Below are 127,313 nucleotides of genomic sequence, written 5' to 3' on the forward strand. Positions count from 1 at the left end.
CCCAGTTCTACCTCTAAATTCTACCTTTCTAGTCCCACTGACCCATGCTTATTCTTTCCTGCTGGGCAGATACGTGACCTTTGAATTGTGTCCTTCATATGATTAAATTCTATGGAAAGGCTGTTGCAGTCCAAAAACACTGACAAAAAAAAAAAGACAATAGAAATTTCCAGTGCCTTTACACCAAAAGCCAAGGTCTTGCACTAGTTAAACTCTGATGCAACGCTTGGATTTAATTGCAGTAGGCCAAATTCTGCCCTCAGATACACCAGTCAACTTGGGTAAGACTTGGCTGGAGGGGACACTTTCAAAGCTTAATACCATGTTATTTTTGCAATACCATGCCAAATAGGGCAGAATATATTTTTAGAAACTTTCTCATTTATAATAATAAAATGCTCTTCAAGATGATTCATATTAGAAGAAACAATTATTTTGGCTTACAGGACATATTTGTAACTATGTGTAGACACTTATTTGGATGCAGTTCAGCAGCATGTAAATTCCGAATGTGGATGTATGCCAGTTGCAGGGAAGAATAAAACCATCCCAGTGAAGTGAGCTGTTACTCAGTAGCTGTTGCTGTTTCCTTTGCCTGCTACCTCTGAGCTCCCTATAACTTCACAGAGATGAAGAACTGGAAGGAGCCTCTAGAGGTCATCTGGTCCACACTTCTGCAGAAGGACAGTTTCAAATGGACTAGAACAGCCATTCACGAGTGATGGTTTCATACAGCTGTGGTTTAAGCCCAGGTGAATCCAGGACAAATACCCCCTGAAAACATCATAAAAAAGGGGAAATTCCACACCTTCCCATACTCTTCAGTATTTTTGCAGGTGGACAAGCCGTTCCCAATGGCTGATTTGAACAGCTTTTGATGAAAACCAAGCAGATTCCTTCTGTTTCTTTCCACTGTAGTCAGGAGGAACAGCTGAGCATGTGCTATCCCTCCATGGAAAGTTGTCAGTTTACTTCCTTTCGATCTCCTTGTTTAAAAGAGACATGGTAGAGAACATCCAGCTTTCCCACTTCCTTTGTGTACACATTAAACCCTCTCTATACTTGCTGCTGTCCTTGGGGTCCTTCCCCAGTTACGTCCGTCTCTTTCAGTTATGGTGCCAAAAGTACCAGCTCACATCTGGCCAGCAGTGAGTACAATAATCATCTCCTACACACTGCATAGAACATTTCTCAGTTTGCAACAGCCTCCCGTTGTTGACTCACAATCAATCCATCATCCACCGTGACCCTCCTGTGCATTTGCCTGTACTAATTGTTGCCTTCACATTTTAGTCCGGCTTGCTGAGTTCCTTTGAGTTCTGATTTAGTCCTTGAAGAGGGTTTATGGCACCTTTCACATTATAGTACTCCAGTCCATTACCCAAAACATTCACTTTTGAGGAAAACTGGGTAGATCATGCTTCAATACTTCCCTGTTTTTAAGAGTGAATGGTCACTGTGTAAAGTAGTAGTTCTCTCATCTATGCACCCTATGACAATTTCACTATAGTGTTATCATTTATTTAATACAGCATCCAGGCCTTTCTGAGGACACAGTTATTCTGTGCTTTTCTTCTAACCAGCTAAAAATCTTTCTTTCTTTGTCTGGATGCATGATTTCCAAGGCACAGTTATAAAAGCTCTATATACTTACTGTGCATGCTCCTAAGAAATAACATTGCTAAATCAAAGCTATTACTGCTCATGCTATGTGAACTTGAATACAGGCAGTCTATTTATTAACATGGATGAAAAACTGTTGCAGTTATTAAGCTGTAAATCACTGGTATAATATGGTATTCCAATCATTCTCTGGGAGCGTAGGGGAACGTGAACTCTGTTTTGTAACTTATTTGTAATGCAACTTGTGAGCTTTCTGTCAAAGGCAGAAAGAGATCCTTAAAGACAACAATTCCCATTTATTCCATTTTATCCCTTTTTCACCAACCTGAAAGCAGAGAGCACTCATTATGCTCTGGGCAGAAAAAGTTCTGCCTCAGGCTGTGTTATCTCTCCTTCTGCCTTCTCACATCACTCCTACCCTGTGGAATCACTCCTATCCTGTGGAGAACATGGTCTGATGGAGCCCAGAATGTCACAGAGCTACCAGATCAGCAGATGGTCTCTGTTTGATCCTATAAAGCTTCTGTCTGAACTTCTCTGACTTTTCTCTCCCCCCTTCCACTTCATGCATCCAGCTTAAACTGTACTGGTTGAGGGATTTCTTGCAACGATTAACTTTGTATTATTCAAAACCACCTGATATTTTAATGCAACAAGTCCTGAAATGAGACGCCATGCAGTGTTTCTGGTGTACTAGACAAGGTACTTGGGTTTATGCATTCTGATGTGACTAGAGTGTTTTGTTACTGTGCTGGGGATTTTGTGTAAGAGGATGCTCTGTCTTCTCCTGGATGAAGTCTCTTGGCAATTCATAGCGCAAAGCCGTTTCTGCAGTGATTTCTGGGGAATTTCAGAGAATTAAAAGTCAGAAATCTATCAAAGATTAACTTTTTTTTCTCAAAGTCTAAACTCCGGAGGATGGATCCTCCCTGTTGATAACCCTTTAATGTCTGCAGGCATCCCCCAGTGTGCCTCAGCAAAGTGGATGTGACATCCATGGATGTCATTTCAGAACAGACTCCATCTTAGGTTACTGCATGAAAACCTCAGCAAGGTTAGTATCAAAAATGTAACTCAAAATGAGGAGGAACCACAGAGGAAACACCCAAACAATGATTTTTAATGAAAAACATCTCTTTAAATGGGCTAAAATATAACTTTTCTTCAAAAGACTGCGTGTTCTTTACATGCTTTCTTCCCTCTGCAGTATTTCAAGCATACCATTGGGCTAGATAAGAGAGTTATTTCACTGAATTTATGATGCCTTTTCAGTTTGAACTCAGCAGGTCTTTGCCTTCAAATGAAAGGGCTAAAAACCCTTTCCTGCTTTTCCTGAAGAGAAAAAAAAGAGAAGATTATTGTTGTACCACATCATTATACCGTGTGGTTAGTATTCGTTGTCTCCCATGCATTGTCATCTGGCCAAGGGAAACAAGCATCCTGGTCACTCGGAGGATGTGGTGCTCCTCACAGCAAGTCGATGATCTCAGGATGCTGGGGTGGTTTCAGAGGGTGCACAAAGCCCTAAACCGAAGCGTGCAGTTTACACTGTAAGTGTTGGTGTGTGGAACACTGACTGCCAGGTGGGTGTGCAGATACAGCCTTCCCTTCGAGAGTCCTTGAGAGGGGGAAACACAGAGGGGAGTTCGTATTGTTGCCTGTCCTGATGTCCTGGCTGTTGAAGCAAACAGTGGAAGGGTCCTATAGAGGTTACTAAAGAATAAAGGATAACATTCTGTGTATCATTAACCTTTTAAAGCACAAGTCAGTGGGCAGAGCTACGAGCAGCATGTTTGCTAAGAAGCCCTGGGGCTCTGCTGGCCCCAGGGAGCTCACAGAGCCTGTGGTACCCACCGACCAAGGAGGGTGGCTGCACAAGCAGCTCACCGTGCTCTTCCCTGCCATTCCTGCTCTGCCCTCACCCCATCCTACCGCACTCTCCCTGTGGCCACAAGCTGATGTGGGCAGTATAGCCTCCCCAACCAGCTGCAGCTTTCCCTGTGGCTCCCAGTCTCAGAGAGAGGGCCTAAAACCTGACATGAAGTGTGGGATTCTTCTTTGAATAGGGCTTTATTGCTAACCACCATATAATAATAGGGCCCTGGAGTTTTCCCCTTCATTTGCCTTTTGGAAGATCCCACAAGGCACAAATGATGCTGCTGTGTGGCAGGGGCTTGCTGGAGCCATTTGCAGCATGACTTGGCACCGATCGCTCAGGGTATGCGGAGGGCTCGGCACCCCGAGTTTAGAGTTATCAACCAAACTGCTGTGTGCTGAAGGCTGCCAATGCCTTGTGTAATCCTAACAAATTCCAGCGTTGCTGCGGAAAGCTACAGGGCATTTAGGAATTTTCTGGGAGTTTTACGGGTTTCTGTCATATCCAGCTTCAGTTTCCTATAAACCACCTGGCAGTTCTTACATGTAAGTGTGTGTTACCTGCCACCTTGCGTTTTGAATGGAAATCAGTGTGTAACTCAGTTAAATCACTCAGTTCAGTCACAGATTCGTTTCTTGTGTGATCGCATATGTTTAGGCAGAGATACTCTCCTTGATGTCCTGAGTGCCAGCAAGCTGCTTAGATAGAGAGCACTTGGTTTGTTACCTGTTTCTGGCACTTCACCCCTCTCTCTGGGATAACACCCAGGCTCATTGCTAGGCAATGCTTGTTACTGTGCGGCTTTCAGAGTCAGCAAGTGGCCTCTAAAGATGGATTTAATCAGGCCACGGCTATAGAAGAGGATAAAACATCTTTTCACAAGTACATTAGCACTAAAAGGAGGGCTAAGAAGAGTCCTCATCCTCTGCTGGGTACTGCGGAATCCTAGCGACCAAGGTGAGGAAGAGGCTGAGGTACTTGATGCTGCCTTTGCCTCAGCCGTCCGTAGTCACGCCAGCCCCCCCCACCGGCACCCGTGTGTATTTCCAGCCTCGGCCGTTGGATGGCAGCAGCTCCCCGGCTAAACCGCGCACCGGCGCCGAGCCCGCTGCTCCGGAGCGTCCCAAACCCCTTCCTGGGTCTGCTTCGGGAGCGGGGAGCGCTGAGCGACCCTCAGCCCTCAGTGCCCTGGCCCCGGCTGCACACACGGGGTCGGCCCGCAGCCCCTCACTGCCCCCCAACCAGGGCAGGGACGGGCTGCTGTCGTCTTGGATCATCAGTGCGGCAGTGCGGGTTGCTCTGCATCCTCAGAGGATGCTTCTCCAGCCTGGCCTTTAAAGACATGAACACCTCCGGAGTCAGAGAACCCCACAATCCCAGCAGCATCAGTGCTGAAGGGGCCCTCTGGAGCTCGTCCCGTCCAACCTCTGCCAAGGCAGGGCCACCCAGAGCAGGGCACACAGGAACGTGTCCAGGAGGGTTTGGGATGGCTCCAGAGAGGGAGACTCCACAACCCCCTGGGCAGCCTGTGCCAGGGCTCTGCCACCCTCACGTAAAGAAGCTCTTCCTTGTGTTGAGGTGACTCTTGTTGTGGTTCAGTTTATGGCCGTTGCTCCTCATCCTGTCACTGGGCACCACTGAAAAGAGCCTGGCACCATCCTGCTGGCACCTCCTTTGAGATCTGCATTGATGAGATCCCCCTTCAGAGAGATGCTCCAGACCCCTGAGCATCCAGTGAGTTTAGGAGCTCTTAAAAGTGTTATTTCTCAGGAAAAGGTCAAGATCTGTAGGTAAAACGTGAGCCAACTTTGAGTTTCCAGCCTCAGTGCTCTGGTTCTTCATCTAAAGATGCAAAGATGCTTGGGTGGCTCAAAGCATGTTACTGTCAATGAACCTGAGAAGTGACTGAGTCCCAGCAGAATTATACCTTGAAGTACACTGAAATCTTCACAGCACTTGGGCTTTGCTTTTTAGCCTTTGATTCGAAGTAGTGATGCAAGTGGTCAAAACAAACTAATGCCCCAAATGACTTGGTTTCCAATAGTAAGATATGGAAATGCATACAGTGAATTTTAAGCCTGTACCTCAAGAGTGTTTTCCGTTGAGGCTGCTACCTTCATGTCTGACCTTGATAAGACAATGAGCATAAGGTTCTCAAAAGTTCCTAATGTAGAGTGTTTAGGAACTGTATTTGCCTTTCCATCCTATGTTAGGTGATTTTGTTCATTTTCAGGCTAGCTGGGTCATTTTCTTCTCTCTTACCAGCTCATAGAATTACAGAATCAACTAGGTTCGGAAGGACCTTTAAGATCATGGCAGGGGGATTGGAACTACATGATCTTAAGGTCCTTTCCAACCCTAACTATTCTATGATTCTAAGATCATTTCCCCATTCCCCTATTTGTGGTTCAAGGCTGTACTAGAGCTTCATTCCCTTGATGTTCAGAGACATTTTGCTGCTCCCCAGGGAAACAGGTTGTGTTCGCAAGCACTGCCTGTCACTTCTAGGACTTTCTGAATCATTGAGGTCTTTTGGAAGGGTCATTATTCACCTCAACTAACAAGGTCTGTGAAATCATCAAGCAGAAGTGCCAAGTGACTGCGCAGTGCCCATGTGCTTGCTTCTGCTGATGCAGAAATTCAGGGCTTCCTGTGGAGGGAAATACTTCCACTGGAATTTTAATACACAGTGTTGTACCTTCTGTCCTTCCTCTTTTAACTTCCTCTTGGAGCCGAGGAAGCCAAGCAGAGAGTTGATGGTCTGAATACCACTTTGATCATCACGAACTGGCTATGTATTTCAGCTAAATTCATTGCTTGGGTTCGCTTCAGCTCTTTGTGCGTGAGCTTCGCCTGCAGCACCTGGGTTTTGGATTGACCAACTCCCTTCTGTAGCACCAGCTGCCCCAGCCCAAGAGCAAAACACAGCAGTGACAGCAATAACAGAGCAGGCCATCCCCCGGATGGGATGTAAATGTTGAGCTTCGGTCATAGCAAGGAGGGTAAGAGGAAAGTGCCTTTGAGAACTGGTAAGTCACACTGCTTACCTCTGAGGAGGATTTGCTCCATTTATAAAAGTTAATCATTAGGTCAGTTCTAATTGATAATAACCACCCAGTCAAGCATTTCTCTGTGTTTAAAAGGGCACTCACATTCTCTAGTAAATTGAAGTATTTCTTTTAATGTACTCCACAAGGTTTTGGCAGCCTCTTTCAATTTGCCTATTATGAAGAAGCCGCCTTGCTTGCTGGGCATGCTGCAGAAAGGCTTTTATGTAGTAATGTACATCTAGTTCCTCTCACAACTAATTATTGTTGTGGGATTGATGTAATAATGGCAGTAAAACTGTTCTTTTGGTAACAGCAGTTGTTAACTGACTGCAACAGTCACCACAACAAATACAAAGAGAGTACGGAGTGTAAGAACATGCCCCATCCACCTCAGCACTGAAGAGATGCTCATGCAGCCATCCTGTGCAGAGACAGCCCTTGACCGGACCAGGTAGAGGAGTGCCATCACAGAATGAGTAGGTTTGGAAAGGACCTTAAGATCGTCAGGTTCCAACTTCCTTCAGGTGATGCTGATTTACAGGATTCAGCTAATTCTGAGCAAATCTGCCTCATGAAGAACAAATTGTCACACATGTGAATGATACATGAAGTGATGGCCCGTTATTTAGGGTGTTAGGTCTTTCCTCTGCGTGTACCTACAGATGAGCTGTGGAAACAACCGAAGTCCTGCAGTGTACCATGACTTACTTTCCCAGACTCGCTCCCAGTTACCACTGTAGCTGTATGAATGACGCTGAATCCCGTGACAAGTGCTGGATTGATTTTGCCCTGTTTTTGTTGTAGCAGTTTTGGTTGGCTGTTTGAAGCGTGCTTTCAATTTGCTTCTCACCAAATAAACATAAAATCTTGTCAACACGTTCCTCTTCCTCTACCCTGAAATCTGATGTAGAGAGAAAGCAAGAATACCCCATCTTCCCTCGTCTTCTGCTTCAGAGACGGCAGGAAGCTGAACAATGGATGTGCAGGGGTTTGCGATGGATTGCAATGTCCATGGGGAATTGTCCGTAGAAAGCCTGTGGTTTGTGGGATGCATTTGTCTTTGATTTAATATCCTCCAAATTAGCTGGGCCAGCGATCTGGTTACCTGGAAGACGTGTGGTAAACAGGTGCTTAGAGGCAGCAAATAGAATCGACCTCTGTGTTTCAGGGAATGCCTGCGGGACGTGGTGTAGGTGTATATGTGGGACCAGCACAAAGAAGACTGGCCACTGGGTCACAGTCCTTCATGCAGGGCAGGTGAGCGGGGGGTGTTATCTGTGGTCCTCCCATTGCGATCTGGGGGCAGTTCCTCTCAGCTGCCTTGTGGTAGACTTGGCCACCACACCAAGATCAGGGGGGTGCAGCCTGAGGGCAGCACCTCCTCTTTCTTCTGCTGTCTCTGCCGCTGCTTGGCAGCAGATGGAGCAGACTGAGGAGCACGGGTGGCAGAAGGAAGGGTGATAATGTCATAAAGTATGTCACTGTTTGCTCCAGCAGAGAGGAATCGGAGGTTTCTGTCAGTCTAGCAGAGGGCACATGTTTCTGAGTAGCCTGAATTCTCCAAAGGGTCGTGGTGTAGTAAATCCATTACTTCTAGCACTGAACAAAGGTACCACAGCCATGCGCTGCAAACTGCTGATCCCCTGTAAACTCACTTTGCTGTTTCAAATTGGTTCAATATCTTCTGGCAGGTTAACTTTGCAGTAGCAGACTACACAGATCACATACTCCATGTCCTTGTACAGCAGAAAGCTCTTGTTACTGCAAGAGAGATGCGGTTGTTTGCCTGCTTCTGATGTAAGTCAGAGCTGTCATGCTGCGATTGAACAGTGCCCAATATCCAGCATCAGCAGTTGTGGAGCCACAGCCAGAGGATGCTGGTGGGAGCACCCACAGGGCTGTGTTCTCTAGGCAGCAGTTTCCATCTGTTCTTGCTTTTGGGTTGCTCCTATGCAGAGTGAGTTTGTGGTTCTTATCCTTGTGGGGAGATTTCATAGGCTTTGAAACAGCTTTAATTAGATAGTAAACTGGTTTCTAGATGAAATGACTTCAGAATCTGACTCCTCACACTAAGTCATCTGAAAAGGACCAAATCAGACACATCTTCCTGGCTCCTTCATTTGTGTGGCAAAACTCATCATTCCTGTGCAGCCACTTTCAGCACTATTGCAGTGGAACTCGGGGGGCTTCTAAGTTACTGTTTTCAAATCATAGTAAACATGGCATTTTCAATAATGCATCACGCTGTGTGCAGCATTGTCAGCAATAATCATGTATGTATTGCTTGTCAGCAGGATTTCTGCCTTAGCAAACATTAAGGGCCAGTAGATGTGCACAGTGGAACAACAGATATGAAGAGCTTGACATCCAAGCTATACGTGGTGCAAGCAGCTTCATTTCACACTAACTCCTGCCTGCTCCCATTGACTAAAAGACCAGTCTTGGCTGGAGAAAGTTAGATGCACTCCTACAGCACATCCTTGGAAGGAAACTGAGGAAACCCAGTTCCTGCATGCTGAGTCTGTCCTAGGATGGGAACAGCATCACAGGAACTGGGGCAACTCTCCCCTTCAGAAAGAGCCCTGATGAGAGCTGAACTACTAATGTAGAGGTACCAGCTGATGCCATGATGTGGGGCTCTGAAAGCAACATTTATAACACTCTGAAAGGTTCCATCTGGGTCATTTGCTTGACATGCAATGAAGTGTTGCTGCCATTCAGTTACTTTAGGGCAGTTTAATTTCTCTCCAAGCTTTACTTGCACATCTGTATGCTTGCTCCTAGACAAAGGGTGACTTTCTCCCCATATTTAAGTCAGGAAAGGTTGAATAGCCTATAGGTTAGGAAAAAGTGATTAAGGAAAATTTATGATTTAAGAGATTTTAGGATTTTAATGGTTCTAGCACCTCTGCAAAAGGTAATGGAAACTTGAAATTTGGCAGGAGGGATCACTCCTGTGCTGGGACTGGGCTTTGTTCAGCCTGCAAGATAACTGTACCCGTTTATGCAGCACCTTTGCCATATAGTTTTTACTTACAGGATCACCAGGTATCTTTCACTTCCAGGAGAAAGCACTGTCTCCTTCACCCCATGGCAGAGCCCCCCATTTTCTGTAAAGAGGCACCGTGGGGATCGTCCCCTTCCTCAGCCAGTGCTGCACACCTAGCGCAGCTTCTGCTGTCTTCATAACCATAGCAGGCTTCGTTAACCTGACTCATTCCAGTTTGCATGGCACTGGAAATCACTCTTACGCAAGGCAGGCTCTGGCTGCCGTGTATGGATCGTGCTTTGAGCAGGGAAAATAAAAGGAGGAGATGTCCTTTGAAAAAGCATCCTCTGTGTGTGATCAGCACAGGCAAGGTTTGCAAGAGCACCCGTAGAGCAATCTGCATGGAGGTGTAGTAGCACGTTATCTGTGTTTATAATGCTCCAAAGCTGCATCACACACATCTGTGAGAGGGACTGTTATTCCAGGGATTAAGCTGTGTTCTGAAAGAAGCAGAAGTTTGCCCACTTTAGTGGTTGCATCAGCACAGCTGCCTTGGGAAAACATTGATTTCCTCAATCAGAACAATCGGATCAGTATCAAGCAGAACGAGTCTTTCCAGGGGCTTCCATGTTAGCAGGTGATGCCCAGAGCACAGCTGCTTCCCCTTTAGCATTGCTAACACATCCTGTTCCACCCTGAAGGAACCTGATACGTAAAACCTCAGCTCTTGAACAGGGCAAAAGAGTTGTCCAGAATGTGGTATCTGATGGTGGGTGACTGCCTTGTTTCTTGAGCCTTACAATGCTGAGTGTCACAATGCTGAAGTGCATTGATGGAACTACAGTTTGACTTTGGAAGTGCTGCTCCTATCCCCCTGATTTTTGCAGGCTGTTGAGGGGAGACCTTTCTGCCACAAGTGGAAGCAAAGGACCAGCCAGAAATTCTTGACCTTTGGATCTTCATCCTGCAGCCTGCCTGGTGGTTACATTTTGGTGTCATAGGACATAAACCGCACTGAAAATCACATCACAGGATAGTGTAGGTGGGAATAGTTCTCTGACTCCTGTAATCCAGTCTTCCTACGTAAAGTTAGCATGCTCAGGACTTCATTTCTAGCTGACTTTCATGTATCCATAAAGATGGAGGCTTCCCAGCCTCTCTGAACTATCCTGGTGTCCAATGATCCTCACAGTAAATAGTATTTTCCTTACATCTAAGGAGACATTCTCATGTTCCAGCTTCAGTTCCGGGTATTGCATGTAAGACTTGTATCATTTTATACCTTTAGGAGGACTATTTAAAATGAACTTAATATTTTTAACGGGTCTCACAATTCACCGTTACCTTCAATAAATGCCACTACTGGTGGCAAATGGAAAGCCCTCTAGGAAACAGTAACGGGGACAGAAGGTATGCTTTGGAGATTTCAGGTCACAGGTGAGGTATGCTGTCCGGACAGAGTGCAAAACTGGTGCAGAGGATGTGAAAGTTTAAGGCCTGTATCCATACCTAAGGAGATGCTGCAGCCCCTGATCATCTTCATGCCCTCCTCTGGGCTTGCTCCGTCAGCTCCATCCCCTTCTTATGCCAAGGAATTCAGTTCTTAAAAGTGAAGCAGTTTAAGTTTTGAATCAGAGAGGCTTGGTATATCCATGTCCCAACTGAACTGCCCCTTCTGAAGTTTGGGGTGTCTCCTCATGGCTAAAATAAATTTCCTGTGACACCCATCTCCTTCCCATCTGGCTGCGTCCATATTCCAGGTGGAGTTGACTTTTTGAGTTGCATGTCACTTGGAGAGTGATGGACCAAATCAGAGAACATGATGCTCATGTTTGGAAAAGGGAGGAACCAGTTTTATGCAGAGCAGGTGGAAACCAGATGTACTTGAAACTAGGGTGAGAAGAAGCAGAAGTGTCCTGACAATTGGCAATGATCGTTTCCATCAGGTTACGCAGCTCTGTGTTTCCTAGACCACATACCTGGACTTCATTAGGGCTTTCCAGAAAGAGCATTGCTCCTTTTATTCTAATTTTGTTAAGATTAACTTGGTCAGAAGACTTTATCAGAAAATGAAGTGTGATATTTCTTCATAGAAATGACTGGAAAATGTATGGATTTCCACGGATTCCTGCTGAAGCTCTGCCTGTTGATTAGTGTCTGGATCTGTGCCTTAAGGGAGAGCCAGAGCTCCACTGTAGTGTAAAAAACCTCTTTAAAGGGCATTTTTTCCTGGAGGTGTTTTTTCAGCTTGTTTTGAAATCTGCTGGCCTTGCAGATGGGCTTGGTCCCAAGGTGACAATCTCAAGGCAGCGGTCTCAAGGCGACAGTCCTGGCATTAAAACTCTTCCTAAGGTCAACAGTTTGGCAGAGAGTGTTTGGCAGGACCCTGTGAGCCAAGCTCAGTTTGGGGCCAGCCCTGAGCTGGGGCTGAGCATGATAGCTGTGGGCTGGCCAAGGAGTGGGTTGGATGCTGCCACCCATCCAAGCCATACTTCCCTCCCCATGGAAAAGGAGTAAGCGTGTCCCAGGGCAGAGAGTGGGCAAAGGAAATCAAAGCTGCCCTTTGTTTCTCCTGGCTGTGCCCAAGTCTGGGAAAACCAAGTGCCTTCATGTGTTTTAATCTTCCCTTTACCTCTCTTTGTGTGACGTGACACTGGGACATAACCTGCTTACTGCAGAAGTCACCTGAAGTGCCTTTTGGTGGTGGCGTTTCTGTTCTTTGGGAGAAAAAGTGATGGAGGTGGAGGTGGACAGGTGGAAGGGACTGAGTTGGGGCTGAGCTTTGGGGACAGGAAGACCGCAAAAGTGACCACAAGGGCAAAGATATGCTTGAGGAATGCTTGAGGCTTTGGTAGGTCTTTGCTGAACTTTAGTGTATAGTCCTATAGTGTATAGTCATATCATGTATAAATCAACCAAAACTCTGTGTGTGTATTTAGCCACACATACTCTTCAATTTCTCCTTTTCACTACAGATGGTGATTGCTTTTATTATCGGAGCTGTACAGTAGGTTCACCCTGAAAAACAGTGTTAGCCTATGGCAAATGGGAAGCAGCTCTCATCGCAGTACTGGGCTGCCTTGCAAAAGGTGCAAAACTAGGGATGTTTTGGAGCTGGACCACCCATGGGGAGACAGCAACAGATGTTCTGTGATTATACATAACAAATTGCTGTATTCCTGGCACCCATTATTCCATGCTAAAGCCTATTCCTTCATTACGTGCATGACTGGCTTTCTGCTAAATATGAAATGAGGACACACTTTCTCATTCACTTACACAAAGGAGGTTGCCAGGCACATAACTGGGTAAAGCTGGGGCTTCCCAGTAACCATTAATTGAGCAAAAGTAATGAACTTTGCAAAATGCCTATCAAAACACAGTTGGTAAATGTGTCAGCATCTTCTGCTACTAATGCATATCCTTATGGAATCATGGAGTCAGTGGGGTTGGAAAAGACCTTGAAGATCATGCAGCCCAACCGTTCCCCAGCACTGCCAAGGCCACCACTAACCCATAGTGACTCCAGCCCTGCTCTGGGCAGCCTATTCCAATGCCTGGGCATCCTCTGGGGAAGGAATTGTTCCTCAGCTCCATCTAAACCTGCCCTGGTGCAGCTTGAGGCCGGTTCCTCTTGTCCCATCCCTTGTTCCTTGGGAGCAGAGCCCAGCCCCTCCTGGCTCCATCCTCTGTCAGGCAATTGTAGGGAGCCATCAGGTCCCCCCTGAGCCTTCTCTTCTCCAGACTGAACCCCCCAGGTCCCTCAGCCGTTCCCCATCACACTTGGGCTCCAGGCCCTGCACCAGCTCCGTTGCCCTTTGTTATGTACACAGGACTAATGCTGGCTCCTAGTTTCAGGAGGAAACCAGAATTCCTGGTTCTCCCAGTTCCATGAGGAATATCACAACAGAAAAATAAATCTTACCTTGGATTTGGAGATTAACCTAAGCTCGGATGTTCCTTCTTTACTCCTCTGAGAAGCTGCACGTGTTCACAAAGGGTATTTTCGGGAGGTTAGATGGTATTGAGAGGAACAAAAGTGACCCATTTCTCTGATTAAAAACTCTCCAATAGGTAATTGCACCTCTATCTGTATTTGTATACCTTTGCGTGTGTTTGTATACATTTGCATGTGTTTGTATGGTTGTTCAGGATTGGAAGAGAAAATAGGGAACAAGAAAATGATATTTAAGCTGTACATGAATGGTTAATTAGGAAAGTACAGCTAAGCTGAACTTACCCTGTTTCAGTTTGAGCCCATCACCCCTTGTCCTGTCAAACTCATTGGTTGTGAGGCTCAGACGATTTTACAAATTCCAGAGGAATTTCTGATCTGCTGATTTTCTAGGGAATCACAAACAGCAAACACATCCTTTGTATTTCAAAGCTGTTCATCGTCATCGAATCGTTGGAGTACACAGCTGCTCTCTGTGCTACCCAAAGGGCAGATGTCAGCAATACCCTGCTCTTCCAAGTGAGTGTCCTGGTGACTGCGGTCATTAAACCCTGCTGCTTGTCTTTTGGTAGCTGTCTGTCGCTCAGGAATTCTGAGTGTCAGCATGTTCCCCGAGTGAAGATCAGGAGATGAACCTTGGTAAATTGTGTTGGTTGGCAGATGGAAGATAGATGGAAAATCAAGGCAACGATTTCTTTTTAGTCCTGGAACACCTCTTCAATCTCTAAGATTACCGCGGGGACTCTCGCGTCTTGTGCAGCTGAATGCATCCCTCCCAACAAAGCTGATTGTTCTTGCGATGCTCTGCAAACACATGGCCAAAGATTTCGGCAGTTGCTCTTTTGTTAGTACACAATAAACCTCATGAATTTCATGACAGATCATCTCCCTGGCAGCTTGGCGTCCATATTTGTTGACACAGCCTGTTGAGATCTCAGCTCTTTAATTTGCAATTGTAGCGTGTAATTTTGGGGAAATAAAGCGCAATTCAGTCACAGGACATTCAGAATCACTCAGTTCTAATCTGTAATGTCAGCAAGCCCATTTCACTGACATTATTGTTTTGACACTGAGTGTAATAGGAATGATTAAGCCAGGAAGAGAGCAGCACTTACTTGACTGCTGTCAGCTACTGAACCACAATAGCCCAGCACACAGACTCTATTCAGCTGATGAAACGTGAAACTTGATCTGCTGCTGCAGCATGTTAGTAACCACAATGCTATATTTCAATCCCTACTTGATTCTATAAATGTTTAGTCTCACTCTCGTGCTCGTACAAAAGCAATTCCTGTTTCACAACTGGAAGGAATAGCAACCAAAATTCTTTTTTTTTTCCCTTGGAAATTCCCTGTATCCAGGCATGTGTCAAAGCCTTTTTATTATTATTTTTTCAAATGGAAGAGTGTGTTTTCAGATGGGGGATGAAAATGGAAAGGATCTGAACAATAGCAGCCCTTGTGACTTTAATGTGAAGATTACGATTCATGATGGTAGGCATGTAATGCGATAGAAATATACATCAGGGCCCTTCCACTCTCACAGGAGAATGTGTACTTTGTTCTCCAATAATCTGTTACTGCTGAGCTGGGAGATGCAGGCGCTTGAGCTGAGTGCTAAGTGGGCATTTCTTCAAAATAGGTGTTTGCTTTCCTTTACGTTTCACGTAATTTCCTATCATTATGCTGTCAAGTGTCCTGTGGTATGAGGCTAACAAATTGGGCACAGGGAAGGCCGGGTAATGGTGCAAGTGAATGCCTCCGTCTCTCTTTTGTGTCTGAAGAGAAAGCCCCCTTTCCCTCACCTGTGTGCACAGAAGATCCATAGTGTTGCTTCAAGAGATTTCAGATTGGCCTGGTAAAGCAATTAGATGGTTCCGTAAATAGCTTTATAAGTTTACCTCTTAAATAAAATATCACCTCAGGGAAGAGCCTTTGTACTTTGTACTACTGCTTCCTAAAAAGGAATGTCTTTGTATGAGTTAGGTCATATATATAGCAACACCTATGGTCCTTGTGTCTCCGCACGCGGCAGGATGTTCAGTATTACAAATATACAAAGATGAGAGTGTAAGGGAGACATACATACAAGTGGACAGTGGAGTATATACGTTGGGATGTATAATACTTGCCTTAATTTATGTGCTGAAGAAAGGAGAAATAACTGGTTAAAGCAAGGAAGCACTATGCGTGTGCAATTTTCACTTCAGCAATCAGACAAAACCCTGTCCTTTGAAGACTCAGTAGGACTACTTCAGGGGGAATACAGTGTCAAGCATTGCAGCCTTTTTGCACTGTCACAGATTGGGAGAGGCTGGTTCTAGGGTGAAAAGTTCTTGTTGATTGTCTGAACGTTTAAAGGCAACAGATAAAATACTGATGCTTCTTCACCATAGAACCAGTGACCATGGTCGTTAGTAGGGTCTCTGTGTTTTTGCATATACACTTGTGCATGGATCTCTGATGCTTTCATAAACTGTGTAAGTGGAAACAAATTTTGCAGCAACAGTTTTTCTGCCTGAATGACTCAAATTCAGCAAATTCAGACGTATTTAAACACTGGTCCTTCTAGTGGGAGCTATGGGGGAACTTGGGCTCCTGTTGCCTCAAGCAGCTCTGCCTGAAGAGGTGATGCTGTCAGTCACTGCGGTTGCGTGCATTCATTTGAGGGATTCCAGTTATTAAGGTGTACAATTATTACGAGCAGATGTACTGTATTTCAGCATTGATATTGTAGTGGGGGGTCCATTTCAGTCCTGGTTTAACCAAGTCTAAAGTCACACTAGACTCGCTTATCCCAGCCCTGAATCGGCTGAAGCAGCTGGAACCGCAGATTCCTTCATCAATCTGCACATTTAGGCCGCTGTCTTAGCAGCCAAGAGGCTAATTTCTGGCTTGGTGCTGGCCAAAGTGTGGTTAACCTCACAGAAACGTACCATTCCAGCAACAAGAATTCAGTGTTACCCGCTGCTGCCACTAACCAAACGCTAACATTTTACTTTGGAGAGCACAATGTTATTCAAGCTGTCTTGCAATGCTCTAAATGTTTGTACCACTACAAACTGATGACAAACTGATTTGTTCATTGCATCTTAAATGCGACTGCCAACTATCCTCTCCCCAGTGTAAATGCTGAGTTCTGAGGATAAGCTAATCCAGCCTGCGTGTATAGGTGGGCAGCCAAAAACAAGCACAGAAATCTGGCTTTGTTGGGGGCAAAAGCTGCTCTGTTTTTTAAAGCTCTGCATGAAAGGAAAAATGCTTTTCCTGCATGGCTGCAGTCTTTCAGAGTGGGAAGAGATTTGTCTCTGGTCGAGGCTCTCAGAGCTCCTGTTGGAAGGGTGCAGAACTGGCCATCCTGCTAAACGCTCTGGGAAAAGGCAATGCAGTTCCAGGAGGCACAAAAAGGACATTGATTCTCCTCTCCTTTCTCAGAGGTGGTCCCTTCTAGCCAGCGCTGAAAATACCAAACCATCCCTGGAGCTAACAGCGGTACGCGAGGTGAGAGACCTGGAGCAGTGAAGTACTTGAGCAGGGATGGATCACAGGGGAGGAAAGAGCCCGTTCTCTCTTACCTGATGAAAAAGCAACAGCAAACCTACCAAAGCAAGAGAGATGCTTTATTGACAGTCCCTGGGAAGCCGCCTTTTAGTAGTGTTCCCTCTGGCACACACAATGTGTCTTATAGACACCATTTGTTTTCTACTGTTAACAATAGGGAAATCGATTTCTGTGGAATGGAATTTGGGCTTTTAATGGGAGTGGGTTCAGAGCTTAGCTAACCTTGCCAGGCGTTTCAAACATCTTTTCACCCAGGAAAAACAGCTTCATTCGGCAATTCTCTGACTCCTTTGAACTTTGCACAGGAAACCACCTGGAAATGGACGATAAAATACACAGTTTAAGCAGTGGAAAAAGCAAAGCACATCACACAGCCTAATATAGCCCGGTATCAACAGAACGTTCCATCCGTGGACAATAAATATGCCTTTCTTTCCTCAGGGGGTTAGACTCAGTTCAGACCAACACACTTGCAATTTCACCTTTCACTAGTGAGCATAGGGAATTGCTTTAGCTTTCTGCGTACAGACCTGCCATGTATTTAGTAACATGCATGCATTTCTGTTTAAAAATTGATCTGGATAAAGTTGAGACCTAGCAAGGTTCTGACTTACAAAGCTTGTGTTCAGAGCTCCCATTCAAGCGCTCTCCGCTCCGTAGTTAACTTCTTTGTGTGGTTCCAGTCATCCCGCTCTCCCAGGTTGTCCTACAAGCTGGGGAGTCATCCTGCTCAGGCCCATTGGGAACAGTCTGTGTTAGCAGTGTTAGCAGCTCAAGGCTGCTCCACTGAAGTCAACAGCCAGACTCCCACTGCATTTGGGCTCTACCTCAGCCATAAGCAACACAGTGACTGTCCATGAAAATGTTTTCTCCTCTTCAACACATAAGGGTTTCTCATCTTTTGGGGGTTTTCCCTTTATCCTTGACGTGAGAAGAAGGTAAAAAGCGTGCTCAGGTATTGCTCTGTGTTAGGGCTGGCTGAACAGTGAGCACACATACACAGCTTTTCACGCTTGAACTTGTGCGCTGGGGCCACATGAAGAGACCAGCAGCAAGGTGCTGCTGAGACAAAACGTGCCGGAGCATCTGAGTGCCAGCTGCTGGCAAACAGAGGCCACCGGGGGCTGCCAGCACCAACAGCAGACTCTGCTGGGCTGGAGCCAAGGAACTCCTGCAGAACCACTGCTGTTGCCACCCCTGAACCCTTCTTATCCCCTCTGACGTATGTGCTATGTGTTCCGGGGCTTTCAGCCATGCGAGGGTTTGGTATGTAGTTTATAGGCTCCCTTAAAGGTTGGGATTTCTTGAGCTATAATCTAGTTTCATGCTGTTTCTTTTTAAGTATCCTCCTTCTGGAGCATGCCAGGTTTATTGCCGCATGCTTTTCCAGCCCCTTTATGTAGACAACACCCAAACACAACACATCTGAATGTTGGCAAAGGGGATGTGCCAGCCTGGACGACCCTCCATCCAGACAAGCCAGACCTGGGTGCCTGCTCTGCTGAATGCCGCCGCATCTGCTTTGGCTGCACTAACAGCCCGAGTTTTCACAGCTGCCAGGCTGGGCTCCATTTACTCTGATTTTACATGCCTTTTAGGAGCTGGCCTAGCTTGCAACAGCACATAACTTTAGCATTAGACTTATAAAATGAGCCTTTGATGCTTTGGAGCTCCATGTGTGTACTCTCTCCTCAACAAGGAAGTTGTGAATAGCAAGCTGATGGGCAGTATTACTGAGTGAGGAATGTTAGTTGCTCTGTCCATTTCAGAATGTTTCTGAACGAAAGAAACAAACTCTTGCCATTCACACCAGCAAACTGAAGTAACGGATAGGTATCTCGTGTAAAGACCAGATCTAAGCCTTGCTTTCCTATAGGCAAAGACATTTGCCCACATGTTGGTTTGCTCTGCTCAGAACAATTCACAGTTATCAGGCAGAATATGAACACGGTACTTCCACTTCTGTAGGGCAGAGCTATCATGGTGAACGTAGCAATATCTTACTTGTGAGTAGCTTCAGAACTCGCAGGGCTAACGGCACAGTCCTTTCCATTTGTGGTACTCTGTTCAAGTGGACACCAAAGATGCCGTAACTAATCGTGTGCTTACCATCTGTTAGCAATATCTCCATGAGAATTAATTAGCAAGGGCCTGAGAGCCCTTTGTCTACAGCCTTCCATGAAAGCAATACTGATTGGCACTGACACAGTATTAAATTGCTTCCCCTTGTAAGGTGGCCCTTTTGACAGAAGCTTAGCCCTGCCACCTGTCCCCTTGGCTGCCCATTCCTTTCCTCCCATAGTCCTCCCGTGAGCTGAAGCTTAATAAACACCAGAGCATTTTAGCAATCTAATTGTTTCTTGATACTAAGATCATGAAGATGGTCCTCGCTGTTGGTGGTGTCTCACTCCCAGGCTACTATTCTCTTAAGAAGAACTGAAGATAGGAGGCACTTTAAGTAGGACATTTATGTTCCTGCCAGCCTATTTTGGGTGCGTCTCCTACATTGGAGCTGCTTATTGCTGTATCTGCGAGGCAAAGAGCAAAGTTCAGCGCTGAAACTTGCTTTGAGCAGACACCTGCAATCTCCTGCTTTCTGGATGAGCCTCGTTGCTCTGAGTGGTTTCACATGTGAGCACTTGCAGTCCTGAATCCAATGTCCTGTGATACTGATTTACAGCCTCCTGCTCTGCTAACTGTTGCTGCAAGACATTGCCAGAGAATGGGGAAAGGTCAAACCCACAACCAAGGCGGGTTCATCCACCCTCCCAGCGCTTCCCCCAGACTTTCCCCTCAGTTGGAATCTTTAGATGACTTTCAGCAAATGTTTTTGGAAGTTTTCCTTCACCTCTAATCAGACGGCAAAAGCATTTGTTTTATTTCATCGTGGCCGCAAAACTGAGCCTTTACGGGGTTTTTTTAATCTTCCTTCTTTTCAGAGGGACCTGTTTGATTTGCCTCTCTCTTCAGGACCACATGAGATTTGGCTGGTGATGAAAAGACCAAATGGGCCTCACTGAAAGCCTTCAGAAAGTGCAGCATTCGGCTCAGGGGGCTGGCAGGTCTCTGGAGGAGCTGCAGACCGGCCACTGCTCAACTCGTATGCAGAAATCATGCTCCTTTCAGTACCTGCAGTCACCTACAGTGGGTAAAGACCCGCAAGCAATCTCAGTAGCGGGAAGAGAATTCCTGCCTGTGTTGGGTGGGGAGTCAGTACGGTCACAGGGCTCACAATGTAGAGCTCGGGACAAGGCCATTTGTCATTGCAAAGACTGACTTCTGAAAAGTGCTTTTGCAGAAAGAGAGGTCACGGTCCTGAATGGAGCCTGGGAGCAGAGCAGGGCTGGGGAGAGCTGTTAACATGAAAAGTCCACCTCCTGAGTGCTCTCTGCAGGAGACACCTGGTTTGGGGTCCCAGCTGAGCTGCTGCTTAATAGCTCGTCTGGGTGCCAAAAAGCTGTTTCATGACATTCTTGGCTTAAGCATTGCAAAAGCAGTGGAACATTTTTGCTAAACAGAGCCTTTAGTCTTTAAATCATTGCTTTCTGGATGAAAACCCAAGCAAATTGAGAGCAATGTCAAAATGCTGGAACTTTAGTGTTCAGTCAGACATAGTTTTGTGCTGAACCTCAATGGCTGGCTCCAAGGTTTCCTGATGTGTATGTTAGCAAATAGTCGCCCTTTTGTATGACTGGTAATCTGCCATGTCCTCTGAGCATCATGGATGAGCTCGTGTTCCATCAAGTGCACCTCTGAAAACTACTTTAAGCTCACCTAATGAATCTTGTGTTACTTCTAACATTAATACTTGGGAGATTTAAAAGCATTCACGAAATGGAACTTGCCCAACCTGCAGCTGGAAAAACCAGGACATTTTCTTCTGGAAAAATAATAAAGCCTTGGATGCTTTTCAGCTCCGTTTCTGTGCAGGATGGATCAACTGCGCTGTGCTCAGTTAAGAATTCTAGAAATGCTAATGAAGTCATTCCTGATAAGAGGAAGATAAACTATTTCTTTGGCTAAACAACAGTTTGCTTACAAGCCAGTTCAGTGACCTGTGATTTATTACATGTATGTGTCCAAGACTCTTTCTAGTAGTAAATCTTCTTCCACTTCCCTTCATAGGTTTTTTTTTCTCATTCCTTATGAATGCTTGGACTATAAGATTCAGTGCAACTACTGATGAGGACAGGGAGAAGGCATGCAGCCTCTGTGGGTCCTGGGGTGAAGGGGGGGGGGGGGAGAACAAGAAATGCACATACAGCATTGGATCACTTCATAAATTAACCGGATGGATAGAAGTGACTTTCCCAGGATGACCCACAGCAGGAAGGTGCTGAATTACCTCTTTACCAGCATTTTGCGTATCGCGTTTGCATCTTTCATGCTGAGGTTGTGCATCTCTCATAGAAGAGCAACTGCGCAGCAGTATTGGAGCGCTTTCACATTGGTTTGTGGGTTAAAACTTTGTAATTAGTCAGCCACAATGTGTTATCAGTTTAGCTTCACTTCCCAGCTGCGCTCTCCTGTCATTCCTCATTAGTGCTTTCAGGATCCCGGTGATGATGTCACCCCCCGAAACTTCCCCAGAGCTCCCCACTGCTCATTCCCAATGATTAATGAAGGTATGAAAACTATGAGCGCTTCCAAATCAAATATGTGCGTAAAGGTAAGCAGTGCACAGGAAAAGATGATTAAAATAAAGGATGGCGTGTTTCCTTGAAGCTCAGCAGCCCGGCAGCCTTGCAGCAGTGCAGAGCTCAGTGGAACTTTTGTGCAACCCACCAAATACTTTTTCTGGGGGGAAGAAAGTACCTAGACAAGCCTGACTGTTAGACCTGTTTGAATTTCATTTTATGGCTGTGGGTTTCACATACCTGGGACATTAAAAGGGACAAAAATGGGCTCTGTGCTTCAAGTGATAGGTCTGGCAAACCCATACATCAATTGTCCTGAAAAGTGTGGGTCCTGAGGCTTATTTCATTTTGAATGTGGGCTCTTAATCAAGAAAAATAGTCGATGGATATTGTGAAGTTTTGGCTCGCATTAGGGGAGCTCAGAGGTGAGTTGTGGCAACGCCATGCACTTGGGAGTCAGATTTGTCAGGAGAGAAAGTGCAGCGCTTTTATGAACTGAATGAGCATTGTGTTCAGCTGGGCTTTGCCAAGGCCTCTGGAAATGTCTAATTCATGTGGAAGCAGGCTCAGATGCTTACCCACTGAAGCAGCGTAGTATTTTCCATTCTAACACAGCACCCTCTTAAAACAGTCACTCTCACTCCAAACTTTGTGTCTATCTCCTCAGTGTATGAACGCCAAATGAATCTAAGTTGTTTAAGTCTTGATAAGGATGGAAAACCTGGACACTGGTATTCCTTTAGCAGAAGGTGAAACAACAGATCGCTCCACAATTTCTATCAAACACAGCATACAGTTGTATAACACAACTGTTGTTACCCTGCTCTTGCAGGGGGGTTGGACTAGATGATCTCTTGAGGTCCCTTCCAACCCTTGGGATTCTGTGATAACACAGTCTATATGCCATTTTATTCATATAGCACAATGTTTGCCAACAAGGTCAGCAGAAGCAGGGTCCAGGGAAAGACTTGAGTGGCAAAAGCATGATTTTTTTAGAATCAGACGGTCTAAATACAAATCCTATCACTCAAAACGGTCTGTTCAGCTGCTATCGAGCTGTAAAGCACGTTCAGTCCTCCGTGTGTCTGGGCAGGGATTAATCAGGACATATCGATGCCTAAATTGGGGATAATACATCCAAGCCAGATTGTCTTCAGCCAGTGGAAAGGAATTAAGTTTTTTTTCAGGGCATGATTCATTTCCTAAATAGGTGCTAAAGGAGTAAATGATCCAATGAAAAAGCCTCCCAGTGAAATCAGGTAAATACAGTGGATAATTTATCATCCTAAAGTATGGAATGCCTAAGAATGTCTGTTTCTTAGCAATAGCCTTCAAGGGTGCAAGACATTTATTCTGTTGGCAAAAGAACAGTTGTCCCTTGAGGTTTGTGCCGGTCTAAACTGGCCTGATTTGACCAGCTAAGTGATGGTGTCCCCGCTCTACATGACATCCCCAAACCAGTTTTTTCTCTACCTGAAGCTCTTGAGGCACTTTGTCTTGTAGGTGTTTCCAGAGACTGGTGCAGCAAAATACTCTAATCCCTCACAAAGCCGTCATCGTGGTCATGTTCTCCTGAGATGGTCATGGCCATGGTAAGTGGTGTTTGTGTGTGAATGAGTGCTGTGGGGAAAGCTCTTGCTCAATCAGAGGTTCAAACCCACATCTTTTCACTTCGAAGTGTGCCTAACCACAAAGACCATTTTCCATGGGAAAATGAGTGGTATATAGTTTTCTCAATGACACTGAGTGCTTTTTCAAAACAAAGGAATTAGAGAGTTGATGATCCAGAGATGTGAAAGGATAAATAACAAAGAATCATAGAATCACAGAGTGGTTTGGGTTGGAAAAGACCTTAAAGCTCATCCAGTTCCAACCCCTGCCACGGGCAGGGACACCTTCCACTGGAGCAGCTTGCTCCAAGCCCCTGTGTCCAACGTGGCCTTGAGCACTGCCAGGGATGGGGCAGCCACAGCTTCTCTGGGCACCCTGTGCCAGTGCCTCAGCACCCTCACAGGGAAGAACTTCTGCCTTAGATCTAACCTGAACTTGCCCTGTTTCAGTCTGAACCCGTCACCCCTTGTCCTGTGGCTGCAGTCCCTGATGCAGAGTCCCTCTCCAGCATCCTTGTAGCCCCCTTCAGACACTGGAAGCTGCTCTGAGGTCTCCAGCTGAACAGCCCCAATGTTCTCAGCCTGTCTCCATACAGGAGGTGCTGCAGCCCCTGAGCATCCTTGTGGCCTCCTCCAGCCTTACTCCAGCAGCTCCATGTCCTTCTTATGCTGAGGTCTATTGCTCAGGTTCCTTAAAAGGCAGGGTGAATACCAGTCCTTATTCTAAGTAGTGTTTATGGTATTTATGGTCACTGATTAAAATGTGCAAAGAGGTGTTGCAGCAGAGCTCTCCTCGGTGAGTTTCCTAAACACGAGGTTTTCCCTATGGGAGTACTTTTGCACATTTCCTCACCACTTGAAGAGTCAATTGCAAAACAGAGGCCCAGGGTCACTCTTTCAAGTGCAGCAGCCACCTGCTTACTGAGGCTGAGAGGAGGTGAGCCAAAGATGCATTTGTTGTGCTTTATTTGAGCATGTTGTTTTCTGAGTTAGCCTTGGCTAATGGATAAACACCCACCCGGCCACGCATTCATACCTCAGTTCCCTGCATGTAAATATGAAGTGATGCTACTGCCTTCACTGGAGCTTCTCTGTTAGGCAGAGCTAGAAGTCTGCCCTACTGAAATAACGTTGTTGATGGCTTATTTAATAAGACTTTGTGACTGGAACTGCAGTTTCTAAACTATGCAGCAGAAAAAGAGCAATCAAAACTGACTGGAGCTTAAATACTGGGTAGTACAGGGTAACTAAGCAAAGATGTTGGAGCTTGTAAGATCTGGACCAGGCTCTGAGAGGAAGGAGAAGACGAGTTAAAGGGAAAAGGCATACTCCCTTCTTCTGCCTTAAATGGGAATAACTGGGAGGAGCTGTACCCCCAACATCTCAACTGATTTTGTTTTCCTGGTGGAAAACATCATCTTTTCCTGATCTTGTTATTGGTGGACAATAGCTTTGTCTGAAGGATAAGACTGGGACCTCTGCTGGGTTTCTTGCTTAACAGTATCTACACAGGCACTCACCTGCAATGCCAGCCCATAGTGAGTGAATACTTTCTAACAAAGAGTGTGTTGGAGGAAAACAGAACATAAGAAGAAGGTAAAGTTAGTGAGTAAATGATTAATTATGAATTATTCATGTGGTTTTACTAACAGTCATCTGGAAAAAGTTAACGAAGGAGAACGACTGGAGTGTGTAGTATATATAAATCAGGCCAGGAGACATGAAGGGTTGCTTGTTGGTTGTGGGGAAGGATGGGATTGATTGAGCAATACAGTGAAAAAAGCAGGAAATGAGAATAAGATAAGCAAAGAATGGGTGCACACTTGGCTGGATGATGTTCTCCTGTTCCAAAATATCTTATGGCTGCACTGGTGGCAGTTTATTCAGTAAAGTTTTGTCGATGGTTGCTATTTTACACGCCCGGTGTGAAACTGGAAGAGTGGCCTCTATCACTCTGCTTCTCCTTGAAATGGACTGCTTTAATTTAGAAGCCAATAAACACCATGCGTACTCACAGCATCCCAGCTTTTGGAAATTGGCAGACATGAACTTCCTCCCACTGGGAAAGAGAGGCTTGGGTTTCAAAATTCATATTTTTATGTCCTTGCTAGTTCTATTTTATTAAAAATATGTGATTCCCCACCACCACCACCACTAAAATATGTGCTTTTGTTGAGGAAAAGTTAATGTTAAAAGCAAGCTTGTCTCCCATTCTGAAGGCTTGATGATAGGAGCTGGAACTGTGTTAGTTAAAATGCTGCTTTTCCTTTATCTTCAACGTTACATTAACCTTACCTCCAGCTCAGGCAGGCTCGAGATGGTTTCACTTGGGCATTTGGCCATCTTCTGGGTTTCGTTTTATTAGTTCCACTTAAATATTTATGGCTTGAGCCCAAGCCCATGAAACTGAATGGTAACACTCCTGTGGAGTCTCATAGACTTTCCAGCCTTGGAGTAGAGCCTTGCTCTGAAACAAACCAAGCAAGCCAAACTCAAAGAGACAAAAATGAGCTTGTGGGTTTGTGTGATTGTTCTCTTCCAGAGGTTTACATGCAACACTAGGAACAGGAGTCTCTTAGCTGCCACTTTGATAAATGCATGTCACTGAGGTTGCATGGCGTTTTCCCCCCTCAGTCATCTTGAACTGCAATCAAGTGCCTGCAGGCCAAAACCTGCCCTCTGACACCTGTAAGCTCTGGAGTCTCGTGGATTGAAATCTAGTTCTTTCTAAGGCTTTGGAAGAAAGAGTATAACCCATCTCATTGATTCTGCAGGGCTGAGGGGAATTGGGAGCTGTAACAGTGTCTTGGTTACTACAGTTTCCAAGTGCAACCCAAGAAATATATAAATGAGTAAGTTCTGAGTCACTTTGAGCTCCCTCCAGACTCTTTCACACCGTTCAGGTTATATTTATCTCTAGAATAATTCTACTAACAGTCACTCATGCTAATAGCATTGCCATCTTCAGAAGATATCATTGCTATCAGGGTGTTCTAGCAGTGGTTTGCGATTTGCATCTTTGAGCTTTATTTCCGGAGGAAGCATGATATTTAATTGAAATGGAAAGAGAAGGAAATGGTTAAAAAAGTAGGCACTGTGCCACACAATAGCAATAGATTCAGTATAATGTTTCCTTCAAGGCAGGTACATACCCATCTTAGCTGTTAAGCTCCGAAGCACGAGTGCCAGTCTTGCCTTTTAAACACAAGTAGTTTGGAAAACTTTGCAGGAAGTAGGAAAGAAAGTCCTCGGAGCATTTATATTCCCATTAATTAACAGATTACTAACACTTTCAGCACATGGTGCATTTTCTTTAGTCAGTGTTACTTCCCAGATTGCTGTATGAAGATGCAAGACACTCTAGCACTGAGGAAAGACTGAACTCTCTTTCCTCTCTTTAGTCAACAAGTATGTGTCGAAACCAACGAAGTTAATTTCCCATGAGCAAAATCCTACTCTTTGACTCCAGTTGTAAATCAAACAAGAAACCAAATCAGACGTTAAATTCTTAGGTACGTCAAATTAACCATCCCTGCGCTAAGCTGTGCCCATATCTAGTGGAAGGAGGCAAAGTTCAGCAGCAGTCTCAGCAGCAAGATTTCTTCATGCTCTTACAGCACCTTCATGTGCCTCAAGATAGTCACAAGGGCCATGACAGATTGTAGGGCATTTGGGGAAACTTCAGGCCACCAAAGTTATGCTGGAGGTCACTTGGGCAAGGATTGCAGGAGAAATACAGGAACATTTGTCCATTTCCAATTCAAATCAGGTACAGTCTCTGGAGCAGAGACTGTCTTTCTGGTGTTTTACAATAAGGTCAGTGTTCTCGCCGTTACAGCTGGAGCTCTTTGATGAGTACCAGCCTGCAAGTGATCAGGAGAAAGATAATACAAATATTGGAAATACAGCGTATATGTGATGTTTAATCAGGTGTGATGACAGAAGGCAGAAGGAATTTCATACACTTACTTAGTAGATGCAAGCCTGCACCCTGGTAAAAGAAATGTTTGGTTGGAGATAATTTTGCTTGAAACCCCCCCAAGTAGATGAATTAGTTGATTGGTGTTCTGCTGGTTATTTCTATGAAGAGCCGTGCTGCAGCAATCGGAGTGAACACAAGCAGGGGTGGGAGAATCTGGGCAATCTGGGATGGTTCTGCTCAAACCACCCGACAATAATAAAAAGCTGGGAGGGAGGGATCAGAAGAATCAATAAATTACTTTTCCTCTTTTCTGTCTGGCCTCCTCTGCTTGTGGCTGCTCCCTTCTCAGCTACTCTCTATGTAACAGTAATTGGAGCCAGGGGATTGTTTGGTTCGAGGCTGAAAACAGGTTTTAGCAGCTATAAATACCGATTAGTAGTTGACCCGTCAAAAACCTAAGGGGCATGTTAGATTCTTTTGTTTTTGTAAAAGAAATGTTTTCTGAAAAGAAATCCTTTATATATATATATGTGTGTGTGTGTGTGCATGTTGAGTTTTTCATACAGTGGTCTGTTTTGGTGAGTGCAACTGGTTTTGATGAATGAAGCGTTTGAAGCTTCACTTGTCAGATATTTGCCCCATTTGAGCCTGGAAACTATATTCATATTCCAAGATAAACTTGCCCTGAGAAAAGTGGCTAAACACACGGCACTGGGCCGCAGACACTGTGTCCAAGGTGCTCTACTGTATACACAGCTCCTCCGGGGGAAGATGAAAAAAGAAACGACACGTAAGGGATATATGAAGTCACATTGCTTAATGAGTATTGGAAGGCACTCAAAGACAGCAGTAATTACTGTGGTAGAAGCACCAATGCGTATGAGACAGGGTCAACAATTACACTCTTAGTACGGACAAAGGGTGCCACAGACATGAGGAAGATGTTTGTGTAATCCTAGTTACGAAAGCTGGGTGATGTGTTGGGGCACACACAGACTTTGGACTGTGGTCCCCAAGCCGTTGAGTTGGAACCGCACGTACGCGTTCGGCCCGTGAAGCAGGCAGATGAAATCAGTGACTCCAGTCGCTGCTCATGGTAGCTCAGCACATTCCCTGCTGACCTGGCTGAAAGAGAGCTTTTATGAAACGCAACTGATTAAAGAAACAAGTGATGTAAAATGAAATGTCATCATGGATACAGGGCTTAGGGCTGTATAAACAACTGGGGACTGAAATCATTAGACTCTCTCTGCTCTGGAATGGTTCAATATTTTGAAAGGATTAAAATGCCTTTCCTACCCTTTGGTCTCCTGTACTTATTTGTATGTCAACATAAGTATTTGTCAGTGTTTTTCATGCTTTCCTAAGTTCAGGAAATCTGTAAATTCATCATATAAAGGCACTGAGTCTTAATTCCTGGGCCTGCTAGTCCTGGATCAAAGGTTTTGATATATTATTCCTAACTTCTTTTATTTGGAAAAATGTAGCCAATACCTCTAGCAGACAGCATGGACCTGATCCAGAATCCACTGAAGTTATTTAAAATACTCTGATCAAGTTCCATGAGTTTTGGTTCAGGTCCTGTGGCTTCAATCCAGCACAGTGCTTGAGCTCATATGTAATTGCTCAGGAGCTTAACTTTGCATACAAGTATCAGTACTCTACCAGACTGACATGTCCATATCAGCTGGTACGAGTAGACTGGCTCTGTGTAACTGCTCAGATGGCATCCACTGGATAATCTCAGTTGCAAAGCTGAAAAGGATTTTCCACGTGTCAGGTTAGTAAGTAGCCCTCTGGCTAATAAATCCCAGCAAGTCTTTCCTACAATAAGCCATGTAGCATAGTCACAACAACATAAAGTATGCTAGTGAGGAATGCTTCGCTTTGAGGGCTAGGACACTAGAAAAAAGCCATGAAAATAAACAGAAGGTTACATAGTAAGACCAAAAAAAAAAGTGTTTGCTGTTAAAAGTAATACAACTTTAGGAAGCGAGCACAATTCTTACTGACTTTGTGGACAGTGGCGAGGTGATGTTCTGTCAAACAGCAGTCTTGGCTGAGTTTCTTGCCTCTTGCTCTCCCCGTTATGTTTTGATCCTGACTGGAAATGAACTGTATTTAAAGACAAAAGGCCTTTTTGGTACTTCCAATAAAAATGACAATAGCTGCTTCATTCACTATAATGATCCATTGCTATCTTGCGTAGGATGTGGAGAAAGGAGATTGCGAGCTCATGCTGAGCATAGCTATCATCAAATAGTAATCAGAGAGAATTTCAGGCTAGTGGGTGAATGGCTCACAGTCGCTACTAACTCTAGTACTCCACTGTATTTTTCTATAGGAGACTGCCGTCAGACCTCAGGAGCAGCAGTTGTCCATAGTTACTCAGGAAGTTGCTCTTTGCAGTGTCACGCCTGGATTGGGCACTAGGGATGAACTCAGGACTGCTGGCCTGTGATTTGTTAGCCGCTGAGGGAGGGGGTTTTCAAAACACACATTCCTGGGAACATTAGACATCTGTTTCTCTTTAAATCTACCTGAAGGTGCCATTTCTGTTTCCCGACCAGATGAGTGTGACACAGAGAGCCCGGTGAGACAGCAACCAAAGCTGATGCTCTGGCTGACGTTGGCAGGTGCCCACCTCCAGGATGCAGTTACAGCATCGGTGCATCTTAACACAGAGAGGTGTCACTGGCTAGTCTGCTAGATGAGTTATTCTGTTCTGCAGAGGACTGTAAAGCCTTTTGAGAGCTTCAGGTTGGGGTGTTCTAGAAATACGAGTTAATACCAATTGGAAGCATATGATATATTGTATTCCTGTGTTTTTCCTAGTTCTCAGTGTAGTTTCACAAGGGACCGACTTCAGTCTTCAGGAAACTTCATTGCTTTTAATGAGGTTACTCAAGAGGTGCATTTGATCTTCTGCTGACAATTTTTAGCCTTGAGAAAACCCTTTATGCTCTGAGACAGAGGGCTTAAAAAAGTAATAGCAACATTTAATAACATAATTACTCCACATTATTTTGCATTCTCTGACTTCTCTTAAATGAAACACATTGCATGCCGAAGTGATCTTGTAGGGAGGATTATTCAAACAAGATAAAGTCCCTGCTGAATGTAATGTCAGTTCTTTTTATGCATGCTGAGTAACCTGCTGTGCTTTGGCAGCTTTAAGACTGAGCCGTATCGTGCTCATATTGGAAGCATGCAAATGTCTGAGCTAGCAGTTTGAAATGTGGCCGAACAGTTATTACTTCAGGAATGTTAATTATTACTTTTATGTGGATAAACTCGCTGGAGCTGCATCCATTTAAAAGTCAACCACAGACACTGCGCACGAGTTTGATTCAGGCTCAGTGTTATAATTTTTCTTTGTTTATATATTGGTAATGGTACCATGCTGGTGTCAACAGACGAAGACCTTCTGAAGTGAATGTAGAAATAAATATTATTGTTAAAGAAGGGATGAATCATTTGCAGTCAAGCAAAACTGAAGATCCGTTGAGCTGCAGAAAACCCTGGCTTGAGGCCCTGAATGAAACAGAAATCACATCAAAATGTGAAATCGAAGCGAATTAACATTGATGCAAGTCTGCAAGGGCTATATTCTTAAGGAAAGGAAAGGAAAGCCAACAGAGAGGCAGAGGGCAAAGCCTAAGCTGCACAAGAACATGTGCCAATCCAGTGGGTTTCCTCGAAGACAGTGCAGTTTCAGGTCCCTGAGGCTTTATGCTGGGAGGTGGTTTGTGCTTGCAGCTCATGTGGAGCTTTCCGTAACAGAAAGGCTTGTGCTAATGCATCAGTGCCCCATGTTCTGAAACATGGGTTTTACCTGTATGGCTCAGTAGGGGTTTGAGGTGAGAAAAAAAGAGGTCATTTTAAACAGTTTGCATTCAAACCTGGTGTCTCACTTTTGTGCATTGTGTATGGTGTCTGAATATGTGCATGCAGTGTGGGGTGTTACTGCTTGTGGTTTAAAAACAGCTCTTTCACCAACTCTGGTCAAGTCTTGGAAGGCATTAGCAATGACCTTACTGTAAGCAAGCAAGCTGTATAGGAAAAGGGAAAAAAAAATAAAGGAGCTAAGGAGAATGAAGAAAACCAGCTTGGCATACATTGGTAGGAGTTCATAGAAGGGTTTCTTATACCTATTTTATCAGTTTGGGATTCCCATACAGGACACTGAAGCCAGAGAGAAAGCAGCACAGATGAGTGCTGGCACAGTTGCAGTAAAAAAGACTGCTCTGAACTCATGCAAAAAGGCTGATTCCAGAAGGAGCTGAGAACAGCACAGACACAAAGCGGATTTTATATCTATGGGGCCTAAGTAAAGGTGACAGTAATATTCCAAAACAATTTCCAGTTAACTGATTAACCTCTAAAACTACTGGTAATCTGTAACAGGAAGTCCAAGCTTTTTGTTTCAGCAGCAAGCCCTTCCGTGTGAGGAGGTGAGCTCTGGTGCCTGACCCACTGCAGAGATGCCCCAGGTGAAATGATAACTCTGTGATGCTGCTGGAGGCACAAGGTTACTGGCTGCATGCAGCAACACTACACACCTGTGCTCGATTCCATCCCTAATTCGATTAGCACCTTCTGTACTAGCCCCCAGTGAAGAGAAGCCTCTCTCCTCAGGAAAGCCCCGATGCCTGTTTGAGGTTCTGGGAAAATTGGGAACATGTGGCAGTGTTATCCAGAATAAATCTGGTCTGATGGCTCCAGCTCTGCCTTTTCCTCCGTGTGGATCAGATTTAGAGCACCTAAGGCAGCTATATTGCACCTCTGAGTATTTTTGCAGATGCTCATTGAGAGACCGTGGCCCTGTTGGAACACAGAAGGCTGCGAGCACAGGTTAGTCAGTAAAATACGTGTACAGTAAGACCTTGCATAACGTGGTAAAAACAGGCCTTAAGCATGAATTTGTGGTAGCCACGTACTGAAGAATGAGAGAATGATAAACTCAATCTGTATTTGTTTTCCAAGTAATAAGCAAACATTAAGCTTTTGCTGTTTTGCCATAGAATTAGAGTCAAATACTACGCTTTTAAGTTCTGTCCTTGAAACAAGAACCAAGCCCTGATGATGGGCTCTCTCAGCTCCTGGTGCTCAAAGATGCTGAAATACTTTGCTGAATCCTTTGTGGCTTGGCTTCTCCTTGTTTGCACTGTGGTACTTTCCTGTATTTCTTTGTCATCCTCAGAATGTCAGGTCCAGTTTTGGCTTATTGAACTTGGGATCCAGCCCAACTCTTGAATGCATTTCTCTTAAGGATGTCTGAGTCTCAGAGTTTAACTGGAGCCATACCCACATGGAAGCAGGCAAATCTAAGATGGCCCTTTGCTCTTATTATTGCATCCCATCTGCCAAATGCATTTAGGTTACTCACAATGCACACACAAATGAACTGTTCCTGTTGCTATCCAGAAACTTCTGCTTTTTTCTATTAAATAGACAAAATTGGCTTATATGAAAACAATTTCTGGAGGAGGAGGAGAAGAAAGGGAAGAGTTTTATCTCATATCTTACAGCAACCTGCTCAGACTGTTACAGGGCAAATGGCTTTTGCAAAACATGCCTTTCTTTTGCCTTTTTCATTACTATGATGTACTGTAAGTTCCATGAGAAGGAGGAGAGCGTTGTTTCTGCAGGGTTAAAAAGAGCAGTGGGGGGTTCTCAGACAGACGTATGCACATTCTCAGGTCAGGAATGCTCTTTCGGAGAGCAGCAAGCTGTGAACGTGCAGCTGCAGGCTTCAGGGTCCTGAATAATCTATGTTTAGAGGCTGCAAAGTCATCAATATTTATGGGCTGGCAGGACCATCCCTGGCATGCAGCTCCATCTGCCAGCTCTCCCTTTACTCCACATCCTTCTCCCTGCAAGTTTCAGGTTCTTATTTCCTGTGATGAGTAGGTTTGCCCTTTGAAGCACAGCTCCTCCAGGGAAAGGGAGAAGGTGCTTCCTGAATCACACTGAGCAAGCATGTGAGCCATCCACATCGAGGCATCCCCGTTGCAGCAGATGGTGTGTGAGAAATGGGAGCTACCGCTTCGTCATTTCCCAGACCCAGTGTGCTTGCTCTGACTGATCTTCTCAGAGCTGCTTTAAAGCAAAAGGCTCCCACATCCTGCTTCAGCAGGAGCTGACATTTAGTCTTTCGGGCAGTGATGCCAATACAGATGTACCTGCATTAAAGGTAGGATCTATGGCACAGACAGCATTTGACTAGATCCCACAGAGCAGCACTTCAAGATAGTTGCATCCGACGGGCCAGTGCAGCCCATCTCACTAACATAACAATGAAGTGCATTAAGTACAAGAGACAATAGAATAATTCTTAATTTTCCAAAGAGAGACAAATGAAAAAATCATTTTTGTGTAGCTTCATCTCCACAGCTTCATCAGAGAACCCTTGTTTAAGAGCTTTATCTGTTCATCTCGGGAGGTTTAAATAGCAGGTTGATAATAATGTCAAACTTGAGTGTAGTTTTACCTTACATTTAAGGTCATCAGGAATGGCAATGCATTAGTGATCCTTGTGAAGTATAACAATACAGCATTATGTCGCCCAAAACTGTAGCACTGCTTGCCTAAATCTGCATTTCAGGGCTGTATAAAGGTAATTGGAATCGCAGGCTATCCAAGCAGCACTGAATCAGTACTGGAAAGCTCATGCTGCACCAGTCATCTTAGTCTGGAAACATTCACATCACCTGATTGCGCTTCTTCCACGTTTTCCCATGAGCATTCAGATGACACAATTCTACGAGCACAGATGCTCTATACAAGGAATCCTAATCTTGTATATTAATCATTCACACAAGTGCATTTCCTATTAGTTTCTGCAGCTATTAATGTGCAATGTCCTTTGGCCTAAGATTGCCTGATCGGAAGTAAAAGTCATTTGTCCAGACACAAATCACTACCTCCATATGCCGTGCTTCTGATTTTTCTCTGCGTAAGAAATGTCACTGTGTTTGATGAACAAAAAGGCATTTCCTCAACAGAAATCATTTGGTGGCTGAGAAGTGACGTAAGCGTTCAAACAGAAGCCTGTTCAAGCTCTCATTGCACTCTCCTCATGTTATTGGTGTTGTCTGCTGTGCTGATGACACCTGGGCCGTTTCTGCTGGAGGGCAGTGGTGCAATGCAGTACACTTGCTGGGAATGGATGCACACTGCTCCTGTGGTTTGCAGTGTTAAGTAGCTCTTTGGCTCTTCCCAGCAGCCTCGGTTGTCTTTATATTTTCTTCTGTTTAAAGAACTGTTTCTAAAGCAGCGCCCTGCACTGGGAGCACATGTAGAATCGCATTCACTCAAGTCTTCACTTCTCCATCCCTGGCTATTGTTATCTGTCTACCCTAAATATAAACCTGTAACCTCTGCTCTTTCGTTGTCTTCCCCCAGATTCACTGTTAAGCCCTCTTGAAATGTGGAGGGTGGATACCCACTGCCCTGGCCAGCTCTCCTGTGACAGCAAAGGGAGGGAGGGTGCCAGCACCCCAGCTCTTCTGCCTCTACCCCACCAAGACATACCCTAAAGACAGAGCATATTCACCAGCATCTCGTCAGGTCTGGTATGATGCAGGAGGAAAGGACTTGGAAGTACAGCTTGGTGTGTATGGGATGCCACCAGCAAGCAGCATGGTAACTAGGGCTCCTTCTGGTGAATGTGGATGCTATGGGGTCACATCCTTTCTGGCAGGAAAAGGAATGGGATTTTCCACAGCCTGGGAATGTGCCCTTGCCTTATCTGAGGCATCAGTGAATCTGACTCCAGTTCCCTCTGGCTTTGAATTAACAAAAATACTGTTAAAAGAAAGAAAAAAAATTCCAAAGTATGACTAAATCACTGGGCGCTGTTGAAATAGGGGTAAACTGGAACAGGGCTAAATGGCTGCACAGGGGAGGAATTCTTACTTGAACTGAATCACGCTTTATTAGCTGGATGCTTGTGGTACCCACAGTGCGGTTTGATGTCAAACTTCTTTTCCTCTTCTGCAGTCCTCCCAGTGTGCCAAGTTCCAGCATTTGCTGTTCTACATTTTCTTTCCCTCTCTAAGTCATGACTTAGAAGAGACATAAGCATTCAGACAGAGATCTGTTTAAACTCTCATTGCAATATCCTCATGTCATTCGTGATGCCTGCTGTGCTGATACGTGCCTCGAAGGTAGGAGAACGCACAGTACAGCAGTACCTGAGCACGACTGAAGAACTCGAGGCAGCTGCAATATAAAGATCTCCCTTTGCTTCCTTGGTTTCATGGGGTTTAAAAAGACCTTGCAGGAATGCAGTATTCTGTGGTTAAAATTCATCTGCTTTCTTAAGGTAGCATTAAAAAGGCATTGACCCATATTTTACGTGCTAGATGGTGGAGGGCAAGGTAATATTTTACTGGCTACATCAATGGGGCAAGAGTTGGCATTCCTGCGATCCTTATTCCATGTACTAAAGTTGTGTGGTGAAATTTAGAAGGAAAGCAATGCTTTCCTGGCAATATTCACTAGATCTATCATCTAAGTGTGTGGGAATGCAATTGCATTTCCTACCTATAAAGAAGAGATTTACTGAAGGGTAAGCTATAAGAGAAATGACATCTCCAATTCCTTTCTGGGGTTGGTAGGAGCTTCAGCAAAAGAAGCTGAAGATGTGTATAGTGAATCAGAGCCCATTCTAGCTGCTGGCTAATTTTACACAATTTGTGGGCTGTCCAGCCATTTTTAGGGCTCAGATAATAGCAAGAGACACAGCAAAGTGCTTTCAGGTAGACTTGGGTAAATGTTAAACAGCTTTGTTTGTTACCACCTCTCTGAATAGAATCATAGAATCCCGGAATGGTTTGGGTTGGAAAGGAGCTAAGATCATCCAGTTCTAACACCTTCCACTAGAGCAGCTTGCTCCAAGCCCCTGTGTCCAACCTGGCCTTGAGCACTGCCAGGGATGGGGCAGCCACAGCTTCTCTGGGCACCCTGTGCCAGCGCCTCAGCACCCTCACAGGGAAGAGCTTCTGCCTTAGATCTAACCTGAACTTGCCCTGTTTCAGTCTGAACCCATCACCCCTTGTCCTATGGCTGCAGTCCCTGATGCAGAGTCCCTCTCCAGCATCCTTGTAGCCCCCTTCAGACACTGGAAGCTGCTCTGGGGTCTCCATGCAGCTTTTCTTCCTCAGGCTGAACAGCCCCAACTTTACCCATGAGAAGAAATTTTGTTTGGTATCCTTCCTTCTTATCCTGTCTGGTGGTTTCTCTATTAAATTCTAAATGCATTGCAGAGTTTCTGGTTGGAAACCCCAAGTCATCAGCTTCCTGAGCTTTCTTCAGCCCTTGGTTTTCATCAGTCTTTCCTGCTTCTCTTCTGTTTCATCCCCTTTTTACTCAATTCATGCAGCGCACACTGATTTTCATCAGCCCGCTCTGTACTTGAAGGCTTTTCATCAGTTTTGCTGCTTGGTTTTGTTCCAGTAACCTTGTCTCTTTGTTTTTGTGGTGTCAACTGTCATGCTTTGATCTGCAGCTTTTCTTCGTTAGTGAAGTGTGTGCTTTAGAAAGGTTATAACTGGAAGGGGAAAGATACATGGAGACCCGTATATCACGAAGCGCCCTTCAAGTAAAATCTGACATGTGAGAAAGAAAGGAGGAGGAATTATTCCTAGTGTTGTTTTCTTTTCCATGCTCATCTCATTCCAGATATGACATCAGAATTAGACTGTTTTTCCATGGATATATGCTTAACTGAGGCACAGATTTACTGCATGATTTTGGATTTAAATCAATTTACAGGCAGTAAGACAGCATCTATTTTTGTCCAAGGATTTTCAGCTGCCTTTTGCTGTAGGATCTCTTGACCTTTTTGTATAGATTTTATGCAGTCTGGGGAACTGGTTAAATGATATTTATGACTATTATATGGCAAAAAAAAAGCAGACATGCTTAATAATTTTTAGCAAAAGCATTAAGCAGTCAATGGCAATGCTCCTTCAATAGCTGGGGAGAACTAATTGGACAGTTTCCAACAGGATCCATGGCAAAATGCAGATCATATCAAACAAGCATCAGCTGCGAGAGTATTCAAGGTTAGAGGGAGACTCATGCTTCATTTATCAGCCAGGATTAAAGGCAGTGGAGAATGTTCATTGCAACTGTGCAAACATAAAACATATTAAAGGGCCAACACATAGAAAATGTCAACCACTGCTGTTCGGAGCCTATCCATCACAGTGAGCCGGGAGTCATTGCTGCATCCCACAGCGAGTCAGGAGGGAAGCAAATGTTACAAAAGCTTTTCTTACCCATGGGGATTTCAATTAACTTTGGAAATAGAGATGCATTGTGTTGAATGTAATGCTGATATGGAAGACCACTGCAATGTTGTCATGCCCGTAGGCATTTTCAGATTATTTAATTAGCCTTGTCTGCAAGGAGTAAGGCAATGGGATGCTCAGATTTAAGCAGTTTTGCCAGAGCTTGTAGCCAAAGGCCCCCATATGATGGGCAACCCACAACAGTTAGTCTGATAGTCATTGCTCGTGATCCAGTACCACATGGTGTGGAGCATGAGCTCACACAGCCTTGTGGTGCTGATAGCTTTATCTCTTTCTGCAATCAATGCGTCTCAACCATGATAATGGCTTTTACTGGGGCCTTGTGTTGTTGGCAACTTGAAATCTCACTCTGTCACGCTCCTCAAAAGGCCATATTGCTGCACAACCAAGGGTTACATAGACTGGAAGGAGTTAGTCATTCCTCTGTTATGTTCCCCCAAGTTAACAGGGGGAATAACTTGAGGACTCAAGTAGAAAGTTCTATAACTGAAAATTGTGTAGTGGGCATGAGATGCCTTATTGTAAGCAAACACTGAGTGTAGTATTGGAGTGAGTCGTTTGACAAGGATGCTCACCTCCCTTTTCACATGGGACAAGCTTAAGCTCTTGACAAGAGTGTGTGTCACTTGATGGACAGGAGAAACTTCTGACTGATGGATGCATTATTTTGTTCTATGAAGCAACAAAACTGGGTTACACATCTTGATGTGATAGAGAATTCAAGCTCTGTTTTGCTGAACAAATGGGGCAGCGTCGCTTGCTCTGTATCAAAACATAAAGGAAGTTTCTTAAAGGCAGTCTCAGACAAAAGTAGTGCTTCAGCAGCACGTTTTCCTTTGCTTTGCTCTTAAAGTTCTAAATGTGTGATGGGATTGATCCCCTTTGCACACCAACTTGAAGGCACAATGAAGAAAAGAAGAGGTTCTTTTAACCCACGTCAGTCACCTTTGCTGTCATTACTGAGCCTTGAATCATGTCCTTGTGCACTTCCCTTGTGCTTCTGATCTGGTTTTATTCAGCTTTTGCCTTTTCACCCCCTCGGTTTGTCCTTCTGTCAGCTGTCTGCTTCCTCCTCCTCTTCTGCCAGAGGACAGGGCATGGAGGGAGTGGCAAGGCCAGATTCAGGTGCCAGTGCCATAAGCTAGCAGCTTTCTTGAATGGAATAGAGAAGCATAGCAGTGGTATTAGGGGAGAGAAGAAACATCAGGGACCTTTCAAAGTAACAGACAAACAAAGGGGGGGGGGGGAAAGGGTGATTGTATTTGTAAGCAGAAGTGCCTGTAGTGCACCATCTGATTAGCTGTAGGTATGTGAAGTGGATGCAGATACTGTAAATGAGAACTGCACAGTGACAAGGAAGTTGTAAAATATCTCTTTGCACTATTAACTACAAGAAGTGGGGGTTTGGTTTTTGTTACATTTGGAGTCTTTTTAATCGCAGCCCTTCAAGTATTCCTCAGTTGAAGCATGTCAAGTGGAAGAGTGAACCCACTGCTTTTTACTGTAAGAACAGAGCTTGGTTTGTCTACCCGCAGTATTCCCTTATAAACTTCCAGCATTGAAAGGGTTTCAGTCTCCAGCCTTTTCAAGTCCATTTCGAGTGCTGATTTTGTAAGCAAGTTCTCCGTTTGCCTGCTTCTCAAACAAGACACAACTGCAATGTTGCTGTTACACAGAGTGGGTTTCTGAGGGAGCAGGTAGTTTGGAATGTTCAGATATACAGCAATTCCTGTTGAGCGTTCTCTTGTCAAAGTTCCTCTACCCTTTTGTGAGCATGAGGAGAGGCAGAAAGCACACATCCCTGTTCTGAAAACAGCCCCTTACTTTTCCATGCATCCAACATCCTTTTATAATTCAGTGTCTATAAGCAGAATGTTGGCAGTGGGCATGGGAGCAGCCATGGCTCGCAGGGACGCTCTAGCACTATGCTGCAATGATTTTGATGTGACCATGCCATTAAACAGTGACAATTCTTCTTAAGATTTGCAAAGCAGTAGAAATACATGTTTCTGCTTTCTTCTTAGTTGGGAAGTAGCAGTGGGCAAACTGCTGGTGTTTGTTCACTTACAGGATCTTCTGAATAACAACATCCTAATATGCTTCAGACAGGAATATGTAAGTTTTCCCTCAGATTTCTCCCTGGTTTTGAATTCCAGTGATTTCCTACTAGTTTCAAACTCTTTTACCCTCCAGTACAGCAAGGTATACAGGAAGGCTTGTAGATTCAAATTCAAGGTTCTAGCTCCCTCACAGAAGTGCCTACTGCAGGAAATAGTCTTCAGCTTCCTGAAGAGAGCATTAAACTGGGACAGCTGAAGTCTGCACCATTGCAGGCAGGGTGGATTCCAAGGCTTAATAGTGGTGCTTTCCATAGTGATAGGAACTCCACAAAGCACTCAGAATGTGCAGTATAGCAGGCAGCAAGTCAGCAAACCTAGAGAAGAAATCAGAGCTAATGACATCCTTTCCTTACAAACCCACCATGGCAGCAGGGTAGGACTGACCTCTACAGGTGGGGTCTGTCTGCACATACCACTGTGTAGCTGTCAACACCTTCAAGATGTACAGGTGGCTTTCCATCCCAATCTTCTTCCAGATTCTTCTGTTGTTCATCAGTCCCCTGGCCAAATGCCACATGAGCCAGGTCAGAAGCTTTTTTACCTGGAAATCAGGTTAAAGTGTACATGCACAATCTCTGGAGGCCTGTTTCCTAGGAGAGGGTTATAAACCACTTAGCTGTGCCCAACAGCAAAGGTCTAAAGGGAGGTGTTATACAATGTGATTACACTGTGCAATAGCAGTGGTCAGCTCAAGTGAAAGGTACTGAGGGAGTACCCACTTGGGAGCTGTAGAGGAGATGCATGAGCTCTTCTGGAGCGTCACCATCTCATCGTTTGCTCATTCAAACAGCAGCCAATTTTACTCTAGGTTTTCATACAAGTGTCAGGTTCATCTATCCCATCACGCCACCATCCAGTTCTCCCATGTTTTATATATATATATATATATATATATATATATATATATATATATGCAATTAGGTGAATGCCCACAGATGTGTATATGTAGGTACCTGTGTGTTCTATACACCTTGAAATAACTGCAGGTAGAAACTGTGTGGGTTCCAGAATTACCATCTTGTTCAGCTTTAGTTGGGTACACAAAACTCAGAGTTCCTGCAGGAAAAAGGCTGTTAAGTGCAGCGCTGGCAAAATCTTCCTTCTGCTTCCTTTCCTCTGCATCCCAAACTTCCTTTGTTGTCATGTTCAAGCTTTGTTCCAGATTCATGGCCTATGGCAGGGAGTGGGAGGGGTGAGAAGCTGAGAGAATGCAGGACTTAGCACAGTGTAGCAAACTGACATGTGAGATGTGTTAGCACCCTGTGATACAAGCAAAATCGCACCCTGAGCTGAACAATAGGTTTTAAACGCATCCAAACATATGAACCCCCAAAATGTCACCACTGATGTCCTTGTTTGCTCTCCAAACCCCACATAAATGCATTAATAAACATAAAATAACATAAGTTACAGAGGGATCTAACAGATTTAAGTTTATTGATATTTCTGCACCTTAGGGTAGAAATGAACCTTAGGGAGAGAAAATAATCATGAAGAAAAGACACAGGACTGTCATGACACCTCATGACAACTACTTGGTATGGAGGGACATACACCTCACACTGGAGCAGGATGCTCCAAGCCCCTGTGTCCAGCCTGGCCTTGAACACTGCCAGGGATGGGGCAGCCACAGCTTCTCTGGGCACCCTGTGCCAGCGCCTCAGCACCCTCACAGGGAAGAGCTTCTGCCTTAGATCTAACCTGAACTTGCCCTGTTTCAGTCTGAACCCATCACCCCTTGTCCTATGGCTGCAGTCCCTGATGCAGAGTCCCTCCCCAGCATCCTTGTAGCCCCTTTCAGACACTGGAAGCTGCTCTGAGGTCTCCACGCAGCTTCTCTTCTCCAGGCTGAACAGCCCCAGTGTTCTCAGCCTGTCTGCATACGGGAGGTGCTGCAGCCCCTGAGCATCCTCATGGTCTCCTCTGGACTCGCTCCAACAAACAAGTCCAGAGGAGCAATCCAGTGCTGGGATTACACGAGACACACAAAATCTGCACCAGTGAGTTACAGCAATTCACACCAGTGGTTTTACACCATTGCTGCACCAAGGGATTGAGTCCTAACCACTTGGAGAATCTATTCATTCTGTTAATCTCTTAATTAAAATTGGTTTAATTTTGAGTGAGTGGCTGCAGCAGAATGCACCTCCTGATAACTGGGGCCAGCAAGAAAGCTTTTCTTTGTCCAAGAGCTTATTCAGCACAGTTAAGCAAAGGGTAAACACTACACCTACTGTATTTGTGAAGAGCCGTTTCAATGGGACCCCCGGTGTGTCAGCAGGCTTATTCACAGAACTTAATGAGTGTAAATGGGTATTTGCTAGTGTAAAAATACTTTCCCATATAGGGAGAGAAAGAGCTGATCTTTTAATTGGGCTTTGAACTCGTTACAGCTGACAGTCCTGAGGTGCCGGTGCACAAAGTTAATTAAGTTGTCAGAGCTATTTGGAGGAGCTCAGCCCGGTTTTGTTTGAAGGGCTTCCTCATTTACAGATCTGAGAGAGGCGCTGCAAAGGCTCTGTGTAAACAGAATGGAGGAGCAGCAGCAGCGTTATCTGTGTCAGGGGGTGAGCATCATCTCATTCTGAGTGCCCCAGAACGCCTGTGTCATGCCAGGACTCAAAGCAGGCCTGAAGTCTGTAAGACTTGATAAATGAAGCTGCCAGCCGGTGGAGGGGAGTGGGGAAAAGGGGCAGAGGGATTTCATGCCATCGTCCCAGTTTCACGTGGTTAGCAGGGGAAAGGAGGAAGGGAAACAAAGGGAATTAAAACCAAACAAACCAACCAAAATGGTGTGTATGACCATACCTAACTTTTGGGGGTTGGGGTCCTAAACTTGCCTACCTTGAACATTTTCAGTCTCTGCTTCCCTCTTCTGTGCTTATGTGTTTAAGAGAATGCGATTTGATTACCCAACCACTACAAATATTTACTCAATTACTACAAATATTCTATTCAATCACCTCAAATACGCCTTTTAAAGCATACCTTGGGTTGTATCAATGTTATTATCTCTGTGTGTGTGAGCGACTGTGACCACAGGGATGTGCCCTGCGTGAGCAACCTCCTTCCCTTGTCAGAACAGTTGTCTGGTTGGATTTGGTTTTCTCCAGGGGAGAGTCTCTTCTCTCTAATGGGTACAGGAACTGCTCTCCAGTTTTAATCTCCTCTCCATAAAAAGGTCCTTTGGTCTGAAGCAGTGTGAAAAATACTTGTCCTGGGAAAACCAGAACAGCAGCAGTGATGTGCTCATCCTGCAAACCCTTCATGGGCAGGACTCCCTCCAGCTCTCAGGAGCTCACTGAAGAGGGGATCTGCAAGGTTTCTGATGAGATAGAACTGATGAACATCATTCATTTAGAGAATGTTTTGCAGAGAAAGTAAAATGCCAGCAAAATGCATGGAATATTACAGAACTCGTTGTTTTGCAAGTCAGGGGTATAAGTACAGTAAAAGGGCAGGGTGAAAATGGATGCTCTGACTCAGTGTTGCTCATGATGAATGGAGATTTAATTTCCCATCCCTTAGGATGGAGGCATTTGGGGTTTTTGACAGTTTCAATGACAAAACAGTGCTGTGGAGGTGTTAATTTTTGTGGGTGCCTGCTTGGAGAGAAGGGCTGAGGTAGCTCTTAGGAAAAGTCAGAAGTCACAGGGAGTGTGCTTTGCTCTCCTGGTTAACAAAGAGCCATCTCCCCACCGTTACGTGAGAGAGAAGGTCACGGTGCTCTTTTTCCCATGCATTAACAGGTCTATGCTGATACCTGCCTCAGTGAACGCAGGTTGTCTTTGGACAGCTTCACTTAGAGATTATTTTACCACCTTCAGATAAGACAAGTCCCTTGAGCTGCAGGAGATCAAGAAATCCCTGTAGGAAGAGGCTGCTGGCGAAGCACAGCAGGAGCTGCTTCGCAGCTGTATCACTGATTAGCAGGAATCTCACCTTGCCAAGCCTTTAAAGCCTCGCAGAAAATGCACCAATTAAGGGTTCAAATCCTTCAGCCTTAAGCCATGTGTCGGGGGAAATAATTCACTGGCACAGGGCTTTGGGTCAAGCTGCTTAGCTCAGCAGTTGGTGTGATAATGCTTTAGCATTGTGCTGCTTGCCCACCCAGGAGGAAGGAGAGGGAGACCTGGCTATTGTTTCTCTCTAAAGCAGAGCTCTGAGAAATATGGATGTAAGTGCGAGTCATTAATAATCTCGATTTTAAGAGAAGGTGATGGAGGAGGAGGGCTTGAAGTAGTCTTGGCTCAGGGAGCACGCATTGAAAAGTGTTGCTTTGCTGTGCCTCGCAGCCCTGTCTGCGGTTCAGGGCTCTCTGCTCGCACCAAGCAAGCGGCAGTTTTCTGAGCTGATTTTGGGGAACAGGCAAGAAAATCAGATTTACTTTTGGAAAGGAAGGGTTAGGGCTGGAGCATGCAGGGGTTCACTGGGGTGAGCCACACATTGAGCTGCAGGCAAAATTGAGACAGTCACTAAAAGTCCATGAAAACCTCCTCCGATGCTGGAATTGCAAGGCAAAGAGTGACCACCTCTGCCCCAACTGTGCTGTCTATAGGAAGAAGTGACTACCATTGAAGGAAGCAAAGGAAAACACAGAAAAGGTGGCTGAAAGCTCATGCTGACTAGAAGGGATGCCTTAGAGGTATGAGAAGGGCCCCACTATTCTCAACTGGACCCTTTGTTGCTTTTCCCAACAGAGAATGGGCAAGCGCCCTGCCCACGCGTTGCCTGCAGTGTTGCCACCCTTATGCATGCACCAGCATCCAGTCTTAGACCCACGCTGCAGTGAGATGCTGTAGCCTCAGCTCTAAAGATCCAGAGGCACCCCAAAAACTTCATTAAGCTAGAAATATTCCAGGCATCCTCCAGCAGGGGGGTGGCTGCTTCTGCATTGAGATGAATACTGGATGTTCAAGTATCATGGGCCACCTCTTCCCTGTACACCCACCTAACTCTTGCAGCAGAGCATCCCCAAAGTGACACGAGTCGGGGCAGGAAGGAGTTTGCAGTAGGACAGGTTGGGAGATACCAGGTTTTAAACCTATATCCTAGTTGATAAAGCAACCTCTCCTGGATCTCATATTTGTCCCAGGAACAAATTTCCTCATAAGTATGGAGCAGCTCTAGCTCCGAGCAGTGCCAACTGTGAAATCTGTATGTGTGGAGGGGAGTTTAATGTAAATTGGGCTCAGACACAGAATACAGAGATTAGGTATTGTGAACAAACACTGGACACGAGTTTGCTTTAAAGTGAGTCTCCCCACCTGCCTATAGTTGTCTCATATATGACCTAAATACTGGGCATGGTTTTGCTTTTACAAGGTTTCTGCATAAATGTTTATGTGCTGTGAATTAAATCATGCACTTAAAGAGGGAAGAGGATGAAATGGAAAACTTACTAACCGTAGTGATGGATGGATTGCTCATTACTCATGCTAACGGATGGCCAGTCCAGGCAGGAAGTTTCCATCGAGTAAATGAATCTCTCTGAAAATGTGCCAGGTGTAGAGGTAAAGAAAAGTGTTGCTTTTGCCATTTTGAATTACTTCTTGAAGGGTTCTGGACTCCTTCTGCAGGAGGAATAAAGACGAGCATACAGGAGTAAGAAATATCGAGCAACTGGCATAATCTGAGCTCAATAAACCAAGCTTTTCTATTTGGCCTTCTCTGTAACCTGTTCTGCCTCCTGGTCTATCTGCTGCGAGTACTGCATAATGCGTATGCCTACCTTACTCCCTTAATGCCAACATTAGCAATTAGCAGCTGATGTGAAAGCTGTATAACCTCCCAGCTGAATATGTGAATAGTGTAAAAGGGCTCGTTTTGTGACAAATGTCCTGTTCATTTCAGCCCTTTGGAAGATGAGCAAAAGCTGTATCTTCGCCTTAGGCAGTAGCAACAGCAATATGAGAGCTAAGCAGCAATTAAAATACAACAAAAGAGGAATGTGTTGCAAGGTAAGCATCGGTTCCGCAAGCATTCCTGCTGAAACTATGCCCGCTGCTGGGAAATGTGGACTCAAACAGGGCCTGGGCACAGATTTGGCAGAGCACTCGATCCAGAGTTTACTCTGGCTGTATGCTTTCCTGATAGTTTTATGCTGGCAGCATGGTGAAAGTTGGTGCTTGATTAAGGTTGAAGCCTGTTGCCGCCAAGATAACCCATCAGAAGGTGTGTTGGTCAAGTGAGCTTGCACCAGGGCAGAGATTTCTGTCGTCTGCCTTTGGTGTTAGGAGTTAGAAATCTAAACTTGAAAGTGTATTATTGAGCTGTGGCCTGAAGCTGGCGACTTCTGGCCTTCACTATCTTAGCTTGCACGTGGGTCTGCAGCTCTAGTGAAACAGCAACTGAATCCCTGCAGCGTTCAGCATCTCTGCCTTTTCTGGATCAAAAAAAAAAGCCCTGTGCTTTGTGGATTTTTGAGAAGGCGAATGAAAGAGTGAGAAACTTGAAGCAAGTAGAATCACAGAATGGTTTGGGTTGGAAAGGACCTTAAGGCCATCCATTTCCAATCCCCCCTTCCAAGGGCTTGCCCAAGTAGTGCTTCTGATGGAAGTGGCTCTGCAGGAGGAAGGTTTCCTTTGTTTCCCAAAGATGGTCAGATCTCCTCACCTGATGTTCGTGAGAAGGCTTTTCCAGTGCCAGATTGCCTTCAGAAGCATGCTCTGTGCCTGGCTCCCAAAGGCTTTGCTCTGAGCCTCGGTGGTTTGCAACTGCAGCAGGGCTTCACACACCAGAGGCTGTAAACTGGCATCAGGAATTACCTGGAGCTGGAAGAAGGAGCTGAGCACTGATTACAGTGATCTAAGGCAGGCATAAGGCGGATGGGCTCCTTCTGCCGCATCTGGAGCCAGTGCGTTGTCTTACATTCAGCTTCAGAAACAGGAGACTGCAATAACACAGCTGCCAGGTAACGAATGCAAAGGATATTGTGGCCTCAGCAGGAGGAAGAGATGAAACTCCCCATAAAGCTAAAGATGTGAGAAGGTATTTTTGGGCTGCTGCCCAGCCATCCAGACTCGGTAAGGAGTCAGATAAGACCACAAGGCTTCACACAACCTTAAAAAAGAAAAGCTTGCAGGCCTTTAATGGGAGACAGCCAGCTTCCCTTCCAACAGCATCATTTCAGCCTTGCGTAGGTTCGGGCTGAGCTCTATTATGTGATTGAAACTGGCAGGCAGAAGGAGTTTCATGTTTCATTGTCGTAGCCAGAATTTCTGCTGTCCTTTCAGAAAATCACATGTAGTGCTAATAGAAACAATTTAGACATGTTTTAATAAGTCATCCTTTTCACTCGAAGACATACATTCACTGCCTGAGGCTTCCTTTGCCATTGAACTCTGCTTTATTGATGTGGAGCCTCAATGTAATGTTCCTCTTCACAGATTCACATGTGGTCATTATGACTGTGTGGCCACAGCTGCAAAGGAGGTAGTCAGAGTTTTGCTGAGTTCATTTGATTTCTGTATGCAAGAATTGTGGTCCAGCCTGATGCCTGCCTCATTCTCTTGCATTCCTGAAGACATGACTAATCCCATAAAAAATCCAGATGAGGTGTCCTGACCTGAGAGCATCAGTCAGGTATGGCTGAGAGGGTATTCATCCTGGCATCCTACATGTCCACAACTTTACTCCTGCTTTCTCTCCCCTGCTAACTCCTAGCACTTCTAAGTGAACTGTTTATAATCCTAATGGCAAAATGCAGTCTCCATATTGAATTATGTATTGGGGTATATAAATTGTATGTATGTGCCTACAGACATTTGTTTTAAATGTAGTTTTAATGCTTTCTAGCAAAAGCCAGTTGTGATGTTAATTTTAGTTGCTAAGGTGTGTGATTTACTACACCCTGTACTATAAAGTTTAAGTTCTTATATCCTTTTGGTGTAACAAAGCCAGGACTAGCGTTTTGCCATCTCCACTGTATTTCTCATGTCCCTCAGCTTACGTTGCTGTAATATCACTCAGCGGCTTCTATTCTAGTTTCTCCTCTCTCTGCCTTCTTAGAGAAAACCAGACCCACTGCACTTGATCAATTAAAAGCCATTTTCAGGTGTCAATATAAAACATTCCAGAGATTTGAGACACAGAGCTGATCTGGATAACTGCCTCAGTGCTGCCCATGAAAACATCTGCAGTCTCCTCTCGGGATGCTAGCTTGACATAAACACAAAACCAACCCATGAGCACTGCAGCAGAGAGATGCTGGTGGGTTTGTTCTCTTCCAGAGGTGTAGCAGGCACAAGCTCAGGCTTTAGTCAGGTGCACACTGAGCATCAGTGTGCTATGGTAAAAGCAATCTCCTGGGGACACAGGGGTGCAGGGACTGCCTTCCTGATGTCCTTCCTGCTCATGTTCAGTGCTGGGAGGTAATTATGGATCTTTAGGAAGTGGTACTTAAAGCATGAAGTTAGGTTTCTGAAGTGGTTTGCATTTGCAGCTCCACTCTTTCCCCTTCATAGTTACTTTTGTAATGACAAAAATGTGCCAGAGCAACTTCTGTGTAAATAACGCTCCCAAATGGATGGCTTCTAGAGAAACAGAGGGGGGCAATTCCATAGTAGCTCCTTATTATACAATGAAAAAAGGAGGATTGAACTAGAAAAATGAACTGCTAAAAAGTATATTTTGAGCAAGTATATTATATATATACACATATATAACAAGTGTATGTTTACAATACAGAAATTCTACATATGAATGGATTTATAGCTCTTTTTATTCCATTCCCCTGTATACCAGTTTCTCTGGGGTTAGTTTGTGTCTGGTCCTTACTGAATAGGTGATTGTTCTGGTAGATAATGAACCTGCATTTGGATAACATCAGCACATTTTTGTGAAGCCTGAAATCCTGATAAACCAGCACAGGAATCTTGTTTTGAGTGTATTTTCCAAGTATGCAAAGTTTTCTTTAGATAGTGGGTGGCTTGTGGCTTTTAATCTACAAATGAAGCTGTTCATGCAACCCTATTGGGAGGTTTTGGTACCTGCAGATGACACTACCTGGAAGAGCAATTCTTTCCTTAGAAAGTTACTGTAATAATCACTTTATGAGAGTCTGTATTTACTGTTTCCCACTGAATACTTACTACAGTTACTCCCTTTTCAGCTGAAAGGTATTTTCCCAAACCAAAATATCCCCAAACTCTCCATGAGCTTTTTTCACTTCACGCATCATCACTGACAATAAAGAGAAGCCAAATTATACAACTGGCTCTATCTGTAACATCGGTTGTGGTTGGAATATACCTCCAGCAGTATCTGAAAGCCCACATTGGTTTGCAGTGTGCTTGTTCGGTACATGAGATGGTAAGACTTGACTTGACTGCCAGATCCTTGCGGATTTGAAACTGAAAAACACCTCTGTTTGCCAACTGAGCAAAATACAGAGTGCAATGGATGAGACGACATAAACCTGCACCCATGAATTCTGTCCCCACTCCGGAAATTCTGGCAGTTAGACCTCACTCCAAGTTTGGCTTTCATAGCAGATGGTATTAAAAGCGTGACGTGCACTTTGGTCAGGGCTTTTATAATGTCGAAGGCAAATAGCTTGGAGATGGTTGGTAACATTTTAGTGCAGGATTATAGCAAAAGCTTTCTAGCGCATACTGTCAGCATGTTGACTCTCACGTCCTCCCTCTTATTGCTCTTCTGAGTTTTCTTTACAAGCCATTGCCTTTTGCTTTGTTAGGTTCTTTTTATACGCCAGTCAATCAATCGATAGTTTATTTAATTCACGAGCATTAATTCAAATTTCAGGTCAGGTAATAGCAGTGCAGTCAGCCAGAGCTGCACATAATGACATCAGGGCACTAAGGGCTTTTCTTTTTATGAGTTTCTGCTTCTTTAAAAGATTTGGCAGCATGTTGAACCGAGGGTTTTCACTTTCAGTCCAGTGCAGTCCTTGGATGTTATTCCAGGATTTCCTGTGTGCGCTACATGGCAAGAGATCAAGTCTGTAGATCACATTCAATTAAACAGATCGTCTAAATGAGATCATGAAAATAAGCGTGTGTTGTGTATTTGTACAGCAATCACTGTAGCCTACTCAATACCTCTAGTTAATGAGCACTGCACATTTCACTCTTCATTTAGTGGTGAGCTGACGAGAAACCAGGATCGGGATGCATTCCAGTATCCCCAAAAATCTGGAAAGCAAGTACCAACCGAGGAAAGAAAATGATGAATTTGATTTCTATGGATGGTAGGTTTTGTTTGCCTTTAAAGGTGCAGTCCTTATCGTTTACCCTGACATCCTGTGTGCAAACACTGGCAGGGTCAAGCTTAAACAATGGGAAACTTGGTTGTAAAGGCTGCCCATTGCGATGTTTCCCCTTAATGTAAAAAGGGAGCAACTACAAATGGGTGACTTGTAAGTTCCTTGTTAGGGCAATAACTCTTGCTGATAAATGAGCTCTGGGTTGGATGGGGAGGGAAGAAGGGGAAGTTCCCTGATCTCTTTTGTCTCAGTACAATGCGCTGGATTTAACGGAGGCTGGAAAGGCTGAGCACAGAATTGCTGGTGTTTGGGAAAAGAGCGATAGTTCATTTCTAGCAGGGTTGAGCCAAAACAAGATACAGAATTTCTCCTACTTTCTTCCAGAGCAACATTAAAACTGTGGACCTGCGAGCTGATAGCCATCGCTACGCAGAGTTTATCATCTTCCACCCGTACAGATGCGTTCTCTTGTGCCGTCCTGTTGGAATCCTACCTTTTGTCTGCCAAGTGGAGCTAAGTTAAAATACTTTTCTGCTGATTTGGCAGGATTAAGGAATAAATTAAAGCACCCTGACTGCCTGGAAGTCTTGTTTTACCAGCTGCTTGCAAAAATCTACTAATGATTACATTTTAAGTCCTTTTAGCACTTCGGGTTCAGCAGGTTAAGCTTACTGGACCTAGTGGCATGGGAGTCATGTGTCTCCTGTATCTGAGAGATCAATGTTTTATAGTAGGTTGGCTTAGCAATAAAGAGCGAAAAAAGAACCATCACTTTGCGCCTAGTTCTATTAAATACGCAGTACTACCTTGCCCGTGTATCTAAAGGCTACGTAGTCTCTCTGGCAGCCATGGTCACTCCTTGCTGAGCTAGAGCTGTCATGTGAACGCATATAAATCTGTTCCATTTGTAGAAAATGAAAAGCTCGAGGACCGTAAGAACATAAAATGTAATTAGGAAGTCATTTCACCATCCGTAAGGGTTTGTTCATTAAATTTAGACATTTCTGTACATATTTCACTTAAAATCAACTTAAGGATATGTATAGTTTCAAAAGGTAGCAAAGAAAATGAAGCAAATATGCTGAGCAGAGATTCCTGGCAACATTTTTCTCCATTAGACTCCATTTTGGCTGGATCATCACCTCCCGTGTGTGCAGTGCCTGAAATGAGCTGCAGTATCTGGTGCAGTGCAAGTAGCTGGTGTTTTGCTCATGGGGAATCGCAATGAAACCCAAGACAGTTTTACTGGAATTTGGAAAACTCAGTGGCCGAATTCATTCTCTGTAGGTTCGTGTGAGCTTTTCTCAGTTACAGCAGCCTCAGCACCTTCCTCAAAGCTCAGAGTCTGTCTTGGATGACTCCATGCTCAGATTCTTAGATTCCTGTGTCTGATTAGGGCTGAAGAGAGTACAAGGTGTTTGCGCTAGAAAACCTGTTTCATTTCAAAGCAGTTGAGCAGCAATCTCAATATCTTTGCCTTCTGAAGTCAATACAACTCTGAAAAGGATAAACATGATTTCTTTGGACCTCTTTAAATATCTCATTTTCAGAACCAGGATCAGTCTGGATAATCTGGGATACCTAAGTGACATTTGCCAAAACCAGTTCCTGATGGCTTAGCCTTTCAGAATGTGCTAAGCATCCCTTTAGGTTTTAAGATACCCCATGGCTTACCGAGGCCCACACTGATGATTATCAGTTGAATGGACCCTGTCAGAAGAGATTTTTGACCCACAAAAACAAGGACTTCCTAGAGAATAGATAACAAAACCCAAAGGTTCATCCAGTTGTCTGTTTCTGTAGCTCACAGTAAACAAAGGAGCAATGCAGGCTGGCTGCTTGGTATCTCTTTTCTCCCATTTTCTCCATTTGAATTCCCTATGGAGACCTGGGTTGATAGTCTGGTTGGCCTCCTGCAGTCAGGAGGCATTTCTCTAGATCTGAAGTGAGATGTCTTAATTTGGTGCCAGGGTTAAATGAGGGCCATTCTTGCTGGTAACTTTCTACCTGTGCAGTGAAGGACTTGGTGGTGAATCACAGGATTACCGGATGCAAATATGCAGGGCATAAAACAGGATGCATATCACCAATAAAAATACCAATAATCCTTCCTTTTGTCTCTTTCTCCACATTTTATGTGTAGCTACAGCATTGATTTAACTGCATTCCCTATAAACTACTGATTATCACTATAGTTTTCTGTAGCAGCTTTCTGTTGCTGCAGCCCCGTACTTCAGTAGTCCAGCACACTTCAATAATGATGGTTGCCTGGTAATATTTTCTCTTTATTAATAACAGCGAACTTGGGTTTCTTGCAGATGTCTTGTAAGAAACCCAATAGGGGTGATGTATTAAAAGAAACCCAAACCTTTCACTGTAGATCTTAGCTCAAGAGCTTGCGTCTGCAGAAAAGGACTTTCTGAATCTGAACTTGGCCCAATGTAAGAAATAAAGATGATTAAACTATTCAGGCCTGAATGGTGTCAGTGTGTGGTGATGGAGATTAAAGTTTAGCCCAATACCTAATTCTCAAGCTCGCTGGAGTTGCCTTACACACTGTTAATAAGTGAAGCAGTACCCTTTGTAATGCAGTATAAAATAAACCAATCCCTGCATTCAGGATGTTGTATGGTCTTCCTCCACATGTGAAGAGCGCTAATAGCTCCATATCCAACTGCATTCAATACTTGGAATTCTGCAAGAAAACTTAAATCCATTTTGCATTTTCACATCATTCCCAAATGTGTTAATCCTGTGAGCTTTTCCCCTGTAAGGAGGTGAAATGAACTCTTTTTGGGCTGTGTGCAACTGCACTGCAGGGACTTCCATAGGATTCTTTTTAAAATATGATTAAAATAAATAAAATACAGTGGTGTTGAGAAAAATATTTCCTGTAGCAGCAGGACATGCCTCTTTTTTTTAAACCCAAGTCCCAAGCTGGGCTGGAGCCTGTGAAAATCAAAGGCATTTCTTTTAAAGATAGAAGACCATGTAGATTTGGCACGCTGACAGAGTCTCACTTATGGAATCCATTCAGTGTCTGAGCCACAGCAACTGCAGAAGGAGCACCAAGAGCTTCCAGAATACTCCATTTCTTTCTCCCTTCTCCGCACCCATTTCCTGAAAGCTGGCTCATGGAGAAAAGGAAACAATGGGTTTCCTTAAGAGCAAATAATGAGCTCTTCCTGCAGTTCCATCCCGTGGGTTATCCCACTGTCTTTGAGGTACCTACAGTACCATAATTTCACCTGATTCCATTGGTTTGAATTTGCTCTAGAAAGTGTACTTGCAAAAGAAAAGCATCTCTTTTTTCCTTTCTTTCTTTCTCATACAGCAGATGTGTTTTCACTCTGTCATTTTTAAACAAATATATTAGGTAACTCAATCTTGAATTTAAAAGCTGGATTTTTAAAGTCAGTCTGGGATTACACTAAATGATGAATAAACAAACAGAAAGAAAAGCCTCCAAATGCTTGCACGTTGTTCCATTTCTGAGAGGTTTCAGTGAGTGAATGAAAATAACCACAGAAGCTCTCTAAGGGTAAGAAAATGAAAACAAAGACCTAAAGAGCTTTTATATGCAAGTGTATTTTGCTCATTTACTGACTTATTCCTTTAGATTTTGCCTTTATAGGACGTATATTCAGGCAGCCTCAAACCACTTGTCTCTTTTCAGCTGCGAGCTTTGGGAAACAGCTCTGCAAATACCATCAGGCTTCAGCTCCACAAGCTTTTGAAGCCAGAATAAAGCAGAATGACACCCTCCCTCTGTCATTCCCCCTGTGAGGCTTCCTTCCCATTGCTGGGAGCTGGCAATATGGTTTCTTTTCAGGGCAGGACAAACCCTCGCCAGCTTCAAGGGTCTGTGGGATGATGGTGTGAGCCTCTTCCCTGTGTTACTGCTTCTTTGTCCTGGGTGCTAAGTGAAAACACGTATGGGTATACACAGGCACAAACCTCCCACCATCTTTACTACTTGCAGTGCGTAAACCTGAAGGGGCGGGAAGGATGACAGTAATCAGACTGGTCCAACTTACGCTTAAGAAGCTTTTCTTACACTTAACAAGTGTCAATTGTTTGGCACAGTCAGCTTATTCCTTTCCCAATGCCTGATGGATAACACTAGATGGCTGACCAGACCAATCAGATACGAACGCTTCCAAAGGGAGTAACAAGAATCTGTGTGGGATGCAATTGTGAAGCTGCACATCAACAGAAAAGGTTTCTTTTCAGTTGTGCAGCTTTCTGTGTGTAGCACTTGGTTTCCAAAGCAGTACAGCATGCAGTGGTACACAGGGGGAATGGGTGATGCTGTCCAGAGCTGCTGTGCAAAAGTGCTTGTGGTCCTCCTGTGTCCCTGACTGCAGAGTGATACTGGTATGGCTATTGTTATGGAGGGTGTACGTAGAAAATTGAGCCTATAAACAGGTAGTTTGGAGAACACTGGGACCAAAGAGCCCTGATTTCCTGTAAATTCTCATGTGCAGTTTTATAGACCTTTGTCCTCTAGTTTTTCAGGTGTTTGGAGCATGTATTTGGGCTCTTTTCCATGCGGATTCTCTGGTGTCTAACAACATTTGAGCTCACGTTACTCTTTTTCCCTTACCGGTGGCATTAACAGGGTTTCTCTCCTCTGACTGCACTTTCAAAAGCGTGGCTGGAATCTGAGACTCTGCAACCTCCACAAATGTGGTTGAAACCATGCTCACTAACACAAGGTTTGAATTTGTCCACCAACGTGGAGCAGCTTTAACTGGGCGAGGGAGCTATAATTCCACTGACTCCAGTGTGGTTGCTGAAGTGGCCAGGAGGCTCCATCGTACATATGTGAAATAGCTCAGGATTTCAGGAGATGTTCCTTCCAAATTGCAGTAATAAGCAAAAACACGGAGCCTATTCCACAGGGGTGAAATCCCATAACGTTTTGTTACAAAACACAAATATCAGATAAATAAATATATAAATGGAAGGTGGCTCTGAAGCTTTTAGTGGCAGGAATGGCATCAAATTGGGAATCTGGAGGCTTTGATAGTCCTGGCTCCGGCTCAGCTGACCAGGGGAGCTGACAGGAGTAAGGTTGGCCACATCTGTGGAGAGTCTGCATTTTTCAGCAGGGAAGTGTTCATGAAAAGGAAGGAGTTGCTGGGTCCTAATGCGCACAGTGTATTTATAGGCAACATCAGACCCCAAACTGCGCCAGACCCTGCTGGCATCTCACATGAAAACCTAGCAAATGGGGGGGAAGAAAAGGATGATAACAGAATACCAATATTAACTTTGCAGGAGAGAAAAAAAGGATCTGTTGCACGTTGATCTCATTAAGTAAATGATTTACTGGAATTTCCTCTTGCTTTGCAGCTTGCTTGAGGACGTATTCGATCTCAGCTATCGAAAGCCTGGATAATTTCATCATGTTCTCAGAGCCATTTAAGTCCGTCGCTTTTCCTGGCCATCTCCATTCAGTGCTTGTTGTTCACTTCTGTTTCCAAGAAGTAGATTCCTAAGGCACCAGGGATATACCCAGCAGGCAACAGCAAGGCTTCATCTGCCCCTGCCTAAAGCTGGCTAATCACTGGGAATTTGGTCTGGGATTGTAAAGGCCAGTGTTGGCTTTCTGTTCTCCTCATAAGATTTGGCTTTATATATCCCAAGGGCTAAAACCAAGATATGTCAGGAGAAGTGACAGAAACTGTATAACTGTGGATAAATCAGACTTGATTAAGTTTGGTTATCTTAATTCCTGTCTTCAGCTGCTTGGACACAAGGAATAAAGATCTGTTACCACTTTCCTTGCAACTTGGAGCTGCTGGCAATGAAATGAAGTGCAAAAGAAGGATGAAAAATTTCATCTGCTTTAGCATGAAAAGTAATTAAAAAACTAATTTAATTATGGATTTGAGACGCTGCTGGTCGATGCTTCACATTCTCATGTCTAATTTCCATGAATATATAAATGGGCAGCTAACGCTGTTGAAAATCTAATCAGGATTGCAGGTCCATGGGGAGGGACATGCGCATGGGGTGCATATGTGATTTCAGTACCATGATTTCAGTGCCGCTCTTTAATTGCTGAGATTCTGACATGATATAATGAAGGCATAATCAAGATACATTAGAGTCACTTTGGCTATCTAAGCATGAAGCCATGGGATGCCAAGAATTTAACAGGTTACCTGATATCTACAAACTTGACATCAGTTATGCATGTTATTGGATTAGAAATAGAAACAGACCTGGTTACTGGTTTGAGAAACAACAATGATGTCTAAAACAGCTGGTGAAATTACTTTAGTATCTGCCTGCTTATCTTGTTTATGACACTGGGTAAAATTAGTTGCTGATAGTCGAGGGAGGCCACTAATCCAGTGTTTGTGAGGATTGCTCTGTCTGCTTTTGCTGGTTAAAAAATACGAGTATTATGTGAAATGACATTTTTATCACCAAAAGGAGATTTTTTATGACTTGCAAATATTGTCTGTTGGACAGAGAGCACATCTTTACTGACAAATCTGTTTAAACAGTAAAAACACCTAATTAGGTTTTATAGTACCTGTATTTGCCTAGTAGAGAGAACTGATTACAGGGAGATCGATAGGCAGGATCACTCACTGCAGCAACGCAGATGAGGTTGGGTCGTTGGGAGTTTGGAATGAGCCAGGAATGTACCTTAGAGCCAACTCCCTCGTTGCTGTCTCACATTCAGCACAGCCTGAAGACCTGTCTATGCATTAGCTACCCCATTATTTATTACACACCAACAACTCAGAAGTAAACCCAGTATCTGAAATAACCAGTGTGAAGGGCAAGTAGTTATGGCTGGAGCTGTGGTGAGGCTGCTATAACAGCGTCAGATGGGCTACCCACATAAGTGGAAGGGAATAAAGGAGTACACTGCTGCTGTGGGCCCCTGAGACCTGAGGCTTGCTCGTACCTGGGTGCTCTCCAGCATAACTGGGGGCACTGGTCAGAAGATATAGGTGGGGAGAGAATCTGATTGAGGCTACACTGGCATGTTGGGCAGAAGCATCCTTTGAGAGGGTGCAGGGGACTTCTCTTCATCCCTGCCCTCCCTATGCTTTGGGCTTCAAGAGCACTGCAGAGCCCCGGTCCCTGTGTTGAAAGAGCATGAGGTCTTTTCCTCTGCCCCTGTTTAGCACCTTTATAAGCCAGGCGGAATCTCACCCCACGTGTGTTGTTTTCAGCAATTGAAAGTTGTGGTATGTATGCTTCAAAGTGAAAGGGTAGTTTTTTGCAGCCTTTACTGTTAATACATCAACTGGCTTAACCTTGGGCTGCGTAGCTCCCAGATGCACGCTGCTTTCCGTACCACTCCAGCCTAAAACATTAAAGAGTTCCACTTGTAACTTCTTATCAGTGCAGCATGAAGACAGGAAGAAAATCGCTTTCAAGAAACAGCATGCCTTTTAAAACAATCAGCTCAGCCTTCTGCTTCACATTAAGCGCAATAAAGCTTGGGTTGCACCCATACTATATCCTTTGGGGAAGAGAACACCACAGAGGCGTTGTTCATAAGAATGGATTAGGCTTGCAAAGATCAGTAACAAGTACGATCTGGAACGTCAATTCGGATTCTTTGTTTTTGAAACATAGGGTTCAATGGGGCAAATTTATGCCAGATGTAACAACCATGGCCAGCAAAACTAATTATTTCTATTTAAAAATTCCATTGCTAACACAAATGCTGCCTGGAATGGTATGGGTTCGTATTTGCAGCATATGAAGGGGTTCTGCAACTGCTGACATCTCTGGAAGCTGTTTGACCAGTCAAGCCAGGAGTTCTCTGTGGAAACAAAAGCCCTGTGATTCTTTTATTAAGTGTATCGTGTTTTCCTCCGTGCATGGTAAATGCAGTCAGGAGCCATGAACGTGGGGGAGCACCCACTGGTGAGTCCATCATCAACTCTTTAAGCTATGTGTAGCTTATAAAAGGGCATTCTTCCCATAAAAAAATGTAAATTACAGTGGAGATGAAGTATTCCCTTTCTCCATAAACTTTTTCAGGCACTCCAGTTAGTTGTGCTTGTCAGCACGTGCACGTGTGAGCTCATGCTTATGCAAGTACAAATTTGGGGGGGAGGGAAGAAGAACTGCAGAGCTTTGTACTCTGTCCATTAATTCTGGCCCCCATTCCGATGCCACATGATAACACTGTGGGTAATAACATCCCATCTTCCCTCTCCCCCATTTACAGCGAGGCTGTGCTCAAGTACAGAAGACAACTTCTTGACTTTTGACTGTGCTGTCGACTGCATTTCAATGCACAGTTAAAGAATTCCACTTACCTGTGTTAATATGAATTTTCCAGTCTGGCTGAAATTGCATTTGGAATCTGTATGCTTCATGTTTCAGTTACAGAGTGGTTAAACTGGCTGAACCGTATCGATGGAGGGCTGGACACATGAGCAGGCTCATAGGTTTAGGCCCAGGGACCCATCCTAGTCCAACAATTTAGGCTTGGTTAAGGACACTTGAACTTGTTATGGTCGGTTGAATGCCAGGTTTTCTTGAAGTGTTTTCTCAGCTGTATTTTGCACTGAGGTAGAGCTCCAAAACCATCAGAAACAGGAATTTGCGTGGTTTGTGCTTATATACTCATTATCAGGGGTGCATAAAAGTTATGAGGAGCATCAGAACTCAAGGCCCAGAGTTTGTTTTTAAAGAAATCTTCAATAAAATCCGTAGTTTTATAATACTGTAGCACGGGGGGGGAAAAGAATCAGCGAACCACCCCTGGGCAGCTGTGTAAGCCCTTTTCTTTAGATTACCTCCCATGCTGTTTCACGAGTGAGGACTTCTGTTCAGCCTTATAGACGAACACTTCCAGTGGAAGAGATGCTGTGTGCATGGTCAGCGTAGAAATAGGAAAAACTGATTCCAGCTTCATTGTCGCTTCTCCCATATACATGTGGTCAGTCATTAGAGGAGTTCTTATCTGATTTACAGGCCATTTCCTCTTAAGTCAACAAAATCCTGTCACAATATTAAGGAATCCTTTGCTGACCTGCCAACAAAATGATTAATGCCCCTTGAATTCCAACTGAGACCATGAATGGAAAATAGGCCATTTACTACCATTTAATTTAAGATCTTGCCAGACAGCTAACGTTTTCTCTTCATCAGGTTTGCTAAGTCAGTGCATGCCTTACCGTATGTATTGCTGTTCCCACAGGGAATGGTCTGTCACTATCAACCTGAGAGCAACACCACAGGCTGACACAGCTTCACTGGCAGCAAATCATAAGCTAAGTGGAGCTGGATGGAGCAGCAGCTCAAACTGAAATGGGGCAAATTCAGGTTAGATCTAAGGCAGAAGCTCTTCCCTGTGAGGGTGCTGAGGAGCTGGCACAGGGTGCCCAGGGAAGCTGTGGCTGCCCCATCCCTGGCAGTGCTCAAGGCCAGGTTGGACCGAGCCTTGGGTGACATGGTTTAGTGCAGGGCATCCCTGCTCATGGCAGGGGGTTGGAAATGGATGATCTTAAGGTCCCTTCCGACCCAAACCAGTTTGGGATTCTCTGATTTTAAATACAATTGCAGATTTGTAAAACAGCCCCACTTAACATCTGAGGTGCTGCCCAAATGAAGGCATTAAGCGAGGAGTCCAGTTCAGCTAACTGTAAACGTGGTGGTACTTTTAGGTCAGTGAGTTTGGTTTTTCAGTGTTATTCACAGTCAGGAGTGAGATAAACTCCCCTATCCACAGCTGGATTTTCCCCACACTCAAGGATATTTGGGGTTGACATTTCAGCTCTTGTCCGTAAAAATCCCGGATTTGGGTATCAATAAAAGCAGCCCACCAGTCGTTGTATGCCTCAAATTATTCCTTTCTACCCAGTCTCAGTTCTTGGAGCATATAGAACAGCTCTTTAAATGTCATCAACCACAGAGACAGCCAAATATCTGGGACACTGAAGAGTCTGCGGCCAAGAATGCAGAGAGGATGTCCTCCTCTAATGACTCTTTGACCATCCTGGTCATACAGATGAAGCGTCACTCAAAATCCCAAGCACTCCCGGGATAGTATGAAGAAATGCAACTCCCATTCTCATCCAAGTGGTCCCCTGATGGGGAACAAGGGTGCAAAAGCTGCTGTGAGGTTATTGCAGATACTTTATGGGCTGTTTGATTTTGCTACACCGTCCAGTAGCAAATGCTAAGCCTCAGCATGAATGACTCAAATGGGGTATTTAAGTCTGTTCAGGGGTAGTTAACTTGGAAAAAATTAGTAGTCATTTAAATCCAATCGTACTAAATAGCTGGTGAATGAAAAGGAATTCTCTTTGCTTCCCTCTTCTTTCCATTTGAGCCTTTATTTCACTCCTGCTGATATATTTATTCCTGAGCATACATAGCTTTCGTAGGCTGACAGATTTCTCCATCCACAACCTTTCAGGGCAACACCTAATAATTCCACTGAGACTCCAGTCCAAAACTCTTCAAAGCACTTCATCTGTGGAATAATGGGCTACTTGATCTTTGTTAGAATAACAACAGAAAATGATAAAACTATTGAATGCGCTAAGATAATCCAAACAGGTTTTAAAGCTGACTTTTAATAGTCTCGCGTTTCAAAGGGTGAGGATTTATACCAGTACCAACAGCAAGCACTTCTTCTGTAGCACACTTTCAGACATCAAACATTCTGCATGTTTTCTTGGAAAAGGTTGAATCTAACTCCCTTCTCACTTCCACCACCTTCTCCCAAGTAAGTTGAGCATGCTGCTTTTGCAGCAGCATCTCCACTTAAATCAGTGCTACTGACAGGGAAATCTGGTTTGTGGTCTCAGTGTGGACTTCACTTCCATTTCCCACGTAGAGGGAGGCCAATGCAAGGATGAAGCCTGCACTGCTCCAGTTAAAATCATACAGGTACCCTCATCAGGAACTGGGGGAGACAACCCTTATTTTAACTCAGAGGTAGATTGCAAAGCTTAAACCTGTTCAAATGCCCCTCTTACAGGATTGATTCTGGCCATTAATACTGTCAGACAAGCTTTATTCTTCACTCTTATCTCAAAGCACCTATCTGTCTGGGCTGCTCCATCCCCACCTCAGACAACCTCCCTGCCAAACTCTATGTGGCTTGAGCTGCACAGCCCAAAGTATGGTGTCTCATAAGAAATCATTAGAAACCCTTCTGTAGTTGAGGAAGTCTAGCAAAGAGTTTGTGCTGCGAGTCTCCAGGCAGAGCAGTGGAATCTCGAGAAGCACAACTTCTGCAGAATTGATCTCCGGAGACATCTACCACCACAGCTTGGGTGACCTGAAAACTGCTTTTAATGTGACACTCAGTTGAAGTTGTGAAAACTCTGAATGCTACCGGCTAGGAGTGCTCTCTTTGTAAGAGCAGCGGTTCCTGAAAGAAACCAGAAGGTACCATCCCTGTGCAGTTTCCAATTGGCAGGTTCAGAAGGTTTGTCTCAACTGGAAAAAGTGCGCTGCCTGCTTTAGTCATTAGTAAATAATTCAGGGCCAGATCCAAAGCCTGCTAAAACTGATGGAGAAACCCCTCAGTGGTTTTAATAAGCTTCAGATAAAGGCCTATGCATCTAGATCTCTTCTTCAGAGATTTTCAGCTTGAGTTTATCCTATCGTTGTCATTATTTTACTGCATGGTACAATTCTGTCATCATCACCACGGACATTTTAGCAGCTGAAGGTAAGAACGGAAGAATTCTTTCATGCAGTATAGGGACATAGAAAGGGAAAATGATCCAGCCAGGCTCACTGTGAAGCCCCAACATGCTCTCTCACTACAAGAATGATGTTGTCAAGTTAAAATTACAACTGATGATGGGATTTGTGCCAGCAGTTGACCCAGCTAGTGAGTCGATCATCCATTGAAAAGGGGATGTAAGCCCTAATGAGAATTGAAAGAACAGGACTGTTACGAGGAATTCCCCATGGAGCCCTGAACAGTAGACAGTGTTATCTTTGCAGCTGTGCGTAGGAAGAAAGCCTGGACATCCACAGCTCTCCAGGCTTCAGCATACACACAATGGCTTATTTCAGATGAATGCACTTTTCTGTTACAGGCTCCCACTAACGTGGATCTATCCCTACATCTGGTGCATCTGTCCTTTTTATTCTTTATAGCTGATGGGAAGCCTACTCAGTAAGAAAGATGTTATCTGTGAAATCTGGGAGGTTTTCTTCTTTTTAAGGATCAGTACGGTTATGCCTTCATATGCACACAAAGAGCAAGTGCTTAGTGGGTGGCTTTCTACACGCATCTGCTGAAATTACTTTTAAACATACTGTTTCAATGAATAGTGCCATCTAAAAGGCTTTCTCAGGCAGAGGTTGTGTGCTCCTTTCAAGTCTTTCTCCAATATACCTACCGGTATATAAATGGATGGCCGCCACCACTTTGTAAAATTAAGACTGAAGCTTGCTATAAATTAAAATTATTAGATATCAGAATATAAGTAAAAAATATGATGATTAAGGTGTATTATAGAGCACACAAACTGCCTTACTGGGAGGCAAATGGATACCTTTGATTAATAAGAGACTGAGAACCAGATACAGCTTGGCTATTTTCCACCCCTGCAGAAGCACAAAGAAGTCATAAACTGAGGTTAACCAACCGATTAAATTGGTTTGTAGCTGTTTTGCATCACTCGAGCTGCACAAAGCAGCCAAGATACATTAGTGAGTCTAACCCAAAGTCTTTAAATAATACATTCAGGAAAATATTTAAGAATGGATAGAGATAGGCTGTCATTAATACACACCCTTCCTGGTGTGACCACCATTTTCACATTATCCATGAATGTGTTAATACTGAATTTAAAGCCTGTCAAGTCTTTAGACCCTGTTTTATTCTGGCAATGTCTGAAAAGTAAGTTCTATGTTGATGTTTTCTTTTTAAACAGATACATGGATCATCTTATAGAGACAGTGGGAAATTTAATGGAATAGTTAAATGACCTTCAAGAAAACTGTGAAGAACATCTGGTTGGTATCTCACAGCCAAAGTCCTTGGATATCACTACTACATTTTTGGGCAGAATGTGCCAAATCACCGCTTATGCTCTGGGTTTCCAAAGCAGCATGCAGCACACACCAGAGGCACAGGAGGAGCAGCCCGGCTATCTTTGTATGCCCCCCACTCTGATTATCCGCTACCCAGTTATATCCTCAAGATAAATTAGAACAGCTTCAGCAGTGCTTTATCCTGGGAAGTCCCTCCGGGGGCAAAATTCACCAGAGCTCCAAATCCTGCTTATCTCAGTGAAGACGAGGGTGGGCTGATAGGAAGGCAGCTCAGCATCTTCCTGTTAACTGAGCATTTCCACTGCCTGTTAGCACAGGGAAGAAAGACTGACTGGAGTTGTGATAAACAGTATTCAAGGATACGAAAGATTGTTGCAAAGTGGAAGGGAACAAGCTAATCCCCACATGCAAGGCAGATAGGGCAAAAAAATGACATGTTCAAGTAGGAGCATGAAATACTGTGATAAGAAAGATCAGAGTAATGTTTTTAGGGCAGCATTTTTACTGAGGGAAGTCAAGTGCAGGAAAAGATTGCTAAAGTCAATACAAAGTCTCGTCACAGGTATCTTTAACGACATCTTTAATGGTATCGTTAATATCTGTAAGTAAAACCTCTGTCCAGAGTGTGATGGGCATGCTTTGCCTTGCCTCACAGTTCCTGACAGCTCTATTTTTGTTACAGTCCCTTATCACTAGCAGAGCTGTGTATGCTTTCAGCCAGAGACCAATGACCCTATCTACTGGCATTTTGTTGAGTAAGTCACCTTACTTACAGTGTTAACTTACTTACGGTGTTAATTTAGCTAATCCTCCATCTGCAGTCACTTGATGGTTGCAAGAAACCGAACAACTTTCTATGGACAAAAGAACGTATCCTGTTAACAAATGCAGTTGTTACTTGTTCTCCCTTTGCCAGGGCATCTACCACATCAACATCTTAATCAGTCCTCCATGAACACCTTCACAACAACACTGTATTGAAAACCATCACCAGGCTTCTGATTCTATTAGGACTATAATTACATTAGTGGTAATGTTTTCCTATAGAGCCTGAAATTGGTTGGGAAATTGGGCTTGGGTTGTGTCTTGGGGCTTGGCTCTGAATGGAAAGGCTCAAAGTTGGAAGGCCTTTTCTTACAGGCCGGTCAGGCAGGTTTGGAAAGCTTTCAGTACTTGGTAACCAACTGAAGTAGTTGTATTAAGTGAATGGCAACAGGGGAACACAGCCCATGTTATTTTACCCTCCTATGCCTATAAAGAAAAGATTTAGGGGCCATAAGGAAACTTGGGGATTGAATGGATACTTCCTCAGTGCTGGCAGAAACTGCATTTGGGATGGAGACCAGGAGGTCCTGTGCTTACAGGAGGGGGTTTTGTCTCTTTTCTTTCCTAGTCAGAGCTCCTTGGACCCCATTTATTCTCTGTTAGTTGACATCTGGCTACATGTTTTGTTAATAGTCAAATCCAAAAGTGAGTAACACCTGATAATGGAAACTCAGACATACTTCTGCTTTTGGGTGTGTGTACATCTGGACCCAAATATGGAATGTATTTCTTACTCATGTGCTCCCAGATAAGTAACAGAAATGCAAGTAAATGATAACTGAAATGTATTTATCTTCTCAGTGCCCCTAATTACAAAGCAAGCTTGCCTGTTTGCAGGTGAGGATGACTACACTGGGCCTCAGGTATCTGAACACAACCATTTTGGAGCTAACGAAGCAACTCTAGTGGGTGTCAGTAAGCAGCAGAACATTCTCTTTCCTTCAGACAGATGTTCAGGTTAATGATTCGGGCCAAGTGAGGTGGGATTTCTTCTAACCAAGCTGCACCGTCATGTTTTCCTCCTCACCACCCACCGAGTCCCTTTGCATGTCTCCAGCTGACAGCTACCACAGCCAGCCTTCCCAGAAGCAGAGCCCTTCCCTTAGCCCGTGGCTAATGTCCATCAGTGGCTTTGGAGCAAGCATCCCAGACTTGTTCCCAAATGTGGGCTCCCTCCATGTTAGAATATTTTGATACCATCCAGGACATCGGGGTGGGGGTGGGGGGGTGGGCTTTTCTGGCTCGGTTGGATTGGTGGATTCATTCCCCTCCTGCTTTAGGGAGTCTTGATAATGATCCCCATAGGCTTTCTCCGTGCTTAGCAGGAAAGCAGAAGTGAACAAGTGCAGACCTCCCTGCTGCTGAACTCGGACAATAGGCCTGCTCATAATACCAGCAGATGGTTTTGCTTTTTTAGGCCATACAGGGCAAATTTATTTTCCTCTCAGGAGCAAAAGCAAGCATAGCCAAGACTAAGAAATTCAGAGCTAGCTTCTGGAGACACACTGTTGACTTATGCTGCAAAGCAGTACTTAATGCTTAAAGTCCATCAGTAACGGGGGTCTTCTGGTTAGTCCACTGAACCGCTGCCTTAAGCGTCCAAGATGGGCTTAGTTTCATCCCTGCTCTCCTTAAACGTGGTGCACCAGGTAGATCATTTCTCTGCTTTGTGTATTGCATTTGTAATGTCACTGAGTTCCCTTCACCTCAAGGCACTGAGGTGTGAAAGCTGTGGCCATCTGGAGGCTCCATAGACTTTATATGCACCCAGCTTACCTACATCAATTTTTTAATTTATTAAAAAAACAGTACTTTGTAAAGTATTTTTTGTCTTTGTTCTACTTCTTTGTGCTCATAAAAGCACTAAAATTAAAGTGAAATAAAGGGGGAAATGCGAATTCAACTGTTTAAAGGTTTTAGTTCACAGAAACTTTTAACTGTATTTCTTGTTTGGATTCAAAGAGGCAAAACATGAGACTTTGATGTTCCTCCTGTGCCTGTTGAAAGAGGGAGAAAGAGACCCACCAATAGGAAGAAGTTGGCACGAAGCCCTCTTTGACACAGCAAGCAGAATGTAAAGGATTAAAGGTCTAATCTAGAAGATATATTGCACACTAAACAGCGGAACCATTTAGGAGAACATTAAATGGCACTTAAGCTAAACAGTTGTCCTTGGGAACTGCAGTTTATATGTGACTGATCTAATATCCATTTTAAGCTTGCAGGGCTTTGAAAACAAGATGTCATTGTTTTATAAAAACACACACATTTAATCTTCCCTTGTGAGGCTGCTCTTGAAATATCTGGCAAAACATTGCAGAGGGAACAAATGGGGCTGGTGTCAAAAGCAGAACTGTTGCACTTTATTCCTGAAGTTATTTGCATGTGCTCAGTTGGGTGGTTTTTTGGATCCAAGTAAGCAAACCACAAACTTCTCCAATGATAAAAGTCCCATTTAATTTCTTTAACAGTATTCCCGCTGTTATATTAGCAAATAATGATGATGATGATGATGATGATGATGATGATGATGATGATAATAATAGAGTTTAAGTAATACGAGAACTCTGAGAAAGCGGTCAGTTCTACTTTCACTTGCGTTCTGCGTTCTTCATGAATTAATATTTATGGAACTATTAGGAGGCTTCAGCCAAAAATAAAGACCACCCAGAGCAAGGTTTCAGTTTTAGCATTCTAGGCACAGGTCATTAAAGAGCAAAAAAACCTTACAAAAAAAGCCTTCTTCTGCACCGTGCGCGGTACCCGGGGTTTCAGGCACATCACTCGGGAGGCGTGTGGAGCGTATTTCACTCCTAACAAATTACAATGTGTGCTTTTAGAATTCATTTGCTGGTTTTCACCAGGGAGAAATCATCCTCTGCACCACGCGGGCCAGAAATAGACCAGGGGAAAAAGCAGCAGGGAGGGAACTGTTTCTTGCAGAATGCCACAATCCAGTCGAAAACCTTCTGAGCTTTTCAGTGGTGATCCAGAAAATGAAACAGAGAGACAAGATTATTGATCTTGCAAATTGTAACCAAGTGCCTGATATCTGCACAGGAGCAGGAGGTCCCTGTGCACCGAAAATCATACTGGTGGGGAAGAGACCAGCCCGGCTGAACAGGGAGATAGCGCCAGCAATCAGGGAAAAAGGGAAGCTATCACCTGTGGAAGAAGGGCCTGTCACCCCAGGAGGAGCGCAAGGATGTTAGGTCATGTAGGGAGAAAACGGGCTGGTGACAGCACAGCTGGAACTAAATCAGGACACTGCTATAGAAGATAATAACCAGACGTATTGGCAATAACAGCAGGGCTGAGGAGAGTTCCGTCCTCTCCTGGGTAATAGGGGAAACCTGGTGAGTGAGGATGAGGAGAAACTTAACGCTACTAAAAAGGGACTCCATGGGGTAGCAGGAGGAGTTGGGGATAATTTGTGGGAGAAGGAAAGATTGGTTTAAACAGGAAAAGAATTAAGGCACTTCAGCAGAGCTCATTGAGAAAGTTACTCACTGTGGACTCCATAACTTTGGCCATTGAAATTTGGAAGAATTGGACAATCTGAGACCTTTTCCAGATTCAGAATCTGGTAAAAACTGGAGGCAAAATGTCTGTGGTGAGCAGAAAATTCTGCCAGCTGCGGCTGGCTTCTCCCATGCTGAACAATGCACAGCCACAAATAGCAAGTAACCAAAACACTTTCCATTTCTTAATAGGCTGTCTGCTGTTAATTATTTTAGTTGCTTGCTGGGAACAATGGAGGTGGATGGGAAATGATGGCTCAGAAACTAGGAGAAATAAGTAACTATTTTTAATGGTTTGGACTTTACTAATATATAATGCTCCTCACTAGACGATCTCAAACCACAAAAGGGGAACTATTCGCATTATACTTAATTTACAAGCTAGTAGAGAGGGGTTAGGGAGTTAGTACGGTGTTTAACTTTGAACAGGGTGCAGGGATGGCTTTTGCTCCAGCTGTTTATAGAGGATTTACACGACTGTAGTGTTTATTGTGTCTTTCAATAAAAAGCAGCTGCAGAAACACACAGCTGGCAAGCTTCAGTACCTGGGAGATACTGAAGACATTATCCAGAAAGCCGATGCCCAGGTAGAGGGAGATTCACATGCCCTCTGCAGCACTTTAAGTATCACTCTTCTAACAAAAGTCTGAACTAATTTTAAATGTTTATGTTGTTTATGTTCAAAAGTCTCTTCCTCTGGCTGTTTAAAGCCAGATCCTCTTCCTGATATAAATCATCCGACCGCGTTGTTCAAGGTCTCTGCCTAGGTCTTTGCTGCAGAGGTCTGCAGGCTGTGATACAGGTATTGTTCTTAGCAATTCTCTCTTCCATGCACAGAAATATTCCTTCAAGGTTAGTAGTGCTGTTCACCCAGATTTGCTTGGCTCGATAGCTATACATGCAGGCTAGGTACTGTGTAGTGATCGCCATCGAGCTGACAAGACCTGCTTTCTCTTGTGGAAACAGTGCAAGAACTGACTCTGTGCCCTCCTTCAGTCCTCTTACAAACCCATCTTTTCTATGAATCCATGATGCGCCTCACTTCTGCACACTTGCAAAGTTGTCTGTGTACATGTTGTGTGAGAGAGATGCAAAGAAGAAAGGATCAAAGATGTAGCCATAAGCTGAACATCTGCTTCTGCCCATGATCTGTTTTCCTTGACGTTTTCTTATCTCACATGCCTTTCATAAACTCCAGGACTTTCAAACCAATCCCTCCTGTCTTCCACTGCATTATTCTGTGCTGTGCTAAAAGAATGAATGCAATTTATATGTGTCTAGAAATTAAGAACCCAAGGAAAGGTTGCAAAGGAAATGTGACCACTGTTATAGCCAAAGGGCTAGAACAACACTGGTGGAATTGCTGTCTAAATAAGGAGATGGGGTAAGTTTTATGTCTCTTTTTGAAATTGTTTATATTTTTTAATTAGGTTTCTGTAGGAGATGAGCTGGGGCTTAGAACTTTATTCTTTAAGGGAGTCTCTTGTGAGAGGCCATGTAAAGGTCAGAAAAACTTGCCTTATTAAGAAAGAATGAGGAGAAAAAAAAGAGCCTGGAGATGCTTTGATTGAAAAGAGCATGCTCAATTGCACAACTACATCATGTCTTTTTATTCGGTAAGACAGTGGCTTCTGTGCTCACTGACTCTATTTCAAATCCTAATCCGAAGATTTCATAGTGGGGCTCATGCAAAAGCCATCAGGATTACTTCTACAGTTTTCCATGAGCTTTGAATTGGACTCTGTCCACATGTATCCAATTAAAACAGTCCCTTTGACTCTTGAGATATCTTCCTTTCATCCTCTTGCCACAAGACCGGTGTTTTTTCAGGACGATACTATACACACTCTCTGCCATCAATGCTAAGAGTAGTGGATGCATAAAAACCCCACTGGCACCAAACAGCTAATACATCGGATTGTGCCATAACTTCACACTGTGTTCAGTCCTATTGATGTCAGTTCTGTGCAGTGTTTGGCCCTAGATTTTCCCACAATGGGTTCCCATTGTTCCTGCATGAGAATATGTCTTGGACAAATTGCCATGTCACATGCGTTCAAAGGGCCATGATAAACCCTCCATCTTCGCACAGGGCTCCCAGTTACATCAAAGGAATTTCTGCATAAAAACAAGGGTAAAATATGCCTCTGATTTCAGGTTAAATTATACCATTAAAGCATGGGCTAAAATAAGAGGCAGCAAGGAAGCTGAACCACACTAGGGAGCACATCCAAAGAGCTGTGTCTCGGAAAAAATGCAATCCTTTATACTACAAGCTTCTGGCACAAACGGGGAAGAATCTGTGATGTGCCTTTTCAGGGAACAAGCTATCTTCTTGCCTTCCTTCCAGGCAGCCCCACTGGAATGCAGAGAAAAAGAAGGAATCTGTGATTTAATATGTTCTTTGCCTCTCTCTTTGCACTGATTCCAAGCAAAGACTTATGGGCCTGGTCCCCGACTCCATCACTTCAGCTATCCAGAGACTGTGAAAAAGCAAGGATGCTCTTACTCTCTCTTCTCCCTTCAACTGTACGGGTGCTCCTGAGATAAACAGTTTAGCTCATTGGGGAGAAAACATCCAAAATTGGTTTAGCAGTGAATATTCTGGTGACATATGGGATCGTATGGTAGAAATGGCATGCATGTATGGATGTCTCTCGCATGTGTAAGCATGATTACGGAAGTCAAGATGAACTATTATCTGTAAGAGCCTAAGACAATAATTTGTTGGCAACAGCACAGGTTCTTGAACCAGAGTAAAATCTGAAAATGCAGCTTTCATCTGAGAATATTATGGAGACACAACTGAGAAGGAGATTCTGCAGGACCAGCGGATTCGATTAATTTATGATGGCATCTGACCTGCACTGGGGTATCCCGAGGTCATGCATATAAAAAGGGACGCCTCTTTCCATGCCTTTGCTTTTACTAAAAACTCCTTGTATGGCTCATGACAGTTTTAACTTTTCACAAGACACTCACAAATTAGAATCTTCTTCCTTGTGGGCCTGCTAATGGAAATCCCCTCGTACAGTTATCAGTCACTGTCATACAACAGCTTCTTGTCTCTAAGTACTTTGATGTTGTACATAAGAGCCGTGGATCAATTACATTCATTTTTCCCATTACCAGGCAAATATTTGGACATTTTCTGTTGAGTTGATTCAAGGCAGAACTAAACCAAAGGAGCTGCATACTGTGCAGACATTTCTAACCTTCAGAAGCTGAAGGTTTTGTGACCTGGGAGAATTAATAGATGTTTATTCTAGCAGGGTAAATGGAAAAAGACCATTTCTATTTTAAGGAGATCAATGAAAAGCGGGGAAGATGGGGTTTGTTATGACAAAATTGCTCACAAGTGGCATGCTGAAATGAGGAAAAGCAGTTATGTATTTATATTGTAATCCTCATGGAATGTTTGTCAAGAGACAATCAAGTGGCAGAACACATTAGTAATAATTGTGGTGTTCCCTCACTTACCAAAACAAGCCTTTTTCCACTAAAACTAGTGTGTTGAGGTTGTCTCCATTGCAAAGGCTCAAAATACACCTTTCTTCTGCGGTGAAAATCCAGATCTTTTTCACTAAGCTGTGATTTCTTGCACCAAGGAGAACACATACACTGGCTATTTCTTCTTCCCTCTTTCAAACAATAGCTGTGAAGCCTTCCACCACTGTGTCAGAAACACATTGTGAAAACATTCCACTTGCCAGGGTTCTTCTGCAGCACAGAGGAAGGGAGGCGAGCCAGCTGGCATGCCCAGCAGTGGCAGTCTCAAGTGCTTACCACACTCGGGAATGTCATAAAGCAAGAGTGAACAGACGGTGTTCTCCAAACATGGTGCTGCAGCTAGTCCTCAGCTGGTACTGCTCTGCTCAGTTTCCTCAAGTTTGCTACTAACTCTTATGGGAATTTGGGCTCAAACAAGGGTTTCATTGAGAGATGCTTGGTTTGGTCATCAATTTTTCATTAAATCTTTTTCTCAGCAGACAAGACAGATTCCCTGAAACCACTTTTTCCATAATCCGGAAAGGAATTTCTGTGCCTGTGGTATAGAGAAACACTCTGTTAATTCAGCTGTATTACTGCTCTGGTGCTGGGGATCAGAGCGTGTCAGCCATACGGAAAGTCAGAGCAGCAGCAGCTAGTATGGGCTCCAGACCCTGCTTCCAGGAATCAGGAGCTGCTGAACGACAGGGGTGCTGAATCCGTAGAAGTAGCCCCAAAAGAGGATTCCTCCCCAGGAAGACCATGTGTTAGTCTATGAAGTTTCAGGGAATTCAGATGATGAAATTATTGTCAGTATTATCTTATTTAGGTAATGGATTTCAAGCCATTCAAGGAATTAACAAGTGAATGGATAATGTTCATTGCAGGAATATTCATAATGTTCAGTGCAAAAATATACTCATGATTATTTTTTTTTTCTGATAGAGTTTTAATCTTTTTATTTAAGCCTTTCTGAAATAATGTGAGCTTTTTTACGGAGTATTTCCATTTACTGCGAAGCTGGCCTTCAGCCAGAAATCCTTCTTGGAAAAATGACAGGATTTCCATTGGGCTGTAAAGATTTTCATTAATGCTGTGTCTTTGGAATAGAAAATGAGGCCAATTTGAACCCAGGAAAAAGGAACATGAATAAAGACACATGCAATGGGTTTCAAATCCTTAAATGCTATTTATAGGCCTTGGTATGAAATTATCAGATCTGTCACTTCCAAGTGAATACCTTCTGACACTTTTCTTACGTGTTTAAACAGGAGAAGGTACAGTTTAACACAGTTATCTGCTGTGACTGTCAGGAAGGGCATAAATCATAGTTATCTGAAGGCCTGATGCTGTTCCATTTGTGTAAATTTGAGTCGGGAGAAGTACCACTGTAATCAATGGACTGTACAATTGTATAGATAGCAGGACAAGGGTGCCCCAGACACATTGTGCTTTGCACGTTTTATCTTCCCATACCCATTTTCCTGGCTTCACCTCCTTTTCTTTATCCCTTAAAGAGAAAGATTGCAAAGAACTCCAGCTGGAAACAGCCTTATCATAGGGAACCACCCCCAGAGCAGCGTGGCTTTTATTAGGCATTGCCTTGCAGCTCCGTGCCAGGACTTGAACTGAGGACAAGAGAACTTGGTGCATTATTGCATGAAGCCTGTTGTGATTTGTAGCTTAAAATGCACTATTGAATTTTCATTCGAGATGCATTTACAGCATATACAATCCTCCAAAATACGTTGACTCTTCCTGTTTATTGCTGAAGCACTTTGCTGGAGGCATCATCACTCATCACAATGTCACATCGTGGTTATTTGTCTGCTGGGTAGAGGCATTTGAGTTAAAAGGGAAAGTACCAATCGCACTAACTGTAGTTATAAGTTTTGCAGCATATTGAAGCAAATAGATGTGGTCTGGGACTTAAAAGCACAAATGCTGTGAGGTGCTGAGAACATCTGCTGCGCAACCTCAGCTCCCATCCAGGGTGATGGAAAGCAAACGGGCCTTGTCTTTGTCAGGGTCAGACCGCTGACGATTAAACAATTCTAGCCAATATGATCTCATTCTTATTTGTCTGGGACGTTATGAAACACAACACGAAGGAAGTTCAGATGTGGTAGCAGAATACAAAGCACTAACACACCCAGCGTGGTGCCTGAAATGTGCTCCTTTATAATCCTGTGTTTCCCAGGCAAACACTTGTAAACATTGAAGTAAAACAAAACACATTTCCTTTTCATGAAGAAAATGCCTTCGAAACCACAGGATTAACAGCACCAGGGAAGGACAATCCCCTGAAGGGCCCAAATCTTGTTTCCAAACCTTGGCCTGAGTTCACTCTGTTCAAGTTGAGTTTTTTTATGATAAAGCATGGAAAGCACTTTTGTCATAAAGGCATAGCACGGTCAAACACACCCTGAACAGATTCTGAAGTGATACCTTGTGATGTGAACATGCTCACTGATTACAGAGGACATTCTGATGGTGAGGGTGGGAAAAGGGACTCGGGCATCCTGGGTTTGGTTTCTGGCTTGGCTGCAGGTTTGCCTGTACACACACACACAGAGGAGCAAATCACTTCATCTAGGTTGTGGTGTCATGGCTAAAGAAAATAAATCACATTCTCTGAGTCAGAAGCAGTACAGGTGAGAGAACTTGCCTGCCACTCCTGTCCCCACTCGAAGTAAAGACAGAGCTAAACATGTGCTGAGACAATGAAAACTGCTAATATTAAGCTATTTATGCAGTAAAGCAAAAAGCAGTGTGGGAAAATTCACCATCGTCAGTTGTTTTGCTTGTTGAATCACACTATTTTTGATGGTAGACAGAAAATGATGAAAGTATTTAACATGTTTGAATTCCGAGTTTGCAAGAGCCTCTTCCTTTAGGCATCTCTCTCATGTTTCTCCCACCCAGGCTGTGTCCAGTTACCCACTCGGAAGATAAAACTATCACATCAGTGAGCATCCCTGGAAATGAGGGGAACTACATAAACAAAAAACCTAGTTGGGCTTGCACTGTGGGGTGAAAGCATAAGAAATACAAAACAGGCCCAGACCAATGTCTCTCTGACAGTGTTTTATCTCTGGCAGCAGGTTCAGTCCCGTGCCCTTCTTCTGAGTGTCTGCTCTTCAGCTGCTGCCTACTTCCCATCTTCCAACACGTAGCAGCTTAAGTACTCTGTGAGCCAGAGGCAGCATGTAAACCAAAACTTACTGATACCCAAAAGAGCATTTGATCTTCATGAATTTGTCTAATTCAGTGATTTCAGGAGTTCCACAATTCAGTGATGTATTGAACAAAACAAACCACTTCCTTTTGCTATATTTCCTATTATCGAATAAGATGGCTCCTAATTCCTGTACTGCTGCAAAAGTTTTGCATAATTATGAATTTAGATAGTTTTACAACGTTACCTAGGACAAAGGGTGATGGGTTCAAACTGGAACAGGGCAAGTTCAGGTTAGATCTAAGGCAGAAGCTCTTCCCTGTGAGGGGCTTGGAGCAAGCTGCTCTAGTGGAAGGTGTCCCTGCCTGTGGGGCTGGGGGTTGGAGCTGGATGAGCTTTAAGGTCCTTTCCAACCCTAACCACTTTTGCAAGTGAAAGGGCATTATCTTTTGAGACTCCTTTATAGAAAACTCCTTGGCTTATTCTTGTTCCCATTACCTATGCCTTTCACGTTATCCTGGCGCTGGTGCTGATTTGATCAGTCCTAATGACAGCAGATTGAGTGACAATTTCATATTTGGATTCTTCCAAATCCCCTGTGTCCATACCATCTATTGTTACTGATTAATTGTGGCACTCATTTGCTCTAAAATCTCCAGCCCTCCAATCTGGGAGTTTGTGCAGACTCGGTCTGTGTAAAGAATGACTCCAGTGTTCAAGACTCCCACCTCATTTACAGTGGGAACTAGCACAAATAATGCATTTAACTGTTCCATAATGTCTTTATCTTCCTTTGCTGCTTCTTCTCATCCTGCTAGCTGTCCAACTGTGCTGCTTCTGATGTATAGACAAAAGGCTTTACTGTTAGCTCTCGTTACTTCTGCAAGTTGCTTCCACTAATATTTTTGTCTTGCTTTGCTGTGGTTTAACATTTATTTTGCTGGGAATTATACTCGTCCTCTGTTTTCTTTCTTTGGACTTAGTTTCCATATTTTGGAGATGTCTTTTCGTTTTGAATGGCGTCTGATACACTGCTGTTTGACTATGCCAGCTGCTTCTGGCTGTAGCCCATTCGGAGTCCATTTTTACAATGCTATTGGTGACTGGCATATTGCTCCTTAAAAAAGTGTGCTGCTACTTGCAAATCTTTCTTAACTGCTATTTCCAGTTCCCAAAGAACTGTTTTTCAGAAGTATTTTGGAGAACACTTACGTGTTACTAATGAACTGAAAAGTCTTTCATGCAAGTTGCAGTATGGTAAGCATCCTTCAGCAAAGCTGTGTGAGAAAACTACAGATTAAGCCTCAATAGCTTCTAACTGCATCCTCAGCCTTTGGGCAGCACCATAGGGAAACCTCACAGTGGTTTTCTGCTTACATGGATCTTCTTAAAGTGATCAATGGAAACACAACACAATGTAAATGTAAGGGGCACATACTGTTAATGCGGATATGAAAAAGAACGATGGAATACAAAGGATATCATGTTTGCATAAAAACTGGGCCTTGGCTGCCACGTCCTTAAGTATCCCTCGATTCTTGTGCAGGAATATGACTATGCTTGTGCCATGCCAAACTTCTTTTCCTTAATATCTGTGAATGTAAATGAGGACACTTGAAGCTACTGCTCTGCATTTCTATCTGTTTTAAATAACAAGTGAAATGTTTCTTTTTACAGGACATATTGCACATCTTTCACAAGCAGGAGAATTGATGTAGATAACGTACCACATGCATTGAATGTGTATGTGTATAAGTGTATAAAAGTGCATGTTTAAGGTTTACGTTCTACACACATAATGGTACACAATAGATGCTTCTCTTTCGAGAGAGTAGGACAACAGTATTCCTGACAGTGGGAAAGAAGAGCTGAATTCGTTCTTTATTTTCCACTCTGAGATCTGAATCCCATAAGGAAGCCAGTGAATTTTTTACAAACAGAAGGAATAAGCTGGGAAAGCAGATGTCATTGTGAATGACAAATAATGCAATCCTGTTCAAGGGAGATGGCTTTTCTGATGCTTTCCAAACTGACGTGATTTTTTTCTCTGTATGAAAGCTGGAGCAGAGTGAAAGAATAACTGAAGCAAATCTCACAACCCAGATAGTGTATCATGGACCCAATCAGTTTATTTTAAATTCAATTTTAATTTATTTATCTTTTTTGTTTTTTAAATTACAGCATTGCTTGGAAGAGGGAAATCCATGCATAAAGGAGAGCTTTTACTGGAGATTTTCTAATAAGCCTAGCTCTGAGCTCCTTACAGAGCCCAAAGCATTTGACCTAGAAATCACTGCTCTGAAATGACCTGGGGAAAGTTGACGCTGTCCTTCCTGTTTGTCACAGTTATAGGGGTTTGGGGTAATCAAAAATTGCTTTAAAACGTTCCATTTTAAACATCTAATGTGTCTGGGTTTGTTTCTCACAGTAACTCTGAAGCAGCTTTCTGTTACTCTAGAATGAGCCCAAAGCAATAAAGCAGCAAAGACAGAAAGACTTGTATGTTTAGCCAGAGCCACACTTTGTCATTTTATCATACAAACCATGTCAGCTGGCGGCAGCGTGAGTAATCCAAGCTTCAAACAATATCACTCTGCAGATAAATCAATGAATACAGACAGAAACAAGCTAAGTCTATTTTAGACAGCCTAATGATCAGTAGTTTCTTCTAATAGCTTGTCAGATTTCAACCTGTCAAGCCTGAAGATTTAGGGACACTGATTCACTGGAGATTTCCTGATTGCATGCCTGCTGGGCTATCTACCACTCACAATAGGAGACTCCTAGGGAAAGGGGAGAAAATGGATCGCCTTCAGGCCTTTATGAGGCACAGGTTATTGTCATGCCTCAACTAAATCCTAATTACTCTGGTTAACAATGCAAGCCTGTCACTGCTCATGCATAATAGGGGAAAAGGTTGCCTAAAGTAATGACTATGAAATGCTGCCACTTCTGCTCAGGCCTCCACACGTGCCTGGCTGGGGCTTTGTCCATCCCTGCGTGCCATTCGCCCAGCTGCTGTTTCCAAAATACCCTTACCGGGGGAGCCCCATTTGCAATTCAGACCAGACCTGAACTCACAACTGACTCACAAGCTGGGCTGCAGGATTTAAAACATATGGAGAAGTTAGGGCTCTGCATATCAGAGTTCTTCCCTCTGCATCCTGACTTTAAAGTCAAAGGTCTGTGTTAGGTTGCTATTGAAATGGAATGCAATTTTTATGTGGTTTAGGATACTATCATCTGTCTCGGAGCTTGGTCACTGCTTAGGGGTTAACCATCTCTGAGGTATAATGGAAATAATAACTTCAGGAGGGTGTTTGCAACAGCCTATGCACATCTACTGAGAAGGAAATGTCCAACAGTTTAGTGAGGTATAGCACTGCTTTCAAGGGGGAAAAAACAACCGGGGGGGGGGACCAGCAAGGAAAAAGCTTTTAAAATAGAGGAAAAACTTTATTTCTAGACAAAAAGCCTGTTTTGAGATGCTCACCCCAGGGCAGCAGATTGCAGCAGTCTCTACTGCTTTGCTAATGTTCAGCACTTGCCCTCCCATCTTCTGTTAGCTCTGTGGGCTAATCTTGCCATCATGAAAACTGACTTCAGGATTCTCTAAGGAAGGCCTGGTATACTGCTGGAATTCCCTGCAGAGGTCCCATTAGCACCAGTGTCTGGGTCCAGTGCTGGAACGACAGGGGCCTGGTGCCAAGGGGACACAGGGAGCAGAGGCTGTGTCCTGATACCCATGGCCAGGGTGTGAAAGCGGACCCAGGAAATCAGTGTAGACATGAGTGGTAAGAATGATATCACTGTCACTGGTTTAAGGTGGAAATGTGCTCCTCCAGCTCTGACCAAGAAGCCTGGCTCCTGCAAACTTCTGAGCACCTCACAGGATTAGCCCATGCTGAGTCCATGCCGGTGCAGGGAGCCTGTGTACCCTTCACCTCCAAACAGATAGATACACATTAAACAGAAAGTGATGGAGTGAAGCGATTAAGCCTACAAAATGAAATCATAGAATCACAGAACCAACTCTTTGCTTTCTTGTTTCCTACTGTAAAGGACTTCTGGAACTGCTGACTGCTTTTGTGTCACATCCCTCGGATGGGGGCAGAGGATGCTGAAAGAAGGTTTTGTCCTGGAAAAGCAGAAAATGCCACCACTTCTTTGGTGAATATTTGCATGTTCTCTCCTTCTGCCTCTCAGTGTTTCTTTGGCCTCTCAGATTTGGATTCTATCAGGTAATCAATTGGTAAGGAAGATTCACCTGGAACTGAAATGGATTCACCTGGTTTAAAAGGAAATTCCAAGTTAGAACATAAGAAAACAAAACATGCTTGTGATGTGCCTTGAGAACACAAAGCTGTCTGCCTGTCAGAGCAACATGCTGCTTTCATTTAAGTCCCTGAGCAGCCTGTCCAGCTGGTGGCCCTCTGCCTCTTCCTGGGATGCTCGAATCCCATGTTCTTGGTGCCTGGGTGCTGCCTGCCTGGCCAGCAGCTAAAGGAAGGTACCCACAGACTGGCCCTTTTTGCTGGGTGTTTGGGAACGCTGGTGTTTCATTCCAGAACAAAATGAAATGTTGACAACCTGGAATTTCCCACAAAACAGATGTTTCCTTTTCTGGCCAGCTCTAACTCACACACACACATGTATCTGCAGAATTATTAACTGCTATGTAATGACACCAGAGCGTGTGCCCGCTTCCACCGTGTGGTATGGAGGGAATCCAGCCATCAAAACCCCTGTGTTTGAGCAGCCACCAGAGAAGCCATGGAGCCTGGAAAGCAGTTAGGTGGCTTAACTCCTTCTTCATGGAGCAACCCTTGTGCAATGTCACAGTGTGAGGCTGCGGAGGAAGGCGAGCGCTGCCTGTCTGAGGAGCCTACAGAGAGCCACTGGACACAGCCAGACTGCTCCTTACAGAACAAAGCACAAGGAAAGCCTCCATGCCTGTTTGGATCAGCAGTGATGAGTTTGTCTCCATCCCCTGGTAGCCCTTTTTGCCCCTTTTTTTTCTCTGTTTGAGTTTACAGCAGCGGTTGCAAAGTGCCAAAAGCTATGGGAAAGTCTGTGTTACATCAGGCAAGTTAAGTGTACTGACCCTCTGAGCCAGCCCACAGGGAAGAACAACAGGAGGGAGATTGCAGAGGCAGATAGGACTACTTAAGTAGCAATTCATTGTGAACCGCTTTTCTAAGCTGTTGATAGAAGCATTAAGTGTGAGAGAGGAAGGGGACTTATCTTCTTGCCCAAGCAGAACCCTAATGACTCCATAATGACTGCTAAATAAGGTTGCCAATAATCTCCATTTAATTATACAGCTCTAGCATGTCCTAAAAAGGAAAGAAAGCACAAAAGGCTCCAGCAGTCCTATGGTACCCAGTAGCACTTAGCTTAGGACTTACACTGGTACATGGGGGTTTATCCACATGTGAAATGCATGTGGATACATAGCGTGAGCTGCTGCTTGGGAGATAATTCACTTCCCATCCTTCATCTCATCCCATGTGAAATGTACTCACGTGAAATAAGTTTGCTGAGCTCTTGATGCAGCCATCAGTAAATGCTCTGAGCATCCAGGTAGGCTCTCCTCAGGGCAGAAACACACGTGCTTTCACAAATGTACTTGGGGGGGCTCTTCAGAAGCATTTTCTCCTTCACCGGAGGGGACTACAAAAGAAGGGTGTTTAATGAACACAGCACCGCTTCATGTGACGGTTTGAGGGGTGTTTTCAGACAGATGCCTATTGTAAGAGCGGGTGACTTACACAATGGCCTTTTGAAAAGCCTGAAAATATGAATTCCCTCTTTATCATTACTAATTTTTTTACTGATGCTGAACGTCTGAAAACAGCCGATGTTTGAAATAACAGCTTAACGGTACACTGCGAATGCAACAGGCTAAGGAGAGGATTTACTTCAGCACAAAAGTCTGGGTTTGGCTTATATTCCAAAGCTTTCCTAACCCTTATTTCTCTAAAACGCTTCTTCAGGCACAGAGTGGATTGTGGCCAACGCAAACACTGGTTTCATCTGGAATACTCAGCAAGGTAATTGATAAAAAGCATGGCAATAATAGGTGAAGGCTCTGTCATTTGGCTTCGCCACCAGCTCAGCAGACTTTGTTGTTACAAATAATACAGATTAGGGAAACATGGAAAAAAACACCCCAGATTTCCACTTACTGTGTGGAGAGAGAGCCAAATTCTGGATTTGGGGATTAAATGATAATGTGCAAGGCAGCGAGGCAGGAATGAAGAGCAGCTCCAGAACTGTGTGTTTATGGAAACACAGCGTGATCTCAACCATCAGCTATAGCACGTTTCAGTTTAGCCATGTGGGTTAAACATGCTCCAGCTGATGAACTCTGTTGGTTGCTCTTTGTGGTAAGCTTGCAGACCATTCCCTGTCCTGCCCCTCATTTGGACGGATGGAGCAGAAGTGTAGATGTGAAAATCCACAAGCCAGAGTTTTACCTTAGATTAGGTGGGAATTGTGTTGTTAAGGGAAGGAGGGGTAGACTGAGCAACAGTCAGAAAACTGCTGTGTGTCAGCATCCTATAAACGTGATGGTACGAACTGATTCCACAATGGGGAAGAGGTGCAGAAGGGCAGTGAAGGAGCAGACCTGTCTGCAGAAACCTTTCCTATGCTTCCAGGGCCATAGCTAATGGTCCCCAGCTACGGTAGGTATTAACAGCAGTGCCAGACGCTACACCTGATTATAATAGAGAGCTAACAGCTTTACAGAAGCAGTAGTAAAAGAGGCACAGCCACATCTACTCATCTCATTGTGCATACTGCCTGGTTGATACACTGGAGGGAAGGGAAAAGGTGCCAGCGTCAACCCTAAGTTGAACAAAGCCAAGTGCAAGGTCCTGCCCCTGGGCTGGGGCAATCGCAGGCACAGGTGGAGGTTGGGAATGCAGTGATTCAGAGCAGCCTGAGGAGAAGGACTTGGGGGTGTTGGTGGATGAGAACCGTACACAGACAGGCTGAGAACACTGGGGCTCAGGTCACAGGGGATGAGAAGCTCCTGCAGCATGGAGCCAACCTCCCTGTTCCCCTTGCAGGAAGACGCAGGCAGCAGGCTCTTTCCCAGGGCCCAGCACCCTCCTTTTCCTGTGCAATGGAGACACAGGAGGAAAACAAATGCAAGCAGAAGGAGATGCCAAGAGAAGAAGCTGAGTTCAGTGCAGAATACAAGCCCCAGAAGGCAATGGGAAATGAGGAAAGGCTTTGAATTCCTCCAGTGGAAAATATTAGAGCATGCACACAGTCTGCAATGCTCCTATCGGGCAGCAGCAGCCATTTCTCTGTTCCTAGCCTCACATTTTTCCATTAAAAAAGACAACAAAAGTGGCCAGTTGATGTGGATGAGCTCCTGAACTGGCTTTTCTCGAGGTAATGCTTCCTGTCTGAGGGGCTGCTTCTGGCTGGCTGGGTTTGCTGGCTGAGATTTTCAAAGTCACCCAGGGAACCTGCGTGCTCACACATGGACCATGAATTGAGGCAGGGACTGTCATCTGAACCGCATGAGCAGATGTGAAATAGTCTTCTTGTTTAATCGCTCTCTATTCACATGCTCTGTTTGCTGCATCTTTTATACGTCACTGTTGGTTTGTTCTCGGTTCTTCTCTCCACCCAGACTCCTCACATTTCGCTCCCTACTGATGTTTTCCCTCCTTTTTTTCCCCTGTACCTACAGCTTCTTCTGCATCTTGACCTTCCCTGTGTCCCCAGCTGCTTGCTGTCTCCATTATCACTCCTTTTGTATCATCAGTCTGCCCTGTCTGGCCGCTTGCTCCATATACAAAAGCTGAACCAGCTCTCCCGTTCCCAATAGGGCTTGTAAAATTCATTTCAGTTCTCCCTCCCCAGCAGTGATGCTGTGCAGATCATTAGATCATCCAAGCTCCATGCAAGAGCAACAGCATAACTGCAGAAACACCTTCCATGGGATGGTGGGGCAGGGAGGGAGAGAGACTGGGTGCAGAAGAACTGGCATATGCCTGCTTTTCTTGGTTGCAAATCACTGTTTATATAATGTTCAAATGGCTTTGAACACTGATGCATGCACCAGGTTGTTCCACAGCGCCCCAGGTTTTCTGCTGGCATCTGCAGTGCACTGCAAAGGCAGCTTCTGCCTTTACTTTGCATGTTCAGACACCTGAATTCCCAGGAATGCTCTGTGTGCATCCCTCTGTATGCAAGTGCTGGCATTCGTACCCACTCTGTACCACTGATGTGGAGCTTCCTCTCCTGTATCCAGATTATTGGTGTGGTAAAATTGGAGGGCACAAGCAGCTCCTTTTCCATGCAGACTTCAACTATTCTCAGACATGCAGCTGTCCCTTTAATCCTGTTCAGAGTTTGGAACACAAGCATACTGAAAACAGTGGAAATCAGGTGGCTGAATGCACTTACTGACCGCTGTTCACACAAAGCTCTTTTGCTCCTTTCATGGGCAGATCTGCTCCACTGATCAGCTGTGCTCCACTGGGTGAGAATGCTTTCATGGCCATAAGCAGGTCCATGAGGAGATGCCACAGGCTAACGAGGCACAGAAGGATGCAGGTGAGGTTTTTGGGTCAGTTCTCACCCATCAGCAGCAGTGCTCCCCTGGGAAGTGTCATAGCAGACCAGCATTTCAGCACCACCAGAGGGTAAGCAGCATCAGAAGCTGCTCACAGCCTGTCAGTGCCTCATCTTTTGAGCCTCAGAAGGGGCAAGAGCTGATGAAATCACACACTTCCATGGGCTCTGGTACCTAAGCCCTTGGGTTTAGGTTTTGAACGACCAGCATACTTTGTCAGTGCAGTGGATCACAAGTTTCTGTCATTGGAATAGTATAGCAGAGGATGGCGGTGGCTGCAGCAGAAGGAAAATGAATAGGTCATATAATTCTTCTGGTTGAGATTTATGGGCCCATCTCATTGAGACTAAATTGATGGTGTAGACTCAAATGAAAGCTAGGTGTGAGGAGCAGCTTAATTTGACAGCATGAAAATTTGTCCCCTGCTGGCAAACAAATCTACTTTTTCTATTAAGAAAAAAAGTCAGTCTGGTTAAAAACCTGGATGAGCTCCCATCCAAGCCATCAGAAAAGTCAGTCCGGTTAAAAACCTGGATGAGCTCCCATCCAAGCCATCAGAAAAGTCAGTCCGGTTAAAAACCTGGATGAGCTCCCATCCAAGCCATCAGAAAAGTCAGTCCGGTTAAAAACCTGGATGAGCTCCCATCCAAGCCATCAGATCATCATCCAGGTACTGGAACCATGCTAGGAAAAATATTATTGCATATTCTTTTCTTCCCAACTCAGTCCCTGGCCTCTTTCCACCAGGAGAGGGAAGGCCTCCCTCTGAGAGGAATGGCACCAAGCCCTCAGTGACTTTTTTTGCACCTTTTTAAGGATTTCTTATTCTAATTCCTTTTTTTTTTTGATGGTATTTTGTGTATATCTCTCAGGAGGAGGTGCCCATATAGACTGGTTCATTAAGGATTTCCTGGAAACGCCCTGGTATTTCTGGTAATAGTCTGCTTTACCTACTAATGAGGGAGATGTGCCTTTACAATAGGAAACAGAGCAGATGACTTTTTGAAGCTATTTCGTTTACTGTGCCCTTAGAGCTGAGCCAAAATTACTTACACACAAGCACTGGATTCTGGATAAAAGTGATTGTATTCAAGGCTAGGCATTTACACAGGGGAATTCCTCTGGAATAATAAATTATACCAGAAGAGATATAGAGGAATTGTTATTTCTGGAGAATCAGCATTTAAAAGTTCCCTCTGTGGATTCACACTTCATACACATGATAGAGGGGGAAGCTATTTTGTGGTCTGGAGAAGGAGATGTTTTAAAACATGATAAAGTGCAGAACTAACGAACCGCTGAGATCTGCAGTGTCTCTTGCCTCTTTATATCTCCCATACCACTAAACACACTACAACAAAACCTCACGCGCAGGGACCAATGAATAAAGACATAAAATGCATCATTATGGCACACTCTAAGGCCATTTTAAAGTTCTTTTTGTTGATGTAAAATAATACAGGCTACCTAGGACTATAACCAGACTTCATGGATAAATGTAATGCAGATGAATCAAAGGTTTACAGGGAAGAGATCTCATGGTCTCTACTTTGCTGATGCTTGTGAGAAAGACACCTGGTTATTAGTGCAATTCAGGATTGCCGCTCTGATGAGGATGCTCTTCTAGTGCATTCTTGACTACTAAGATTTGGGTTTGTTTTTTTTTCCCAAAAAATCCCTATAAAAGCCTAGGAGCTCTGGTTCTCTTTGGATCCCAGATGAAATGCTAAAGCCCAGCATTTCCCCTCCCTCCTTTCTACACCCCATTTCCAGTGACATGCACAGCCTGCACCATGCTGTTTTGGCTCCAGGGGCCTCTAGCACACTCAGCCAGCTATACTGGTGTGGAATAATCAGACTGAGCTCCTTCAGAATATCCTGACCTATTATCTGAGTGAAGTCTCCTTGAATACAGGAGTGCTTAGTACCCTTCCCACACACCTGCACAGGGACATTGGACAATTTAACCCCAAATAGGAAAGTCGAAACAGAACAGAAAGCATAACCTAGTCAGGACTTGGGTCTCCCAGTTTCTGGTACCACCACACTGTCTCAGCCTGCCTATGTGAAAATTCAATCTTCTCAAGCAGCTCTTTCTATTTGTCAGGCTCCTAAGGACACCCATGCTGGTACCCAGGTCCCCATCAAAACCAAACATGCTTTAAAGACCTGAAAAATGCCTTAAAATTCAAAAACTGTTCATAGAACATTCATGCAGAACGCTAAGAAAGGAGGATATGGTTTTCTTTAGCATTGCCCTTTGAATTGATGTCACGGCAGCCATGCCCACTCTCGTGCTTGGAAGCATCTCAGATCTCTGAAAATCGTGAGGTTTTAAAACACTTAGTTATCATTGACTGCTTACGCTTTGTCTCCTGCCTTTAAAATCCATTGGAGGTCACATTATCAAGTACTTGTCCACTTGTAAGGCTAGAAATGCAGCCTTCCAAAACAAGAAGTCTGGGATTCCCAGATAATCATTTGAGTAGAGAACCAAGGATCTACTTGTGAGACTCACAATAAAATCCTGAGAGCTGGCAGCATTGACAGTGTGATTGTTATTGCAATTAATGAGAGTTTCAGGAACACTTACAGGAGATAATAGCTCCTCTGTGTGCAAAATATCTCTCCCATAAAACTGCTATAGAGCTTAGCCTTGCTTGTGGCTGCCAACACGAATTAGTCAAGAACAATTCATGTCAAATAATCCTTATTTCCTCTCTAGTAAGGCAAGAAATTCTGTGGGCAGAGGAGCAGCATCAGATGCTATAACTCAGCCTCGGAAGGTTTTTTATATTGTCTCAGGTGACATGACCATAAGCAAATTAGGGAGACAAAATAAGAGTTGATCCAAGACAGATGCCTTTGAGATTCAAAACCATTGTACAGAATCTGCTGAAAAAACATAGTTAAAAAGAAATGAGCAAAGGCTCATTGTCAGACCACAAGGCTGTATAATGTGGCCTTTCTTAGGCACCCCTCCTGGGCCAGTTTAATATTTCCATTAATAAAATGGCTTCTTACATTTTCAAGCAATGGGAAAGCTTAGAGGGGCTCCAGGCGCAGTGAAGAAGAAGAGTTGGATTCATAATGACAGAGGAAGGGGTCAAATGGTCTGAAAACATAGTAGTAGGATTTAATCCTAAAAAAAAATCCCAATCAACAAAAAAAAAGTAGTGGGATGTGATTTAATATGCACAATGGCAAGGCTCTAAACAGTCAGGAATAACCATTTGCATCAATTCAGAGCTGGCAATGTTCTACAGAAAAGGCTTTGGGAATAAGAGGGGTTTACAAACTAGGTATGATACCATGCAGTTGGAAATAATTGTCTTTAAAAAAAGGAGGAAAACATATTGCATTGTAGAAACCCTTCTGTTGGAAGCAAGTAACAATCCTTCTGACTAGTGCTGTCAAAACTGTAAGGGAAGTTCTGTTCCAAGTTTTAGGCACTGGATTTCAAGGTAGAGGTAAACCCATAGAAAGACAGAAGTAGAGAGAGATTATAATCATCTTCATACCTATACAAGGTAGCAGAAGTAAGTCTCACAATGACTAGGACAGAAACAAAACATGAATCCAAGTAACAACAGTGTAGATATGGGTTAGTCTCCAGCTGTAGGATGATTTCCAGTAAAGATCAATGACTTCTATAAGAGTGATGATGAGACAAGCTAAGGAAAGAAATTACTTCTTTAACTATCAGGTCAAATTATCTCATTGTGTAGTGTGCCATTCCTGCTGAAAGTCAATCAAATGAATAAGTTCATGTCACACCAAGTGCAAACTACACACTGGGAAGCTACTTGCAGAGCCATTAAAGTTTACAAGTAAAAAATGTAGGTGATGCAGAGATACAGGTTAGGGAGCAAGTGTCTTTTAGTATTTGTTCATAATGGGCCAGAAAAGGTAAGAGGATCCAGAGCATTCTGTTTCCAGCTATTTGGTTTCACTTATTGTTTCAAGTTTTCTCTATTAGGCACTGACTGAAATGAGCTGAGTGGTTACTTGCAGCACTGGAGACAAAGACATAAATAACTGAACTAAGGTAGGCCGGTCCATGGGGAGAATTTAATTATAGCTATCCTGTTAAGTACTTTCATGATGCTTGTTTTTTGCAGTATCTTTTCTATAGAAATGCCCTAAAATATACCTGTGCAGAATTTCAGCCTATCAGTCCGAGGATCTGGGACATGGAAAGGAAATTCAACTGAGACAGAGTAAGTTTTCCAGAAAACCCCTCACAGACGAAGCTGGATTGTTCTCATTTTCTTAGGTAACCAGAAAAGAGACAAATGGCAAACAAATCAAGACATCAGGTGTTTTATAGCAGTAAGAGGTGCGTAGTCCCTTTTCTCCATTTCACTTGTCACCTTTAGGTGTTTGGTGGCTGCAGTTTCAACTAAACACACTGAAGAGCTGAGTAGGTCACAAGAAGATGAAAATCTCATTGGACTTGTTCCTAGTGTGCCCCGTTTCTGAGAAACCTAAAGAGTTGACAGGGAAATTAAGAAGATAATTGAATCTGCTTGTTGTAACAATAGCCAAAGGCAAAGAAGATGTGCTGATGTCAGATAATAACATTTCATTTCTTTCCTTGTCCTGAAAGGTGATACGTGTTAGCACTAATGCCCCTTGGCACAAGAGTTTGCTGGAATGTACTGCTTTAGCATGGATCAGTGATCTTGAAGCTTTCCGAAGTGGGTGCAAATGTCAGTCCACTGAGTAATGAGCACCAGGGAGGATTGCTCTCCATAGGATCTGTCTAAATAAATAAGAAACTACCAGCTGTCAGTCTGAAAAGAGGGTCAAAGGCTGTTGGGGTTTTTTATCGGACTGCTTGTTTGTCAAGCATACAAAACAATACATAAAAAATAAGGAAATGAGGAAATACCAGCCAGCATATGGCAGAGCTTTATGAGGCTGATCAGTGTGTCTGAACAGTCATGTGAAAGTCATGAAGATCACTTTCTTCCCCAGAAGGAAAACACTTTGGTTTGGTGCATTGTGGATGTGCACTTGCACCCATGTTTGGACCAAGAGTGTTTCCCAAGAAACATTTTGGGAGGCTTTGAGAAGTGAGGTCTGTGTAAGTGAGTGACTGCTCATTTCTCAGGAGGAGCCATTACTGCCATGGCAAAGTACTGCGGTTTCGGGGTTTTATTATCTGCAGACCCACAGAAGTCTATGTACTATTTCTACTTTCTAAGCCTGTGACAAAGCAAGCAAGAAGAGATTGGCCACAGATTTAAATGAAAAATGCCAAACCTTCCCTAGGTGGATGCTAGAGGTTGCAGAAGTTGAAAGTATTTGAAAATCACTCACTTAAACAACAATCAGATACTTTGCAAAACCATACAGAGGTTGAGATATACTCGCTGAGGAGCCAGTCCATCTCCTGCTACCTTCAGTGAGAGCTTAACTGGCTCCCTGGTTCAAAGCCCATTGGACTGAATGCGCATCATTCAGAGACTTCAGTGGGCCTGGCTGTGCTTGAATAGCAAAGTCAATATCAATTGATGAAATATCAGTTTGTTTGCAAGTAATTCATGTGTAGAAGAGGAACTAAGTTCACCAGATAAATATTTTGCTGTAAATAATTTGCCCTAAGTCCAGTGCTTACCTGATTTCCCTCAAACCTTCTGTGTAATCTCTGCAAACCAACACTGCAAACTAAATGGAGTAAAACCGAATTCCAGCATTCCATGGAGCTCTTTTTGAAGGTTTTATATGCTACATGCACACTAGATTCATATTTAAACCAGCTGTTTAACATATGAGGATTTTACTACTTAGTTTACTTCTACTATTTTTCCATTAATAAACTCACCGTATATGCAGGCTTACAAACAGATCAAACCAAACCCAAGTGTTCTAAATACACTGTCAGTTCATTAATAAATGATAATAAAGAAAAAGTACAGGTTTTTGATTCAAGCTAGCTGAAAAGATGCAAGAGAAACAGACTGATATCATCCAGTCTCACAGACCACAGGAATCAAACCATGTAAGCCTCCACCTAGCAGAAATAAAATGAAGGAATCACATGGTTTTTAGAAAAAGCTTAAAGAAAATTCCAGAAGAAAATAATTAGCGACACATCTTTTGCTAGTTTGGGCCTTGCTGTATTCTCTGTGTAAGGTAACGCAGGTGTATTTCCTAAACCAAAAGCAAGTGTACATAGGGATCACCTTGGCTTTACAGCAACCATCTGCACGATGTCTCCATTCAAACACCCAAAACTGAAGGCACCGAAAGGTACTTCTCTCTTTTGAGAAACTCTGGGTCATAAAAAGGGCTGCTTTCAGATTCATTGCTCATATTAAGCCTAACAACCAAGCTTTATACAGCTCAGAGAGCCTGCGAGCCCTCGGTGCCAGCACAGATACACTCGCCCTTTTCACTTGGATTCAATGGCAGGCTGTGCTGCAGGTCTGCTCCGAGTGGAGATGACAAACAGATGAGTTCCCACACTTGTGTGCACTTGGGTTCTTTTAGGCAATTTTAAATGAATTCAGAGGTCACTGGAAAAGTGAACCCTGACAGGACGGAATGCTTAAATTACAGGGAAAAAAGCAAACAAACTTGACCCCCACTCTTTGTGATGGCTCTGACAGTGCTGAAATGAAAACAAAAAAAAACAGGGAAAAAGAAGAAATTCCAGAAGGTTTGTTAGGAAAAAGCATCACATTCTGCTATGTAGTATTATATCCTTCTGTGAAACAGGGAGATTAGAACTCACTGTATCTTTTGCTTTTCCTAATTCTCTTCTCCCCCTAAAAATTCATGGGCTCAGGACAAATGTGGAGCACACTAAGCATTCCAATTGCTTTTGAAAGGAGTGTTTTGCTAGTGGAAAATGTGCTGTCTCTTTGATTGCAAATGTAGCCGATTGTGAGGAGAATGAAAGGGTGACCTATGACATGACCTGACAGTGCAATAAGGTCATTTTTCCCCCCCCTTCCTCACACAAAAGATAAGAGGCTGACTGCTTACAAAGTGTTCTGGCAAATGGACAAATTAGGACTGCCGGGACTCCCGCTCCGGTCAGGCACGTTATGCCAAGTGGAGATAAGTGAAAGTCTGAGATGTTTGGAGCAGGAGACAGCCCGCGAGCTTTCATTCCTTCCCCACATGGATGGATGGATGGATGGAGAGAGGGAGGGAGGGAGGGATGGTGAAGGAAGAGAGCTGTGTAAAGCTGCCTGGCCCAGGACAATCAGGCTTCCAACTTGGAGCTTCTGCTGCAGTGCTGGATGGCACCTGCTCAGGACAGCAAACCTCAGCGTGACTCCCAGATGGACCGTTTGTTTTCTGTGAGGCACCGCACGATAACAGGCAGGCAAACTCCTCCTTTGAGGTGCTGAGCCAGATCCTGGGGGAAATTTACACAGCTGCCTTGCTGGAGCGTTGTATTTGAATAACACTTGCCTGTTGTTTAGGACAACACTGACACAATTAAAATACAGCCTTATTGCTTTCAAAAGGGAGCTAGATATGGGGGCTGCAGCACCTCCCATACAAGGACAGGCTGAGAACATTGGGGCTGTTCAGCCTGGAGAAGTCAGAGCAGCTTCCAGTGTCTGAAGAGGGCTACAAGGGTGCTGGAGAGGGGCTCTTCATCAGGGACTGCAGCCACAGGACAAGGGGTGATGGGTTCAGACCGAAACAGGGCAAGTTCAGGTTAGATCTAAGGCAGAAGCTCTTCCCTGTGAGGGTGCCCAGAGAAGCTGTGGCTGCCCCATCCCTGGCAGCATTCAAGGCCAGGTTGGACACAGGGGCTTGGAACAACCTGCTCTAGTGTGGGACATCCCTGCCCCTGGCAGGGGTTGGAACTGGATGATCTTAAAGTCCTTTCCAACTCAAAGCATTGTGTGATTCTAATATATAATCCAATGATTCTAATATATAATCCAATCTACCACTGGCTGTCCAGGTCACTGCGTGGGCAAGTTTCTGTCCATGTGTGCCCACATGTAGAAACATACTCTCAGACAAACCTTTCAAGGAAAATATTTTCATACCTTGCTGGTGCATTATGGGATAAAATAATCTGTGAGTGCAATGTGTTCATATAGAACCGTGCTGTTCTTTTATACACCTAGCTAGAAAACTGAGATGCTCTTTAGCAAATCTAGAGTCAGGTTTCACTTGAGCCCTCAGTGAGGCTATGGTTTGGGTGAAAGCTCTCTGGTTCCAACAAATAAACAGCCTAAAGCTCAATCATTTTAGCACAGAATTGCTTTGAGGTTTGGGGTTCGAACCCTAACCCTCAGTGCAGAATTCCTGAGTATTAACTCATTCAAACCAAACCCAAAACAAAGCTTTTCATGAAACCCAGGAAGCCTGAAACATCAGCCTTCATAGTAGGGCTATGAAGAAAGCACCAGAAAACCACAGAGAAGCCCAGACACCACAAAAAAATTAAACAGATGGAAAATGTCACTTTCTGGAGACACTTATTTCTTCCTACAGGTATGGCAGGTTCTCTAATTTCTGTTTAATCTGCTTCAGAAATGCACAGTATTAATAATGTCCCACCTAAAGTTTATCTGGCACACGCTTTGTGCCAGCTGTGCCTCAAGGAGCTGTCCCATTGAAAGCAGAATCTGTATCACCCATCGTAGGGTGACAGGGCGGATAGGTGTTATCAGCCCATTCATGGAAAGCTATCAAATGTGGTGCTGCTTGATTTCATTTCACAAACATTTTTCTGATGGAAATGGAATATTGTTGTGAAGGTCTGGAAAACCTGCAAAACAAGACGTGTATCCCAGCATCACCCTGAGGAACCAGATTTGCACCATCTGACAATGTCACTGTCAACTCATTTGGGCTCTGGACCAGAGGAATCTTCAAGCAAGTATTCAGCTTAAAGCATGGCAGTGATCTTGTCCAGGGATTCATACGTTTTAAATGAAGAAGTTTCTTTACTGCTTCACAGAGGCTGGAGCTACGTTAAGAGATAAGCAAGAGGTAAACCTGAAGATCACTCTTGATGATGTACACACAGAGATCTTTCCTTTTTGGTACTTTTCTGAGGTATCAAATTGAGCATATAAATGAACTTCTTAGTCCTGTCAAAACCAAACACGTGGCACAGAATAAGCAACAAGACTGATCCTGCACCCTCACACGGTTCCCATTATCTTTTGGTGGAAACTGGGGGAAAATTCAGTCCTGCGTATCTGCCAAGCTAATCTTCATCTGTGACCAGAACAATGAAGATAGAGAATCTGGACATCATTCCCCTCAACACCGTCTTGGTCATGCTGATATTATCATGATGCTGTAGAGCATCCATCCCTCCTATGTCATGATTATATCGCTAAAATATGTGGGCATATCTGCACAGTGATTCGCCATTAGGTTAAAATGAGTAAAGTCAAATAGAAACTTTTATTGCCCCTTGTTTTAGAATATAACAGAAAATACTTGACATCTGGTATCTTTTAATGGCATCTGGAGTTGTGTCTAAGCAGATACTGCGAATTCGGTTTCTTCAGTTGCATTTGAATTTCAATATGAGTTATTTCAGCAGAGACACAAACTTCTCATTTTAAAGCTAGTTAAACTTACGCAGCAAGAAGAAAGACATCTCTAAAGCTCCTTTGGTTGAAATCAGTGTCTGTGTGTTGTACACCCTTTGATGTCTGGACAACAAAGAGGAACCTCAGCTTAGAGGCAGGGTTAGGAGGAAAAGCTGAGGAAATAAAACATTTGTTGAAAGGGAACATCAGCTGTCATTCAGCCCCAGAGTGGGACCCTTCCTGCTACCTTTGGGATTGCGTTTTGGTTTCTAACTTGCTATTGTTTTTTCATTCAGGGTGTAAAAAGCTTACCAGCAGCTTCTGACGTGTTTCAGGAGAGCCATTCCACCATTCCACAGCCTCCGCTCAGCATCTTCTAACCTCCAGCAACCATTTGGAGAGCCTCCAACCGCTGGTGCAGAGCTGCTCCTGACAGACACAGAATTACGTGGGTTAGGGTTCACTGGTAAAGAGAGTGCACGGGTTCAATAGACCTCATAGCTGGTGCATGAACGTGGTCTTGCGCTCTCAGATATCTGTGCTGTCTTCAGTGTAACTGGTTATGTGAATTATGTGAATAGAAATCCACAGAATCTGACTCACGAAGAGTACACAAGGGTTTTTGGTAGTTAATTCCAGCTCTGCAGAGACTGTCATAGCTTAGCAATCAGCAATTAGTTTAGATACAATATCATATTCATAAAGCTACTCTGTTTTGGTCACTAGAAGGGACACAGGTCTATGTACTTAGCACCTATCAGCTACTGTGTAGCATCAACGCTCTCAAAGTGATGGAGCTGAAGGCAGAAAGACCAAAATTAAAAGTCACTGATTTTTAATCTATGTTGTCTGAGTTTGCAAGTGGGAGAGTCTTGAGACAAGCATGGCCAGTACCCAACAGCTACTGCAGGTCTGCTGCCAGGCAGTAATTCATTAAGCTGCTGTAACTCAGCTGTCTGTCTGAACCCAGCACATTCAGTTAATGAACAGTCAGTAATTTTCTTTCACCATGCTGGGATTTCTATTAGAAGCATGCGATTTGGGGTTTTGAGCATGGCTGCTGGGCTTTGGGAGAAGAGGAGGAAGTGCTTTTTCTCATGCATAGAGGAAAATCAAGGTTCAGAGTTTCTTCTTGTTTTCCTGATTACTATCAAATGGCTCCCACACCCGCTTTCCAAAAGGCATTTATCCTCTCAGCTCATTGCAGATGCTGTTACTATTCAGCATGGAAGACAACGAGTTCCAGGAGCACCTTGACTCTGTGTTCTAGCTGCCCAAGTATCACTAACCCACCAAGTGCAAAATAAGGGGTTTAGAACATTTAACATGTGGCGACAGAACTGAATATTTGCAAGTATATTGGTGCGCTGCAAGAACATCAACAGCAATAGGCTAAGTTGTATCTCTACTCACCAGGCCGAATTCTGCTGCCTGTTTTCAATGCAGTTACCCCAGCAAAATCAGCTGAGTGACTCCAGATTTATATTCATGTAATGGAAAGCAGAATCTGACTCACCATATGGAATCCATTTGGAAAGAAGTCTACTTGTAAGTTTTATCTACAGCTTATTGAATCGTTCATTTTTCTTATTTCTATTTTTCTTGGTTTCGTTGCAGGTTGATAAGCAATCTGGATGCCTGCTGAGGCCTAAAGTTATTATTAAACATCTAAAAGTAAAGGTACCTAGAGAAATAGATGGGCTATCCTATTTCCAAAACACCGTCCAAGTTTCTTTTTGTTGTTACCACACAGAACTCTGACCCAAATCATCATCAGCCCGAAGGGAAAGCACAAGAGTAGAAGTTATAAAAGCGTATTTACCTCTTGAATAACCTATTCAGGACCTGCTGTATGTTTATACAATCATGCCTATTGCAGAATAGGAGGAATTCTGCTCCTCAGGCAGAATACTCCACAGCCCTAAAACAATGGGATCTCGAGCCTTGCTCCTGGGGGATTCCATGTGTCTGGATCTCTTCCATAGCTACAGCACCAGGTTTGCCACAGACCCTGTGCTCATCACACAGGTTATTACTACAGACACCATAGGCTGACAAACTGGTGTGGCTCCCATCTTACTAAGGAGGCTCTCAAGCATCCAAAGAGAAATCCTGTGACACTAAATGTCAGCTGGATTGCCCCATCAGGAATGCCTATACTGGGGTTTTCTCTTTTTGATGGCTTTGGGAACAGATTTAGAAGCAAAGATCTATGAAATTCTGGTCAAATCAATGGGCATGAGATCTGTGCTGCCTATTCCTGTGGAAGACCTGGGATGCAGCTCATGGCAGCATTTGAGCATTAACTTTTTTTCCTGAAAAAGAAAGAATACTCATCCCTGGAAAATCATTTTGAACCCATGCACTTAAAATCCAGTTAAACTTTTCATTAATTCTTTCTAAAAAAAAAGGGGGGGGGGGGGTGTCATGTTTTAATTTGGAAGGGAGAATTGATCCGAAAACATAATGTTTGGGGTTTTTTTTGAGGTATAATCTTCAGTTATGGGGGGGGGTTGAATGAAATTGAGGAACAGATAAATTCAGTAATGCAAACTGTTGGCCCATACCTAAATGTTCAATACTGTCATATTTGGAGCATGCTGCCTTTGTGTTTGATATGCTTGATATCATAACATGAAAGCAAACTGATCTTCCTTGCGTAAGTAAACAAGAAACTTCGTAAGGGTCAATGAGTTAAACTTGACACTAAGTCTACTATCCTCTTTGAAACACAGAGGCAAGAAACAAGAAGTTTGGCTGATAGAAGTAGTGTCAGTGTAATATAACAAGATTCATGGAAGGTATTTGAATACCCAGAGACATTTTGATCAAGAAATGAGCACTGTACTAAATATATGCAGCCTTGTGAAATAGCCTGAAGCTGGACAACCAAATAGATCTCCAAAGGGAAGTAAGAAAAGGAAAATGAATTCATAGCTCCACAGAGCTGAAATAAACTGGAGCAGTCAGATCCGGACTGCTTACTTGATAAGAAAGTTGAAGGTGAGACAGGAAGCAAATACTTAGGAACCCAGGTCTCATATACTGAGTCACCTGGGCTGCTGTGTGAAAAGACGTGTATAAGTGTGAATTCCAGTGTGGCCAAGAGCAGGGCACCCAGCTTTGCAAAGTGAGCACTGCCAAGAGAGCAGACTACATCTGGCTTTAGATATACCTGGGCACTGCAGGTGTCACTTGTGCTGTGCTGCGGCTCAAGGAGTTGATTTATCTGAGGGTGAGATGAAGAAACGTGATACTAATAAACAGGGCAAGCAAAGTCACCATCCGTTTACTTTTGGAACTGGTACCCAGCTCAGTTCTGAGTACTGAGGAGCCATGAAGAATGCAGGAAAAATGAAAGAAAGGATTGACATTTTTGCCATCTCAACAGCTTCCTGTGTCAAGGAGAATATAAAAGGGTGACTTGCTTGGCAGCACAGATGTAATTCTTCAGAGCTGCAAAAGATCACATTATAAGAAGCTTGACTGTGTGAACGCTGGAGCTAGACAAACTCTTAACAGTGGCTGGGTGGCCACTAGGACAGCTTCACGAGGTTGTAGTGAATTCCCATCATAGGCCATTTTAAATGAGGACTAGGATGTTTTCTGTATCAGATGCTATTTTTGAATGAGAAATAGCTTGCAAAAGCCCTATGTCTAAGTCCTGCTGGAGGTGAAACTAAATGATTATATTCCCTCCATCTGTTTTTGTAGCCTCCAAATAGAAGTCTCAGCATAAGCTTCCAAAGGGAAGGAGCTGGCCTCCTGAGGTGTCTAGTTAGCATTTATTTGACAAGTGTTTGGTTGTGATTGACAAAATGCATCCTTCCATGTTAGTCTGCAGCATACTTCTCTTTTTTTAAATCTTACTAGTAATTTTAGCAACAAGTCTTGAGCAGCTTTGATTGTCTGCAGCCAGAACACTTCACTTGGAAGGAAGAAACTGTCCTCTGAGCAGCTGAGCAGTAAATTACACCAATTTCCTTATAGAGCACACTTAGAACTGAGAGGAAGAGTCTTTGTGCAAGATTAGATTAACATAACTACTTCCAAAAGGAAAGGCCTAAAGGACAGTGCCATAACATGTGTATCAAGTCACTTGTCTCAGTTCCAGTAACTAATTGCTACTACAAATATTGACTTTGTGCATCCTGCCAGCAGTCCAACAAGATGTCTCTTACTAGATTTTCTGTTGAATCACTCCCAGCCTCAGATCTATATGAGACTGTTTCACTGATGTTTATATAGACCTCAGGCCAGAGCAAGTGATTAGCTCCGGCTGCTTTGACTGCTTCAGCAGCATAGGATACCTACAAGCTGGACCCGATGACTACATTTACTGAGCTTAGTATTTGTCTCATTGGTGAATTTGCTGCAGGTGAAGATACAGAAAGGCCTATATTTCATAATAACCTTTCCAGCTCTTGGGAGTTTCCACATTTCTCTTTTCTTAGCACAGATGAAGGGGGGAAATAGTGAATAATGGAGTGATTTCTTTTCCTTGCAGTGAGTTTTTTTTCAGCAATGCAAGTTTTCATTAAAAAGTTAGCAAAGCAAAATGAAATTGTTAGAATATAATTCTGTCAGGCAATGAAACTCTTCTTCCCTGCACTTTATAACTTTCTGTCCCTGCCCATGGCAGGTGCTGGGAACTGGGTGATCTTAAGGTCCTTTCCAACCCAAATCGTTCTGGGATTCTATGATTCTGTGATTTGTTTCTTGAAGGACCCTACAGGAGGATGAGCCCAGGACTGTCTTCCCAGTGGGAAAATAAGAAATGAACAAGAAATTTGTTCCTAAATACCAACCCTGGTGATGAATGTGCCCAGTGTTTGTGCAACACTTGCCTTGCACATGGATTCAGCAGAGAAGAAACACAAGGGTCTGCAGCACAGTCAGACACTGGGAAGGTAATACATGGTACCCATTTGAGAGGGTTAGAAATTACTCTTTTCCAAGCAGTCATGGGAGCAGGACAGCATTCTGTATATGAGATCCAGGAGTAAAACTAAGCAGTATGCCAGTAAAAAGTAATTAATTTTCTTTGTATTGGCAATATAGAACTTGAACTTGACTCATTTTTTCATCGAAGTAGTAGTGGAATAGGCATTAGGCAATTTATCATATAGGCCATCCTGCTCCTGACACCTAAAATTCCTGTTGTCCAAGTTCAGCTCTTTATTTTGGCAATCAGTTATGCTTTCAGCTTTTAGGTCTTTACTTCTTGGACAATTCAGAGTATAGTAATTCAGGAAGTAATATTTTAAATCATCCAGTACAAGAAATGAATCCATTTTCTCATATGTTATTGCAACCATCCAAATCTGTTCTTTTCATGGTCTAAAAGAAAAGGGAAGGGATAGAAATATGCTTGGAGGGAACTGCCAGCAAGACCATATAATTTGTATTTCATTTTTCAGTCTTTTTTAGTGTTCAACAGTCCCAAGGTCTGAAGCGTTCCATTTAATAAGATGCTAATAATGTTGGAAACAGCACCAGATCCAACCTTCTTGCCTAGACGGGCCTGCTTTGGTATCCTGGTAATGAATAGCACCTTAAGCCTTGACTATTACTAACTCTTGTAACACTAAGCTGGCATCGTTGTAGTGTTTGTAGGTCTTTTCTTTTGAGACCAAAAGAATGCAAGATTTTATCAAGGCATGAAGTACATTCCAGCAGTATGGACAATTTCTTTATTGCTGAGAGTGTAGCTTTAAAAATCTATAGATCCTACTTAAGAACAAAAAATTCCTTATACAGCTGTATTGTGTTGTTTCCACATTTGTTTAAACACAGGAGTCTGGCTAAGGAATATACAAATGATTCGTAAAAACATGCCTATGTTACACATGTGTGAACCACATGGAGAGTAACATGTGGATTTCAAACTCGGGGCCTGAGTTTCCCTTTTTATAACTACTCGGTTGGAATATTCCAAGGAAGGACATTTTTTCAATGCCATTTTTGAAATCCTAACCTCAGAGGGTATCAAAAATGCCTCTCCTGAGATATGGGGCCACACATATTGCAGGCAGCTGCTCCGGAAAGTTAGCACCCGCCTGAGCAGCAAAAGGGATGAAACCTCCACAGCTCATTCCTTGCAGTAACTGAGAACCATACCTGGAAGGCTGAGCAGCAGTACCCTCTGTATCTGTGGATATTTACCTCTGTATCTATGAGCTGCACTTTAAATTCATGATCCAAACGTAAAATTTAGCTTATTCTGTTGACAATATATTATAGAAAATCATAGTTGATAGAAGTTGATAAAAGTCATAGTTAACATAGTCACTGACAGCAATGAGAATATCCTCATTTTCATATATGGAGACAGCCTCGCTCTGTTCAGTGACTTCCCCCTATCTTTGGAAAGCATCAGGTCAACCTGTCCAAACTTCTTATTCCATGTGTGAACTGAATCACTCTGGGTAGTGCCATATCTGTATTTGTGTATTCCACAGTGCAATAATGACAGGAATCTGGATATTAGCTGCGGCTCAGATGGAAGTTCTGCTTCTGCTCTTTGGAGCTGACAAGGTCTTTCACAAGTGGCCATCCAATCAACATCAGAAGGCTGGTCCTTGTGCTGCAACGTTTTCTCCAATGCGTTGTTAAAATGCAAAGAATGATCTAAGAGCAAAGTATTATTATTTTAATGTCAATACAGCCTATCTTACCAAATGCTTTTTGGCTCTGCACTCTCCTTTTGCTCTTAGGAAACTGCTCTTCTGCAGTACAATACCAAGAAAGATCATTCTGGAGTAAGGATGCCAGAGAGGGACTGTTTATCAGGGACTGCAGCCATAGGACAAGGGGTGATGGGTTCAAACTGAAACAGGGCAAGTTCAGGTTAGATCTAAGGCAGAAGCTCTTCCCTGTGAGGGTGCTGAGGTGCTGGCACAGGGTGCCCAGAGAAGCTGTGGCTGCCCCATCCCTGGCAGTGTTCAAGGCCACGTTAGACAGAGCCTTAGGTGACATGGTTTAGTGTGAGGTGCCCCTGCCCATGGCAGGGGGTTGGAACTGGATGATCTCAAGGTCCTTTCCAACCCAAACCATTCTATGATTCAGATAGCATAAATCAAATGAGAGTTCTGCCCAGTGAACTTAACATTTTTTTATAAACAAAGAAAATGAAGTAAGATTATTTCAAGGTATCGCCAATGTACGTTCCAGCCCCAAGTCCATCTTTACACATTGTTGATGAAAGGGTGGGGAGAGGGATACGGATGGACATGATCTGGGGGTCATGACATCAAAATAAGGACTAAAATAATGGCTGGTATTTCCCTATGGGAAACCCACAGCATGGTTCAAATAAAGTAAAGCAGTGCTCTAGCAGTCAGAATAGTGACAAATGGTGACCCTGAGGGTTTCTGCTATGGCTTTTGTTTTGGGACTGAGCATTAGGGTAACTACTGACAAAAATTGAGACCAAAACTGTAGCAAACAACCATCCTCAGAGAGGGCCTTGAATCACCCGGCACTCTGAGGCTGGGATAGCTAAAGTGGTGGCTGATCCCATGTGCCAGAGCTGCCCTGTGCTGCGTCAGCAGACAGGAGACTGAACGTGCTCCAGTGGAGGCATCAAAAGTGCAACCCACATATGTAACTGTTATCATGGAAAGTATATATTCCCACTGGCTCCACGGTCAGATACTCTGAAGCCATGGAAAAAGCCACAAAAGATAAGCCAAACACCTCTTTGTTCATTCCACTTGTTTAAATTGTTGTCTGCTCTGCTCTGCTCTGCAAGGTCTTTATCAGAGCCCTTCCTACAAAAGACATAGGTCTGCTTCTGATAAGTATTGCTGATATCATTACTGCTGAAGGATTGCTGGGGGCACTTATTTCTGACACAATGAACAATGGGCCATGGGCAGCAGGTAATCAGTGATTTAAAGGCTAATCTATTAAGATACTTAGTTAAATATTGGGGTCCTGCTGCCTGTTTGTATTTGAATCACCGCTCCATCTGGTCATAAAAACACAAGAGCTTGGCGTGGTGGAGTACGCCGGATCCCGGTGCCTCCAAGACAGGAGGTCTCAGGACTCAGCAGAGCTTCGTAAGCTGGGAAAACCCTGGCTTACCCTCTCAGGCTTGGCACTGCTTGCAGTGGAGGGCCAAGCAGCAGAGGGAATCCTGGGATCATTATTCACTGTCTCAGCATTAAGCTTTTATAGTGCAACGTGTTGAATCAGAGCAACATCAGCGCATACCTGACAGCAGACACTCTTTTTTGACTTGAATGCTAGCAGAGCAAACAGAAAGAGTTTCCTTGCCCTCAGAGGACTGGGAAGCAGGGGAAGCACATCAGATCCTGAGTTTGCCAAAGGTGAAATAGAGAGAAAGCATCTCTGCCAGGCTCTCAGTGGTGGACAAGTATGATACTATCCCAAATACACCGAAGTCACAAGCACACTCTGAGATTCAATACCAAGATAGATTCGCTGCACCAGCAAGTGCAAGAGCAAATAAACCCTTTAAGCTTTGCTTTTGTAGTCAAAGAGACCGTCTAGTACTGCCTGCATGCAGAGAAGTCTAAAGATAAATGTCAGTGTTTATCAGAGCACTCCAACTTCATTATCCACAGAGACCTCAGACTCATTTACATGCATCCTCCCTCGGAATGATTTTTGATCCTCTTCCTGATGTTAACTTCTCTTGAACTGCAATTCCATGATACAGCAAAGCTCTGTGTGTGCCAGCAGCTTGTCTGAGCAACAGAATTCTTTAGGAACAGCAGAACAAACCCAGGAATGGTGGAAAAATGTTTCTGGATTTCACCCTTCATTTTTACAGGGACATTTTCAAATTTACACAACCCCAACCACTCGACCCAGTGAATTCGGAATGTCAAATTTTACCATTGTAAATCTTAATGCATTTACTATTTAATTAATGTTTATAAGCATTAAATGAGTCCTAGTGGCAGGCAAATGAATTGAAATTAAATGTTTTCTACTTTTGGTGGGTTTTTGCTGTTTTTTTGTTGTTGTTTTTTATTTTTAAATCTAAGCCATTTGAAATACTAGCAATGAAACTACAGCTATTTCTAATTATTACTGTGTCCGACGGGATGCATATGTTTATGGAATAATCTATGCATAACATGAAAAAGCTCTTTTTACTGTTTTCAAGACAGTGTTTACATCAAAGTAAAACGCATGTGTGATAAAAGAACAAAGCAGAAATCCCCGGTTGCGAGTCCTGGTTGAGAACTATATATAGGATATTTACAACGGTTTTCAGTGTGGTAGAACTCTGTGTGTCAGGATGATTAATTAACAGACATGAAAAGTTAAAGGACCGTGAAGGGCTCTGGAAGACAGAGCATCTCCCAAACAATCCGATAGGCAGAAAGGAGCACTAGGAACTGCCAGGGGCTTGCTGAAAGGTTTTGTTATTACTCCAAGGCACCTGGGCCCAAAGCATCGAGTGGAAGCAATTGTACAAATCAAAGGAGATAAACTATGTGGAAAAAAATTAAGAGTAACTGGTTTACTCAAAGGACTTGTAACAGGATCTGGAGCTTTCATCCTACACCAATTAACAATGACCAAGTCTAAATCTCATCAGGAGGAAACGGGGCAGATGTTCCCATCACAAAATCACCACTGCAGCTGACACCAATTGACTTTCTTATTGGTCATGTCAACAAAGAGCCAATGATTACCTGACTATGAAATATTGTCTTTCCAGAAAGGCTTTAGGATGGCTGAAGATGGATGTGGAGGCCCAATCTAAACTGGGAACAGGCATCGCTTATGCTCCTGTTTGAAGAACTGTAATTGGCCTGATTCTTTTATTAGACACAGATACTGGAAATGAGGGTTGATGATTTACAGCAGCTTCAACGATATCCATGGAAACAGTTCAACATGAAACCTGTGGATGGAAGGGCTGCATCCTCAGTAACTGTGTAGAGGAAGCTCTTCATTTTCCTCACCCAATTAGTGGCACACTGTCACCTGAGGAAGGAGCAGCTTTCCCTGCAGTGCATGCTCCTGTTAAGAGCTCAGCTTGAAAAGCTGTGGAGCAGTGGAATAAAAGCTTGACCAGAATGTTTTGTTGGCAAAGAGGAAATGCTCTGCTCATGAACCTTCTGTTCCTTGATGTGGTCAGACCCATAACGATGATTATGCCCCTTCTTGCTCACTTATGGCTGTTTTTTAGCCATTTAGATATAAAAAGGCAGGTTTAGAATTTTCCTGTTCTTCCTTCACTTTTTCTTTCCTGGTTTCCATGCCTTCCATTAGTTGTATAATTAGAATAATATTTAGTTACGTAGAAGGACATGGTTTAAGTGTGACTACTGTGTCTGGAAGCATCGTGAGCAAACACCAGTGTGACTTTTATAGGTACAGAAACATAAATAATTCTTTAATGAGCTCTTTCAGTCTTAATGTAATCAGTGGGAAACGAAACCGGTTGGTGTCATGTCATCTCATGTGTGTGTGTGTGTGTGTGTGTGTGTGTGCCCCTGCCCAACATGGAAATACAAACTCGCAGTCGGATTGGCTGATTGCTGAAAAACTTCATTTTGGATAAGAGCCATTTTTAAGCAAAGGGCTGTTTGCTTAGCCAGGGAAGTTTGGCTGCAGCGAGTAGACATCAGGATTGTTTATTATTGGAACCCAGAAGCCCATTAATTATGTGATTTGAGTGACTGGGTAGCATCAGGTTTTGCACGTCAAATGCCCTCATCTCACATGGCATAAACTGACCTCTGAAGTGCATGTCTGTGCACGGGAGGTTAAAGGAGGACCCTCCTCCATCCCCACCCGGGGTCTGCCGGGGTGGCTCTGCCTCAGATTTACATTTTGGGGCCATCGGAGCGCTTTGATATACTGCATGGGGCAGCAGTGCGGCTTCAGTTTCACTTCCATGTTGTGATTTGCTCTGAAAGATCATCCGTCACTGGGAGTTCTTGTAACACATTTGCAAATAAGGTCAAACAATTTGTTCAGAGGTGAGCACGGTAAGTATAAACACGCTGTAAATATTTGAGTATGAGTTTAATGGTGTTTGAGAGGCTCACACAAAACCCCTCACAAATAAAATCGCTGTATTTAAAAACAAATTAGAGACTTGCACATTATTGCAGCCTTTGGTGGGCATTCATCATCATTACGGACACTTCTGTTTATTTGGGTTTGTGTTGGGGAAAAGGGAACGTATAGAAAGGCCCAGAAAGGGTGGGCAGCACAGTGCAGGGCTGTTTCTGTATGAAAAATGGCATTTGATCGTCTGTGCTGCATTTCACAGGGGTACTTCACGACCTGGGAAGACAAAGTGAAGCTGACCTCCCAAAATTACCTTAGAACTACCTGACAGGAGGTTGCAGTGAGATGGGGTCGGTCTCTGCTCCCAAGGAACCAGGGATGGGACAAGAGGAACCGGCCTCAAGCTGCACCAGGGCAGGTTTAGATGGAGCTGAGCCTTTGCAAAGAAGGCCCATTACAGAAACACTTACAGCCCTATTCCAACATGCTCCTGCCGAGGAAATTCCTTTCACAAGAGCTTTTGGGTACCCTTCCTGTCACTACGTTTTGAGGCTGTTGGAGAGAAGTATTAAGGCATTTGCAGAGCATCTTCCCCAGATTTACACCCCTGAGCAGTGTCCAAGCAAAGCTGGTTTTGAAAAGTATTAAACCTGTTGATTTCTGATTCCAAAATGGTAGCAAAATAAAAAGGCCTTGAACTAAGTCTGAGTGTCATGAATTTCAGGTCTGCAATATCCATCCTGCAGTGGTTTGTACAGGGCCCAACCCTGCAAACGTTTCTGCACGTGAAGTGAGGAAAAGCATATGTGAGTGTAGACGTTTCCAAGCTTACGTCTACAGCTGCTAGGCTCTTTGAAACGGAGAGCTATGTGCATGTGGAGCAGCATTGAAAGCATCTGGTACTATAACAATTAATATAATTATAATATATTTATATATTAAGATTAAGATGAACATTAATATTTATATATTCTATAATATACATGTAAATATAATATATATATTTATATCTATGTATACTCTTACGTATTTATATTTGTTATATATATCATATAAAATATTATACATATATCTATATGAATACATATTTTATATATAAAATATAGTAATGATAAATACATAACATATAATATTATATAATAAATAAAATATGTGAATAATATATACTTTATTTATGAATAATATTGATATTATATACACATATATAAATTTCTATATACTAATATATACTGAAATATATATCAATATTATGCATCTATAAATGTATATAAATATATGTAAATATATATACAAATCTATATATTAACTATGTAATGCATATAGTTATATATAATGTCATATATATAAAATAAATAAAAAATATTATGTATATTTATATATACGTATAGATTATAATATATACCACATGGTTTATATCTTTCTGTATAAGTAATAAATCTATGAAATATGAATATTATACATATATTAGATTAAACATGTATAATTAAATATGTATAAATAATACATATGTATCATATAATGTATAATGTAATGTATATATAATGTTATAGTTATGTAATGTAATATATTTAATGTAATATATAATGTTTATAATGTATAATAAATATATAAATGTATAATGTATAACAGATTATAACTACATAAATATATACTATATATAATATAATGTAATATAATGTAATATAATATAATAAAATATAATTTATAATAATATACTGTACTATAAAATATGCAATATCATATGTAGTATAATATAATGTAATATATAATATAATATATATGTACATTATATAATATGCAAAAAATATGTAATATATAAATTCATATTGTATACAAATAATATAGGTATATAAAATATATGTAATGTTAATTACATATAACTATATAATACATAAATTTTACATATAATAAGATATGCATATATATTATTAATATATATTTACAAATATTTATAATTCTATATATATAAAAGATGTATATAAATATATTAACTCTGTAATGTGTATAATTATAAATAACATTATGTTATATATAAATTTGTATAATATTTATTTTATATTTGTATACATATTTATAAGTATATGTATAACCATATAAATGTGTATTTATAAGTATAAATAAATATTTATAATAGCATTCGTTTATATGTAGAATAAAAACATATTTTATATATTTCGTTACAAAATTAATTATAAAAATAGAGATTTATATTTTTATGTGATATATAAATATATAAATATATATATCATTTTACATATCTAAAAATTTATCTAAAATACAAACAATACTTATTTCAATATTTATATTTATAATATCTATATTACTATATTTATAATTTCTATATTTATGTATTGAAATATACATTTAAATATATATATATTCATATATATGTATGTATATGTAAATATATACAAACATATAAATGTATATTGAATATGTCATATGTATAATTATATATATTATATATGATACAGAATATAATATATAATATGTATTTCATATGACATTATATAGAGATATATATCATATATATTTCTGTATATAATACTTATATAATTATATATAATATTATATGTATTGTATATAGAAATATATATCGTATAAATATATATTTGAATATATTTAGTTGTATATAAATGTATATGTGAGTTGTCACTGCCCATTGCAGGGGGTTGGAACTTGATGATCTTAAGGTCCTTTGCAACCCAAACTATTCTATGATTCTATGAACATTTTTGTGGCTCTTCTCTGGACCCCCTGGAACAGGTCCATGTCTTTCCTGTACTGAGAACTCCAGAGCTGATTCTCAAATTCTAATGCCTTGCATGTAATATAATATATAATATGTATATAATATATACTATATATTATGTATTATACAGTATAAATAAATTACATATGATTATTATTAATTTCTATTGATTATATTATTACTATATTATATTAAATTATAGTATAATATACTGTATCTTTGTATTCGTATAATAATTATACCTATATATACCTACATAATATATATATTAATATATTTATATATAGTCTATTATGTTAATATTTATATATAGTATTTATATATTGAATATAATATAATAGTAATTGTGGATAAATATGCAAATTGCATTATAAAAAATGTAAAAAGCAGTGGATTAAAATATAAATTTATACGCAGGTCTTCCAGCGTCGGAAGCGACCTCTCTGCCCAGTGAAATTCTATAAATGATGTAAGTAAAGAATTCCAGTTCATTAGTCTTGCTTTTGATCTTCTTGAGTGAAATTCACCCCAGGGTTCAGTCGGTCCCTCCTGGAGCCATACTATAAATCACATGATGCCTAGCACACAAAGGTGATTATTTTGCTAAGCTTTAGGCTATGTATTCCACTGCCGTGTTGCCATTTGTGAGATGCTGGGGTTTTTTCCTCCTGGGACATATGGATTGCGATGCTCAGATACACTTCCTACCTGTTACATGGTGCTGTTGGGAGAAAAGAAAGGATTTTAGAGGCCAAAACAGCAGGGAGTGCTGGCAGCTGCTTTGGGACCTTGCATTAGTGAGCTTGCGAGTGGATAGCCTGTCTCCTCCATGGCTGTGCTGGAGGAGCAAGCTCTGCACAGGCTTTCACAGCTCCTCCGAGAAGGGTGAGCTGTTGCATAGGGACTGACCTTCCCGTCAGCCCGTGGGCCACCATAAACCAAAACTGGAGGAGGACTGGATTTAAACCCATTTCTCCCCAGCCAAGATCACACCCTTGTGGAGGTTGCTTTATCCCAGCAGAGAAGTGCGAGCTGCTGCAGTAATACTGCCATGAATGAGCGTCTTTCTTTTGAGCCATATACTTTTGTTTCCAGTCCATGGTGTCTTGGGTTACTACTGTGCTGGGGATTATCCCTGCAGAAAGCCAGAGCGTGGAAAATGATCAACTTCCAGCAGCTATGAAACTAGGTTTTTGGAAGGTGTTTCCCTCTTCATATATATGTCTTTGTGTATACATATATGCAAAAAAATTGGTTTAACTACATTGAAACTAAGTAGTTTATTGTAATAATAAGAATAATATAATGATGTATTTTAATAAAGAAATAGGAAAGTGTAGCAGCAATAATATTATCAGTAGTAGTAGCAGCATAATAGTCTTACAGTTAAAGCTTTATTTTGCTGGGTGCTGGTCAGACATAATGAATTAGACTGTCGTTTGTTCCTGGCAGGCAAAGCCCCAACATGCAGGAAACCCAAATGAACACAGACGGGTCCTTGGCAGCTCAGGGAAATGACCCAGAACTGGCTGCAGCAGGACTGGGATGCAAGTAATGACCATAGGAGAACTGATGAGGAAGGGAAGGTGGGAAGCATTACGCATCCACAAGGAGACATTTATAACCGCAATCTGGATTCAGTTCTCTCCTCTTTTACACTCAAAATCCTAGCAAAAGCACTGCAGCAGCAGCATCATATGGGTGCAATTCATGGCAGAATTTGGCACAGGCAGTGTTTTTCTCCATTCCATTGGAACACGGGTCCCCCAAAAGGCTAGTCAACTAATTCATAAATGCCTTGTATAGTTATATTGTCCAGTATTGATGTGAGATAATATATTGTTATTACTTCATGAGATCTAATATGAAGTTAATGAAAAAAAAAAACCCTTTGGCACTGCAGAAGCTGTGAAACTCAACACACTTGAAAGCAAATCCTGTAACACAGAGCAGCTCTGGGCTCTTTAATGCTTTTAAGAAACTCCTCCACTCCTGGAGGGTCTCTGGAATTCCTTTCCATACCGGATCACTCCGAAGCATTGTACGTCATGCACCCAAGACTAGGCTGAAACCAAGTCCTTTGGCTCATCCTTTTCATGCCTTACTTTAGTGTCCCCTGTGGTCATACTTTTTTCATCAGGCCCCTTAAAAGAGGACTGTCACTGGCGCAAACAGATCTGCCCCTGGCCACATCAAATATTATATTTCAGCCTTTCTTCATCAGGGCCGGATACTTCAGGTTTTACGTTAGAGCTTGAAACACAGTGCCCTGGCTTACGGATCATAGCTCTTCCCCAGGTGCCTTCTAGTAACATCCTGAAGTGTGTGCCAGGCTTAGGGCTCTGCCAACATACGTTTAATTCCCTATTGAATAATTAAATCCTTTGAAAGCCCTATTCTGCAAGAGTCTGAAGTTTATACAGATGTATCAGACCGAGTGGGACAACAGGATTGAAGTGTGCCAGCAGGCAGACAGACCGTGGTTCATATCCGTGAAGAGCTCACTTTGCTTCCCTTCCCAGATTTGTTTCAAGGATACGGATTCCTGGAGGGGAGGCCCAGAAGAGATGAGTCAGTAGGATATGTAATTTAAAAATGGGAAAGAAGGGAAATCTCTATGGAAAAGCAAAATGGAAATAAGAAGATAAACAGAGAGACCACACAGCAGGGAGAGTGAGGTTGCAGGGAAGTCAGGAGGGAAATCTGAGGTTGGAAAATACATGGGAACAGGAAGAACAGCCATGCTGTAGGAGGCACAGGACAGAGTAACCTTCTGCAGTTATTACAGCCCCAGCTTTTTCCCCTGAAATGAGAGACAGTTTAAGCTTAGAGCACTGCATGCAGTTCTGGAGTCCTCAGCATAAGGAGGACTTGGAGCTGCTGGAGCAAGTCCAGAGGAGGCCACCAGGACGCTCAGGGGCTGCAACACCTCCCATACACAGACAGGCTGTTCAGCCGGAGAAGAGAAGCTCCATGGAGACCTCAGAGCAGCTTCCAGTGTCTGAAGGGGGCTACAAGGATGCTGGAGAGGGGCTCTTCACCAGGGACTGCAGCCATAGGACAAGGGGCAATGGGTTCAGACTGAAACAGGGCAAGTTCAGGTCAGATCTGAGGCAGAAGCTCTTCCCTGTGAGGGTGCTGAGGCGCTGGCACAGGGTGCCCAGAGAAGCTGTGGCTGCCCCATCCCTGGCAGTGTTCAAGGCCAGGTTGGACGGAACCTTGAGTGACATGGTTTAGTGTAAGGGGTCCCTGTCTGTGGCAGGGGTTGGAACTGGGTGATCTCAAGGTCCTTTCCAACCCAAACCATTCTGTGATTCTAATCTGGCCTGAAAAACCACAGCAGGTCAGCAGCTGAGTCACAAGCTGGTCTTTCTTACTTCAGGATAATAATTCATGACACAAAGGTGGAGTGATTGATGTATCTCCCTGCATCCAAATCCAAACTGATGCTGTGAGTCTGCCAACAATCTAGTCTAACACCTGCACAGAGGGAGGATAAAATGATTCTGCCTTTTTCAGGATGAAAATTAACTTAACAGAATTAGCTGTCTCGTGTGAAAAGAAACCCTGCTTGCCAGAGACGTTATTTACAGCTTTCGATTGACCTTAGAGACTTCCTAAACTTTCTTTCGCCTGCCTCCCACTCCCCACACTATAAGGTTCTATTTTATTTTTGGACGTATCATGACAATAAATTCAAAGCTCCTGGATCTCTCAGCTCTCTCTTCCCTGTTGGCGCCTCAGTTGAGTAATGGGTCATGAAGCTGACATTCCTGCAGTGATGTATTGCTTGCTGGAGTGGCACTGGCCACGAAAGGCGGGTCAAATGGTGTTTTAATTTAATCTTTTACAGCTACATATGAGAATGCTATAAACATGCAAAAGAGGGTATCCATGTGATACTCTCGCTGGAGAGAGTATCCATGGGGGAGAGAGGCCACATGAGGAGCCATGGAGAGCTCTATCTCAGGAAACATGGCTTATTTTGGGGACAAGCCAAAGGCAAAATAACAAGGGAGAGGGAAATGACAGAGAGGTTCTGCGGAAATGTTCACCTTCTGTTACAAGGTTTGGCTGCAACTTCATTTTGGGTGTCTGCAGTACCCTTCACAGCAGAGGAGAACTTTTGCTTCTGGGAAGTTAAAGTTGAGGACGTTAAGCTTGGGTTTCTGTCTGTGACTTTGATTAATAGTGCTTCTTAAAATATGTGTTGTTCCTGTTACCACCATCCTGAAGTTGCTTAGATTGCTGCACTTTACTACGCTGGTTCTTAAAGCATAGTGTGGCCTCCTAACTTCATAAGGAGCTGGAGTCCACACAAGCAAGAACATTAAAGTAGTGAGTTGTTTATCAAGGCACTGGCATTTTGCACGTGAGGCTGTGTTAACCATTTAAACAGCCAAATTCAGGGTGACGTGATTTGGTTTTATCCGTTTCCACTCCACTTGATGGACTAACGTTTGTCTGATGCAACCCTATTTGTTATACAACGTGAGTAGACATTTCCCCAAACCAAACAACAGAATGTACTCATCATCAAAGTTCTGCATCCCTTTTACCATCACTGCTTTGCCATCTTATTATTCCTCAGGCTGCATACAAAAATACCCTTGTTTGTTAGCTCCTTCCAGCTTTTCAGTCTTTCTACCCATCTTTCACTGCGATACAAAGTTTGTAAAACCATCACCAGTAAACACATACACCAGCCCTTGTCTTGAATGAGCAGAGACACATGTGCTTGTACTCGCTAAGGAAACTGCTATAGTTTCAGCAATCTGATTCCAGAAAGGAGATTAATAGTTCTGACAGCTGTCATAGATGAAGGGCCATATTTCTGCTCAATCCATAATAGTCCTTTTTGTTGTCGTTTCAGCCCCACATATTGTTTATGCTGATCCATCTCTCGGTGCAGAAAACCAAATGTCTATATTTCATCTCTGCTGAACTCACTCCATAGCATTTTAAGGCTGAGGAAGAAATTCTGACACTGCTGTTCATTCATCACTGACACTTGTGAGGTATTATGAGAATGTCTCGAGAAAGACAAATGTTTATATTTGACTTCTCATTTCTTGACCCTCTCAGGTTATTTGCTTCATATTTTCAACTTTTATCCACATCCTGGAAGGCCAGCAAGTCACTCTACTTAATGAAAGCTCGGATTCTCATGAACCTCCCTTATTCCAGCAGCTAGGGCACAAAAACCCACCCAAGTCTCCCAAGACTTTTGTGATAAACGTGAAAAAAAACTTGGCAGCGCTTTTGCCTCCTGCTGATTATCTCTTTACTCCATGAGTAATCTGGTATAAACCAATGGAGTAAGCCACCAGGAGATAGTCTTCGCTGTGAGTAAAGCTGTCAGGAATATGTCCTGTTTGAAACAAAACATGCTGCAGAAAGCTCCCAACCTCCCACCCATCCATCCATCCATCCATCCATCCATCCATCCATCCATCTATCATCTATCTGTCTATCTATCTGTCTATCTATCTATCTATCTATCTATCTATCTATATTTATATATGTGTGTGTGTATGTTCTTGATTATTGGATATACGCTGTATAAAATGTTTGCACATCCTGTTTTTTCACACCAGGCGACTATTTCTCTGTTAACCTTAAACCAACTGAACTGCATCTGTATGGAAAGAAAGGAATTTGTTTATGGATTGCCTCTTAAAAGCCAAGCTGCCACAGAAAGAGCACAACTGGGTGATCACAAGATGATACATGACATGGACTGACACACGTATACCAGGCTGGCTAAAGGAAGCATTTCGATGTTTAGGTTGTATAGATTCCTTGATGTATAATAAGTACATATGGCAGCCTTTTCTTTAGACAGGACACTTGAAAAAACTCTTTCTCTCTCTGCTGCTTGATCAAGGGTTTTGACACTACTTGTAAGAACTTTATTGCCTTTTAAACTTCAGCTGCCCCTGTCAAATTTACTTGAAATCAGTTAATATTGTAAAAAAGATTACTGTGGGGGTGCACAGTGTGGCTGCAAAATGAGAAAATAAAGGCATGTATTCAGCTAATAGAAGTAATTCTGGCTCGTTTCTGTATTCTATCACAAATCCCCATGAGATGCGCTAGCTGGCATCTGCAACTGGCAGCTGCTGCCTAAGAGCTAGTGCAATCAATCTTCACGCTACTGCAGCTATCCACAGAAGAATAATCACTGACTGTGAGCCAACAGGCTGAAGCATGTACCATTATTCCTAGCCACTCTGAAGCTCCAAAATAACAGCTCACCAAGGCAGTAGCTTCTTATTTTCATGTTACACTTACTACGAATACAGTTTGATATATTTGGAGACAAAGGAAACCAGCCCAGCAGACAGCATCACATCCGTGTCTTAGTCATTCTGAACTTTGATATCAACTGCATTCTGGGAAAAACGGTGATTTATAAACTGATATTTGATTCCAAACGTATGAACTTATATATCAGGAAAGACCAGAGTATTAATCCCCCAGAGCATTTATGCTACTAATTATAAGACAAAGTTATGACAAATGATATATTAAGGGATCGCCATCACTGGTTAATGTATGTAAGGGTAGGATTTTCACATTTATATAGATTTAAAGAAGATACCTATCTACTGGGAATTAAAAAAACCCACCAACACTAAAGGAAAATAAATAGATAATAGAATCCTTACCAATCACAGGTCTATATCATTTTGTTGGGAAAAAATGAGGAATTGCCCTAAAGCAGAAAAGTTCCTACGTAGATTTGAAAAGCTGAATCAATCCAAACCTTTTTTCTACTCAAGTACCACAGAGGACCCTTATTCAATTTCGAATGTTACGTCCGTGTTCTGGAAGTCGCATGTGCCAATGAATCACAAACTGACTACTATTAATACTAGATTTAGCAATATTTGCTTTAATTTAAATGTCCTGAATGCACTGCATCTGAGTTCAATCAGATGCCCTGTTATGTTTATATGGCGGGGCAAACAAGAGAGAAATGGATGGCTACTCTTCACATTGACAAGCGTTATTTTGTGTTTGAAATCACATTTTAGTCTCACTTAAACCAGTTGTTTTCAGCTCATGGGATGTAGATAAAGGGATTCATGGGTTACTTAGACTGCAGAAGGTAACTGCAAAACCCAGTGCCAATGGCTGTCATGAGTTTAGGTTGAGTTATCCAAAGCAGAACTCTGGTGCAACTGGGAATGTATTATTCATAGGTTTCTGTTAAATCATTATTACAGTGAGAAATTACTTCTGTAAAATATTTCTCTAATCCTTCTCTTTGTTAGTTTATTTTGGAAAGGCATATTCATTAAGCTGTAATACTCACAGTGATTCATATCTGTTTCCTCAGGGAGCCGTGTTAGATCAAAGTCCATTACAATAATGAGAAAGCTTACTGTATTTTCTAACACACACTACTTTTCATTAGAGCTGCCAGCATGCTGATAGATGGATGGAAGGATGGATGCTTTGGGCAAATACAAGTATTTTTAGGAGTGCCTAATGGTTGTCCTCAGTTGTTATTGATCCAGAATCATTTGTTAACAAATTGCATTACATCTCTTTTTTTTTTTTTCCCCCAAAAATAATTCAGATAATAGGCAGCAGCCCCATGTGATTCCTCATTGTTTTTTAAATTTAAAATTAGCTATTTACTGGGAATTCCAGGCGTCTTATAGGCTGGCAACATGACTTGCTATTTATTTCCAAACCTCTCACAAAGGGGCCTGTCAGAAGCCTTTTGAAATTCCTTTTAAATTATGTTCAAAAGATACATTTCATCTCTTACTTTGTGCACTTTTTCAAGGAATTCTTGAAAGGTAGAGCAGCACAATTTGCCCTTACAGAAGCTCTGTCTTGGTCCTTATCATATTATGCTTATCTTAATGTGTAATCTAGTCTTGAAGTAGATTCCATTTGAGGTCTTATCTTTCCCAACTCGAGCAGATTAAAGAGGAAAGTCTTTGTTCATTGAAGTGCTGTCACTTACTTGCTCTCAAATCCTTGGAATTCAGAGACAGAGCCCTACAAGGCCGCTGTCTAGCAAGAAGTTTTGTGCACTTGCTTATCCCAGAGCACAAACACTCCCCCTGGCTAAAAATTACACGTGCGATCAAATGCCTTCCAAGCTGTATCGAGCAAGTGAAGACACTGAACCTTGGGTGAAGAAAAACAGCAGAATGAGCTATCTCAGTCAACTACCACTTTCTTTGCCCCTTTCAACACAGTTTTCATAAATCACGTGCACCACTCGGCTCAAGAGAAGCTTTCTCTTTTAAATACCCCATTTTCAGTAGTGCTAACTTCCTCAAACACAGTTTCTGCCCTACCTGAGGAACTGCCAAATGTTTCCAGAAGTAGCACATGATGAGAACATTTCTTGGTGACAAAAGTGACTTTTCCAAAGGCCCATGTTAGGAGTTCTGTCTACATTCCTGTTTGCCTCACGTGAACAGCTTTGAAGAGACAGCAAAGCCCAACACCAAAGTCACAGAATTAGCCCTTTTGACATTTTTCCAGTGACTGACAGAAAATACGCCTCCTCTACTCCACCTTCTGCTGTATCTCTCTTACTGTGAGGTTGTTTAGTTGCGCTGTGTTAGCATCCGAAGCAAGCCATTTTTGCTGCATCTAACTGGGTCTTTCAACTGTTGTAAACCCTTTGAAGTTTCCTCTTTCTGCAAAGAGGTCAACGCGGTCTTTCTTTTGCCCTTTCAAAAGGACCTTTCATTCATTCCTGTGTTTGGTCAAGTTGTTGTGGGTTCTGCTCTGGCCTGGCACCATGAGTCGTGTCCCTGTGGGCCCCCCCCTGTACACAAGCAATTGCTGCTTTCGTTGCTACTGCTGTTTGTACTCCTTATTGCTTCTTTCATTTATCTTCGCTGACACACCAAAGGAAAGAGGGGGCTGAAAGGGGAGAATTTGGCTGTAAGCTAAATTGATTGCATGTTATATTTCATGGAAGTCTGGCAGGAGGAGCTGAGTGATCTCAAGAGTTTCAGGAATATTTTCATTCCTATTGTGCAAATCAATCAAAGCACAGCTCAGCCCCAGCTGCCCGCCCCTGGCAGCCCATAGCAGAGCCTGCTGCATTGTCAACAAAGGGTTGAATGGAACAAAAGTCTCCCAAGTGGACACTGCATTCACTTGATGGGGTCACATATTGCCCAGCATCTAATAAAACTCACATGAATTTGGAAAGGATTCCCAGATGGAATGGCTGGAAGAGTAGTAAATTTAGCCAGTGGAAGGGATGCCCTAAAATCAAGGTGATGCTGTTACATGTGGCAGTCATTATTCTGTTTAGATATCAAATACCATGGGTGTCTTGGGACTATTAGGATGAATTCTTGCCAAATAAACACCCACCCTGGATCTGTCATGGAGCAATTTGTTTAGACTGGGTTGTTTTTTCCCAAGTCCTCACCCACGACACCAGCTGACCAGGCTGGTTTGGATCCTCCATGCTTCTCTGCAGCGTGAGCATTAACCTGGCAGAGCTAACAGCTCCAGAAGTGGTGAGGCTCAAGCAACACGTAAGCAATTGCCCCACTAAGTGCTCAGACAGAGGTGTCCCCAGCAGATCACACTCCTTCCCTTCGCACCAGGGCATTGTCTTAACCTTTTCTGAGAAGCAGAACAACCGCTGCCCTTCCCCTCTCATCCTGCCTTTCTTTTCCTTTAGAGCCCAGGAGCTCCCCAGGCTCTCCCCAAAGTTACGGCCACTCTGCTAAGCAGGCCCTGACAAAAGGGTGATTTTAGTGATCCTAAAACTGCTGCTAAAGTAACGGACTCTTAAATTCTGACGCAGCAGGGGAGGTTTTAATTTCATGCCTGAGACCAGGGAGTGAGAAATAATGACACTGCATTCTCTGTCAGCGAGCGCGCTGCCTTAGGCTATCTAAAGAACACAAAGCCATGAGATGTGTCACTGTTCAAAAATTCAAAAGGCATCCGAAGGAGCACTTTGTGCTCATTCCTCCCACCTTATCTAGCTCACTGCTAGCTTTGGCAATCACTGTCACAAGTGAGAGCTGAGGGAATGCTGAGTCTGGAGTCATCACTCAGCTAACAAGTCACTGCTTCTGCGAGATACACGGCAACTTGCTGACTGCCAGCACCTTATTTTGGACACAAGTCAGGCTAGAAAGGGAGAACGGATGCAAGAGCTCCCCAAAACCTGTGGCTCTGTGCAGGCCTCCATTCTGCAGCAAGCATCATGTGCCCAGTGAGGGGTTTGAAGGGCAAAGCTTGTAATATTGCTTGCCAAAACATCTGCTTTTAGGGGACATATTAATCCCCCCTCTCTGCAGCACGCCACAGAACCTTCCATTCATTTGCCTTTTAGTAACTCATTTTGTCAGTACAAATACATGTCTAATGAACATACTTAGGAGAGAAGGAATTGGCAGGTACCATTTAAAACTGATACAAATACGGAATACGGGGAACATAAAGATCAGAGGAAAATCCCTGAAAGGGGATATATGGGGACATACTTTGAAGACAGGAATTATTTTCATACTTTGTTTTCTTCTTTGTCTTTAAAGAGCAATCACTTATTTTTAGTAAAACCCTCTGGATTAATTTTTCCAGCCGGCTGCCCAAATTCTTTCCACCAATGCTATGTTTCTGCAGCCAGAGGAGCAACAGTACACAAAATGTGCTTGCCCCTCATCCCTTTTTAATGCACAGTTACTCGTCATTTCATCTGGGTGCGTCAGAAACCCAAATCTTGACTTTATTGGGAAGGCTGAAGTTTTCAGAAGAGCTTAGGGGTTGACTCCAGCTAAATATAGGTGACGGCTATTGTCTGGCTGCAACAATTGCTTCAAAAATCTCAGCCCAAAAAGCCCATGTGACAGCTATCAGTTCAAGGGATCTAGCAGAAAAACTGTATTCTTGCTGTGACTTTGCAGAGGCAGTCAGAAAACCACAGTTGAGAAACATTTAAAAGCAGAACAAAACTTTATAGCCTTGGAAATTGAGTGCTCTGACACCCAGCCAGGGTATTTCATAAGCACTGAATGCAAACAAGATCTTTGAGCAGCATGAGCTTTTCCAATAAGAAGCCTGTAGGAAGCATTGTTACTAACCAAAAGTAAATCATTTGCCTAAAGTGCACAGCTGCTTTCAAGCTCTTGGGTCTATAGCTAGAAGACTAGGTACATGGGGTATACTTTCACTATTAACTACAGAGGTAATTGCCCAGCTCTCTGCCTGCAAGCATCAACTGATGGTTGATAACTGATGCACCACCGGTTAATCTCTGTCAGGTATCAAACCCACTTTGTTGACTAATACTGAATGTGCTGTTATGTACCATGGTTCAAAACACAGGTGTGCTGACAAGGAAAAAGCATGTGCCTGAAACTCATTTGCTGTTAGAATCACAGAATCAGCTGGGTTGGAAAAGGCCTTTAAGATCAAGTCCAACCATTCTCCAGCAGTGCCATGGCAGTGTTCAAGGCCAGGTTGGACACAGGGGCTTGGAGCAAGCTGCTCTAGTGGAAGATGTCCCTGCCCATGGCAGGGGGTTGGAACTGGATGAGCTTTAATATCCCTTCCAGCACAGACCATTCTTGATTCTGTGATCACAACCCATCCACTTAGTCAGATACAGTATTAATTTTCAGCTGGAGTAACTAAATAGGACATCTGGGTTTGTGCTGCTTAGAGGAGATCGACCAAAAGACTCAGCTCTGTTTCTGCACTGAATGTGTGAACAAATGCATCCAGAAGGAATCATTTCATTTCCATTGAAATGTGTTTCCTCAAGTTTTCCAGTAATCCTCTTTCTGCAAATATTTGAGCCAGCAAGACTGATCGCACAAACATTACAGAAAGCAAACACCAGCCAGCTGTGAATGAAAGAAATGAGTTCAAAATCCAGGGAGCACATCGGCAAAATCGGTACCCCTCTATATAGCTCCTGAGAAAAAGGGACCTCAGTTCCTCTGGCTGAATGCATGCTACTCAGTGTAATTAGCTAAATTGATGGAACAAGGATTAGAGCCCCAAATCTGGGATATATTGTAAAGGATGAGCAGTGAGGACTATTTCTGTCTGCTTAAGCTTGGGCTCAGCCTGTAGTGCAATTGTAGTCTCAGAGCTTTTGTGTGTAGGTGCTGTGCTGAATCTGGAACTGTGACATTATAAAATGTCACTTAAATGTGGGTCATTCAAAGCAGGCTGCCTGTGCTTTTTTTTCCTTTCTAATTTTCTCTTTCAACCTCTATCAGTTTACTTCTTTTCTATTTGAATTCTGGAATGTAATCAGCTGGAAAACCAGGCAGGCAGAAAACAGCACTGTGGGGCTCTCGGCCAGGTCCAGCACTGCCCCAGGAAACACTGGGGCACCTTGCCTTCGCCTGGTATCAGGAGGCACTCAGCACCTAGCATGACTGGCCAATGTCATGGATGCTGGCATGGATGCTGGCAGGAGGCCGATACACTGGGATTAAAGGTGATGTATAATTAGTTCACATGGCTTTTCCTGGTAATAATTGCAGGTAACCGGCTGCACTCTGCTAATCCCAGTGACCGCCACTGAGTGCTGAGGGCATGTGTTATCTTCAAAGGTCTCAGGTTTCATTTCAGACACGGAGTTATCCATTAATAAAGCAGAAAGCGATTGCATTAACGTGCTCTCTGCCAAGCCTGCCTCACAAAACACGTGTGGAGCTTTATTTGCCAGGGCTTCCCTGCTGAGCAGCCCTGCCCCTGCGCCTCCCCTCTGCGGCACAGCCAGGCACCAACAGCTCCTGGGAATGGCAGGAACGCCTCAGTAATTCACCGCCGGGAAATGCAACAAGTAAATACTTGAACCATGTTGTCCAGTGAAAAGGAAACAAGACCATCTTGCGGTGGGAGAAGGGGCATGAAAAGATGTTAATCGCATGAGCGGTAATCTCTTTGGCTGCTCAGTGTGCCGCACTTGGGCTTTGTTTGCCTTGACTTATCTGGCTTACTTATCCCGGCCTTGTGTGAGCGTGGAGGTGGCGGAGGGCCTCTGTAAGTGTGCACGAGATCAGCTACTGGAGAAGGGCAATGAAACACTAAGGAGGAAAGGTGGTATCATAAAAAAACAAGCAAGCTTCAAGGCCACCTATCTAGACAAAAGGGCTCAGACAGGTAATAAAAGCAGAAAATCATTGAGACCGGATGAACGAATTATGGAGGCTATTAAAACCCACAACTGAATTCACGGAATCGGCTTCCCCTGATGTATTATAAAACTGCTTTTCCCCAGGAACTGGAGATGCCCAAATTTGTATTGCAGATTAATTACAGCTTTATTTAGCAGAACTGGGGAAGGGGAGTTCAGCTCGGTCAAAACAGTGCGGATATTAATAGCGTTAAACTTTCTGGATCTCAAATACTGCCAGGAAATCATTAACATTACATTTAACAACTTCAGGTACTTCTGGTTTTGAACTCCCATTTTATTATTTATGGAATCTTGATTGCAGAAAAAACACACCCAGCACTTGTATTTGGATCCTGTTTACAAAGAGCTCTGTGTTCTCCCTGGGACTTGCATAAGAACAGAAAAGCAGATTATGTGGTTTCTTAATAGTTCTTCACAAAGGGTCTTCTGTTTCTGACAAATGGTTTATGCAAATGTATTCTCTGTACTGCTTCAAGCAGCTCTCATGGAAAAATGACATTTTGCAATAGGGAACAATGAATATTCAATGCATCATTTCTTAGGTGAGCTAATGGACAGCTTGTATTCCACGGCTGCTGTCGTTCTCTGCTTTTGAAGGGCAGTGGGAACTGCAAGCACAGGCTTTTGGCCCTTCCAACGGTATTCCAAGAAAGGCAATTTGGGACTTTAAATTGCAACTTGAAGTAAATGTTCAGTGTCTGCAATCTCAGCTAAACGGGCTGCTTTACAAAGGGCAGCACAGATAGAAAAATCGAGCTGCATCCTTGAAGTCATAACTACTGCTGGACTGTGGGAGGGCAAGAGGGTGAAGGCTTCACAAAAGCCTCCCACAGATATTAATCCCTGGTGTGAATGCCACAAAAAGGAGGCAATTTGGAATGTACAGGCTGTATCTTACAGACCTTATTCATACAAGCAGGCACGCTGAAGTCAATGGTTGTGTTTGCATTGGGCTAGGACTCGCCTGAGAGCAAAGACTGCATGAGGAGCCCTCACTTTGCAGCCCAGTTCAGAAAGGAAGGGTTGGCAGTGGGAATTTGACCTTTTCAGGACAAAACCGACTTAAGCCATCCCCTCACATACAACTGCTATATATAAATTATAGTGTTAATTCGATAGAGAGCAAGACACCAAAAGGAGTAAGCAAAGCGAGTTAAAGTACCTATCACGTGAATGCCGAAAGCCTCCTTTGCCTTTTGTGCACCTCGTGTAACAGCAGTAAGCTTTTTGAGGTATGTCCCATAAGAGAACATAACAGTTTAGGGAAAACAGGCAAGCCTCACTCTTTCCTCCTCTCTTCTGCATTCCTGCAGGTATTTGCAAACACTTTTTCTGGTGTTTTTTGGGGGTAGGACAGGAGCTGTTCACAAAAGTTGTTCTCAAGAGTAAGGGAATCTCAGCTTGTTCAGTTCCTTAGTCGTTTGTATTTTGCTCTTAGCAGTCTTCTACCCTTACCAGAAAGCTGGATAACTGCGTTTGTGAAACATACTTAGATACTTAGACATAAAGAATTATTCCTAAAATCTTCATGCAGATTGAAAAGAAGATCAGCTCCCTTATGTTCATTTACAGCAAAGGGATATGGCGTATGAAGCAGAGTAATTAATACCTCTGATCACGGGGCTTCTCAAGTTCACTACATTAAGTGCAACTGGAGATTGGAAAACGATTTCATGCATGTAAATGTCTTCTTTGATTAACAGGTGACCTCGAAGCAGAGATTCTGGACATGCTTTAGAACTCACATTCCAAGCAGTGGAGTAGCAGTGAATTTAACAGCAATGTTGTAGAAAAAAATACCCTCATTGTTTATTTCATTTCCACACAATCATCTGCAGTTAACAGACCAAATTCAGTGTTCACTCACCTCACCATAATTCCTGAATTACTTCAACCTATAATACATCTATTAACAAGGTAGTTGCGGACAAGAACTCAACAGCAGAGATTGCAGGTTCTGCACTACAGGATCAGATTGTTTTACAAGCTACATCCAGAAAAACCAGAAACTTACTGCTTTGTCCAGGCCTATATAATAGCAATGTGTGTCAAAAAGACTGCAGTATTGCACTTCCTTTAGTTCCATCAGCAGAGGTGCTTTTAGAATCTTGCCTAAGGAACTGTTCAAGAGGTGAGGAATAAAAAGCTCCAATCTACACGTGGCAATATCATCCACTGCTAGAGGTTTAAATTAATCTTCAAGGCTGGTGAAAAGCCCTTCCTCCTTTGTGGAGGCTGAGGTTTTTGCTAAATATATGTTTTTAATGGCCTGATGTGGACTGTATGTGCTAATATCAAGATTCTAAGCTAAGCATTGTTTCCAGCTCCCCTTGGCCCACGTTTCTGGCTGACGAACAAACAAATATTGAAAGTAATTTGGAGAGGAAAAAGAAATTACTGCAAACACCAAAGATGTGCTCCATTTGTAGATTTAATTAAGATATCATGGCAATAGCAAAGCACTCAGTCACAGAATAACCATTTCCTGCTGCTGTAGACGCACCAAGCCAAAGCTGAGGAGTTTATTTTCAAAGTAGGAGATACTGGTCCTGCCACAGCTGCCAAGACAAGTGATATGACATCTTGTAGGTGGCTGGAGTTGGTTTAATAACCTCATGGAAATCCTGAACTACTGCTTGACAGCATGGAGGAGAGTGTCAGGAGAAAGATCAGGGCTGTACTTACTCTTTCCCTTGGGATTAGTTGCTGGCCACAGGTATCCATCGCAGTCGGGGACTGGCTTTTTGGTCAGACCCATCAGGGTCGTTTTGGAGCACATGAAAGGACTCTCAGTGTCACCACAACTCTGGACCCCTGATTTCACCTGATCCTCTGAATTCTGACTGTTCTTCTGAAGTCTGACTGCTGCTCAGAGTGCAGTTTGTGTCATCCATCTGCCCTGTTTCCTTACCTGGCACCGGTCAGAAGTCCAGCTTCTTAACATCGCTTGCATGGTGAAGCTGGTGCATTCTCACAGCATAAACCAAGGCTGAAAAACTGGTCTGCTCGCTATGGATCACAGCCGGGAAAGAGCTGGGAAAAGCAGCTGAAGAGGATGGAGTAGGTGGAGCACTCTGAGAGCTCCCCAGGGGGACTATGGTCCTCTGAGACCTGTACAGTTTAAACAGGTAGAGAATGCCTTTTGCAATCTAGGGCCAGAGTGAAAGAGAGATTTAGGATGCCCAATGGACTCCTGATCACTATTTCCCTCCCTGGTGCATTCAGCTGAGGCTGCGCACAGCAGAGGCTGCGCACAGCAGAGGCTGTAGACCAGCTAACATATTTTAGCAAGTAACAGGCCAGCTGTGCTACATTCAACATCTAAAGAACATGAGGAATAAAATGAGTTGTTGTTTTGATCTGCAATTTCCAGGTGCAGAAGGTGCCCCTTCTGATAAATAAATAAATAGGCATGTAAGCATCTTAAGCTGTACATGAAAGTCTCAGTTTGCCCAGATGATCGCACGCCAAGTTGCAGCTAAAAAAGCATTCCCATCTCTCCATCAGGCTACTTCATTTGTTATGAATAGATCCTTGATGCAGGCAAAGCCAAAAACCACTATGTCCCAGTAACTTCCCCAGACATGTACAGATAAGTGCTGTTATGTTTGCAAATCATGTTCCTGACACTGAGCCTAACATGAACAGAAAATGGCTTAAAACTTGACCAGAATCAATAGCAAGACTGTAACAGAAATTGGGAGCACAAACTCAGACTCCTATTATTGTAAGCTCAAAGTTCCTTCTTGGAAGTCAGGCTCACCCTACTCAGAAAGATACTAAAATCCTGCTCAGGAAAAGCTGTACTTGGGGAATGAACTACTGAGCTGGCATTAATTTCATTTTACTCTGGTGTTCTGCAAGATGACATATTTTACATGAGCTCCACTGGGTAAGGTTCTTCTATTTATCAACTTAAAAAGGAGTGTTTGACATTAAATATATTTCTTGGATAACATACTGGATGCTCCTGAAGTCGACGCTAAAGCATGAAGCGATAGTGTCTGTTGAAGCCATCAGTTCTTATTGACAAGTCTGGTTAAATTATCAGGTTGTATGTAATTTTATTTGAGTGTAGGAAAATGAAGGTTATAGCCAAGAGCTTGGTGGGGTTTTCTTTCCTGAGATGATGATTTATTCATTTTGGCTTCAATAGCTACGGTGTCAGGCGTATTTTATATTTTTCCAACGTTGACACTTCAAACATTTGATTTCCCTTTGCAACTTCCAACCTAAAACATGTTTCCCATTATAGACATTCAAGTGACTGCCTTGCACAGACTGACTCATGAGGCTGGTTTTTATTCTCACAAAATATATAACCCTATTTGAATAAAATACAGATGGTGTCCAACACATTAAACACAGCAAATTTGCCATTCCCTCCTTCATCCCCTCTGTGTTCCGTTTCCCACATTCTCTGTGGCTGCATGAAATCTTATCAGCCTCAACAGCTCCAAGAGGACGTGGCAACAGAAATCCAATGCCGCTCGTATCTGGTTTGATATAGTAAATAATGTGCCAATATTTTATTATTATTAGTAGTAGTAGTATTTTTCTTCTATTTTGCATTGTGTTTTTGTAGCATTCTGCCTTTGGAGCTCTGCTTGAAAGCGAGCTGCGTGCCTCATGAATGGGCCTGGATGGACCAAACAGCCAGCTCCCCATGGTCCTGTGAGAGAGTTTGAATTAAGGGAATAGGCACCAAATAACTTCCCTTCCCAGGTGGCAGCTGGAGCAGATTCAGAAGCCTCTTACATCGCCAAACAATTTGGGAGGCAAGAAAAGGCAATATATTAACAGTATAGTAGCTAAACTGAGCAAATTAGCAAAAATTGCTTAAATTAGTTGGAAGAAATATTATTCTGGGTTTCTATGGAAGCATAAGTGTACACTGCAGTACACACAGGCATCAAGTTTACTTGGGATGCACAAGATCTAGGGTTTTTAATAAGATCCTATCAGCATCACTAGATGGCATTGGAGGGTGCTCTATCTCCTCATAGAAAAAAAGGGAGCTTTTGCCAGCAGCCCACACTAAGTTTTATTAGGAACATGAGTAGTTAAGGAATTAATTCCAAGCAAGCTGAAGGCATGTCCTATGCAACTTTGGTGTGGGAATTGCAACACGCAGTGTGAACCAAGGCCGGCTGAGAAGGCACCGCATTGCTGCAGTTTCCTTCTGTCACACAAACCATCTCTCAGCTCAAACTGGAAGACTGATATTCCCGCAGAAATAAGTTGCCAAGTGTACTGAGGAAACTGAGAGCGGATACTACACGGGCCAGTGACTCCAGAGAGGCAGGAGTTAATCTGTTCCTGAGAGTTGTCGTGGTTTAACCCACAGCCAGACAGCTTGTTACCCACTCCCCCCCCTTCTTGCCCTCCCCCTACTCCTGGGGGAACGGAGAGGAGAATCAAAAAGAAATGCAACTCCCACGGTTGAGATAAGAACAGTTTAGTAACTAAGGTACAATACGAATCACCACTGCTACCACCAACGACAACAATGATAAGAGAAAACAGCAAAGGAAAGGAGTACAATACCACGCGCCGAACCCCAGTCCGACCCGGCCGACCCCCTCCCTCCGGGTCCCCCCCAGTTCCCCCCTCGGCATGACGTGCTGTGGTATGGAATACCTCTTTGGTCAGTTTGGGTCAGGTGTCCTGTCTCTGCTTCCTCCCGGCCTCCCCTCCTCCCTGGCAGAGCATGAGACTCACAAAGTCCTTGGCCAAACCAAAACATCACCTCTATCAGCTTTGTTCCAAGCCCGAAAGTCAAAACACAGCACTGCACCAGCTACCAAGAAGGAGAAAAAATGACTGCTGCTGCTAAACCCAGGACAGGTTAACATGGAATTTTTGGTACTGCATATTTGTTTCCCTCCCCTGCCCAGCAGATTATACAAATATTATTATATAAATGGCACCTCTGTTTTTCTTACACCTTTTTTACTATACAGTTCTCATGCCCCTTTCCTATTACTTTTAAAATGAGATACGTTTTCCATTCTGTGATATTTTTGGTTAGCACCAACGACCACTGTAGAATTACTGCTAATTCTAGTCACCTACTCTTGCCCCTTGATTGTTACTGCAAAGAAGCAGTTGCACCACAGCTACAGGGGTTTCTGAATTGCAAGGTTATTATCACACAGTTCTCTTTATATACACTCTTTAGAAGCTGGTAAAAAGAAGCAAAGAGGAGCTTGCTCCCATATGAGCACTTGATTGAGGAGCTTGGACTTTAAGAAATGGACTGTGTATCAGAATAATTATAGGTCATGGATCAACGCTGCAATGTAAGGCAGTGAAATGGTGATTTACCCACTATCTAAGTCACTAAACTTTTCAGTTCTCCAGGCAGACTGTGCAGAGTTTGCTTGTGAATTCATTGTCTAAACATCAAAATGAGCATTTTGGTTTTTGACTCTGTGATATTCTCTCTGCTTAAGAGCTTTTATCAAGATCCCATAACGAATCAGAGATCAGAGCCATACACAGATGAAAACCCACTTCCAAAAGTGCCATTGCGCCCCTGGTCATCGATCTATTTGACGATGCTTCTCTGCATTCCTCTCGTGTATTTAGAGAAAGCTGCAATTCATAACTACCAATTTGTACCATTATCTTTATACACACCAGATACTACTACTATTGAAAACTGGAAGTTGTTCTCAGGGCATACTTGAAGTCGGCAGGATGATAGATCACACCAGCATTATACCTGTTAAACAGTGAGTGGAACTTCCTTTCCCTTTCCCTTTCCCTTTCCCTTTTCCTTTCCCTTTCCCTTTCCCTTCCTATTATTTATCTGATAGTATGCCTTTAATTTTCTGTGTCTTGCTAAAGCTTCCGTCTGAAAGTAAGGTAAGTCTTCATGTTGTCATTATTTAACTCTCACAGGAACCCATACCCATGCTCACACACACATGTATGCATAGATGGGAAAATCAGTGTATTTTTCCTCACATTTCAAACCCTTAGGTCCCAGAGGCAAGTTTTATTCAGTTTCTAGCCCATAGATAGTTTAAAATCTAACAGTCTGTTTCATGTGAACACAAATCAAGGATTAACTGAATTACACTGGTAAAATCAAGCTCAGGTCAGATTCTGGCTTTATCATTTCAAGTAGCCACTGGATAGTTTAGTCTTCCTTCTGAGCCTCACAGCCATTTGCTGAAAGACTGTGGTTAGCAGAGGTTTCTTTGTTTAAAAGCCACAATTTCCAATAAATGTGTTGTTTGCCCTCTGGCTGGCCATCAAAGCCGGTTTCATAACAAGGGTGGCTCCTACTGAATTAGACTTCCCCAGCTGGCATGGGCAAGCAGAGCACCTATTACACAAAGGCAATTGTTGACTGCGGGCAACTACAAAGGGAATGGGTTCGTTTTGTTCCCTTCACAGTTTTTAAACAAGGTCTTACAAGCATCCGTGTCAACTTGAAAAAATCACTCATGCTTCCTTGCAAGTGACTTGCTCCTTAGTTACAATGCCAAGAGCCATGTCCGTGCTGGAGGAAGGATATGGACCCCATGGCCCTGGGAGCACTTGGAGGCAGTCAGCTCAAGGCAGCCCGTTGGGTCTCACTGCTGCTTAAAACTCAGGGAGAGGAAAAAACAATGTTTCCTTACAGAAACAAAAGATCAAATAATCCCATCTCAAAACCCATTAAGCAGCGTCTGATTGTAAAGCCTTCATATACTGCCCACTTCACACAAACCTTCCTCCTCTTGGTTGAGCCCCAGTTTCTTCTTTCTGCAGCTGACTGATGAAAACCTCAGTTGAGTCTTTTCAACGCAACTGTTTGACTTCTTTCAACACTGTTTCACATTGTGACCAAAAGGTTAGGGATGTGTTTTCCTGGAAAAACTTGTGAACAGTCTTGCTACTCAATTTTTCCTATTTTCTGGGTTTTTTTCCCTCCTGGTAGTAGGTTTTAGTTGGTCTCCACAGAACTTAGTGCTAAGGAATCCAAGATAAGGCTCTCCCTACTAAAATCTGAACATCCCTGTGTTCGTGTATTTCTTTCTGGCAGGCAACACGACGTGATCCCTGGCTGCTTGCTCTATCCATATGCTTTGAATTACAAGTCCTCTAAATCATTTGCTTTATCTAAATTATTATCAACAGGAGTGTCTTCTTTGCTCTAAATAGCAACAGTGCATGAAGGTGCAGGGCCTTATAAACGTTAGTAGGGTCAGCACAGTAGAAGAACAGTATGTAGTTTGGCTTGTAACAGAGGATGCTTGTCTGTGACTGACTGTTCAGTCCGTAAGTCTGCTCCTTTGTTCACGTGGTATGAACACAAGGCTGCATCGACTTAGATTCACTGAATCCCAGA

The 127,313-nt window shown here is 43.2% G+C and overlaps 1 long non-coding RNA gene across 3 annotated transcripts; it reads left to right on the forward strand.

Annotated features, from left to right (window-relative positions):
• Window positions 1-31,850: 31,850 nt before the first annotated feature.
• On the forward strand, window positions 31,851-87,535 carry LOC133221086 (uncharacterized). Of its 3 annotated transcripts, XR_009727887.1 has the most exons (5): window positions 31,851-32,076; window positions 63,589-63,661; window positions 64,300-64,376; window positions 82,394-82,588; window positions 86,898-87,535. It is a non-coding gene; the product is annotated as an uncharacterized LOC133221086 (long non-coding RNA). The 3 variants fall into 3 exon arrangements; XR_009727889.1 differs by lacking the exon at window positions 64,300-64,376; XR_009727888.1 differs by lacking the exons at window positions 82,394-82,588; window positions 86,898-87,535 and adding an exon at window positions 65,694-66,240.
• Window positions 87,536-127,313: the final 39,778 nt, after the last annotated feature.

The sequence above is a fragment of the Neopsephotus bourkii genome, unplaced genomic scaffold, assembly GCF_033783945.1.
Source record: "Neopsephotus bourkii isolate Nb327-2 ecotype Australia unplaced genomic scaffold, CSIRO-AGI_Nbou_v1 NB_1510, whole genome shotgun sequence".
In the NCBI taxonomy this organism is placed as follows: Eukaryota; Metazoa; Chordata; class Aves; order Psittaciformes; family Psittacidae; genus Neopsephotus; species Neopsephotus bourkii.